Source organism: Hylobates moloch, unplaced genomic scaffold (assembly GCF_009828535.3).
Source record: "Hylobates moloch isolate HMO894 unplaced genomic scaffold, HMol_V3 SCAFFOLD_5, whole genome shotgun sequence".
NCBI lineage: Eukaryota > Metazoa > Chordata > Mammalia > Primates > Hylobatidae > Hylobates > Hylobates moloch.
The window spans coordinates 88,557,598-88,697,804 of record NW_026652280.1 but is presented as its reverse complement, the minus strand read 5'-3'; the positions used below and the strand labels follow the sequence as shown (position 1 = coordinate 88,697,804).

Genomic DNA, 140,207 nt, shown 5'->3' with positions numbered 1-140,207 from the left:
AAACCCTAGTGATGAAAAGTAATTTGTGATGGCAGATGCTTCTGATGGTGTGATAGAATATGTTTTTGAAAACAAACCATCAACCCCCCACCCCCACCCCCAAAACAGGCTTCCCTGTGTTTAGGGAGCTTCGGGCTAGAGCTAGCTATGATTTTTAGGTGAAATGTCCTTGGAATTGTACAAAACACTTGGTGCAGTGTTTGCGTGGAGGAGCCTGCTGCTTTCTGATGCATTCCCTGCTTAAGTGCGTTTAACATCTACCTCACAAGCCCTGAAACCCCAGGCGAAACCTACAGAAAGCTCAGACCCAGTGCAGGAGTTTGCCATCCCAAGTGGCTTTTTTTCCATATGTAGCCAAAAAGGATTGCAGATAGCGTCGGTGCGTCCCATTCGAACCTTGTCACGTTTGAGCTATCTTTACCCTGTGATTTACTTTTAGTAAGGGTGATCATGGTGAAAATATTTGCAGACAGCTGTTACAGTGCACTATATGGTCACCAAGTAACCTTATATTTTTCTTTATATATTTTACAAATGTAACCCCTGTCGTTGAAGCAACCGTGGAAGAGGCAGGGTCGGTGATGTTTAAAAAAGTTCCGAGGTGATGGCAAACATTTAATTTTAATGAATGACTTTTTAGAGTTTATACAAAATGACCTTAGCTTGCTACCAGAAATGCTCCGAATGTTTCGTCAAGACTTTAATACTCTCGTAGGATGTTTCTGAACTGTCTCCCGAATTAACTTTATGGGAGTCTACAGACAGCAAGACTGGAAAATCTGATTGGAGTTTTTGTCTTTCACATTCCTTTTGAAAACTCTTTGTTCGAATGCAAATCATCGACTTAAAATACTATTCTTAACCAAGGCCTGGAAGAAAGAAGACACTTGCAAAGCCACTAAGACAGGACCACACATCTTAAACTGCTGTTCCTACAATGCAATAAAATGTTTTTAAGTTTTAAACCACACCCTAGGCTCCAGGAGTGTTGAGGAAAGATGGTGTTTGTAGGTCTCCATGCTGTTTGGCGTTGTGGGGTGTGGAGGGATCATCCGTCGACTTTCTGGATTTTAATGTATTCACTTAGTAACAAACCATGATTGTCTTAAATGCATTAAATTATTATGAGATTTCTTGTCTCAGAGCCCAATCAGATTGTCAAGAATTGACATGTCTTAGGTTTGATCACCCTTGACCACTTCTTATAGATATTTCTTCAACAAATCATGTGTGATGCCTGTAGGGACGTAACTGTACCTTTAAAATATTGTTTTCATACTGCTGCGATGGGGATTCGGGGTTCCTGTATGTGCCACTGTTTTCAGAATCTGTAGTTTTATACAGGTGCCGACCCTCGTTGTGATGTATGTGCTGTGCACATTGACATGCTGACCGCAATGATAAGCGTCGTGTATAAAAAGACACCACTGGACTGGATGTACACAATTGGGAAAGGAATTAAAAACTATTAAAGTTGTGCCTTGAAATGCCAAGACCTTGTTCCCTCCCCCTGTCTTCCAGGGGTCTTTCTATTTGAGGCCTGAGCCTCACATGGCTGGGGGTGGGGGTGGGGGCAGGAGAGACGAATTTTAGCCAGCTGTGTCCACACAAATGTAGCCTTGAAAACAGGAGCCTGTGGGGTGTGAGTGTCACAAAGTTTTGCCATGACAGAGTCTTGCAGTTTATTCTCATTCTCCTGATGGGGCTAATTCACGCCATTCCCACACTGTAACTAGCCCTAAACTCTGGGCCCCTCCCATTGGCCTCCTGTTCTCTAAAGCAATTTGCACTTCCCTAGGGGGAGAAGTGAAGCTCCGGAGCTGATCATTAGAAGGCAGACTCGAGAATATTTTTCAAAATCTGAGTAGTCACCATCCATATGTTTTGAACTCAATATAATGAACTGGAGCTAGTCTTTTATTTTTAATTAACTAATTTTTTAACCTTTTTTGAGATGGAGTCTCACTCTTGTCACCCAGGCTGGAGTGCAATGGCACGATCTCAGCTCACTGCAACCTCTGCCTCCCGGGTTCAAGCGATTCTCCTGCCTCAGCCTCCCAAGTAGCTGGAATTACAGGCACCTGCCACCACGCCCAGCTAATTTTTGTATTTTTAGTAGAGACGGGGTTTTTCTATATTGGCCAGGCTGGTCTCAAAACTCAGGTGATCTGTCCTCCTCGGCCTCCCAAAGTGCTGGGATTATAGAAAAAGCTAAATGCTGGCCTAATGTACCTAGAATCTGGGCTTCCCCTCTCCCTGTAAGACATATCCAATTGCTTTGCAAAAAGACACTCAGGGTTGGAAAATCCTTAATGCTCTCCAAGGCATTATGTTCTTCTACCCTTAAAAAAAAATCATTATAGAGATGGGGTTTCACTTTATTGCTCAGGCTGGTCTCGAACTTCTGAGCTCAAATGATCCTCCTACCTCAGCCTCCCAAAGTGTTGAGATTACAGGCATAGGCCACCGAGCCTAGCCCTCTTCTGTCCTTGTTTCTTGACAGCCATGACCTAGATACAACAAAGAAATACGTAGGTGATGTTAGAGGGCGAATTATGTCCAAAAGATCTCTTCCAAAAGATATGTTGAAGTCCTTACCCCCAAGACCTCAGAATGTGAGTTTATTTGGAAATAGGGTCTTTATAGGGGTAAAATGAGACTACTGGGGATGGGCCCTAATCCACTATGACTGGTGCCCTCCTACAAAGGAGGCCGTGTAAAGAGACACAGGGAGAAGGTGGCGTGAAGATGGAGGCAGATGGGTGATGCTTCCACAAGCCAAGGACTGCTGAGGGGTGCCAGCAAATGCCCAACAGCCAGGCGAGAGGCCTGGGACAGGGGCTCCCTCCCAGCCTCAGAAGGAACCAACTGTGCGGACACCTTGACCTCGGACTTGTAGCCTCCAGGGCTGTGAGATAATCAATGACTGTTGTTTAAGCCCACAGCGTGTGGAACTTTGCTGCTACCAGCGGCCATTCACACCGGGGTGGGGAGGGGACTGCAACCCAGACGATCTAGCCATCTGGATCTGCAATCCCTCATGCATGCAGACCCTTTGGGTCTCTGTCAACATCTGTCCTGGCCAAACAAGGAATGGCTCATCCAGCTTCTGGGGTGAAAGTCTACCCATCGTTGGCAAAATCGATCAGCTGAACTGGGCTTTCGCCTTGGCTTTCCAGCTCCTAGCATAGGGGGACAATGGGGAGTCAAGGACAGGTCCCAAGAGAGATTAAAAAGTCAGTCATTCACTCAACATACTTGTTGAGTGCCTCGTTTGTGCCAGGCACAATTAGCAAAGGAAACAAGGATCCCTGCTCACCTACAGCCTCATCATAACGAGGGAGATGACAGTGAATAAGGAACACGGGCCACCTGGGAAAGTGGATGGTGCCAAGACAGAGAGAGGGCAGGATGGGGAGGTGTGGGGGTGGGGGTGGGGGTGGGTTGCTGTGAAGGCGATGACATCTGAGCAAAGACTTCAAGGTGCTGAGGGAGGAAGCCGTGTGAGGAACAGTGTTCCAGGCAGAGGGAACAGCTCATGCGAAGGTGTGGGGCTGTCAGCAGGCCTGGGATGTTTAAGGCACCGTGGGATGGGCAGGGAGGAGGCAGAGTCAGAGAGGCCAGCTCCTGGAGCCTTGGAGGCCATGATGTGGACTGGACTTTTCCTTACAGTGAGTTTGTGCCATCTCACAGCCCTGGGATGGAGCAGAGGAAGGTTGAGATGAGATGGTCGGAAGCTGAGGAGTCCCAGGAGGAAGGGATTATGGGGATTCAGGTTGGGTGTGAGGTTGCTTAAGTCTGGCGTGGTGGGGGGTGAAAAGTCAAATTAACAAAAGAGGAGATGGGGTTTCTCAGAATCAGCCTGCTGCCTAGGGGACCAACATCTTCGTGGCTGAGTGCAGGGTTTGGGGCCAGCCCCACAGCTTCGTAGGTGGGTGACCCACAGCTTCCTCGCTGAATGACTGTGGTTGAACCAGGGGACCCTGCCTTACCTCTCCTCATGATTCCCACCTCCTGTGTCTGGCGTGAGGATGGAGAAGATGATGCATGTAAAGTGCCTGTCACAGTAAACAGTGACTGTCTGTTAGATTAGACCCTACTTATCCAAAGTTTCACTTTCCATAGTTTGGTTACCTGCAGTCACCCTCGGTCTCAAAATATTAAATTCCAGGGATACACAGTTTGTATGTTTTTTTTGTTTGTTTTTTGTTTTTGTTTTTGTTTTGTTTTGTTTTTGAGATGGAGTCTTGCTCTGTTGCCAGGCTGGAGTGCAGTGGCACGATCTTGGCTCACTGCAACCTCAGCCTCCTGGGTTCAAGCTATGATTCTCCTGCCTCAGCCTCTCGAGTAGCTGCGACTACAGGTGCACGCCACCACACCCAGCTAATTTTTGTATTTTTAGTAGAGACGGGGTTTCACCATGTTGGCCTGGCTGGTCTAGAATTCTAGACCTCAAGTGATCCGCCCGCTTTGGCCTCCCAAAGTGCTGGGATTTCAGGTGTGAGCCACCACACCCAGCCCTCTAATGGGCTGTCTTCAGAAACAAGGCGAGTGACCCTGTGCCGGTTCCACCAGACCCAGCCTCTCAAGGGAAGATCCTAGCCACACCCTAAGGAAGGGCCTTTTCTCGGCATGACAGTGGCTCCTAGCACTGGGCTAGAAAATCATCCCATTAACGGGAAGATAGAAAAGGACTGGGACATTAAGACCATAATTAAATCTTTTAAGGGAATGACAATAATAGAGTAGTGCCTCCTTATCCACAGGGGACAGGTTCCAAAACCCCACCGGATGCCTGAAACTGCAGATAGTACTGAACCCTATACAGGCGTCCCTTGGTATCTGAGGGGACTGGTGCCAGGACCTTCCTTGGATACCAAAATCTGGGAATGCTCAAGTCCCTGATATGAAATGGCATAGTATTTGCAAATAACCTACGCATGTCCTCCCGTGTCCTCTAAATCATCTCTAGATTACTTACAATACCTAATACAATGTAAATGCTATGTAAATAGTTGTCATACTGTGCTGTTTAGGGAAAAATTACAAGGAAAAATGGTCTGTACATGTTCAGTACAGACCCAGCTTTTTTTTCCCAAACGTTTTCTTTCTTTCTTTTCTTTTTTTTTTTTTTTTGAGATGGAGTCTTGCTCTGTTACCCAGGCTGGAGTGCAGTGCCGTGATCTCGGCTCACTGCAAGCTACTCCTCCCGGGTTCACACCATTCTCCTGCCTCAGCCTCCCAAGCAGCTGGGACTACAAGTGCCCGCCACCATGCCTGGCTAATTTTTTTGTATTTTTAGTATAGACAGGATTTCACCGTGCTAGCCAGCATGGTTTTGATCTCCTGACCTCGTGATCCGCGCCTCGACCTCCTAAAGTGCTGAGATTATAGGCGTGAGCCACCGCGCCCAGCCTCTTTTCTTATTTCTTTTACTTTCTTTCTTCTTTTTTTTTTTTTTTTTTTTGTTGTCGTATGAGTCAGAGTCTTGCACCGTTGCCCATGCTGGAGTGCAGTGGCGCGATCTCAGCTCACTGCAAGCTCCGCCTCCCAGGTTCACGCCATTCTCCTGCCTCAGCCTCCAGAGTAGCTGGGACTGCAGGCGCCTGCCACCAGGCCCAGCTAATTTTTTGTATTTTTAGTAAAGATGGGGTTTCATCATGTTAGCCAGGATGATCTCTATCTCCTGACCTCGTGATCTGCCTGCCTTGGCCTCCCAAAGTGCTGGGATTACAGGCGTGAGCCACTGAGCCCGGCCTCTCTCTCTCTCTCTCTCTCTTTCTTTCTTTCTTTCCTTCCTTCCTTCCTCACTTACTTACTTTTTTCTTTTTTGTTGTTTTCTTTTTTTTTTTATCAGAGTCTCACTGTTGCCCTGGCGCAACAGCAACCTCTGCCTCACTACAACCTCTGCCTCCCAGGTTCAAGAGATTCTCCTGCCTCAGCCTCCTGAGTAGCTGGGACTACAGGCGCCCACCACCAGGCCCAGCTAATGTTTGTATTTTTAGTAGAGATGGGGGTTTCTCCATGTTGTCCAGGGTGGTCTCGAACCCCTGACCTCAGGTGATCCGCCCGCCTCAGCCTCCCAAAGTGCTGGAATTGCAGGCATGATCCACTGCACCTGACCCTCCAAATGTTTTCAATCTCAGGGATGCAAAACCCACAGATATGAGCACCGGTTGTATACACTCTTTTTTTTTTTTTCCTATACATACCTGTAAAGAAGTTTAATTTCTAAATTAGGCACAGTAAGAGATTAACAGTAACTGATTATCAAATTCAATTATAACAATATGTCAGCATCACTACTCCTGTTTTGGGATCATTATCAAGTAAAATCCGGGTGACTTGAACTACTCACTTATAAGCAGGACCGTCTACAACATGGAGACACTGGACATAGGCACGATTCAGTCCCTGGTGGGACAGAGCCTGGGCGGCACAGGATTCCATTACTCCACTCAGAATAGTGCATGATTTAAAACATACAAACGTACGTACAAACTGGCCGCGCACGACAGAGCAAGACTCTCAGTCTAAAAAAAAAAAAAAAAAAAAAAAGGCAGCCCTTTAGGAAGACTGCTCCCCTCAAATGCAGCCTGCGCTGGCTTACTCTGGTCTACATTAAAATAAAATCAAGGGCGCATGAGCTCAGTGTTTCTTAAACGTGAATAATTTTAAGTGTTCTCAATTCATCATTCAAATTCTTTCTTTCTTTCTTTCTTTCTTTCTTTCTTTCTTTCTTTCTTTCTTTCTTTCTTCTTTCCTTTCCTTTCTTTTCTTTCTTTTTTTTTTTTTTGAGACGGAGTTTCACCTTGTTTCCCAGGCTGGAGTGCAATGGCACGATCTCGGCTCACCGCAACCTCACCTCCTGGGTTCAAGCGATTCTCCTGCCTCAGCCTCCTGAGTAGCTGGGATTACAGGCGCCTGCCACCACGCCCAGCTAATTTTGTAGTTTAGTAGAGATGGGGTTTCTCCATGTTGGTTTGGCTGGCCGCAAACTCCCCACCTCAGGTGATCCACCTGACTCAGCCTCCCAAAGTGCTGGGATTACAGGCGTAAGCCACCACGCCCGGCCCATCATTGAAATTCTATATGCTGCTTATGAAAGGAAGGAGGGAGGCTGGACACAGTGGCTCATGCCTGTAATTACAACACTTTGGGAGGGGAGGGCAAGGTGGGAGGATCACTTGAGCCCAGGAGTTCAAGACTGGGCTGGGCAGCAGAGTGAGACCTCATCTCTACAAAAAATTTAAAAAATTAGCTGGGTGTGGTGGTGCCTACCTGTAGTCCTAGCTACTTGAGAGGCTGAGGTGAGAAGATCCTTTGAGCCTGGGAGGTCGAGGCTGCAGTGAGCTGTGATTGAGGAAAATGACATCCGTGCTGGTCCATGTCCTGTGGTGGGAAAGGGGGACAGCAACCCAATACAGACCCACCCTACCCCGGGACCCCATGCAGGAGGGGTCCTGGATCGAGCTAGAAGAACTGGGGCCACTGTAATGAATCAAACTGCCCAGGAGACCCAGGGACTGGGACACCCTTGCTAGGTAACACAACATCATTTTCCCGCCTACTCCTGCCCCCAGCAAGACTCCTCTGCTGGGTCTCAGATCCCCCCCGCCCCCCGCCGGGAGGCTGCCAGGGTGCCTCAGCCTCCATGGGTCAACACCCAATCACAGCCATCCCCAGTCTGTCCCTTCTTCCATCCAGGAGCACAGGCCAAGCCCTTCGCCCCACCCACCCCTCCCCCAGCAGCCTCTCACTCCATCTAGTTGGTTTCACCTCATCGACTCTGCAGTCTCCAGACCTCTCCATCTACACAGGACCTCTGTGCAGGCCGCCTCTCCCTGGGCCTGGGTGGCTGCAGCAGCCCCTTGACTGGCACCCCCCCACTTCTTCCTCTACCCTAACAGGCCTTTCTCTAGGGGCCTTCTCACTGTGCAAGCTCCTTCCTACTCCCTGGGCTGGGATGCTTTCCACAGCTCTGCAACGCTCTTAGACCGAGATCACAGCCGTCAGCCAAGCCGTTCTGATCACTCACTGCTGCCTAATGAGCTGCCCCAAACAGTGACAAAACTGCCACCATCTTATAACTCCCAGTGTGGCAGGCCAGGGATGTGGACAGGTCTGGCTGGGCGATTTTTCTGCTTTTTATGGCTTTGAAGATCTTGGCATTGGATGGGCTCATCTGGGGGTCCGAGGCCAGCACCCTGATGAGCAAGGCTGGAGGGCTGGGCTCAGCTGGGCATCGACTAGAGCACCCACGCAGGGCCTCTCCAGCATGGGAGCCTCTCCTGGGGCTGGAGTCCTTACGAGGCAGCTCAGAGGGCTCCAAGACGCCCAAGGCTTCTTAGGGCCAGGCCCAGAATGTTCCAGAACATCATTTCTGCCATTGGTCATGAAATCAGACCAGCTCTGATTCAAGGGAAGAAAACAGGCCTCTGCTCACAGTGGGAGGACTAGCACGGAATGTGTGGTCATCTTTCATCTGCCGCAGAGGCTCCATTTGCCCTTCCTGGTGCTCATCCTGCCAGCTCCCTCCCCACGTCCCTGTGCTCGGCCGTCTCCCGGCACATCGATGTTCTCTCAAAGCCCACAGGTACCATCCGCTCGGCCACAGGGCCTTTTGCACATGCCCACCTCCTGCCTGGAAGGATCTTCCCCACCCCTGCACTTCACCCAGCTGGTTTTCCCAGGGCAGTTGTGACAAATGACCACAAACCAGGCAGCCTTAAACAACAGAAATGTATTGTCTTGCAGTTCTGGAGGCCAGAAGGCAGAAATTGAGGTGTCAGCGGGGCCCTGCTCCCTCAGAAGGCTCTGAGGGCTGGTCCTTCCCTGCCTCTTCTGGCTGCTTCTGGCTGCCAGCATTCCTTGGCTTGCAGCTGCATCACTCGATTCTGCCTCTATTGCCACATGGCCTTCTCCTCTCTGTGTCTGTGTGTCCAGATTTCCCTCTTCTTATGAGGACACCAGTCACTGGATTTAGCAGCCTCCCAGAATTCCAGCAGGACCTCATCTTAGCTTTGATTGCCTCTGCAAAGCCCCTATTTCCAAACAAGATTCCATTCACGGGCTCTAGGGAGACAGGACATTGGGGAGACACCCATCAGCCCGCACACCAGTTACTCATATTCATTTTTAAAGTCACAGGTCAAAGGTCCTTTAAGGATGAAAGAAGTGAGGCATTTGGAAGATAAAGGGCCTGGCATACAGTAGGTGCTTATTCCAGCCAGCTAGTGCTGTCATGTCCCCAGAGCCTTCTCTGGGAACTCCCAGCCCACACTGAGCCATGCATCGTCCTATCACATACTCTCTGGCATCCTAGGTTAGGTTCCCCAGCAACAAAACCCAAGACTGGGATCCTTGAGCAGGGAGTTTGTCAAGGGAGGAGCTCCCAGGAAGAACCGACAAGGAAAGGAGAGTAGCAGGACAGGCCAAAGAAGCGGCGATCACAACTCAGTCTGGTCTGGCCTGATTCCTCACTCCCCAGGGTGCTCTGGGGTACCAAGGGCATCCTGGAGCTGTCCCACCTTGGAGCAAGGGGGCTGAGCATCTGTACCCCCTTGTCAATCAGTCCCTGGCTGCAGGCTGCCCTGGGGGTTGGGGAGAGTGGACCATCCAGGCCTTTCCAGGCAATGTGGTCCCTTTCAGTAGCAGGGAAGCTCCAAGCCATCAGCAGCTGGGGGGTGAAGACACCATCCTGGGAAACAAACCACACCCCGCAGCCCTTCCTAACCCCTGAACAGAGTAATTGACTTGTGAGTTACGCACCTGTTGGGGCTTGCTTTCCCTCCCTCCCCAAGACTGGAATCTTTGCGGGCAGGGGCTGGGCCCATTTGGTTCACCACCTATATAGATATAGACCCCCAGTGTGCTGCTGGGCACCTGGGAGCAGCTCTGTGCCTTTCATGATGTCCTCAGGTGTGCACGCCCACCAGTGAGCATCTGATCCACACTCTGGCCCCAGCCAAAGAGGAGACCCCGAGCCGGTTCCAGCCATCCAGCCAGTGACCCAGCACACATGGCAGCCACACCCGGCTGGCCGATGGGAAGTAGACCAACACTGGCTCAGGAGGTTGGTGCATTTTTTTTTTTTTTTTTTTTTTTGAGACGGAGTCTTACTCTGTCACCCAGGCTGGAGTACAGTGGCGTGATCTCAGCTCACTGCAATCTCCACCTTCCAGGTTCAAGCAATTCTCCTGCCTCAGCCTCCCAAGTAGATGTGATTACAGACACGCACCACACACCTGATTATTATTATTTTTTTTTTTTGTATTTTTAGTGAAGACGGATTTCACTATGTTGGCCAGGCTGGTCTTGAACTCCTGACCTTGTGATCCGCCTGCCTTGGCCTCCCAAAGTACTGGGATTGCAGGCGTGAGCCACTGTGCCTGGCCACAGTTGGTGCATCTTTAACGCATTTGGTAGCTCACTTACTTCCAGTTCCTCCTTTCCACCTCGTCTCTTGCATTCACAGCTAAACAGGGTTTTCCTGTTGGACAGTGTCTTAGTCCATTCAGGCTGCTAGAACAGAATACCACAAACCCAGAGGCCTAGAAACAACAGACATTTATTTCTCATTGTTCTGGATGCTGAAAGTTCATGATGGGGGTGTTGGCATAGGGGGCATCTAATGAGGGCCCTTGTTCTTGCACTGTTCTTGCATTGCTGTAAAGAACTACCTGAGACTGGGTAATTTATAAAGAAAAAAGGTTGAATTGGCTTATGGTTCCACAGGCTATACAGGAGGCATGGCTAGGGAGACCTCAGGAAACTTACAATCTTGGCAGAAGGTGAAAGGGAAGCAGGCACATCTCACATGGCCAGAGTAGGAGGAAAGGAGAAAAGGGGGAGGGTTTACACACTTTTAATCAACCAGATCTCATGAGAACTCACTCACTATCACGAGAACAGTAAGAGGAAAATCTGCTCCAACAATCCAATCACCTCCCACCAGCCTCCTCCTCCAGCAATTGGGATTACAACTGGACATGAGATTCGGGTGGGGACACAGATCCAAACCCTATTAGCCCTCTTCCAGACTGCAGATTGCCAGCTTCTCCCTGTGTCCCCAAATGACAAAGGGGCAAGGGGGCTCTCTGGGGTCCCTTTTTTTTTGAGATGGAGTCTTGCTCAATTGCCCAGGCTGGAGTGCAGTGGCATGATCTCGGGTCAATGCAATCTCCGCCTCCCAGGTTCAAGAAATTCTCTGCCTCAGCCTCCCGAGTATCTGGGATTACAGGTGCCCACCACCACTCCTGGCTAGTTTTTTGTTTGTTTGTTTGTTTGCTTGAGACAGAGTCTCACTCTATTGACCAGGCTGGAGTGCAATGGTGCAATCTCGGCTCATTGCAACCTCCGCCTCCTGAGTTCAAGTGATTCTCCGCCTCAGCCTCCTGAGTAGCTGGGATTACAGGTGCCTGCCACTGTCACCGGCTAATTTCTGTATTTTTAGTAGAGACAGAGTTTTATCATGTTGGCCAGGCTGGTCTCGAACTCCTGGCCTTGTGATCCGCCCACCTCGTCCTCCCAATGTGCTGGGATTACAGGCGTGAGCCACTGTGCCCAGCCTGTTTTGTTTTGTTTGTATTTGTAGAGATGGGGATTTCATCATCTTGGCCAGGCTGGTCTTGAACTCCTGACCTCGTGATCCACCCACCTTAGCCTCCCAAAGTGCTGGGATTCCTGGCATGAGCCACTGTGCCTGGCCATGGGGTCCCTTTTTTAAAGTCACTAATTCTCGCTCATGAAGGCTCCATCTAATGACCTAATCGCCTCCCAAAGTCCCCACCTCCTAGCACCATCACATTAAGGATTGGGGCTCAACATATGAATTTGGGGGGGGACACTGACATCAGGCCATAGCAGGTGGGACAGGATGTAAGGGCATCCACTGGAATCAGGAGGGGAAGAGGCAGCACCACCCCTTCCTGGTCTCACCCACCATAGGGGTCACCCCCAGTGGCTCTTGAGCAGAGGCCTAGATGCCTTGGGGACTCCTTTCTTGAACTCACATCCAAAGTCAGGTTACACACTTCGCTTCTTCAGCCAACTCTTACTCCACTCTGCCCAGCTTCCTGCATTGGTCCATGGCGTGTGTACTGGGGGAACAGGGGGCTCTGGCTGGAGCAGCTCCCTGGGCCCCAGGCCTTGGGAGGCCTCATGCACTGAGCTGCCATCCACATTTCTGGTGCCTGGGACTGGCTGAAGCTAGCAGGTTCCATCCTGTGGGATGTCCTAACCCTGGACTTGGGGCCTATGTGAGCTTGAGTCCTCATTTCTTCCCTTGGGGGGTACTCTGTGATCTCTACCCCCACCCTCCCCCCCACACACACACAGGGTGGACCCGATGACTAGAAGAGCTTCAGGACTTACTCCTGTGGGTCGTCTTGGGACCAAGTGGCTTAGTGACCCCTGGTTACCACTCAGTGCTGGTTTCTTTGTACCCCAAGCCCCAGTGCCCACATCTTTGCCTCTGGACTGGCCTCGGTCAGTTGCCCTCTCTGGAACTTCCCCATGTTTAGTCCTGAAATGTCCCTCTGTGTGGTCAGCCCCTGACTCTCCAGCTCGGAGTGGACCTCGATCCTGGGAGTAGAGCTGGGCAGCAAGTCCAGTGGGGGACAGCCTGGGTTCAGGGGGCAGGACCCCTGGCGCTGCCTGCATTTGCTGTGAGCTTTGAGCAAGGAGACTGAACCCCTCTGAGTCCTGTTCCTTCAGCCACAGGATGGAAATAACAATAACAAACCCTTCTCACAGTTGTTATGAGGGAACCAAGGCAGAGCTTCTAAAAACTCAGACATCCTAGTGTCTCCAGGGCTGCCTTGGTTCCACTGGGCCCTGGTTCCCACACCTGCCTACCATGTGTACTTTTGTCTACTTGAATTTTCATTTTGATCTATTCCTTTTTTACTTAAATAATTTTGTTTTAAAATTTTACAGGACGAGCTTCAGTGGAAAAACATTGTCCCTTATCATACACAGAAGGTAGCCCATGATAAGAAACACAAAATGATGTTAAGAATTTCTTGCAAGATGCAGGTGTCTGCCAAAAGCTCTGAGCCTCAGGCTTGCTGTCTCTTTTTCTCCCCCAACGGGAGAGATTTGCAAGTGTTAGAGGGGTGTTAAGGACTTACTGTCACCAAACAGAGACTTTCTCCTGGGAGTGAGAATGGCTGAAAGGGAATAGCTTTCTCACTGGGCGATTCAATGTGACTTAATGTGACCAACCCATGTTCCACCTAGAAATGCCTCTCCTGCTACAGGCCAGTGTGGCACCTGGGGCAGCACCCTGTTAATCCACAGAAAGGGTTCAGCACAACCCCAGGCCGGCGAGTGCTCACAAGGGTGAGCTGTGATTTCAGTGACTCTTATGGCTTGTTGGACGCCACTGTGGACAACAGTGTGGACAGTTGTTGGACGCCACTGTGTCGGACGCCACTGTGGACAACAGGCCAAGATGTGGACAACAGAGAGGCAGCGGAGGCTACCTTCTCAGACAAAGCAGTGGCAGGTCCCTGCAGAACCTCCCAAGGCATCTGACCCAGGAGATAAATTGCACTTGGCAAGTGACCTCGTATCTTCAAAGGGCTCCCTGTCACCAGGGCCACTCACAGCACCTCAGTCAGCCAGAGACCCTGCAGCCCTGGGCCGTCCCAGAGCACCCCACTTAGGACTTGCTTGCACGTGGCTCTGCAAATGTCAGACTACTGACAAAATGATAGACGAAGCTAAGTGGTGGTGACGTCTTTGACTGTCCTCTCACTGGGTGCCTATGTTCCTTCCTCTTCAGTCTGAGTGGGCTTCTAACTGCTTCCACCATTAGCATTGGCAGAAGTGCCACTGTGTGATTTCTGAGGCTAGGTCACCACAGGTGATGCTTGGAGCCCTGAGCCACTGTGTCAGGTTCATACCTGTGGAGGCCATACTGGGAGGAAGCCCAAGCCACACAGAGATCAGAAGTCCAACCACCTGAAGAGGCCATACTGGGAAGAAGCCCAAGCCACACAGAGAGGCCAAGTGTAGGTGTTCTGGCCACAGTCCTAGCTAGATCTGGACTTCAAATTTTCCCAACCCAGACATCGTACATGTGAAGAGGCCTCCAGGATGGTCCCAGTTCCCATCCATTTGAGTCTTCCCAGCTGAAGTTCCAGATGTCATGGAAGAGACAAGCCATCCTGCTGTGTCCTGCCCAAGCTCCTTGTAACAGAACCAGCAAGCTCAATAAAATGGTGGTTGCCACGTGCCACTGAGGTTTGTGTCGGTTTGTTAAGCAGTAAAAGATGACAAGACAGGCGCTAATGGAGAGGTGGGGAAGAGAGTGGTGAGGCACGCGCCCCATTCTCTCTGCAGCCCACTTCTTCTCTGGGGCTGTGGGACATCCAAGGCAGGATGGTTGCTTGGGTATCTGGCTTCTTTGGGCTGGAAGGGGAGCTGGGACCCATGGTGGTGAACAAAGCTTGCCTGTCTTTGTGGCTTCTGGCAGAATTCAGGATTTTCATGTCCTGAAGGGACTCCAGTATCAAGGGCCAGTGCAAACCCTCGTTGGTGTCCCCAAATGGCTAATAGTGCCTGCTGAGCCCTGAGGACCAGGAGGGGTCCCTTAGAGCAGGATGAATTGTTCCCAACCCCTAGAATTGGCAGAGGGCCTTCACCTATACCTGGGGCCCTGAGCACTGAAAGCTTCTCACCCAAGAGCCAGCAGAAAGGGGAAGGCTGATCCCTTCCCTCCACCTTCCTGAGCTTCCCAGACTCAGGGCAGAGGCTGCTGGACCATCCACTGTCTGTCTCCCTCCACCTTCAGCCTGATCGGATGGGGCCTGGGAGAAGACAAAGTCATGATAGATAGAATTCTCAGCTGAGAAAGGAAGGGCATTTCTAGAGGAGATGGAATTAGAAACGATGGAGCAATTAAACTTCTAAAATAACGTGTAGATTTTTAAAATAACTTTTAAATGTTCAATAGATGGGTTTAGAAAAGAAAAAGGATGATGGCTGAGTCTGAGAACTACGAGATCATTTGGCAAAAATATCTCCCAACCCTCCGTCCAGTTTCCCTCTGTCTGCGCCCAGCCTCACACACCTTCTTTCTGTCCTGCCCCCGGGCCTTTGCACACAGCCCCTGCTAGACCTTCCATGCCTGGTGGCTTCTTTTCATCACGTGGCACTCAGCTCCGGCTCAGGGGCACTTCTGAGGACCTCGTAAGATGTCCTCTCCCCCCCGTCACTCCTCCCTTGTGGCACTTAGAATTATTCATGACCATATTCGTTTATTACACATTTTTAAGCTCTGACCCCTTAGCAGGGGTTGTTTTATGCCAAGTGTTGGCCTTGCCATCCTTGGTCATTGCTGTACCCCAGCAGGGGAGCCATGCTCACGGTGGCCCCACAGTGTGAGCTTGTTTAGTGAATGAGCAAATGGGATCTGAACATCTTGTGATAACTGGACTAGAATTTGTCATATATGGTTAAGGACAGATCTTTGGTTTTTTGTTTGTTTGCTTGTTGTTTTGAGACAGTCTCGCTTTGTCACCCAGGCTGGAGTGCAATGGTGCAATCTCGGCTCACTGGAACCTCCACCTCCCAGGTTCAAGCAAATCTCCCGACTCAGCCTCCCAAGTAGCTGCAGCTACAGGTGTGCATCACCATGCCTGGCTAATTTTGTATTTTTAGTAGAGATTGGGTTTCACCATGTTGGCCAGGCTGGTCTTGAACTCCTGACCTCAGATGATCTGCCCACCTCAGCCTCCCATAGTTCTGGGAGTGTCTCCCAGGGCGGGCACATACTTCTGGTGGCTTAGGAAATGGCTATGGATGGCTGGCAGACACGCACAGAGTCTCGTTAAACTATGGAGTGGCGTGATGGTTCCCTTTTCCTTCTCCTTCATCCTTCTGATTGGGAATGGAAAACTCTCAACTCATGCCAGTGTCCCCCTCACACCCTGCTAGTACTTGCTGATTCTCACATTTTAACACCAAGAGCGCAAAGACACAGGCTGGTGCTCTTGGAAGGACCAGTATTCATTTGGAATTCCACCATGACAGTGCCCAGAGAGATGAGCCGAGCCAGCCCACAGCGGAAGAACTACCTGGCCGACTTGTGGACACTGAGTTAAAGAAACAGCTGGGCTTTAGGCAGGGCATAGTGGCTTACGCTTGTAATCCCAGCACTTTGGGAGGCTGAGGCAGGAGGATCACAAGGTCAGGAGATCAAGACCATCCTGGCCAACACGGTGAAAACCCATCTCTACTAAAAATACAAAAAATTAGCTGGGCGTGGTGGCATGCACCTGTAGTCCCAGCTACTCGGGAGGCTGAGGCAGGAGAATTGCCTGAACCCAGGAGGCAGAGGTTGCAGTGAGCTGAAATCGCACCACTGCACTCCAGCCTGGGTGACAGAGACAGACTCTGTCTCAAAAACAAAAAAAAACAAAAAACAAAAAAACTGTGCTTTTTACACCTCAAGGTTTGGCACTGGTTTGTCACACCAACAAAAGCTACCTCATCTGCTCTTTTTAGTAATCCCCAAACCAAAGATGAAATAAAAACAAATGCTCTAAATTATCCAGAAAGCTAGAAAGAGAACACCTCACAACAAAACAGGTATGCAGCAATAGCTGTACTTAGAGGAGATTTTCACAGCCAAGGATGGTTTCGTTATAAGAGCCTAAAGATAAAATCTATCAAATATTCAAGGTAAGAAAGAAGAAGAGGAAAGTAAACTAAAAGAAATTAGAATGAGGGCCGGGCGCAGTGGCTCACGCCTGTAATCCCAGCACTTTGGGAGGCCAAGGCGGGTGGATCACGGGTCAGGAGATCGAGACCATCCTGGCTAACACGGTGAAAACCTGTCTCTACTAAAAATACAAAAAATTAGCCGTTCGTGGTGGCGGGCACCTGCAGTCCCAGCTACTCTGGAGGCTGAGGCAGGAGAATGGCATGAACCAGGGGAGGTGGAGCTTGTAGTGAGCCGAGATTGCACCTCTGCACTCCAGCCTAGGCGACAGAGCAAGACTCCATCTAAAAAAAAAAAAAAAAAAAAAAAGAAATTAGAATTGATAGCATTAAAGCTGAAATTAGTTAAGTCGAAAATAAAAAACAGCAAAAAGCGTGAAGAAAATTAGAAGTTGGTTCATTGAAAAGGTCAGTACAATGGGAAAAGAAACGATTCCTGGCAATCCCAGTTAAGAAAAGAAAAAAAAAAAGAGAATGAAAGTTACAAATGTAGGAATAAGGAAGAGGTTACAGCCCCCAATAAAGAAGGAATCCATTGATTATGAGAGAAGAAAGCATAGACACCCTGCCACTGCAGCCACATGGGTGAAAATACAAGGGAACTGGGCAATGCCTCGGTGAAATTCAAACACTAGAATTGATCCCTGAAGAGACAGAAACCCTAAGCACACCATGAAACCACAGGAGAAAGGGAAAAGGGGTTGAGAGATCTACTATTTTGAAAAGTCAGGCCTGGCGTGGTGACTCACGCCTGTAATACCAGCACTTTGGGAGGCTGAGGTGGGTGGATCACGAGGTCAGGAGATCGAGACCATCCTGGCTAACACAGTGAAAACCCATCTCACCTAAAAATACAGAAAATTAGCCAGGCGTGGTGGCAGGCATCTGTAGTCCCAGGTACTCAGGAGGCCAAGGCAGGAGAATGGCATGAACCCAGGAGGTGGAGCTTGCAGTGAGCCGAGATCACACTACTGCGCTCCAGCCTGGGCGACAGAGCAAGACTCTGTCTCAAAAAAAAAAAAAAAGTCGACAGGCCTCAGTGGATTTTATAGCTGTCTCCTAATTATCTCTAAAGTCCAGAGCACTTCCGGCCACTTACTGATAAGAAGGAGACAAGTATAGACTTGAAGTGTTAGATGTGCGTTTACTGCACTGACCAGAGCCTGAGTCAGAAAACAGAGGTCAAAGTGATGTGCACACAATGGTGCCATGTTTATAAAAACCAGAAACCGGCCAGGCATGGTGGCCCCACTTGACTTTGGGAGGTCAAGGCAGGTGGATCACTTGAGGTCAGGAGTTCAAGACCAGCTTGGCCAACATGGTGAAACCCTGCCTCTACCAAAAATATAAAAAATTAGCTGGATGTGGTGGCACACACCTGTAATCCCAGCTACTTGGGAGGCTGAGGCAGGAGAATCTCTTGAACCCAGGAGACAGAGGTTGCAGTGAGCCGAGATTGCGCCAGTGCACTCCAGTCTGGGTTACAGAGCGAGACTCCGTCTCAAAAATATAAATGAAATAAGCCAGACGCGGTGGCTCATGCCTATAACCCCAGGACTTTGGGAAGCCAAGGCGGGCGGATCACCTGAGGTCAGGAGTTCGAGACCAGCCTGACCAACATGGAGGAACCCCGTCTCTACTAAAAATACAAAATTAGCTGGGCCTGGTGGTGCATGCCTGTAATCCCAGCTACTCAGGAAGGCTGGGGTGGGAGAATCACTTGAACCCGGGAAGTGGAGGTTGTGGTTAGCTGAGATCGTGCCATTGCACTCCAGCCTGGGCAACAAGAGCGAAACTCTGTCTCAAAAATAAGCAAATAAAAAAAAATAAATAAATACATAGAAGAAATAAATATAAAAACCAGGAGCCACAAAAACTCGACACATGAGCATGTGTGCATCTTAATGAACACAGAGGGGAGGGTAGTGTGTGTCCCCAGGCAGCCCAGATGAGGTCCCTCTGGGGATGGCAGTGGCATAAGGGGATAACATCATTCCCTTTTAGCATAGTTGCATATTTGTTTCTTACAAAGGTGTATCATGTTCAACTCACGACAAAATTAGAAGGGAAGCATATCTCTGCTTACACATCTAAGCTGCCACCAAAAGAAATGAACTGTGAGTGCCTTGTCACGTTCACACCTTCCGAGAAAGGCGAATCTTCTACATAAAAAGGAAAGAAGAGCTGGGAGAGGCATCCCATATGTGTTCCTTCCGGCCGCCATGACAAAGCACCACAGACGGGCAACAGCCGATTATCCTCTCACTGCCCTGGAGGCTAAAATCAAGGTGTGGCAGGACAGGCTCCTCCGGGGCCTCTCCCCTTGGCCTGCAGACCCCACCTTCTCCCTGTGTCCTCCTGTGGTCATCCTTCTGTGGGTGTCTGTGTCTTCTTCCCTTCTTGGGTGTTTTGTTTTGTTTTGTTTTTGAGACAGGGTCTCACTTTGTTGCCCAGGCTGGAGTGCAGGGGCGAGATCATGGCTCACTGCTGCCTTGACCTCTCAGGCTCAGGTGATCCTCCCACCTCAGCCTCCCAAGTAGTTGGGACCACAGGCATGCACCACTACACCCGGGTGGTGTTTGTATTTTTAGTAGAGGGGGAGTTTCACCATGTTGCCCAGGCGGGTCTCGAACTCCTAAGCTCAATCGATCCACCTGTCTCAACCTCCCAAAGTGCTGGGATTACAGGCGTCAGCCACCGCGCCCAGGCCTCATGTCTTCTTACAGGGACATGAGTGAGGTGGGACGAGGGTCCACCCATATAATCTCATTTTACCTTAATTGCCTCTGTGAAGACCCCATTTCCAGATGCAGTCAGATTCTGGGGGCACTGGGATTAGCCTTTAACCTATGAAACTGAGGGCACGATTCAGCCATGAGATACCCTTTCAGCGTTAGCATGGAAGTGGGATGTCAAGCACAGTCACTGCTCATGACATTATGCATTATCCCCTCCCTGTTCTCCTCCAGGGTGGGGCACCGTCATCATCTCCACCTCACAGACAATGTGCAGTGACTTGTCCAAGTCACACTGCTGTGAGCGGCAGAGCCAACGTAGGATCCACCACAGGGTGAGTTTCCAGCGTGGGGCATCCTTGACCCACCGTGAACACATCTGCATGTCCCAGGGTGAGAAACGCAGTGTGCACAACCGTACCTCGGGCAAACCCCCCGATCCAGGTGCAGAGACTGCCTAAGCCCTCTCAGGCTCCGGGGCCAGGAAGGGGCACACAGACATGCCCTGGGCAGGTGGGCAGTCTCTGTCCTGGTCCGGGTTTGCCCCCCAGACACACTCACACTTCCCAGGGAGGCCCCTGGGCTCTTCTCAGTTCCTTGACACCAGCCCAGGAGGTTGTGGATTTCAAGAGAGGAGCAAACAGGCTGAGGAAAGCCCCAGAACCCGTGAGCCCCCTGATCTTTGCAACCACCTCCAGGGCCAGGTCCTGATTTGTACTTCAGAGCTAATGTGATTAGGGCTAGGATTGTCGCCAGAGTATGTTAATGGATTTCAATAGCCCCCAATTACCTGGGGAGGGGGACTGCCTGGGGTGGCTGGAGCCCAGCCTGGGGTCTGGGCAGAGAACGGGCTGGGACTGGGGCTCCATCTGTGCTGAAATTCTTCCTTTGGGGATTTCTGGAGAGGCCCTGAAGACCCCATGAGGTGGCCACCTCATTTCACAGGTGAGGAAAGTCAGGTTAGAGGCAACTTAAGTTACCTGCCCAAGTTCTTCCTACAGGTAGATGCAGGAGCCACATTAAAACCCTAAATCTCTCTCTCTTTTTTTTTTTTTTTTTTTTTTTTTTTTGAGATGAAGTCTTGCTCTGTCGCCCAGGCTAGAGTGCAGTGGCACGTCTCCAATCACTGCAACCTCCACCTCCCAGGTTCAAGTGATTCCCCTGCCTCAGCCTCCCGAGTAGCTGGGATTACAGGTGCACAACATAGCACCCGGCTAATTTTTGTATTTTTTGTAGAGACAGGGTTTCACCATATTGGGCAGGCTGGTCTCAAACTCCTGACCTCAAGTGATCCTCCCACCTCAGCTTCCCAAAGTGCTGAGACTACAGGCGTGAGCCACTGCGCCCGGCCTCCCAATTCTCTTTAACCCTAAACCCTCCTCAGGCTCCTTCTCCCCAGTGACAGTCTCAAGAGACAGCCCAGGCTGGAAAGGTAAGTGGTTCCAGAGGTGCTTGGGCCTCATCGCCATTGACCAAGTCACAGAGGAGTCAAAGGGCAGTGCAGGGGTTTCCCAGGACTGCCTTAACAAACATCACAAACTTGGTGGCTTAAAACATAAAAAATCTGGCAAGGCGAAGTGACTCATGCCTGTAATCCCAGAACTTTGGGAGGCCGAGGTGGGCAGATCATGAGGTCAGGAGTTCGAGACCAGCCTGACCAACATGGAGAAACTCCGTCTCTACTAAAAATACAAAAAATTAGCCAGGCGTGGTGGTGCACGCCCGTAATCCCAGCTACTTGGGAGGCTGAGGCAAGAGAATCGCTTGAACCTGGGAGACGGAGGTTGCAGTGAGCCGAGATTGTGCCATTGCACTCCAGCTCAGGTGACAGTGTGAGACTTTGTCTCAAAAAAACAAACAAAAAAACATCAAAAATCTGTTCTGGAAACTAGAAGTCCAAAATCAAGGCCTGGGCAGGGCTGTGCACCCTTCGAAGGCTCTGGGGGAGGATCCTCCTGCCTCTTCCAGCTCCTGGGATCTCCTGGCGCCCCTGGACTAGGGCTGCATTGTTCCAGTGCCTCCCACTGTCTTCACGTGGGCTTCTCTGCTTCCGTTTCTCCCCTCTGCTCTGAGAAGAGTGCCTACATTCAATTTACGTCCTGCTTGAAACCCAAGAGGACCTCATCTCCAGATCCTAAGCTTAATTTCATCTGCTAAGACCTGATTTCCCAGTGGGATCACACTCACAGGCCACAGGGGTTAGGAAGTGGACATATCTTTTGGTGGGAGGGGGGAATCATTCTACCTCCTGTAGCTGAGGAGGAACGAGCCCGTCCCCACATCACCCACTCTTGCCGGGCAGGGCCCTCCCTCCTGGGCTCTGGAGGCAAGAGGCAGAGGCTGGCCTGGCTGACCCCTGCAAGGCCAGGGCCCAGGCCCCTTGAGGACAGAGGAGCTGGCCCGGCCTGGGCTGTGGGTGATTAGAGAAGTGACATAACCCAGAGGAAGGCAGGTCCTGAAAAGCCAGTCCTGAGAGGGTGGGAGCAAGACCAGCCATCCTCCTCACCAGCCCACAGGCCAGTGCCACCTCCCACTGTCTCCCCAGTCCTGGTGGTACGAGCTGCCTTCTTCCTGCAACATGTCCAGCCCCGGGGCCTTTGCACCTGCACACCCACCTGGAGGGTTTGTGCCCAGATCTTCACAGGCGGCCTCTCCCACATGGGGAAGGCATCCTCCCTAACCCCAGCTACAGCTACAGCCTCCCAGACACTCCCTCTCACAACCCTGGCCTGTGCCCCTCCCTAGCCTGTGTGAACAGCCCAGACCATCAAGTTCCAGTCTACTGAGTGTCTCCTCCTGGACTCCGAGCCCCATGACAGCAAGCCCTTGCCTGTCTCACTTGTCCCTGTCACAGCTGCATCCTGTGTCTGTAAGAGCACCCAGCATGCAGCAGGGCCTGGATGAATGCTTGTTGAGTGAATGAGTGAGCACTCACAGAGAGGTGGTTGGTTGGTTTCTAGGTTCACCCCCAGCCCTGAAGATCTCTGCCAGGCAGCTGGAGTCTGGGGAGGTGGTTCCAAACTCCACGCCTCCTCCTGTCTGCCGAGAGGGCCATGGGTTTGTTTGGCAACCTCAGGGTGCTGGCTCCCCGCAGACACCTGGGTGTCTTCTTCCAGCTGGCTGGGATCCAGGCAGCCCCTGGGAGGGTCCAGCCACCTTCACACCTGGGGCACGGTCAGCCTGGCTGTTTGCTGGAGTCTGTAGTGCCCAGATTTGGAGCCTTTTGGTGAGAAATGTGCATTTTCATGGCAAGATGGTCTCAGGAAATCTCCACCTATTCATGTGCAAAACACAGGGGCGTCTGGGGTCCCCAGGGGCTGGAGCTTTGACAAACAAGGATCAGAGGGAGTGGCAGAGGGACCTGAAGTCCAAAATCAAGGTGTGGACAGGGCTGTGTGCCTGTCCTGTGCGGGGCCAGGAGCCAAGGCCAGAAGAGGTACAGGGCTGGGAGGCTGGCCAGAGCGTCCCGGTCTAATTCTGCTGGGCGTGGGGCTGAGGATGATGGGCCTCTAGTCCAGGTCACAGTAGTGCTGGGGCCACACTCGCTCCAGGCAGTCAGTCATGTGCAAGACAGCAGGGGTCAGGATGCCTGGATTCAGCCCCAGCTTAGCTGCTGACTCCAAGAGGGGCTTTCAGCAAGTCAGCCTACCTCCCCGGGCCTCAGTTTCCTTCTCTGTGAAATGAAACTTCGTCACTTCTCCTGTTAGTTTCTGGCTCTGAAAATCTCAGGATTCCAGAAGCTCCATCTTCTGCCCAGCGCAGGAATCCTTCTCCTCTTTCCTTGAATACTCTCAGTGAGGAGGCGCTCACTCTCAGGACAAAAGGGGCTGGACGCAGGAGACAGAGCATGGCTGGATTCTCTGCTGGACACTCTGGTTGTGGCCAGTCCTCTCTGGGGACTCACACGGGGATCCCTAGAGGCTCAAGCATCGTCTCCCCCAGGCTGTCAGATAAGATCTGGGATGCCCAGCTAAGTTTGAATTTGAGATAAATGACAACTTCTTAGTGTAAGTATAACCCAACAACTGCAGGAGATACACTTATACTAACAACTTATTCAGTGTTTATCTGAAGTTCACGTTGAACTGGGTGTTCTGTTTTGCTTGCTAAGTCTGGCAACCCCAACATGTAGCTTCTTTCTGGAGCCTTGGGGACTCTTCCACACCCCTTTTTCCGGGGTAGGTTTGACAGAGGGTCTATGACCCCTTTTTTTGTCGGGGGTGCGGGGATGGAGTTTTACTTTTGTCCCTCCAGGCTGGAGTGCAATGGCACCATCTCGGCTCACTGCAACCTCCACCTCCCAGGTTCAAGTGATTCTCCTGCCTTAGCCTCCCCAGTAGCTGGGATTACAGGCGTGCACCACCACGCCCTGCTAATTTTTGTATTTTTAATTTTATTTATTTATTTATTTATTTGGAGACGGAGTTTCACTCTTGTTGCCCAAGCTGGAGTGCAATGGTGTGATCTCGGTAGACTGCAACTTCCTCCTCCTGGGCTCAAGTGATTCTCCTGCCTCAGCCTCCTGAATAGCTGGGATTGCAGGCGCGCACCACCACGCCTGGCTAATTTTTTGTATTTTTAGTAGAAATGGGGTTTCACCATGTTAGCCAGGCTGGTCTTGAACTCCTGACCTCAGGTGATCCTCCCGCTTCAGCCTCCCAAAGTGCTGGGATTACAGGCATGAGCCACCGCACCCGGCTAATTTTTGTATTTTTAGTAGAGGTGGAGTTTCACCATGTTGGTCAGGCTGGTCTCAACCTCCTGACCTCAAGTGAGCCACCTGCCTCAGCCTCCCAAAGTGCCGGGATTACAGGCACCTGGCCAGGACTGTGACTTTTAAGACCAGGGCAGGAAGGATCGAGGCCTGGCCCTGGCTTTAGGTTGAGCTATTGGGATCCCGCTTCTGCATGGTCCTGACCCGGGGCCGTGCATAAGTGGGAGAAATGCGTGCTTCTGAGTGGGGTGTGCTGCGGGTCCCCTAGGATCACAGGCGCCCATGCTGGGGTGCAGCCGGCGGTGCCCCGAGCAGTGCCCCTCTGGCGTGCCTCCCTCTCGCCTCCAAGACCTCCAGGCACAGCCACAGGAGACCTTTGCTTGAAAGCTCTGCTAACTGTCTGCCCTCTTCCCTCTTGCCTTCTTCTGGAGTCTAATACTCTATCTGGCTGAACTGCCACCCTCCAAACCCCAGTGAGAGGTGAGCAGGCCAGCCAGTCACCCCCTTGCCCTGAGGAGTTCGGGCTCTGCCCCTGACCCTCCCCTTTCATCCCTGGGGACCTACCTCTCCAGTTTAGGATTCTCAGCAAACGGTCCCAAAGCCAACTCTGGAAATTTAACACACTGAGGACCTCCCAGGCCTCCCGGTGCCCACTCAGCTCTTGCCGGGAGGGGTCCGCGGGGTGTGCAGGGTTGAGCAAAGACTTCTTGCTGCCTACGATAGGCAGGGCGCTGTTGTAGTGAATGAACAAATATCCTACTCCAACGGCACTTATGCTTAGGTGGGGGACAGAAGACAAGTAAAACAAGTAAGAAAATGACACAGTGTCTCAGGAGGTGGGGAGAGGCAGAATGGAGAAGAAAGAAAGGGAGGGCTGCAGGGAAGGTCGGGGAGGGGGCGGGATGGGAGGGGCTGCCACTTTAATTCCAGTGTTCGGGAAAAGCCTTGCTAAAGAAAAAGTGTCTCTTGGGCTTCAATGAGAGGGGAGCCTGCAAGTGGATCCAGGGAGGGTGCCTCAGGCAGAGGATTCAGTGGGGACAAAGGCCAGGAGACTGGACTGGAAGAGAGAGGAGGCCAGAGCAGCTGCAGCAGTGGGTGGAGAGTAGAGAGGGAGCTGCAGAAGCAAGGGCCTAGGGGGCCATGGCAAGACTTGAGCTTTGCTCGGAGTGAAGTGGGAGCCACTGGGAATTTTTTTTTTTTTTTTTTTTTGATACAGAGTCTTGCTCTGTCGCCCAGGCTGGAGTGCAGTGGCGAGATCTCGGCTCACTGCAACTTCTGCCTCCCGGGTTTAAGCAATTCTCCTGCCTCAGCCTCCTGTGTAGCTGGGATTACAGGTGCCCGCCACCATGCCTGGTTAATTTTTGTGTTTTGAGTAGAGACGGAGTTTCACCATGTTGGTCAGGCTGGTCTCGAGCTCCTGACCTCGTGATCCGCCCGCCTCGGGCTCCCAAAGTGCTGGGATTATAGGCATGAGCCACCACGCCTGGCCACCATTGGGCGAATTTAAGCTGAGCAGCAGCCTAATGAGACTTGGGCTGTAAAAGGGTCTTCTGACTGTGGGACTGAGAACAGATCACCGTGGAACAAGGAGGAGAGACCACCCGAAGGCTCCTGTCATCACGAGGGGAGCGAGGTGGGTGCCTGGAATGCCAGGGGAACTGGAGGTTGAGAGAAGAGGTGGCGGGTGAGCCAGGACTCTGAACACGTCATGCTGTCTCAGCTCACGGGGACAGCCAGGCTGCCTCCCTGCCCTTGACTTTGATGACCCCTGACACTTTGAGTTGGAAATGCGTTTGTTTGTCTCCATTTCAATGAATGATTTATTTTCCGGTTTATAAAATGCACCCACCATACTTGCTCATGAGCTCACAGACCCAAAGAAAGAACGTCAGGAATTTCCCAGCAGGACGGGGGCCAGGCTCGCCCCTCCCCACAGGCAGGCATCTCTGCTCAGCCCCCTCACCCCTGCCAGCCCAGTGCCCAGAGGCTGAAGCCAGCAGCAGCCCCGTGAGGCCCCACAGTCCCTGTGGGAGCAGATTCCAGGCCCAGTGATCAACCCTCGCCTACGGCCACCCCTTCCCGAAAGGTCCCCTGCTCTGCCGTCGAAATCAGAGACTGCCTTGACCGGCTTGCTCGTGGGCTGGCAGCTGGCAAGCAAGGGGACGCGTGGATTTCCAGGGGCCGAAGGCCGTCAGCTGAGAGCTCGGGGGCTCCCAAAGGACAAGACCCAGCAAGCAGAGAGGGAAGGTCGTGGGTACAGCCCAACGCAGCCCCGAGCCTCAGGGGACAGCAGGGGAATCCACCCAGCTCTGCTGTGCAATCCTGAACAGATCACTTAAGCCCTCTGTTCTGCGTGCATCCAGCTCAAAACAGTGCTTAGGAGGCTGGGGTGCTGGGACCCTTCATTAAGCCATGTTTGCAAAGCCCTCCAAGGGCTGCAGATGAAAGCGCCTATTGAAGTACAAAGCGTGTCTCCAGTAACCCTCTCCATCCCAAGCGGGACTGGAGACCCATAAAAGAGAAGGAAAGAGGCGGCCAAGGGCATTTGGCCCCAAGCACGGAGGCCGCCAAGACTAGACTCCGGCAGTGTCGGGCCCTGAGAGGCACCTGTCAGCAGCAGGTTCCTCACCACCGGCTCCTGTCCCTCCTAGTCCCTCACTAGGCAGCACCCCAGCACTCTGGCCTCCCTCAGCAGGCCCATCTGCATGGGGTACAGAAATGGATCAGAACCCTCTGCAACAGCTGCCAATGGAAGCCTTAAACCAGCGTTCGAGGTTCCAATGCATGGCCCCAGCCAGCCTGGCCCTCGCCGTCCTCACACAGGCCACCTCTGCGCCTCCTCCTGATCTCCTCCAGCCTAGACGTCCTCTCCTCTGCTCGTCTGTGCCTGGAGGTCCAGCCCTGGGGAGGCTTCCTGCCCCCCACACCCATGGTGGCCTCGCCTCCATAGCCGTGGTTCGTGGGTGCTCAGGATTCCGGCATGGGCGTCTGGGTGTGCCTATCCCCTCACTCCTAGGGTCCTCAGATGTCACATCCGTGGAGCCCACTGACCTCAGGCACTAGGGCTGTTCCGTGACCCCTGACTTCCCCTGCCATCTTTCTACACAGAAACAACCCCATGCCCTCTGTCTGGAGTATTCCAAACTGCCCTCCTTCATCTCTTTGCCCCCTGCACTTGGGGAATGTCTGCTAAAATGACTCTCACGTGTCACTCTGCAGTGGCAAAAAATCAGCTCCAGTCCCTCAGCCACCACCTGGAGGGCCTGCGGACCCTCCCTCCTTCATTCCCCATTCCCCACCCCAGCCCTTCCTAGCCCTCCACATCAGTGATTCACAAAGGACACAGTTCTAGCATGAGCAGGGGCTTGCTGGGGAAGAGGCTGTGTGGCAGAGGGCCCTTCCTGGCCCTGGCTTCCCTGGTGGGGGCCCTACAGGCCAGCCTTCCCTCCCCCACAGTGCACGGGCCAGTGCTGCCTGCTGGGGTCCTGACTCCACAAGGACGAGTTTTCCCTGAGCTGCCCCGCCAACTCCAGGGGCAACCTCCAGATGTGCCAGGGCCAGCCAGGGACCCCAGAGGCTGAAACGAGGTCCCAGAGAGGGAAGGATGTGTCAGTGGTCCCCCTGGGATGGTCCATGATACCTCAAGGTGCCAATCACCCACACAAGGCCCAGCAGGCACTGAAGCAGGCCCACACCTGGGTGGGCATGGAACAGGCTTTCTGGAGAGCAATTTGGCAGTGCAAGGTAGTGCAAAGCAAAATAAGCAAAGCATGGATCCCACCCCTATCCGTCACTCACCCTCCAGGCCTAGAGCCTGAGAGAGTGACCACAGGCATGCAGTGCGTGCTCACGCGGGGGCTGGAGAGCATGTGGAACAGAGGTTCCTCAAAACCTCAAACATGGCCGGGCGTGGTGGGTCAAGCCTGAAATCCCAGCAATTTGGGAGGCTGAGGCAGGTGGATCACCTGAGGTTAGGAGTTCCAGACCAGCCTGACCAACATAGAGGAACCCCGTCTCTACTAAAAATACAAAATTAGCCCAGCGTGGTGGCGCATGCCGGTAATCCCAGCTATTCAGGAGGCTGAGGCAGGAGAATTGCTTGAAGCCGGGAGGCAGAGGTTGCAGTGAGCCAAGATGGTGCCACTGCACTCTAGCCTGAGCAACAAGAGCAAAACTCCGTCAAAAAAAAAAAAAAAAAAACCTCAAACAGAATGGCTCATACCATCCCTCAGTCCTACTGCTGAATGGCACCCCAAATAACTCAAAACACACGTCTACACAAAAACCTATACATAAGTGTTCACAGCAGCAAATTCACAACAACCAAATGTCAACTCGAATACCCATCAGTGGACGCACGGATCAAAAAGATGCCATCTTCCCATACAATGGGATGTCATTCAGCACAAACGGGAATGAAGCTGGGACACAGGCCACAGTGTGGGGGACCTTAACAGCGTGATGGCCACGGAAAGAAGCCGGGTCAGGGGCCACACGTTGGGTGACTCAGCTCTATGAAATGCCCAGAACAGGCAGGAAGCCAGAGGCTGGGGGAGGGGGAATTAGGAGTGACTGCTAAGAGGTGGGGTGGTTTTCTTTTGGGGTGATGGAAATGTTCCAGAAGTAGATGGTGATGGTGGTTGCAAAACACTGGGAATGTTCTCAATGCCACTGAACTGTAAACTTTAAAAGGGATAAAATGGGAAGTCTTCTGTGGCATGTATTTTCTGCAATGAGAAAAACTGTTATCCTTGGCTGGGCATGGTAGCTCACACCTGTAATTCCAGCACTTTGGGAGGCCGAGGCAGGTGGATTACTTGAGTTCAGGAGTTCGAGATCAGCCTGGGTAACATGGTGAAACCCTGTCCGTATCAAAAATACAAAATTTAGCCGGGTGTGGTGGTGGGTGCCTGTAACCCCAGCTACTCGGGAGGCTGAGGCAGGAGAATCGCTTGAACCTGGGAGGTGGAGGTTGCAGTGAGCCGAGATCACGCCACTGCACTCCAGCCTGGGCGACAAAGTGAGACTCAGTATCAAAAAAAATAAATAAATAAAGAGAGAGAGAGAGAGAAAAACAACTCTAGTGTCTATCTAAAGGGGACAGGTGAAGTAACACTGGAGTTTACATTTTGCAGCATTAAAAAGGATGCAGAATGCTATTCAGTGACGCAGAAAGATGTTCCCAAGCTATTCAAAGAAGCAGGTTTTTGGTAGGCTGAGGTGGGCAGATCATGGGGCCAGGAGATCAATACCATCCTGGCCAACATGGAGAAACCCCGTCTCTACTAAAAATACAACAATTAGCTGGGTGTGGTGGCGGGTGCCTGTAGTTCCAGCTACTTGGGAGGTTGAAGCAGGAGAATCACTTGAACCCAGGAGGCAGAGGTTGCAGTGAGCCGAGATCACACCATTGCACTCCAGCCTGGTGACAGAGCAAGACTGTCTAAAAAATAAAAATAAATAAAAAATTTTAAAAAGCAGGTTAGAATGGTTTACTAGAAAGGTGTTTGAAGAAGATACACATATGTGAGTGTGCTTGGAAGTTCTGGAAGGGCAAACACCACAATGTTCACGCTGGTCATCTCTGGGTGATGGGATGCAGAGCATTTTTGTGCGTGCGTCTCTGTGCCTGCACATTTGTTCTCAGCTGTTTCTAAAATTTCCACAGCAAACTTTTGTAACCGGAAGTTTCAGAGCAGGAAAGCAAAAAGCAAGGAGTATCAGGAGTTTTCTAAAAGTGCAGCCCCCCAACCCCCGCATCCCAGCATATGGAGGCTTGGAGTGAAAGCCATCGTGGGCAGCCCCTCTCCAGTCCCTGTGGGCAGTGGACAAGGATGAACAGGCAGGGCAGGGCCCCCGCCCCGTGCCCAAATGGTCTGTGTATCTCCTGGCCATCATTCCTTCCAGCCAGGACACCACAGGACACCCGTTGAGGAGGAACTTACAAAGAGCAGGGGAAGGTCTTCCAGGCCCAGGGAAGCCCAGCACCTTTCCTTCCTGGACCAGTAGGACAGCATCACTCATTCATTTCTTCATTCATTCACATCTTTGTCAGACCTAACACCTGGCGAGTGCCCACTCAGACCCCATGTGAGGGCCTGGGAAGCCCAGGAGACTGGCTGAGGCAGGAACAGGAGGGTTCAGCCCTTTGCAGCAGCTCCCATTCCCTCTGCAAGCCCTGGTCTCTGTGGTGGTAAGAGCTGGTCTTCCCTTCCGGGCTGGAGGGATGCTGGCAGCATCAGGCTTTCTTCCAGAGAGCAGCCTAGTCTTCTCCAAGCCAGTCACATCCTCTTCTGCAATCAGCCTTGGAGGACACTCCCAGGCTCATTGGTGACTTTCTCCTCATTGCTGACCCTGATCCTGCAGGCCAGTTCATGCTGAAGCCCTCCTATGTGCCAGACCCTGACCTACGTGCTGGGGCTTCAGACAGGAGTCAGACAGAAGCTTCCTGTGTGATGGTGCGCTCTGGGAAAGCCATCTGAAAAACCAGATGTTCCCAGGTAAGATGCTTAAAACCGAGTCATTCCCCTGCCCACATTGCCAGTGCTACCCCACACAGAACAAGAGCCACGTGTTCTGCAGGATGAGGCCTTGACCATGTCCTCTCATACCCTGGCCCAGCCACGCACCGACCCCCATCATGCCCACCGCCCTGCAGCCCCTCCACCCTTCCAGGCTGGTGCTCCAATGCCTTAAACGCTTCCTGCCTCGGGGCCTTTGCAGTCTCAGGTACTCTTCTCCAGGTCTCTGCGGGGCTGAGTCCCCATTGCACGGCGATCTCAGCTTAAATACTGGCTTCTCTCACCTCTGTAGCTAAAGCGATTCCACCTAAACACACCACCATTATCATCTACTTTTTTGATTTTCCTTTTTTTTTTTTTTTTTTTTGATATGGTATCTCATTCTGTTGCCCAGGCTGGAGTGCAGTGGCACGATCTCTGCTCACTGCAACCTCCGCCTCCCGGGTTCAAGCGATTCTCCCTCAGCCTCCTGAGTAGCTGGGATTATAGGTACCTGCCACTACGCCCAGCTAAAATTTTTTTGTATTTTTAGTAGAGACAGGATTGCACCATATTGGCCAGGCTGGTTTCGAACTACTGACCTCAAATGATCTGCCCACCTCGGGCTCCCAAAGTGCTGGCATTACAGGTGTGAGCCACCGTAACCCACCGCTTATTTGATTTTCTTCCAAGCATTTATTACCATCCAAAACCGTCTTGTGCACTGGTTCTCTTGCTGATTATTATTTCTCCCCCGGATGCTGTGGCCCCGAAGCAGGGACCAAATGTTTTGTGGCTGCTGTGTCCCCATCCCCCGGCACATGGCAGGTGCTTGATAAGCACTGTGTTGAGTGCATGGGGCGACCAGAAACAGGGGAGCTTGCTGGTCCCCAGCACTCCTGCAACAGGGCTCTGATCAGGGTGGCTCTCTGCTCTCAACTGCACATTTTTTTTTAAACTGTTGTGAGAATCTGCAGTAATCACTTGGCTCGGCACTAATCCTGAGTTAATGAGGCCACACTGGTTCTTTGGTGTTAATATTCTCTGAAGTTCAGCTCTGAGGAAAATGTAAAGAAAACCCACCCCGCCACTTACCCATCACCAAAGAAAGACACAAGTGAGCATCCTAGAATTTGGGACCCATCAAAACCAAAGAAAAAAGCAGAACCTGCCCCGATGTTTGGCGCAAGCAGCCTCTGAGGGCCAGCCGTGCTCCGAGCGTTTGTAGTGCAGGGGCACAGCCCTCCAGATGTTCCTTGGAAGGACTGCCACTTCAAACGCCAGGGCTCAAGCCCATTACCTGCGCAGCCTTTGTGTATTTCAAAGGGGAAGCCAGTTGAACTTTCCCTGTAATCATTGGGCCCCAACTTGCCTTTAATGGACCATCAGGGAACACAGCAAGGAGAACTCCCCAATCATTACCAGGTTCTGATGGTCTCGGAGCCCACCTGGAGAGGCCTGCGGGGCAGCCACCTGTGGCTCTTGCCACGCCTGCTCCAGGGAAGACTAGGACTCCATCCAACTGTGCGCTGGACCGGGAGTCAGAAGCCACTACTTTGAGGGCCTAGCTGCCTGGCCCCCCTTCCTGGGCCATGGTGTCCCACTCCCTGTATGTGAACCCCACCTCGGCCGCTTGCTTGCTGTGAGACCTTGGGCAGGCGCCCTCACCTTGCTGAGTCCCCGTTTTGCAATTGGCTGTGGAGGATAAAAACAGAACCTGCCTCTTGGGTTTGCTCCAAAGTGTAGGCATTTTGTAATAAATGACAATACTCTGAAGAAATATGTACTGAGTGGAATTGTGTCCCCACAAAATGTATGTCTGCCTGAAACCTCACAAGGTGAACTTATTGGGAGAAGGATCTCTACAGATGTAATTAAGGTAAGAATCAAAATGAGATCATCCTGGACTAGGATGGGCCCTAAATCTAGTGATCGGTATTCTTATGAGAGATGTCCGGGTGCAGTGGCTCACGCCTGTAATCCCAGCACTTTGGGAGGCCAAGGCAGGTGGATCCTCTGAGGTCAGGAGTTTGAGACTAGCCTGGCTAATATGATGAAATCCCATCTCTACTAAAAAGACAAAAAAATTAGCGGGGTGTGGTGGCACACACCTGTAATCCCAGCTACTCGGGAAGCTGAGGCAGGAGAATCACTTGAACCCGGGAAGCAGAGGTTGCAGTGAGCTAAGATTGAGCCATTACACTCCAGTCTGGGCAACAAGAGTGAAACTCTGTCTCAGAAAAAAAAAAAAAGAGAGAGAGAGAGAGAGAGACAGACAGACAAGGAGAAGATATAGATATTCAGGAGGCCCTGTGAAGCTGGAGGCTGAGGCTGGAGTGATGCAGCCACAAGCCAAGGAATGTCTGCAGCCACCAGAAGGTGGAAAGGGCAGCAAGCGTCCTTCCCTAGAGCCTTCAGAGGGAGCAGGGCCATGCTGACTCCTTGATTTTGAAATTTCTGGCCTCCGGAACTGTGAGACAATACATTTCTGATCTTTCAAGCTATCAAGTTTGCAGTTGTTTATTATAGCAGCCTTGGGAAATTAGTAACAAATACAAGTCATTGTTCTTGTAGTTGTTACTCTAAAGAATTCTCTGTGGCCAGGTGTGATGCCTCACACCTGTAATCCCAGCACTTTGGGAGGCCGAGGTGGGCAGATCACCTGAGGTCAGGAGTTCAAGACCAGCCTGGCCAACATGGTGAAACCCAGTCTCTACCAAAAATGACAAAAATTATCTGGGTATGGTGACATACACCTATAATCCCAGCTACTCAGGAGGCTGAGGCAGGAGGATGGCTTGAACCCAGGAGGCAGAGGTTGCAGTGAGCCAAGATAGCACCACTGCACTCCAGCCTGGGAGACAAGAGCAAAACTCCATCTCAAAAAAAAAAAAAATAATAATTCTCTGAGCCACTGAAATGTCTCACCAGACACTTAGGCCCACAGTGACCTCTGTAGATGAGCAGCTCCCTCTATCTCCAAAGCAATTGAAAAAGGAAGAAGCAATGCATAAGGGAAAGACAGACCTTGGTTTGGAATGTGGCTCTGAGCCCCTTCCTAGCTGTAGGACTTTGACAAGTCACTGATCCTCTGTGAACCTCTGTCTCTTTATGAAATGGGGACAATTATGTCCACCTCCAAGAATTCTGTGATGATGAGACTAGGTCAGGATGTAAAGCATTCACACATAAGTGTTCAGTAAATGGGAAGGGTGTCTATATTAGTTTATTTGTTTATTTATTTATTTATTTATTTTTTTGAGATGAAGTCTCACTCTGTCGCCCAGGCTGGAGTGTAATGGTGCGATCTCAGCACACTGCAACCTCTGCCTCCCAAGTTCAAGTGATTCTCCTGCCTCAGCCTCCCAAGTAGCTGAGATTACAGGCATGTGCCACCACACCCGGCTAATTTTTGTATTTTTAGTAGAGATGGGGTTTTGCCATATTGGCCAGGTTGGTCTCGAACCCCTGACCTCAGGTGATCCATCTGCTTTGGCCTCCCAAAGTGCTGGGATTACAGGCGTGAGCCACTGTGCGAGGCCTATATTAGTTATCTACTGTTACATAGTACATTTCCCCAACATTTGGAGGCTGAAAACAACAATGGACCTTTATTATCTCACATAGTATTATAGCTCTGGATCAGATATGTGGGAGCAGCTTAACTGGATGTTTTTGGCTCAAGATCTCTCATGTTGAAATTAATATGTCAGCTAGGGCTGTAGTCTCATCTGATGGCTTGACTGGGGCTGGAGCATCCACTTTCAAGGTGCCTCACTCACATGTCTGTGGGCAGGAGGCCTCAGTTCCTCACCACTTGGACTTTCCATAGGGCTGCTTGGGTGTCCTCCCAACATGGCAGCTGGCTTCCCCCAGAGCATGTGATCCAAGAAAGAGAAAGGTGCAAGTGGCAATGTCTTGGATGTCATACTCTGCCACTTCCACCACATTCTACTGGTCCTAGAGTGCAACCCTGAAACAATGAGGGAGGGAACTCTACACAGGCACTGACACCAGAGAGTAGCCCATTGGAAGCCATTGGGGGGCTCGCTACCACTGTGTCTCAGAGGGCAAGGTGTTCTTGGGGATGCTGCCAGGCAAAAGCCTACCTAACAGGTGGCTTTGCTGTCCAGACTTGCCTCTGAGGCCAGCTGCCTGGGAGCTGGGAGCCTGATCTGGCCACATGCCCAGTGTTCCCCTGTAATTTCATTTGTCTAAGGCCTCTCTGTGTCTCTCCGGGGCTCCTTCATGTGGGCACTAAGGGCCAACATTGAGCCACAAAGGCTTCCAACCCAGAGCCCATGTCAGCATCCCACCCAGAGCCTCATGTCTTCTCCTGGGAGCCCAGCCTAAAGATTAGAGCCCCAGGGACCCCTCAGGGGCCAATGGGCAGGCCTGAGTTCTGGAGGGGGTAGTGTCCTGGACACCCAGCAGGGCCCTACAGCAGCTCCCTGAGTGTGTTGTATGAGTGTCCACGTGTGGGTGCATCATGTGCAAAACTGTATGTGAAGGTGTGTGCAGGCAGACGTGTGCACCAGCACAACTGGAATCTGTTCATGGGTGACAGAATCTGACATTTCCATACATACAAAACATTGCAAGCACAGCAGTGCTGGAGCTGACAGGAGATCCAGGCCACCACCCCGCCTCCCCTGCATCCTGTCACTGGCTGCCTCTGTTCTCAGACGTATTCCAACAATCACTTAAAACATGGTGGATTACTATAAAGTTCCAGGCATGCAGAGACACACCTCACCCAAGGATAGTAAAAAGGCGTATCAGAAACTGGCACTGAAGTGACACCCAGATAAAAATCCTGAGAATAAAGAAGAAGCAGAGAGAAAATTCAAACAAGTAGTGGAGGCGTATGAGGCGCTGTCAGATGCTAAGAAATGGGACAACTATGACAAATAAGGCAAAGAAGGATGAATTGGTGGAGGAAGAGGTGGAAGTCATTTTGACAGTCCGTTTGAGTTTGGCTTCACATTTTGTAACCCAGATGATGTCTTCAGGGAATTTTTTAGTCGAAGGGACCCATTCTCATTTGACTTCTTTGAAGACCTTTTTGAGGACATTTTTGGGAATCAAAGGGGTTCCCGAGGAAGCAGAAGCCAAGGGACGGGGTCGTTTTTCTATGCGTTCAGTGGATTTCCATCTTTTGGAAGTGGATTTTCTTCTTTTGACTCAGTATTTACTTCATTTAGGTCCCTGGCTCATGGGGGCCTCACTTCATTCTCTTCTACATCATTTGGTGGTAGTGGGATGGGCAACTTCGAATCAATATCAACTTCTGCTAAAATGGTTAATGGCAGAAAAATGACTACAAAGAGAACTGTTGAGAATGGTTAAGAAAGAGTAGAAGTTGAAGAAGACGGCCAGTTAAAGTCCTTAACAATCCATGGTAAGGAGCAGCTGCTGCATTTGGATAACAAGTAATTCAACGCACGCTTTTAACAGAAATGTTAAACTAAAACAAGCACCATTGGAGGATGAACAGGAACTTTTTTTTGAAGATTTCAAATGAACTGGACTTTCAGTATAATTGTACCTAATGTAAAGTATTTATAACAGCTCACTGGAGCCTCTATTTCTCATAGACTTTTGAGTTAATTGTTGGGGCCACATAATAGGACCATCGTTTTGTTGTGGTTTTTTTGCTTGTTTTTGGTTTTGTTTGTCTTTTCTTTTTTTTTTAAGATGGAGTCTCACTCTGTCACCCAGGCTGAAGTGCAATGGCACAATCCCTGCTCACTGCAACCTCCGCCTCCCAGGTTCAAGTGATTCTCCTGTCTCAGCCTCTGGAGTAGCTGGGATTACAGGTGTGTGCCACCACACCCAGCTAATTGTTGTATTTTTAGTAGAGACAGGGTTTCACAATGTTGGCCAGGTTGGTCTTGAACTCCTGACCTCAGGTATTCCACTTGCCTTGGCCTTCCAAAGTGCTGGGATTACAGGCGTGAGCCACCATGCCCAGCCCATGTTTTTTTTTTAATTGGTGTAAATCTCTGCATGCACTTTGCTTTTTTATCAAACGTACTGCAAGGTGAGCCTTGATTCTTTAGTGTAGGACAATTAACACTAACACTAACACCAGCATAGATCTGCTTTTCCATGGCATCTGAAATGTGAGTCACATAGTGTCAGCCTGCTGTGAAGTTAACACTGCCAGGAGGAATCTTCTACAGAAATAATTTCAATTTTTTTTTTAGTATTTAGTAGTGAAAGATATTAATGCATTAATGGTAATACATTTCTGGTTTAATATAAATTAAAGATGTTTTCTAGTTGTGCATGAATGCTGGCAACTTAAACAATTGTTTAAGTGTTTAAATATGTAATATTAAGCTTAGGTTTAAAAAAGTAAAGCTGGTGGCTTTACAGGCATGGTGGTTCACACCTGTAATCCCAGCACTTTGGGAGGCCAAGGTGGGTGTATCACAAGGTCAGGAGATCGAGACCTTGGCTAACACCTTGGCTAACACAAGACCTTGGCTAACACGGTGAAACCCCGTCTCTACTAAAAGTACAAAAAATTAGCCGGGCGTGGTGACAGGCACCTGTAGTCCCAGCTACTCGGGAGGCTGAGGCAGGAGAATGGTGTGAACCCGGGAGGTGGAGCTTGCAGTGAGCTGAGATTGTGCCACTGCACTCCAGCCTGGGTGACAGAGAGAGACTTCTCAAAAAAAAAAAAGTAAAGCTGGTAAACTGGGTCTTTGTCATTTGCTTTAAAAAAAAAAAAAAGAAAGAAAGAAAAAGAAAATAAATGCAAATGTGTTTGGTGTATTCTTTCCTGAGTGGGATCTGTTAAAAAAAATGCACATGTCATGCATGTAAAATGTGTAAAAAACACCAACAAAGCAAACACACATAAACCCACCACCAAGCTTCATGAATACAATATCACCAACAGTCTGGTGACCAACGTGCCCTCTCTCCCCAGAGGTAACCATTTTTCTGCATTTGGAGACTTCCTTTTTTCACTTCCTATCTTGTGTGGGAGATTCATCCCTACCAATGGCTAAAAATTCTTTTTTCTTTTTCTTTTTTTTTTTTTTTTTTCCTTTGAGACAGAGTCTCACTCTGTTGTCCAGGCTGGAGTGCAGTGGTGCGATCTCTGCTCACTGCAACCTCCACCTCTCGGGTTCAAGTGATTCTCCTGCCTCAACCTCCTGAGTAGTTGGGACTACAGGTGAGCACCACCACACCTGGCTAATTTTTGTGTTTTTTAGTAGAGATGGAGCTTCACCATGTTGCCCAGTCTGGTCTCAAACTCCTGACTTCAAGTGATCCACCTGCATTGGCCTCCTGAAGTGCTGGGATTACAGGCGTGAGCCACCATGCCCAGCCTAGAAATTCTTTTTCACTGCTGCCTAGCAATCCACCACATGACTATAACACAAACCATGTGACCATTCTCCTTTTGGGGATGTTCAGATCTTTTCTTGTTATTGTTGTTGCTGCTGCCATTCCCAACAACACTGGCTCCAGCACACACATTTTTCTAGGGTGTATATACCTAGGAGTTGTTTCTGGGGAGGAGGGTGCAGCTTCACCTGTGCCAGCTTCTGCTATCTCTCTCTTGCAGACCCGAGCCATCAGGTAAAAAGGTCCAGCTACCCTGCTGAAAAGACTATGTAGCAAAAGACCATGCAGGAGAACAGAGAGAGAGAGAGAGAGAGAGAATGAATGAATGAATGAATGAATGAATGAATGAAAATGAGAATGCCAAGCCAGCCCAGCTGAGGCACCTGGCATGTGGATGAAGCCATCTTGGAAATTTCAATCACAACCACGCTCCCAGCTGAATGTACCCATGGGAGTGACCCAGCCCACCACATGGATCCAAGATGAGCCATCCCTGCTGAGCCCTGCCCAAACTGCAGAATTATGAAAAAAAAAAAAATGGTGGATGTTTTAAGCCCCTAAGTTTTGAAGTGGCTTACCATGTAATAAGAGATCATGGAAAACATTAGCCATCCTATAAATACCCCAAAAGTTTGGTCATAAAATCAAAGCAAACCATGAACCTCATCCTGCCCCAGATACGATCACTAACTATATGCAGCCTCTCCCCAGCCCATGACCAACTTGCTTATGCTCCATCTACACCCCCCACCCCCACAGTGAACTCTCCTTTTGGTGGGGACAGGTGGGTGGGCAGCAGAGCTAGGTCTTGACCTGCCAGGAGGAAATCCACAGCCTGGGCAGGACACTGATGCTGGATGCTGACACATTTCATCTTCGAGGAAGACCTGAGAGGGTCCCTGGCACAAACCCCAGCCAAGGGGTCCCCAGACAGGTTTTTCCTCCCAGATATTCCAACTGGGACAAAAGGAAGTGGTTCACAGGGAATCCCTGGGAAAGCCACAGGAAAAGCCAGCAGAGCCTTGGGTGGGCTGAGAAGGGAGAATTTTTTCTGTAAAAGGTCATCCTGTCTCCTGCATTCCTTCATTGCATTTCCAGCCACCAGAGCATCTATGAAAGTCTTTATTCTTCCTCTCTTGGCTCCAACCAAACATTCACTGCTGTAGTGGAAGATGGACTCTGGCTGCAGGGCGTGGGGAGAAAGAGGCCTTTCTTTCTTTCTTTCTCTTTCTTTCTTTCTTTCTTTCTCTTTCTTCCTTTCTTTCTTTCTCTTTCTTCCTTCCTTCCTTCCTTCTCTCTTTCCTTCCTTTTTTTCTTCCTTCCTTCTTTTCTCTCTTTTCTTTATTTCCTTTCTCTCTTCTTTCTTTTCTTTCTCTCCTTTCTCTCTTTCTTTCTCTCTTTCCCTCTCCTTTCTTTCCTTCTCGCTTTCTTTTTCTCTCCTTTTCTTTCCTTCTTCCTTTTCTTTCCTAGGATTTGTAATGTTTATATGCTTCACTGGCCCCCAGGGTCAAGGCTTTAGGCCCCCGCAGAATGTTTTTAGAGATCCACTGACTCCCTTGGGAAGAGCTGGGAGAAAACACAGAGGGTGTCACCAGGCTTATGACCCTGCACCCGCAGAGGATGGGACCCAGTTGGCAGAGTTGGACACCAGCTGTTTGCCAGTGAAGTCTCAGCTACTCCTCGCACTCAGATGCCTGCCGTGGCCCTGCCCACGTGTGTGGGATCACAGCACAGCCCTCAGGATCCCGCTGCTCCTGAAATGTCTACTTAAAGGAGGCCCAACTGCTTGACAGACTCGTCTCCTGTTCTGGCTTCTGATGCCCCACGGAGCCCAGTCATTTGTGCAAGGTACTGGGGCTGTTAGACCTGGCCAGTGAGTCATGGGGCTGATTCCTCTTGGGAGGTGCTCACGAGCCCAACCTCAGAACCAAACACTCTGAGGCTGAAGAGATTGGGCACGTGCCTAACAACCGTCACATCTAGGGGGTCTCTGGGTGGAGTGGGGGGTACTTGGGCCTACCTCTCAATCCTGTAATCTTCCACCTTCTCTCTGAGTGGCCTGGGCAGGTCCCCTCACCTCTCTGAGCCTCAGTTTCCTTACCTGTAAAATGGGCACAAATCACCCCTGCCTCTTGGGTTGTTGACAAGATTTGGGAGAGAGTTTCCACGGACCTGCCCACTTTGGGAGCCTCATATAGGAAAGTGTAGATGGACCTTGTCTGTTACTCCAGGGCTGGCTCAGGGTGTCCCTGCCAGGGGCTGCAGAAACCCCACAGAGACCCGGTTTTCAATGAGTAGGCATCTCACCCTCATAAGCCACAGTGGCCCTGGCCCCAGCTCCCCATCACCTGCGTCTGACACTTCAGCCATCGTTTAACATCAGAAAGTTGACTGCTGGCCTGCAGGGGCTCAGCCCTGCCTTAATGGGACAACCTCAGGGGTCCTGCCCTTTGAAGAGGGTCTTTATGGTAATTGATGGTAATAGCGGTCAGCCTGGGGCCCCAGGTAGGAAGCCCCCCTGGGGCTAATCAAATTAGCCGGAAAACAAATTACTTTCAGCCAAAACAAATCACTTTCCATCACAGAGCAACATATAAGACCCCCAAACCACAAAGCCACTCACAGTTCAAGGAACAGACAAGGGGATGAGGGACCCAAGATAGTGGGCTGACCACAGCACAGAGATGGGGTCAAGCCAGGCCTCCTTCCCCCTATCCAGTGGCCAGGACTGGGGGCCCCTCTTGAGCTGGGTTTACCTGTGACTAAAGTGTGTGTATGTTTTGTTTTTTGGGGGAGGTGGTGATGTTCCCTGGTCAAGCTGTCGTCTAAGTATTAGGTGAGAGTTTCTGTCTGTTGTATATGGATGCATTGAGGGTCTTCCTCTCGACGTAGAGACAGATGTTTCCCAAAGGAATCATAAGCACAGTCCTGAGAGGGAGGTGCACTGATACCTAAAGAGAGGATCCCACCCAGGCTCACTGGTCATGTCACAAATAAGGTGACCAGTCCCAGCTACTCAGGAGGCTGAGACAGGAGGATCACATGAGCCCAGGAGGTTGAGGCTGCAATGGGATGTGATTGTGCCACCGCACTACAGCCTGGGTGACAGAGCCAGACCCAGTCTCAAAACAAACAAACAAACAAAACAACAACAACAAAAACCCACAAAAAACAAAGCTCCAGAACCTCTGTGCACGTGGTACAGAAGGGACCCATGTGGTCCATATCTATAGGATGTCAGTGGTGTAAGTAGCCTCACCTGGTGGACCCCCAAAACCTTCTACCCCTAAGCCGGGGTCTGCACCCATCCCTCCAGGCCTGGCTGATGCTGGGGAATGCCAACGCTAGAGCTGTTTACCTCATCTCTGCCTCCGTGGATGGCGAGGAGGTCGGAGGTCCTGCCAGGAGCAAGGATATCTAGCCCCAGGTTGGCAAATGGAAGCGGGCAGGGCTGACCTCCCACCCAGATGCGCTCTGCCTCCTCCACACGGGAGATGCGCCGAGGCTCTCACCTGCACAGCAAGCACTTAGTGAAGCACCTCCGGGGGCCAGGCCAGCACCCAGCCCAGGTCGGGGGCAGTCATCGAGGCCCCCATGGCCTCATAAGGAGGCAGGGGTGTAACCAGAGGCCAACTGGCCACAGTGGACACATGGCCCAAGGACGAAGGGGCACCCTTGAGGCAACAGCCCCTCGGTTCAGGGGGTTCCTGACAGGACCCAGGTTAGGGCCAGTGACCCAGGGAAGGGGCCTCCAGGGCAGAGACCAGCAATGCCAGGCATAGTCACAGGTGGCCAGATCCAGGGCCCCCCACAGCCATTCCTAGCTGGAGGTTGCCAGTCCCCGCCACAGGTTTGCCACGGGTCTGTGCTCAGCAGGATCTCTGTGGTGGTCAGGACAGGTGGAGGTGAGGTGGGCCTGGAGGTCAGAGCGCAGAGAGGAGGAGGCGGCCGCCATGCCTCCACGGGCTTCACTCCACAGCCCTCAGGGTAAGCCCAGGTTTTCTAGCCCCTGGCCTCGAGGCATGAGGTCCAATCCACACAGAACCTCTTTCTTATGGTATGACCTTGGATAAGTGGCTTAACCTCTGGTCTGTAGAACCTTCTAGAAGATTCTTTCCCATCATGCTTCCTCTCCTCCAAAGACAGCCCGTATGCACGGCCCCTACTCACCCCTTGACTCCTGCCCCTGGGCCCAGACGCTTGGCCCCCTGTCTGTCCTGGCTCCTGCATGTGCCCGGACCCAGAATGCGCCTCCACCCTTGCCCCTCTCTCCTGCAGCATTAGGCGTCGTCCTCTGCACTCTCCTTCCCCAGCCCTGTGGAACCCACCCAGCCAGGCCGGCCCCTCCCTGGGATCCCCAACCTGCTCTTGGCACATCCAGCACCTGCTCCTTCACCCTCAGCCTCTGATCACCCCTCACCCTCCAGAGTGCTCCACACCGTGTGGATGCCTCTTGGCCCCAGTCACCTCCTCCTCTGTTCTGCATGCTGCTCTCTCTGCATTCACTGACCTCCTAAGGCCGCAGAGCTGTGGCTCCATCTGACCCCTCTCCCCCATGCTCACCGGGCAGGCAAGCTCCCTGATGTGGCTTGGCTGTGTCCCCACCCAAATCTCATCTTGAATTGTAGCTCCCATAATTCCCATGTGTTGTGGGAGGGACCCGGTGGGAGATGACTGAATCATGGAGGTGATTTCCCCCGTACTGTTCTCGTAGTAGTGAACAAGTCTCACGAGATCTGATGGTTTTATAAGGGGCCTTCCACTTTTGCTTCCCTCTCGTACTCTCTACTGCAGCCCTGTGAAGACGTGCCTCTTACCTTCCGCCATGATTGTAAGTTTCCTGAGGCCTCCCTAGCAATGTGGAACTGTGAGCCAATTAACCTTTTTCTTTTATAAATTACCCAGTCTCAGGTATGTCTTTATGAGCAGTGTGAGAATGAACTAATACACTTCCCAATGCCCTTGAGTTGAAATTCATTGACTCTGGTGACCCAGAATGTCTGTCTCCCTGGACTCCAGACTCTCGCCTCCAGCTGCCCCAGAGATTGCTGCATGGATGTCTCACAGGACCTCCAACTCCACAAGTCCAAACTATGCCAGGATCTCCCACTCAAACCTGCTCCTTTCACCCACCTCCCAGCTGGGGACTCAGTCACTCCACCCTCCTGCTCCCAGGCCAGAAGCCCCATCCAGCAGCAGGCCCTGTCCCCTCACCCTGCAGGATGGAGGCAGAATCTGACCACCCCTGGTGCCAGCCACCATCGGAGTCCACCTGTGCCCCTTCCCGCTCAGTGCAACCACCTTTGTGCTTTTACACTCTGGGACCCTCTTGCTCAGAGCAAAAGCCAGGGTTCTTACAAGGCCTCCGGGACCCCGCAGATCTGTGAGCCGGAGCCCAATCTCAAGCAGCCCTGCTGTGGAGAGAGACACGTGTACAAGAGCCCTGGGGTCCCTGGTGGAGGAGGGCAGCCACCTTGGACCTCCGACCCAGCCCAGCCTCCTGAGGATGGAAGTCTCAGAGGGAGACCAGCGGTCAGGTAGAGCGGTCACAAGCTGACCTTGCTGGGTCCCCAGTTACTGCGCACAGAATTGTGAGCAATACTAGGGTTTTGTGTGAAGCCACTAAGCTTGGGAAGGCGGCAGCACCTGATGTATTACACACTTAGCTGCTTAGTTATTTTTCAGTCCCAACACCCTCCTCCAGAATTACAGCTCCTCAAGGGCAGGGACTTGACTTCACTCCCTGATGAATCCTCAGCACCTAGACTGGTGTTTGACCGGTGGCTGAGGCACTTGGTAGATATTTAGCTTATTTGAGTATTAAGTGAAGAAATGGCAATGGGGCATGTTGCCAGGCACTTGGCTGCTGGCAGACCTCAGGGAATGTTACCATCAGGTCTCTCGGGGGCGCTGACAACAAGGCCCAGCTCCCCCAGTGCCAGGGGAGGAGGCAGCCACCCTCCCTCTCAGGCCTGGGCTGGCCGGCAGAACTCATGCCTAGCTCTGATAGCAGAGGCATCAGCTGCCTGTCATCTGTCTCCTCAGTTCACCTTCTGCTTCTCTGACTCTCAAATAGTCCCTTAATTGACCATTTGGCCCCTAAATTAGGGGCGATTAGGATCAACCCCCAAGTATCATTTCAGATGGCGGCCAGGGGCCTGAAGCCCCTCTTTGGGGTCCTGGGGGTCCTTCGACTTGGTCAAATAAAGGTCAGCCCTCTGGCCTGGCATGGGTGCCTTGGTAACCTCTGACCCTCAGCTCTTAAACCTGAGCCCTGGTGATTCAGACCCAAGGGACTCACTGCAAATGGCCAACTAGGAAACGCCCAAGGATGCAGTGTGGAGATAGCCCCTCATGTGCCTGGAACCTGCAGAACATCCCTCTGCAGCCAGCATTCTGCTGGCCACTCTTTCTTTCTGCACATAAGCTCCCAAGGTACAGAAAGGCACGCAGATACCACAGCCAGCCCAGGAGGACCTCAGCACCCCGTGTCATGGATTTGAGGCTCATCTTGCAGCAGTCGCTATTGTTGCCATTCCAACCTCCTACCTGCTGCCTGGACCTAGACAACTCTGCAAACATCTGCAAGCCTCAGTCTCCTCATCTGCAAAACTCAGACAGTCATAGTACCTGCAGTTTTGTAGTGTTGTTCTGAGGGTCATACGGTACAAGGGGCATGTCATTCTTTCTACACATGAGAAAGAGTGAATCCAAGCTCCTGGGGCTCTAGAGCCATTGTCTCTCCCAGTTCCCAAGCTGGCCCCACCAACCAGGCTGGAGAGAAGCCTCAGTGAGCTTAACTGGCCCAAGGAACGTCCAGGGTCCCACTGTTCTGGCAGTCTTTCTCCTGGGCTTGCGTGCAAGACGGTGTGCGCAAGTGTATGCACATGTGGGGGCATTTCTCTGGGCAGCCTGCATCCGTATGCACACACACACACATGCCCAAGCAGGCCAGCCTGGTACAGCTGTGCAGGTTACACCCTATGCCAGGGCCCCTCCTGGATGATGCCCAGCCTCCCACTGCCTGCCAAGCTGCATGCCCAGGGCAAGGGACATCTTTTTCTCTGTTGCAGATACTACGAGTGCAGAGCACCTGCCAGCCCTCCCCTCCTGGTGATGCCTGTCTCTCTCAAAGGCTTGACTCTGGCTTCCTCGACTCCCAGTCCCACTCCTCACACCTGTGGCTCCAGTCGTAGGATGCTCCCCGGCTCCTGTTCCATGACCTCTCCCTCTCATCAGCTGCCCTCAGTTCAGGGCCCTCAGCCCTAGGGTGTGCCACCCCTATCGTGGCTCTGACCACCCAGTACCCACCCTGCTCATCTGTGGCGCCCTCCATGGGCAGGCAGAGCCAGTGCAGTGCAGCACAGCAGTTGGACAGGTGGAACTCTCACCCTGGTCTTCATGTCCCTGGGCCTGGCCTGGACAGACAGGCTAGGCCGCCCCCTGGGAGCAGGAGGGGCATATGTTCTGCATCCAGGCCAGCTCTGTCTGGGAGATGCCTCCGAGCCAGGCCCACCACTAGCACCCATCCGGCGCCATGGAGAGCAGCCCATCAATCAGCAGATGATGCAATTATGTGGTCTTTGAGATGGCCCAGGACAAACGCCTGATGCAAGGCTAAATGGGGACCGTCATAGCACCTGCAATTTTGTCGTGTTGTTCTGAAAGTCATATGGCACGATGGGCATATCATTCTGCCCATATCATTCCACCTCTGAAACATTCCTGTGAGGCAGGGAGAGCCACACGCCCTGTCCCCGGGTGCTCCTGGGCAGCACCCCCTCGGAAGCCGAAAATCCCAGAGAAGATAGATGCCCGCAGCGGGGCGGCAGGATGGCAGGAGCTAGAGGCCTTGGGTCCCAGCTCTGCTTGGCCTTGGAGAGTCAGGCTTGCTCTCTGGGCCTCAGTTTCCTCTCAGAAACACAGGGTTCCTTCCCCCTCTGATGGTGGATGCGGCCGGGACATTGCAGACAGTAAGTAGGTGCACCCCAAGCATGAAATCAAGGCCTCAGATCCCCACGGGAAGGGGATGGGGACGGATATGTCTGTATATTCCAGATAGTGAGTGCAGGTGTTAGCCAGTGCTTATCGGGTTACCTCAGAATCTAAACCATTCCCAGGGCCCACGCCCAGCGCCAGCGCTCCCCATAGGTTTATTCACACCTGGAAGCTGCAGGCGCTTGATGTGGTCCCTCTGATGTGCATGCGCTCTGAAATCTAAACCCCCTTTGCTACAGGCCTACAGAGACTCCGCAGGTGCCCAGGGAGAGGCCCCGGCAGGGCAGGCACCCTCTCCACCCTGACTCACAATGTCCTTGGGTGCCTGCTGTCCGGCCTGTTCCACTGGGGTCTTGTCTGCGTCCACTTTTCCTCCAGGTTCCTCTCCCTCTCCTGGGGCCCGAGGGCCATCACCCTGTGGAATGCCACACCTCGGGAAAGGAGCAGCCTCCACCGACCTGGCTTGTGCTTTTCCCGGGCCTCCCAGCTGCCTCCCACCTCTGGGCAATTTACGGGATCACGAACCACCTCAAGGGTGCAATTCCTTGTCCTGGTGCCAATTGGCCTCCAAAGTGCTTTACAACCTGCTTGTAGCATCAAGAAAGGGAACCAGCCCCCTGGATGGCCCCAAAACCATGGTGGCCCTGCCATTTGGCACCCAGGGCCAGGCAGGCCTGGAATCTGCTCTAAGCCCAGCCACTGCGACAGCCGCTTCCTCCTTTCTGCACTGCATTCCAGTCATATACGGTCATTCTTTACGTAAAAGCATTGAAGGGCGTAGTTCTTCAGAAGGACAGGAGCGTGAATCTCACTGTCTCTTCCTTCAGGTTTTCAGGTGTGAAAAGGGGACAACAAAAGCTATTCTTCAAAATTGTCACAAGGTTGAAATTAGATGACAGCTGTCAAGCAATGGCCTGTCGCAAACACTTCATAAATGGTGACGGTTTTATTAACATCAAAGTGGAAACGGCCAGGAATCTCACCTTCCAGAGATAGGCATGGCTACTGTTTTATGGTCTCTCCTTGCATACTTTTTCCTTCTTCTGTCCTGGAAAATCTCAGACATGCTGAAAAGTGCAAAAAAAAGCCCACAGCAGTTTTTTGTTTGTTGTTTGTTTGTTTGTTTGTTTTGAGATGGAGTCTTGCTCTGTTGCCCAGGCTGGGGTGCAGTGGCACCTTCTCAGCTCACTGCAACCTCTGCCTCCTGGATTCAAGCGATTCTCCTGCCTCAGCCTCCTGAGCAGCTGGGATTACAGGTACACGCCACTGCATCCAGCTAATTTTTGTATTTTTAGTAAAGACAGGGTTTTACCATGTTGGCCAGGCTGGTCTCGAACTCCTGACCTCAGGTGATCTGACCACCTTGGCCTCCCAAAGTGCTGGGATTATAGACATGAGCCACCACACATGGCCCACAAGGCAGTTTTGTGAATAATTTTAAAGTGAACATTCACAGAACCAATGGCCCTGCCAGAGATAGACCCCAACCAGCATACAGAAGCCTCTCTCATCCCTTCTGAGCCCAGCCGATCCTTCTCTCCCCAAGGGAACCACCGTTCTGACTTTGCCCTACTTTCTTTATAGCTTTACAGCCTAGGTATTCCTCTCCAAAAAATGTCCTTTTTTACTTGTCCCCACGTGTAGGTCTTGCCTTTTCCCTCTTCATTATATTTGTGAGATTTATTCGTGTGAATGAGTGAACTTGTACTTGTTTTATTTTTCCTTGCTGTATCATATTCCACAGTGTGAATGTGCTATTAGGTTGGTGCAAAAGTAACTGCAGTTTTTGCCATTACTTTCAATAGCAAAACCCACAATTACTTTTGCATCAACCTGATACAATTAATTCAGTCATCTCCCCATAGAGAGACAGGTGGGCTGTCCTAATCTGGAGCTGTTGGAACCCGGCTGCTCAGAACACCTTGGTCCCGAGGGGAATCCACCCAGCAGTCATACCACACGCAGACCTTCAACTTTACCAAATGATGCCAACCTGGCTAGGCGTGGTGGCATGCACCTGTAGTCCCAGCTACGTGGGAGGCTGAGGCAGGGGGATCACTTGAGCCTGAAAGGTCGAGACTACAGTAAGCTGAGATGACACCACTGCACTCTGTTTTTTAAGCAGACAATTTTGATCTGCAGATATTGAAAAGGAAAGTTAGATACAAAAATTAGCCAGACATGGTGGTGGGAGCCTGTAATCCCAGCTACACAGGAGGCTGAGGCAAGAGAATCACTTGAACCTGGGAGGTGGAGGTTGCAGTGAGCTGAGATTGCACCACTGCACTCCAGCCTGGGCAACAAGAGTGAAATTCCATCTCAAAAAAAAGAAAAAAGAAAAGAAAACTTAGGGTTAGTATGTGGCTACACAGATGTCAAACAAAAAGGTTTTCCTATAAATGCTGTGTGTGCAGAGAACTTTTTTTTTTGAGATGGGGTCTCGCCCTGTCGCCCAGACTGGAGTGCAATGGCATGATCTCGGCTCACTGCAACCTCCACCTCCCAGGTTCAAAGGATTCTCCTGCCTCAGCCTCTGGAGTAGCTGGGATTGCAAGTGCCCGCCACCACGCCCAGCTAATTTTTGTATTTTTAATAGAGACAGGGTTTCACTATGTTGGCCAGGCTGGTCTCAAACTCCTGACCTCAGGTGGTCCGCCCACCTCGGCCTCCCAAAGAGCTGGGATTACAGACATGAGCCACGGCGCCTGGCCCACATAGAACATTCTTAGGCACATACAACAAAAATCTGTTAAGAGCAGGACTACTGAGAGCGGTATGGGGGCTGCTTTCATATTTCATTTTATACCCTCTTTATGGTTTAACATAAACATGGCTCACGTTGAGCATGTTTGTTTTGGGCTCATATGGCAGGTGATGTTCTGAAGCCTGGTTTTATGGAATGCCAGGGAAATCTGTCTATGTCAGCAAGCACACCTTGCTACCGAGACTGGCACAGCCACTCATGGTTTGGGTACCAAAGTGTCCCCTGAGACTGGACATTGAGGTTGGTTCCAATGTTTCACTATAAATAAGAGAGTAATCTATTTATCCAGATAGACATTTTCACACACTCAGGTGATCTCCCCCACCCAACTTCCAGGTGTTTTTTGTTTGTTTGTTTGTTTGTTTGTTTGTTTGTTTTCTCCTGAGGCAGAGTCTCTCCCTCTGTCGCCCAGGCTGGAGGGCAGTGGCATGATCTTGGCTCGCTGCAACCTCCACCTCCCTGGTTCAAGCGATTCTCCTGCCTCAGTCTCCCAAGTAGCTGGGATAATAGGCACACAGCACTACGCCCAGCTAATTTTTGTATTTTTAGTAGAGACGGGGTTTCACCATGTTGCCCAGGCTGGTCTCGAACTCCTGACCTCAAGTGATCTGCCCGCCTCGGCCTCCCAATGTGCTGGGATCACAGGCGTGAGCCACCATGCCCTGCTGTATTCTTCAAACATTATAAAAGTTCTGCACAGTCTTTAGAGAAAATTTGAAAATTAGGAAAAAAACTAAAGAGAAGAGCCCACCAGGGACTCCCCACCAATGACCCCATGTGCTGGGCTTGTGTTTTTCCTGAATTGGGAGCCACTTCTGCACTGAGGTCTGCATTTTAGGTCACAGTCTTCCCCGCTGCTCTGAACCCAGGCAGAGTGGCCCTGGAAAACCCCACCATGATCCTCTCACCCGGGGTTAAAGGTCGTCTGGGCTTCATCATCTCTGGGGACAAGCCCAAGCCTGCACCCAGTGCAGTTCACCCTGAGCCCCTCTCCCTGGGGTGCTGGGCTAGCCAGGCGCTCAGAAAGTTTCTCTTTCTCCTACTCCATCTCCCCTGAACCTGACTTCACTCATGCCACAGATAACCATCGATCACCTCCAGTGCTCCAAGCGCTGAACTAATGCTGGAGAGACAGCAGTACTCGGGTGGACAAGGTCCCTGCCTGCCCCTGTGAGTTCACACTCCTGCTTCTCCAGCAGAAGAAGCACAGAGTCACTAAGTAAATGCACAAACAAAGAAGTCAGGCCCCCAGCACTGTGGGAGGCCGAGGCAGGCGGACCACATGAGGTCAGGAGTTTGAGATCAGCCTGACCAACAAGATGAAACCCTGTCTCTACTAAGAATACAAAAATTAGCCGGGTGTGGTGGCGGGCACCTGTAATCCCAGCTACTTGGGAGGCTGAGGCAGGAGAATTGCTTGAACCTGGGAGGCAGAGTTTGCAGTGAGCTGAGGTTGCACCATTGCACTCCAGCCTGGGCAACAAGAGTGAAACTTTGTTTCAAAAAAAAAGAAGAAGAAGAAAGAAAGAGAAGAAGGAGGAGAAGAGGAGGAGGAGGAGGAGGAGGAGACAGGGCAGGCGCAATGGCTCACGCCAGAACTTTGGGAGACCAAGGCAGGAGGATTGCTCGGGGCCAGGAGTTTGAGACCAGCCTGGGCAACATGGTGAAACCCTCTCTCTACCAAAAATACAAAAATTAGCTAGGCGTGGTGGCATGCAACCATAGTCTCAGCTACTCGGGAGGCTGAGGCAGGGGGACCACTTGAGCCTGAAAGGTCGAGGCTATGGTGAGCAGAGATCATACCCCTGCACTCCAGCCTGGGTGGGTGACAGAGCGAGACCCTGTCTCAAAGAAGTCAGGTCATATAGCGTTGGAGCCAGAAGTCAGGCACTCTGGAGTCTGTTCTTTCCCTACCTCTACCCTTTGGTTGAGCCCCCCAGGCCGCCGTGTCACATCACCTTCCATCTGTCCACCAACTGTAGTTGTGCAGTGTGAAGCCTGTGCCACTGTGCACAGCAGCCTTGTACAAGGGTCCTTGTCCTCCCTGGCCCCTTTGTCTTGCAGAGACCGGGAAGCTGATAAACAAAGGTTCCTAAGGCCTGGTGTCTGCCAGTCCACCCTTCCTGGAAGTTTCTATAATACAGAAAAAGCCCTCACGAAGGGCACCACTCTGCCCTCTGATGGCCTGTCTGGGTTATGGGGAGGCACAGCGAGAGAAAAACAGCACCTGCCGTGTGCCAGGTCCAGCGCTGGGTGTTTCTGGGCAGCTTTCATTTACTCTTCAGGGTGGCTCTGTTTTATGGGTGAGGAAACTGAGGCTCAGAGAGGACAAACAGCATCGCAAAGCTGGTCAGTGGCAGACCCAGGAACACAGCAGCTTTGGCAGCCGGTCTGTGGCCTGTAAAGGGGGTGCCCTCCCCCTTTGGCTAAGGCACAGGTGGCGATCCCCAATTTGTTCCCTGCCCGTTAACAGCCCGACCTCTGAACCATATTGGGCGTTAAGGAATTAGAGCCGAGATTGCCACCTTTTGGGAACTGACACCCCTATTCTTATGTAACCCCGCCCCGCCTCCTCCGTCCCTCCAAGTGTCAGCTGGCAAACATCTGTCCTGTAAATCAAAGCGCTTGCGGACTCGCCAGGTTTGACAGGTCTCCGAGAATTTCATGGAGCCCTTTGGAGAAGACACCATCATGGGCTGCGAACGCATTTGAAAAAGTTAAAAGCCTCCTTCGCAAGCACAAAGTGGCCCGGAGAGCCTGGCTCCAAGAGGTCACAGCCCTGGGCAGCCAAGCCAGTGAGCCAGGGAGCAGTGGATTCCATCCCAGGGGGCAGCTCCCCTGACCCTCTAAGGAAAACATCGGGGAGGTTCCGGCTGGAGGATCTTGAGTAGAAAGCCATTGTGCAGGAGCCCCGGGGATTTGTTTGGGAGGAAGGTGACATTCGGGGACGGGTAAGACAGCGCTGTCTACACACCTTTGACCACTGAAGCTGCACGACGTCCCTGCATGTGGTCGCTCGCTGCTGACTGATGGGAGTCACTCAACCACACCACAGGCCTCCTTTGTCCTGGCCCCAAGTTAACATTTTAAAAATATCTCTTCCTGGTTTAATAGCTTCTGTGCTGTAATGATAAAAGTGATCCATTTTCAGTGTAGGAAATGCAGGAAAAAAGAGACATAAAAATAAGGACAGAATTGGGTGTATTCTCTTACTTTTAAAAAATGGACCAGAATGTGTGTTTTGTTCTTTTCTTTTCTTTTTTTTTTTTTTTTGCTTTTACAGAATCAATTTTACTATTGAGCTGGGTGTCCTGCTGTTTGTACCTTGCCTCACGTGGTGACAATTTTTATCGGGGGCCTAATTGTTTGAATGCACTCTTCTTCATGTAACCCATTGTTCAATGAGTTAAATGGGCCATCCTGGCCAGGCTGGTATCAAACTCCTGACCTCAAGTGATCTGCCCACCTCAGCCTCCCAAAGTGCTGGGATTACAGGAGTGAGCCACCATACCTGGCCACAGATTTCAGATTTTAGAAATAAAGTTTTATTGGCACACAGACATGCACATTCGTGAATGCATTGCCTGTAGCCACTTTCATGCCACAACAGCAGTGTTGAGGAGTTGTGAGAAAGGCCTACGGCCCTCAAAGTTGAAATTTACTATCTGGCCCCTTACAGAAAAAAATTGCTCAAAACTGGACAAAACTGGGCCCTAATGAGCATCTTTGCATATTTCTTTAAGGAATTTCTTTCTTTCTTTTTTTTTTTTTTAGACGGAGTCTTGCTCTGTTGCCCAGGCTGGAGTGCAGTGGCGCGATCTTGGCTCACTGCAACCTCCACCTCCCGGGTTCAAGTGATTCTCCTGCCTCAGCCTCCTGAGTAGCTGGGATTACAGGCATGTACCACCACATCCTGCCAATTTGTTTGTATTTTTAGTAGAAATGGGGTTTCACCATATTGGCCAGGCTGGTCTCGAACTCCTGACCTCATGATCCACCCACCTCGGCCTCCCAAAGTGCTGGGGTTACAGGCTTGAGCCACCGTGCCCAGCCTAAGGACTTCTTTACATTAAACTCCTAGAAGTAGAATTGTGTGATTAAAGAGGATGAACAGTTTGAAGTGTATTCATTCATTGAATCAGCTCACTTTGTGCTGATCCCGTGCCAGGGTGGGAGCTGCGGCAGACCCCATGAGGCCAGGCCCTGCTCTGTTCAGCTTGTCTCATTCCAAGAAAGTGGGGCACCAGTTGGCGAAGTCTATGGACATTGGGCAGGGTCTCCTGGGTCCTGGCAGGGACTCTGGACTCATCGTGATAACAGTGTGGCTTCCCACAGTAGTGGACTGGGATGGGGAGTGGGCTGGGATGGGGAGTGGGCTGGGATGGGGAGTGGACTGGGATGGATGCTGCAGGGGTTCTGCCAGGCTGGAGACCCTCACCGATTCGCTCCTCCACCCACTGGCCTCTGGAGAGGCTGCTCCCCCGACACCTAGGAATCTCTACCTAGCAGGACTTCTCAGATAAGCCTCTGTCAGTTTGCTACGTAAGAGGAAGGCTTCTCCCTCCAGTTTGAACATTCTTATCTTTATTGGCTATGTGTATTTCTTCTTTTGCAAACAGTTTCTCACGACTTTCCAGGTGAACTTGGGAAGTTGTTGGATGATTTTGCAGAAAATAGGGGTGGGCAGAAAGGAAGCCAAACCTCCATCCTCACCCCTGCTCGATTCTTCATGGAGTTTGTTTCTGGATGCACCATCCTCAGTCGGGAGAGTTAGCAAACTGCACCACCGTCTCCCCTTCCAAGGGAAGCCAAGGGTCAGGTCCCAAACGGGGGTGGTCTCATCTGATGGGAACAACCAGGCTGCGGTTGCTAGGGACCTGGGGAGCAGCTTTGCAAGCCTGCCAGGCCAAGAGGGGACGGTGTCAATGAGCCCATCGGCTCCCAGGGTGCCTGCAGCTGGGCCCCTTGGTAAACCAACATCAAGAAGTGTCCCTGGCCCTCTGCTGGGAGGACCCCTCTGAGTCCATCCTCAGGGGCATCTGGACCTGCCATCTCTCTCCAAGCTGCCTCTGTCCAAGGCCCCCCAGGCCCCCTCAACCAGTGTGCTCCCTGCAGATGTGCTCCCCACTGTGTGTGCTTGGTGGTGCAGTTTGCTAACTCTCCCTCCTGAGGACAGTGCATCCAGAGACAAACTCCATGAAGAATCAAGCAGGGGTGAGGATGGAGGTTTGGCTTCCTTTCCGCCCACCCCTGTTGTCTGCAAAATCATTCAACAACTTCCCAAGTTCACCTCGGGGACACTCTGGGGAACCACTGCCCACTCCCCCTCTCTGGGGAGCAGAGGAGCTCCCGGGGTTGGGGCCGGGGTTGTGTGCTGAGAAGGATGAGCACTGACTCACGGAGTCAGCTGAGTGATGCCTCCCAAGAGGGGTGACCCTCCAGAACCTGTGGGAGTCACCTAACTTGGAAAAGGGTCTTTGTGCATGACATTAAGTGAAGGATCTCAAGATGAGATGATCCTGGATTGGGCAGGGGGCAGATGATGAGAGTCCTGAAAAAAGATGTCCACAGAAGACAAAGACGGAGCAAGAGCTTAGACACAGAAGGCAGGGAAGGAGGAGGCTGACACCCAGGGCAGGAGAGCAGGGAGCATCCTCCCTCAGGCACCAGGAGCCCTGACCCCGCCAACATCTTGATTTCTGACTGCAGCTTCCAGCACGGGGAAAGCAGAAATCTCTTGCTTAAGCCGCCATCTGTGATCATTATCGCAGGAGCCCCAGGGGACTCATCAGAGTCCCGCGGTGGGCTGTGAGTCCCCACCCTGCAGCTGAAGAGCTGTGTGGCCTCGGGCAGGAAAACCTGCCCCCTCGTGGGCTGGTGTGAGACTGGCAGTCACTCGCTTGCTCGTTAATGCCTGAGGGGCCAGGTGCCTGGTGGGCGGCCCCTGCTGTTCTCACGACCTGACCGGGAAAGCCTATGCAGGCTGCTACTGCTCGGAAGAGCCCTGAGTGCCTGATGCCTGGCAGGTGGGGTGCTCCCTGGGGATCTTCGGGGGTACTGGAGGTGCCCTAGCTGCCACTACACTCCACAAGACCCCAGCTCAGTTCAGCAGAGCCCAGAGCTCAGCCGAGTCTCATCGGGATGTCACATAAAGATTCAGGGTCATTGGTGCCAAGTTCAAGAGGAGCAGAGACTGTGACTCCAACTGTCTTGTGTGGACGCTTCTAGAAGAAACCCTTAAACAGAACTCATGGGAATCAGATGCTGGAGATGGAAGAAAGAGGAAGGAAGCGCTGCCCACACAGGCCTGGTTTTCCACACTGGAGGGGTCACCCCATCCTGGCTTGGCTCTCCTTGCCAGCCTCTCCACGAGGGACACCCCATAACCCACCCACTAACTGACCTCCGGGAATCAGGCTGGGCACAGGCTGACTGCACCATCATAAATGAGGCTTCAACGGAAATCCATGTGTTTCCCACTCTGGCCATGGGACCTCTGGGAATAAGCCCCTAGCTGCAACCGAGACCATGGACTTAATCCCAGCAGAAGACCCCAAGCCCCAGTGGTGACGACAGTGAGCAGTGTACATGGAGAGGCAGGAAGGAGGAGGAGGGAGGCTGGAGGAGGAGGAGGGGAGGGTGAGAGTCAGGGAGGGGAGGAGGGAGGAGGAAGAGAGGAGGGAAGAGAGGAGGGAGGAGGGAAGAAGAGGAGGAGAGGAGGGGAGGAGGGAGGAGGAGAGAAGGGGAGGGAGGAGGAGTGGATGGAAGAGGCGGGGAGGGAGGAGAGGAGGACGGAGGAGGAGGAAAAGAGAAGGGGAGGAGGGAGGAGGTGAGAAGGGGAGGTGAAAGAAGGAAGGAGACTGGAGACGGTGAGGAGGAAGGAAGGAAGAGCTCTTTTTCACTCTCCACTGGCCAAGGCTGACAGCCCCTTCACCTCAGTGCTCTCATCTGTAGAATGCGGCTGTGCTAGATCCTGCACACACACAGCCTGGACCAGGCACTTGCATCTGTTCCCTGTCCTATAGAGGGGCTGAAACAAGAAGCGTGATGGTGGAGGGGGGATGGCAAGGTTTCAGGGCAGGCACCATCCTGGAGCAGAGGGTTGAGGAGCTGACGGGAGCTCCTTGCAAGGAGGCGAAGCATGGCATGTCTTGGGGGGACTGGAAGCCCTGGCTGGGGCTTTGGGAAGAGGCCCCTCCTTGTCCAGCCCCCCACGTCCCAGCCGCTTGGCCTGGCTCCCTTTGGCCACCCTCTACAACCCTGTGTCCATGCTGTTTCCTAGGTGGGGAAACTGAGCCAAGGACTTGTCCCAAGGCACACAGTGGGAGCCTTTGGCAGGGATCCTCCAGCCCCCTTGATCTGTGGTGCATGCAGCCAGAAACCCTACCCAGAGCTGAGCCCAGAGCATCTGTTTGAATGCCTTAAAGCAGGAACATCCCTGGCCTGGTGGAAGGGCAAAGCTAGAAGGAGGCTGAAGCCCCCTCTTTCTCTGCCCTTCTCTTTCCCTCCCTCCCGCCCTTCTCCCCTTCACTGAAGGAGATTCATCACACCTATGCCCTGCCAAGGGGGCAGGAGTGACCAAGACACACACACATGTGAGCCACCATGGAGCTTACAGACACTAGGCACAGGCAGACCATGGGCAAATAATTCCATAGATGATTATTTTAAGGCAATTATAGCAAGTGCTGCAAAGGAGACAAGGGCTCTTCCTGAGCCTTTCTGAGCTCCTATCTGCTGTTCTGCAACATGGAGAATGAGCCATCAGAGCTGCTGCTGCAAGAACTACACAGCACACGCATACACACATGAGCACACGTTTGCGTACACTCACACACACGTGCACACATGAGCACATGCACTCACACAAATGTACACAATAGCACATACGTACACATACTCAAATGTGCACACACACACACACACACACACACGGAGTCTGGCCTCAAGAGGGCCTTCAGCTATACGGTGCCTCTCATTAGTAAGAAAACAGTCGCAGAAAGCTCTGGATCACCGGATGCGGGAGCTGGCCTTCTCAAGATCTCTAGTCCTAAAGGGACCATTCTCTGTGGCCTGGGCATGGGTTGGCCTCTCAGCTTCATACTTGAGAGGGACTTCAGATGGGACGCTGACTCCTCCATGCTGAAGAAGACCCAACAACCAAGTTGGTAAAACTTTTCTGTTAAAAAAAAAAAACAAAACACAAAGCATAACTTCTGACCCGAAAGGAAGCTGGCAATTGAGAAAAGACTGAGCCCCTGCGTCCTTGAGCAGGGCAGGATGAGGACAGAGTGATGAGCTTGGGTCACTCCCCAGGGACCGGCTGCTCGGAAAATATGCCCTCTGCCTGTTACATTGGGCATGCAACATGAATCCCCTGACACGCCCCACGGGGAACCAGAATAGCTTGACTTTTCTTCTCTGCACCCTCTTTGGTGCTGGGCCTCGCCGCGTGGGTCGGCGCGTAGCCTCTCGAGCCTCGGTTTCCTGCTCTGGGAGCTGGGGCCAGTGACCGTCACCCGAGTGCCGAGTGCCCTTCGCAGAGCATTGCTGGGCTTTCACAGGAGCATGTCTGGAAACCAGCGTGTGAGCTGCACACGCCTGCCCATCGCGGCTGAGGTCTCTGGCGAATAAGACACAGGCAGGTACCGGGCAGGTGGGGTGGGTTTCTTCTCCTCCATTTTTTTTTATTATTTTGAAAACTTTCAAACCCACAGAGGAGTCTCAAGAATAGTAGGACAAAACCTGTACAGCCTCCACCTCCACTCCCCTGCACCCCACCCCATCTGCGTTCACTCTCATCACACACACTTATGCACACATATGGATTTTCCTGGGCCATCTGGAAGTTAGTTGTGGCATTTTCTCTCCAAATACTTCTCTCCTTCCTCCCTCCCTACCTCCCTTCCTTCCTTCCCCCACTCTTTCTTTCTTTCTTCCTTCCTTCCTTCCTTCCTTCCTTTCTTCCTTTCTTTCTAGATGGAGTCTCACTCTGTCACCCAGGCTGGAGTGCAGTGGGACAATCTCAGCTCACTGCAATCTCTGCTTCCCGGGTTCAAGCAATTCTCTGCCTCAGCTTCCTTAGTAGCTGGGATTACAGGCGCCCACCACCACACCCAGCTAATTTTTGTATTCTTAGTAGAGACATGGTTTCACCATCTTGGCCAGGCTGGTCTCAAACTCCTGACCTCAGGTGATCCACCTGCCTTGGCCTCCCAAGGTGTGAGCCATGGTGCCTTGCACTTGTTTCCTTTTTTTTTTTTTTTTTTTTTTTTTTTTGAGACGGAGTCTCGCTTTGTCACTCAGGCTGGAGTGCAGTGGCCCCACCTCGACTCACTGTAAGCTCCACCTCCCAGGTTCATGCCATTCTCCTGCCTCAGCCTCCCGAGTAGCAGGGACTACAGGCGCCCGCCACCACACCCAGCTAATTTTTTGCATTTTTAGTAGAGACGGGGTTTCACCGCATTAGCCAGGATGGTCTCGATCTACTGACCTTGTGATCCGCCCACCTCAGCCTCCCAAAGTGCTGGGATTACAGGCGTGAGCCACCGCGCCCAGCCTGAACTTGTTTCTTAGAAGGATATTTGCTATGCCATCCTGATACATACAAGCAGCAAGCCTGGAAGTTCAACCATTATGAGGGCTGCTATCAACTCCCATTCCATAACCAAGCCCCCCTGAGGGTCTTGGTGTCTTAGTGAGGTCCTAGCTGTTTCCTTTCTTTTTCTTTCTTTCTTTTTTTTTTTTTTTTGAGGTGGAGTCTCACTCTGTTGCCCAGGCTGCAGTGCAGTGACACAACCTGGGCTCACTGCAACCTCCGCCTCCCAGGCTCAAGCGATTCTCCTGCCTCAGCCTCCCCAGTAGCCACCGTGCCCAGCTAATTTTTATATTTTTAGTAGAGACAGGGCTTCACCATGTTGGCCAGGCTGGTCTTGAACTCCTGACCTCAGGTGATCCACCCGCCTTGGCCTCCCAAAGTGCTGGGATTACAGGCGTGAGCCACTGTGCCCGGCTGCTTCCTTTCTTTTTATATGATTTCTTTTTATTGAGGTGAAATTCACATAACGTAAAATTAACCGTTTTAAAGTGTACAATTCACCATGGCATTTAGTACCTTCCCCCAAACTCCCTTTATCAAGTTTCTTCATCACCCCAAAAGCAAGCCCCTGACTCATGAAACAGTCACCCCCGTTCTCCTTTCCCAGCCTCTGGCAACCTCCAATCTGCTTAGGCAGGGATTGTTCATAATGTCTCTTCTAAGGGTGGGGTTTTCTTATTTAAAAATACTTTATTACAAATTGGCCGGGCGCAGTGGCTCACACCTGTAATCCCAGCACTTTGGGAGGCCGAGGTGGGTGGATCATGAGGTCAGGAGATGGAGACCGTCCTGGCTAACACGGTGAAACCCCGTCTCTACTAAAAATACAAACAAATTAGCTGGGCGCGGTGGCGGGCGCCTGTAGTCCCAGCTACTCAGGAGGCTGAGGCAGGAGAATGGCATGAACCCAGGAGGCGGAGCTTGCAGTGAGCCGAGATAGCACCATTGCAGTCCCGCCTGGGTGAAAGTGCGAGACTCTGTCTCAAAAAAAAATAAGACTTTATTACAAATTAAATGTGGAACTGCGCCATGTGTGCGCTTATTTTGGGGGAGGGAAGGGTGCTGTTTTTAAGTACTTCCAGCCTCTTCGCTGCAGCCAGGTGGCTGGACGTCTTCGGGCAAACCCTTTCTTTGCTTATTTTGCTTAGGTGAGGATAAAGGGCTTGGAGGAAATCTTCGTTTTGTTTTTGAGACAGAGTCTCATCCCATCACTCAGGCAGGAGTGCAGAGATACGATCATGACTCACTGCAGCTTCGACCTCCCAGCCTCGAGCCATCCTCCCACCTCAGCCTCCTGAGCAGCTGGCATTACAGGTGCACACCGCCACACCTGGCTAATTTTTAAAAAAATTTTGTAGCGATGGGATCTCCCTATGCCCAGGCTGATCTCGAACTCCTGGACTCAAGTGATCCTCCTCCTCAGCCTCGTGAACTGTTGGGATTACAGGAGTGAGCCGCCACACCTGGCTGAGGAAATCTTCTTGAAGGTCCTTTCCAACCCTGGAATTCTGAGCTCATCTGTTGCAAATGAGCTGGAGTGACACCCTCCAGACTCATAAAAGCTTAGCCTCAGGGAATATCTGTCCGGCCTGCTGATCTCTGGCCAGGCCTGGGGGCAGCTGGACAGGGAGGGAAACCCTGTCCATGAGGCCTCTGCTCGCTGGGTGACCACAGGCCATGCACTTGGCCTCTCGGAGTCTGCTCATGGTCCGCTTACCCACCAGTGGATCCTACAGCCAGGCAGGCTTTGTGGGCCTCTCACCTGTAAAACAGAACAACACCTGGCTCTCCGCCTTGCTGCAGGGATAACTGCAGGCCACTCCCGGGGGGTGAGGCCTTGATACCTGCAACTTGAGGCGAACAGACTGAATGTGACTCAAGTGGAAGTCTCTGTCTTGACTCCCCGCCACCGGATACTGGCGGGTGACTTCCTCTCCTATGAGCCGCCACCGGATACTGGCGGGTGACTTCCTCTCCTATGAGCCGCCGGATACTGGCAGGTGACTTCCTCTCCTATGAGCCGCCGGATACGAGCAGGTGACTTCCTCTCCCATCAGTGTTCTTGATACTGATAGGAGAGAAATACTGGCATTTACAAAGTTGCAGTGATCATGCAAGTGGGGGACTCAGCATCTGGAAGCAGCCCCTGAAATGAAACCGCGTGCAGGGGTCAGTTCCCGGAGTGTGTTGTGCTGTGGACCTTGAAGAAAGTTGTTGTTTATGGAACCCCCATTAGCCCAAAACAGCCCTCAGCAGAAACAGGAACATCAACCCATATGGAACCTCCCTGCCTGCGTCCCCTACTGCCCCAAACACGCCCCTTCTGCCCAGCTAGAAGCCCTGCTGCTAAGATACCACAGGGCTGGAAAAGATTCAAATTCCTTTTCTTTTTCTTTTCTTTTCTTTTTTTTGAGACAGAGTCTCGCTCTGTCACCCAGGCTGAAGTGCAGTGGCACGATTTTGGCTCACTGCAGCCTCCATCTCCCGGATTTAAGCGATTCTCCTGCCTCAGCCTCCCATGTAGCTGGGACCACAGGCACCTGACACAATGCCCAGCTAAGGCTTTTTTTTTTTCTTTTCTTTCTGGAGACAGAGTCTTGCTCTGTCACCCAGGCTGAAGTGCAGTGGTGTGATCTTGACTCACTACAACTTTCGCTCCTGGTCTTAAGCGATTCTCCTGCCTCAGCCTCCCAAGTAGCTGGGACTACAGGCATGCATCACCACACCTGGCTAATTTTTGGATTTTTTGTAGAGACAAGGTTTCACCATGTTGGCCAGGATGGTCTCAATCTCTTGACCTCGTGATCCGCCCACCTCAGCCTCTCGAAGTGCTGAGATTACAGGTATGAGCCACTGCACCCGGCCATTTTTTTTTTTTTTTTTTTTTTGTATTTTTAGTAAAGATGGGGTTTCACCATGTTGGCCAGGCTGGTCTCAAACTCCTGACCTCAGGTGATCTGCCCACCTCGGCCTCCCAAAGTGCTGGGATTACAGGTGTGAGCCACTGTGCCTGGCCTAATTTTCTTGACATGATGTGTGACCCATCAGAAGTGACTGGAATGAGTTTGCAAGTGAGATGAATGATCAGTTTGGCAATGGAAGTCAAGGGAGGGCAGGAGGTAGGAGAGACGGGATGAACAAGGAAAGGATGGGCAAGGAGTCCAGTGAGTGCACAGCAATGTCAACTCCAGTTCTTTTTTTTTTTTTTTCTTTTGAGACGGAGTCTGGCTCTGTCTCCCAGGCTGCAGTGCAGTGGCACAATCTTGGCTCACTGCAACCTCTGCCTCCTGGGTTCAAGTGATTCTCCTGCCTCAGCCTGCCAAGTAGCTGGGATTACAGGTGCCCACCACCATGCCCGGCTAATTTTTGTATTTTTAGTAGAGACGGGTTTTCTCCATGTTGGCCAGGCTGGTCTCGAACTCCTGACCTCAAGTGATCCGCCCACCTCGGCCTCCCAAAGTGCTGGGATTACAGGTGTGAGCCACCGCACCCGGCCCTTCCAGCTCTTTTAAATGATTCATCCAATATTTCTTGACAGTGTCAAGTGCCAGGCTGGCTCCGTGCAGGACACCAGGGTCATGCCTGCAAACTGCACATTTGTATCCTCACTTCCACAGAGCTTTGTCTGAAGAGGAGACATGTAGGGTCAATCTCCACCCCAAGACATGATGTCCAGGTACCACACAGCAGAGCAGGCGGAGCTGAGGGCTGCATTCGGAAGTGGGGGCTCTCTGGCTATCTTGCTAGAGTCAGCTCAGGGTCTCCAGTGACCACTCTGGGAAGCACCTGGGCAGGTCATGGGGCCGAGGAATGGAAGAGTAGGGTCAAGCCCCTAGCGGGGGCTCTGAATTTGGTCAGGCCTCTTAACTTTCTGAAGCAGCTGTTTGGGTTTTCCTTTTTTTTTTTTTTTTCTTTTTCAGTGGTGGATCAGAGCTCACTGCAACCTCTGCCTCCCAGGCTCAAGTGATCCTTCCACCTCAGCATCACAAGTAGCTGGGACTACAGACTCATGCCACCACGCCCGACTAATTTTTGTATTTTCTGTAGAAATGGAGTTTCGCCATGTCCCCCAGGCTGGTCTTGAACTCCTGGGCTCAAGTGGTCCACCTGCCTTGGCCTCCCAAAATGTCGGGATTACAGGTGTGAGCCACTGTACCTGGCCTGGTTTTGCTTCTTTTTTAAAAAAATAAAAATAAAAAGAGAGTAACGATGAAATAGCTTTGTGACTCAAATTCAGCTAGAACTGCGTTCAAATCCCAACTCGGCTCTTTACTGGCTTTATTCGTGACTCTGGACAAGGAGCAGTTTCTGAGCCTCACTTTGCCCCTCTTTAGAATGGGCGCTGTGAGACTGAAATACCATGAGGCATATAAACTGCCCAGGACACTTCTGGGCACTTGGTGCCAGCCATCACCACCACCACTGCCACGGCCAGAGGATTTCAAGCACTCAGCAAATGGTGCTGGCCAGGCCTGTCCCGGGATATCCTAACCATCTCGGACAGAAGAAAGAAAAGAGACATTGTGGAAGGGTGGCTGAGCTTTCGGAGAGAAAAGACCCTCCCTCTGGGCAGGAAGTTTGAAGAATCATCAACTTGCGGAGGCTGGGACTCGTCCTCCTCCACGAAAGGTTTATGAAGCCAACAGAGGCCAGGCCTTCTGAGAATTTCCAACCTCGCTATTTTCACTTTATGGTTTTTCATGGAGTCAGCATGAACACTGTTAATGTTTTCTCATTAAGCTACTTTTTGTTTTCTTTCAATAGCTGACATTCAAAGCCTGGGTGCATTCTTTCATGACGTTGCTACTCTGACAGCTCAACACATTTGCGATGGGAACTCATTTCTGTTTTGATGAGGGAGACCAGAGGGAAAAGAGCATTCATCTTTTGTGGCTACTTCTGTCAGCTCCTGTCCTCACAGGTGAGAAAAGTAAGGCTCATAGCACAAGCAGGCCCTCCCAGCTAGGGGAGCTCACGTCCTGGGCCTTCTGAACTGGCAGTAAAGGGAGGGCTCCGACTCCAGCTGCTATGCCTCATGGTGCCTGCTGGTGGTGGCGCTTACACACCAGGAGCCCCTGCCCCGGGATAAGACACAGCACAGCCTAGATTTACAAGCCCCACTGTTGGGGTTCAAATTCCAACTTTACCACTAACAGGGTGTGCGACCTTGGGTCACTCGGCCACTTTTCTGGGGTCCCTATTTCCCTCCTGCTCCATGGGGAAGAGGGGAATAGAATACCACGGGGGCTCTTGTGGAGATTTGAGCTGAGAACATCCATGTGTGCTAAGGCTCACTGCAGATGTCTGGAGGAAGCTATGCTGTCCTTTGTGTGAACAGAAGCAGAGCAGTTTCCTGAATTCCACCCTTTACACAGGGCCAGGGCCTACCTGGGGGAGAGACGACAGGGCTCAGAAATTCCAAGAGCAGACATGCGCAAGATGTGTCTCCAAGAAAGTTCTCCCCTGCATGGTCTGGCAGGGGACATTCGAAACAACCTAAAGATCTAGCAATAGGGGACAACAGATTGTATCACTCAGATGTGCTGGTGTCAAAGGATGTGCTAGGATATTTAATCCCAAGGAAAGTGTTTACAACTGAGTTGGTGGAAAGGAGGTTACAATTCAAATGATTTTTTTTTTTAAGATACATCCATACTTTTTTTTATTATTATTTGTTTTTCAGTCTCACTCTGTTGCCCAGGTTGGAGTGCAGTGGTGTGATCTTGGCTCACTGCAACTTCCGCCTCCTGGGTTCAAGTGATCCTTCCACCTCAGCTTCTGTAGCAGCTGAGACTACAAGCGTGCGCCACCACACCCAGCTAATTTTTGTATTTTTAGTAGAGTTGGGGTTTCTCCATGTTGGTCAGGCTGGTCTTGAACTCCTGACCACAGGTGATCCACCCACCTCGGCCTCCCAAAGTGCTGGGATTACAGGCGTGAGCCACCACACCCAGCCGAATCTCATTTTTTAAGATGAAAAGAGTTCTGGAGATGGATGGTGGAGGTGATCCACACAGCTTTAGGAATGTATTAATTCCTCTGAACTGTACATTTAGAAATGGTTAGGATGGTAAATTTTATGTTGTTTATGTTTCAACACAATAGAACAACTGGAAAAAAAGTATCTATTAATGCTTATTTAAAATTCAGACACAATTTACTTTAGAATTTAATAGAAATTGCTCTGAAAAAAAGGCACCTTAATTTTAAGGGAACAGCTCTATGAGTTTTGATAAATGTCATTGCCTGTGTGTTCACTACCACTATAAAGATAGAGAACATCTTCATCTTCTATTTGTCCTTTTCTGCCTTTTTTTTTTTTTTTTTTTTTGAGACAGAGTCTCGCTCTGTTGCCCAGGCTGGAGTACAGTGGTGCAATCTCGGCTCACTGCAACCTCTGCCTCCTGGGTTCAAGCAATTCTCCTGCGTTGGCCTCCAAAGTGCTGGGATTACAGGCATGAGCCACCACGCCCAGCCTTCTATTTACCCTTTTCTAGTGGATCTCCGTCCAGCTTTTTGTCACTATATATCTTTTTCTAGAGTTGCCATTAAATTTTAAAATAAGTAATAAATGTACCAAAGATCGCCAGAGAGCAGCATTTACATCAGTAACAATAGCTACCCTTCTGTTATGTGTTTTTCATGTGCCAGGCCGTCTCTATCTTACAAATATTGGTCACTTGATAGATGGGGATGTCTTTTCTAATGCTCATATTAACCCTGTAAATTAGCGTTCCTTTTGCTGTTTTACAAATGAGGAAATGGAATCTCAAAGAGGTCTTCCTTCTACTCTGTCATAGTCTCTGCCAATTTCTGGACTAGCTGGGTGGCCTCATTTCAGAATAACGATGCGTATGGGGGAAAAATGGCTGTTGGTGAATCAGAAAGTCTTGGGGGAAATAATGCATGTTCTAGCAGGTTCTAGCAAAAATACTGGGCTGAGATTCAGGAGACCCTGGGTCTCAGCCTCCAGTTGGCCAGGAACCAGCTGTGGGGCGTGGCCTCAATCACCTCAGTGTTCACAGCTGTCTCGGTCCCATACTACCCTGCAGTTCTTATTTTCTGATAAAGACTTTTACCACACCCAGAAGTTTCTCCAATTACAAAATAATTTTCAATCACAAGGTGGGGGCAGGGGGTTTGGGAGGGGCTCCAGGGAGTGCTTATGTAGAAGAATGCACATTTGACAGCGAAACGTACAATTCTAACTGTAAAATGAAAGGAAAACTAGGATTTTCGTAATGTAAAAATTGGAGGTGAAGCCGAACAAGATGTTCTTAGACACTGGGACACGGGTTTAGAAATGGTGGAAATCACTCATTTGCCATAATCAGGAAGAAGGAACCTCTACACCCTCAGATGGAAGAAGGAAGACTCCAGAAAAAGGATTTACGGTTCTACAGGGCAATTAAATAAAAAATTAATTAATTAATTAATTAAGCTAACATCAAATCCAGAACAAAGCCAAGCCAAACCCTTCTGGACACCTGGGCTGGAGACCCCCATACCCCTGCATGGGTGAGCGGGACATCCAGGGTGCTTTGGACCCTACCTGCTCCCCATTGCCCATGCCATTCAATGAATGAAACCCCACCTGGGCGATTCAGCCAGCTTAGCCACCCGGGGGGCAAATCAAACACAACCTGAAAAGCAAAGTCAGCCCAATGCAGCACACTGGTGGCTTCAGATGTCCCGGTGTGCACAGAGCAGAGTGGGAGCAGGACCTCAGCCCTTGCCACACCTCTGCTCTCGCCCGGAGAGCCCCCTGCTGGCCAGCGCTGCCTTGTCCTCTGCAGGCTTGGCTCCCTCTAACCACACACACCAGGGAGCCCAGCAAACACCCAAGGTTGTGTGCCTGGCCCACCTGGGGCAAAACCTTGAGGCCCGGCAGTCCATCTCTATAACCATCAGCTTCCTCACATGAGCAGGATCCATCCCCTAAGCTCTCAGAGCATTGCTGTGCCTGTGAGATGGCCGGCACACAGCTGACCTCAAGGCCTGCCATCACCACCTTCATGAGCACTACATTCCAGGCCCTCTCTGTCCCCTCTTCCTTGTCACCCTCAGGACAAGCCTGAGAGCAAGATGAGAGGGCAATGGGTCAGCGGTCCACAACCTACCCAGGGAGTGGCCGGGTGTGATCCACGCTACAGTGGGTCTGACCCCGGAGCCCCTGTCCCAGGATAAGACGCAGCACAGCCTGGATTTACAAGCCCCACTGTTTGGGTTCAAATTCCAACTTCACCACTAACAGGGTGTGCGACCTTGGGTCACTCAGCCACTTTTCTGGGGCCCCCATTTCCCTCCTGCTCCATGGGGAAGGGAGGAATAGAATACCATGGGGGTTCTTGTGGAGATTTGAGCTGAGAACCTCCATGAAGTGCTCAGAACAGGGGCTGGGGGACAGCAGCCGCCTTCCTCATTTCCCCACGCTCCCTGATCGCATCAGCCATTCTCTTCCCCATGTCCCTGGAAGGGGCTACAGAGGAGTAGGGGTGGAACCAGAGGCTGCCATCGCCCCCACCCGGTTTGGGTCGTGTCCCCCAGTGCAGCCTCTGCCATTGCCCTCAAGAGCATTTATCACGCATTTACCACGGATCTTTAAAACGAAAGCTGCAGGGGAGGGTAATTAAGTTTAATAGGAGCCGCCGTCGATTTAAAGCCACAGGGGGGAAGTAATTAGATTTAACAGAAGCCACGGCTTTCTGAACCAAGACACACAGCGTGGGGGTCCCTGGTCTAGAAAGCCTTCGGGATGATGTCTTTTTGTAAAGACTTTCCTGGTGACATTTGCTGCGCCCTCAGTCATTAACGCCAGTCACTGACTGGGGAATGAATGTGGCCTCTGCTCATTGAAATTCATTAGGCCTGGCATTTCTCTCGCTGTCTCTCCCGTTTGCCCTCCCCATCGCCTTTGCGCTGGGCCAGGAGGGCTCTGCCCCCAAAACCAGCCTCCTGGGGCTCCACATCCAGGAGCTGGGGGTTTGTAAGAATAACAAGAAATAATTAGAGTTCAACCAAAGCCCCCTAGGAGGACCCCTTTATTCCCCGCCAGGGTATTCTCTGGATGTCCTTTTCTTTATTTGCAGCAACTGCTTCACGGAGCGGCCCCCATTTCTTTCCTCACCTAACACCTGCCCGGACGCCAGGGGCGCCCATCACCGTTCCTCGGCCCCTTCCCGACCCCTCCCCACCAGGTGAGGCGCTCTTGACCTCCCCGACCATGCTGTTCCCCCTGACCCCGTGCGCAGGGACTCGGGGACTCAAGAACCAGACCCCCGACACAAGACAAATCAAAAACCGGGAAACGGAGGCCCAGGCCTCCCTCCCTGCGCCCCTGCCTCCACCACCCTCCAGCCGAGAAGCTGGGGTTCACCAATCCCGCAGCTGGCCCGCCCACCCTGCCCGAGAGCCTCCTTCCCAGTGCCCCCTTTCAGGTTCCATCTCGGGCACAGCCGCGGGGCCGGGCCGAGCGCGGAGCAGGCAGGGGCGCGGGGCCAGGAGCGCAAAGCCCAGGCCGACGCCGAGGCTGCGGCGCCACCTACAGTCCGCGCGGCTTCCATTGTTTCCCCACCGGCCAAGAGCGCGCCCGGCCCCCAGTCGGGGGGCAATTTACCCAGATAAAAGGGGTGGGGCAGGAATTGCAAGAAGATGAAGCTGGGAGAACCTGAGACTGTCGGAACTGCTGGGGGAAATTCTACTGGACGGCTTTGACGTCAGATGTGCGGGGCTGGGAAAGTCGGGGGAGGGAGTGCGAGTGGGCTTTTAAGGGGAGGGGCCCTAAGGCCGAGGTGAGGCTTTTCCCGACAGAGGGTGAAGAAGGCAAAACTCGGTGCCCCCCAACCTCTGGCCCCGGGGTTCGTGACCCCGCCCCCGCTAGTGCCCCACGCCGAGCTCATCCACTGGGAGCCTGAGGCCTGGGGGAAGGGCCCCAGTTGTCGATTGCTTTACAAAATCAAACTCTCCCAGCCAAGAACCTCGGGGCCGCTTCGCGGTGGGGAGGAGTTCCCCGAAACCCGGCCGCTAAGCGAGGCCTCCTCCTCCCGCAGATCCGAACGGCCTGGGCGGGGTCACCCCGGCTGGGACAAGAAGCCGCCGCCTGCCTGCCCGGGCCCGGGGAGGGGGCTGGGGCTGGGGCCGGAGGCGGGGTGTGAGTGGGTGTGTGCGGGGGGCGGAGGCTTGATGCAATCCCGATAAGAAATGCTCGGGTGTCTTGGGCACCTACCCGCGGGGCCCGTAAGGCGCTACTATATAAGGCTGCCGACCCGGAGCCGCCGCGCCGTCAGAGCAGGAGCGCTGCGTCCAGGATCTAGGGCCTCGACCATCCCAACCCGGCACTCACAGCCCCGCAGCGCATCCCGGTCGCCGCCCAGCCTCCCGCACCCCCATCGCCGGAGCTGCGCCGAGAGCCCCAGGGAGGTGCCATGCGGAGCGAGTGTGTGGTGGTCCACGCCTGGATCCTAGCCGGCCTCTGGCTGGCAGTGGCCGGGCGCCCCCTCGCCTTTTCGGACGCGGGGCCCCACGTGCACTACGGCTGGGGCGACCCCATCCGTCTGCGGCACCTGTACACCTCCGGCCCCCACGGGCTCTCCAGCTGCTTCCTGCGCATCCGTGCCGACGGCGTCGTGGACTGCGCGCGGGGCCAGAGCGCGCACAGTGAGTGCCCGCCAGGACCCCCGCCCGCCCCGCCGCGCGCACCCCACCCCGCCGCGCGCACCCCACCCCAGCGCCCTTCCTTCCTTTGCCACCCTTAGGCTCCTGCGGACCCCTCAACTCCTGGGAACCCCAGGTTTTGGCACCTGGACGATAGGATCCCTCCCTTAGTCCCCAAACAGCGCGGGACGCTAGGGAGAGGCACAGGCTCGTGGACCGACCGCACCCACGTGGTGCGGGCCCCGCGGGTCCCGGCTGCAGCTTCTCGCTTCCCCTGCGCCCAGGTTTGCTGGAGATCAAGGCAGTCGCTCTGCGGACCGTGGCCATCAAGGGCGTGCACAGCGTGCGGTACCTCTGCATGGGCGCCGACGGCAAGATGCAGGGGCTGGTAAGTGTCCCCACGGGGCGGATGCGCCGGGGCGGGGGACCGGCGCCTGTCCTCCGACGGAAGCCTGAAGGAGAGAAAGGCGCTGGTTCGAATCTAGGGTTTCCTCGCCTCCTCCTCCCAGACCCGCGTGCAACTTCGAGGGAAAGACTGCAAAGACCGATTAAGTGCATGCCGACGATTTTCTGCGGAAATTTAGGGTGTCAGCCAGTAGCCAGAGAATAGGCAAAAGCTGCCTTTGCATTTCTAATTGAGTCAAAGGCCGGCCCAGCCGGACCGAGGAAACCCATTATTCGGCCTCCTTTGATATGAAACAGGAAAACCCACCTCGGGCCTTTTCAGCCTCTGCCTGCGCGTGTGTGGTCCTCGCCTCCGTTTCCCTCCCTCCAGTATAAAAGAAGAAAAAAAGAATAGGAAAGAAAAAAGAGGGTCTACCCATAACTTTCCTTTAAAAACAAATCAATTGTCAAGCAAGGCAGAAAACAGTGCATTTGGGATAGGCGAGATTTTTTTTAGAATTAATTTTTAATCTACCAGGAGCATGGTGTGGCTTAGACGCAGATGCGCTGGAGTCATGTTGCGCCGGGGGAGTGCTTTTCCTCCTGCGGGCCTCACCTGTCCTGTAAACGCTTTCTGGTGGGGGCAGGGGGTGGGGGCTGGCTGGGAAGGCCCAGGTAACCGCAGAGGTCCCGGGGCCGGAAGTGTACGAGCTCTGGGGCTCTAGTGGCCGGGAACAAAGGCTGGGAGTTCAAAGGAACGAACCCGCGCCCCTCCCGCGGCCCCGCGCGCAGAGGAGGCTGTGTGAGGTCTCGGCCCGCGCAGGCCTCACACGCAGCCCCGGACTCCCTGGCGGAGCAGGGGCCAGGGCGGGGGTGGCCGCGCCTTCCCGGGGCCCCCACCCCAGAAAGGATGCAGAGGCGGGGCCGCCTCCGGCCCAACCAGCTCCTTTGTGAACAGCGGGACAAAGCATTTTAGAATCTCAAAATTGCACGGTGCCTCTGCCGTGCTCCGTGTACTCAGAGCGCCTGTTTCAGGTTTTATGGCGGAGTCCTGCGTGAGAGGACTGCAGGGAAAGGGGGTAGTCGGCAGGCTGGACGCTGACTCCCACCCAGAGCCGCTCCAAACCCACCCTTGCAACTTTAATTTTGACATTTACTATGGCCGGGAGCGGGGGGTTCCTAATGATGGGAGGCCAGCAGGCGACGTCAACCTAACCCGCCATTCTGCCCAAATTGGGGGTTGGGTCACCTGAAATCCCTTTGTGCCTTTTTTTTTTTTGGCAGAGTCTTGCTCTGTCGCCCAGGCTGGAATGCAGTGGCCCGATCTCGGCTCACTGCAACCTGTGCCTCCCAGGTTCAAGCGTTTCTGCTACCTCAGCCTCCCATGTAGCTGGGATTACAGGTGCCCACCACCACGGCCAGGCCAGCTAACTTTTGTATTTTGGGTAGAGATGGGGTTTCACCATGTTGGCCAGGCTGGTCTTGAACTCCCGACCTCAAGTGATCCGCCCGTCTCGGCCTCCCAAAGTGCTTTGGGATTACAGGTGTGAGCCACCGCGCCCAGCCCACTTTGTGCCTCTTGATCCCCTGTGCATGGTCTAACACAGATTGAGGATCTTTTTCTTTCTTTCTTTTTTTTTTTTTTTTTTTTTTTTTTTTGAGACGGAGTCTTGCTTGCTCTGTTGCCCAGGCTGGAGTGCAGTGGTATGATCTCAGCTCACTGCAACCTCCACCTGTGGGGTTCAAGCAATTCTCCTGCCTCAGCATCCCAAGTAGCTGGGACTACAAGCACCGTGCCACCATGCCCGGCTAGTTTTTTTGTATTTTTAGTAGAGATGGGGTTTCACCATCCTGGCCAGGCTGGTCTCGAACTCCTGACCTCACGATCTGCCTGCCTCGGCCTCCCAAAGTGCTGGGATTACAGGCGTGAGCCACCTCGCCTGGCCTCTTTCTTTCTTAAATAAAAATGCCACATTCTTCTAGAAACTTGAAGTCATTTCGTTTTCTGTATGGAGAAAGTGATACTAATTTCTCCCAAAGGACAAGCGGAGTAAATAGAAGAAGGTCCTCCAATCATTCTGTTTTGTGTTCCTTGTTTATTTATCATTTGGCATTTTTGGGAGTTTGGGAGAAATCATGCTTGCTGTCCGGTGCTTTGTCCCAGCCATCCGTGGTCTCGGCAGGAGCCTGGGTTGCTGCAATGAGCCTCTTATCAGGAGCTTATTGGCACAGGCACATCCTCACCCACCTGCAGTTCAGTGACCTTTGCAGACTTAGGCAGGAACCTGACTGAGGCAGTCCTGCAGTGTATTTATTGCCCAGCCCTTCCGGCTCCCGGCTGCGCCTGTCCTGGGTCGCCAAGGGGTAATGACACCGATGTGGGATGGCACTTGCCCACTGGCACCTCTCAACCCCGTGGACTATGAATGTTCTAAGACGAGGGACTGGCTTCCCTCAGCACACATTTCCGGCCACCAGCTGGGCGCCGGCCTGGCCTGGCCTGGCCTGGCCTGGGGGAGGGGCTGCTGAGATCTGGCTCCTGGCAGCCTGCCTGGAAGGCCCTTGGTGACTGAATGGAGGAGACAGCGGGGCTGATGGTTCTCAGAACTGCTGCAGACCAGAAGGCCTTAGAATGATAAAGGCACACAGTGATTTCTGAGATAGGTGGGGAACAGATGCTTTCATCTGGGACCCAGATCGGATTACACGCAATTTATTTAAAAGACCTATCCTAAGATGATAACCCGGTTTATCAGTGTTTCCCAAAGTGCCAGTGAAATACCCAGGAACTTTTTAAATGCCAGGAGTTACGTATGTAATGTAAAGGGTGAGGGAAACACGGGTGGCATTCCTGTGGGTTGATGGATGTTATTGCTCAGGACAAGGCTCTCGAAAAAGTGAGGTAATTTAGTGGAAATTATTTGGGTCTATATAGAGTGTATATGTAGTATTAAGTATATACATAAAATACACATATATGAAATAATAAACCTCAGTTTTGTCTGTGTACATGTATATCTACATAAAGATTATAAATAATTTATAAAGGTATATAAATGTATATTTAATTTATTAATGGGTTATATATTAAAATAATGTACATATTATATATACTTACACTTACAGTACATTTATATATGTGTGTGTGTTCTCTGTGTATATATATAGTTGTGGTTTTTTTTTTTTTTTTTTTGAGACAGGGTCTTGCTCCGTCACCCAGACTGGAGTGCAGTGGCATGATCATTGCTCACTGCAGCCTTGACCCCCCCAGCCTCAACCCATCCTCCCACCTCTCAGCCTCCCCAATAGCTGGGCCTACAGGCGCCCACCTCCATGCCCTGCTAATGTTTGTACTTTTTGTCAAGATGGAATTTTACCATGTTGCCCAGGCTGCTCTCAAACTCCTGGGTTTAAGTGATCCATCTGCTCTGGGCCTCCCAAAGTGCTGGGACTACAAGTGTGAGCTACTGTGCCTGGCCTTAAAGTGCATTATATATTATATATACCTATATATATAAAGGTATTTTTATATATACTTACATATACAGTGTGTACATCAGGAAGTATGTTTAAAACATGCAAGTGATGCTCATGTGGAAGGCCACTGCTGGTGGCCACCAGGGACAGTCTGTAGCACAAATGTCCGTGTGTACCCGTGTTCCCCGTCCACTGTGGATTGCTCAGAGCTGCCTGTTTTCTCTGCAGCTTCAGTATTCGGAGGAAGACTGTGCTTTCGAGGAGGAGATCCGCCCAGATGGCTACAATGTGTACCGATCCGAGAAGCACCGCCTCCCCGTCTCCCTGAGCAGTGCCAAACAGCGGCAGCTGTATAAGAACAGAGGCTTTCTTCCACTCTCTCATTTCCTGCCCATGCTGCCCATGGTCCCAGAGGAGCCTGAGGACCTCAGGGGCCACTTGGAATCTGACATGTTCTCTTCGCCCCTGGAGACCGACAGCATGGACCCATTTGGGCTTGTCACCGGACTGGAGGCCGTGAGGAGTCCCAGCTTTGAGAAATAACTGAGGCGGTGCCCGGGCCTCTTCACTGCTGCCAGGGGCTGTGGTCCCTGCAGAGTGGGGGCCGTGCTTCTACAAGAACAGTCCTGAGTCCACGTTCTGTTTAGCTTTAGGAAGAAACATCTAGAAGTTGTACATATTCAGAGTTTTCCATTGGCAGTGCCAGTTTCTAGCCAATAGACTTGTCTGATCACAACATTGTAAGCCTGTAGCTTTCCCAGCTGCTGCCCGGGCCCCCATTCTGTTCCCTCGAGGTTGCTGGACAAGCTGCTGTGCTGTCTCAGTCCTGCTTGAATACCTCCATCGATGGGGAACTCACTTCCTTTGGAAAAATTCTTATGTCAAACTGAAATTCTCTAATTTTTTCTCATCACTTCCCCAGGAGCAGCCAGAAGACAGGCAGTGGTTTTAATTTCAGGAACAGGTGATCCACTCTGTAAAACAGCAGGTAAATTTCACTCAACCCCATGTGGGAATTGATCTATATCTCTACTTCCAGGGACCGTTTGCCCTTCCCAAACCCCTCCAGGCCAGAACTGACTGGAGCAGGCATGGCCCACCAGGCTTCAGGAGTAGGGGAAGCCTGGAGCCCCACTCCAGCCCTGGGACAACTTGAGAATTCCCCCTGAGGCCAGTTCTGCCATGGATGCTGTCCTGAGAATAACTTGCTGTCCCCGGTGTCACCTGCTTCCATCCCCCAGCCCACCAGCCCTTTGCCCACCTCACATGCCTCCCCATGGATTGGGGTCTCCCAGGCCCCCCACCTTATGTCAACCTGCACTTGTCATTCAAAAATCAGGAAAAGAAAAGATTTGAAGACCCCAAGTCTTGTCAATAACTTGTGGTGTGGAAGCAGCGGGGGAAGACTTAGAACCCTTTCCCCAGCACTTGGTTTTCCAACATGATATTTATGAGTAATTTATTTTGATATGTACATCTCTTATTTTCTTACATTATTTATGCCCCCAAATTATATTTATGTATGTAAGTGAGGTTTGTTTTGTACATTAAAACGGAGTTTGTTTGTATCAAAATTTGCATTCTGTTATCCACCTAGAATGTTAGGGAGGGTGGGGAAGGGGCTGGTGGGGGGCAGCACCGTCCACAGGAGGAAACCCTCGGTGTGTCTCCCTGGACACCAAAAGCTCGGGTGGGAAGTTAGCGGGTTTGGGCCAGCCAGCTCTAGTGGTGGAGGCTGGTTTGGGCCCTGCTGTCCTGCCCTTTCCTCGTGGCCTAGGGGCTTGGCTTCCTCCGACCATCTTCTCTCCAGCAATCTCAGTGGTTAGGGCAGCCTCTCTGCCAGGAGTGTTTTTGGCTGCAGGAAACAGAAACACCAAGGAACAGCGGCCTAAGTCAGGGCCTCTCGCCCTCAGCACTCCTCCTTGGGGGAAGATGTTCCTGCGTTTAGCAGCCCCCCCCCAACTAGATGCCTGTAGAAACCCCCAAGTTGTGACAACCAAAATACCTCCAGAAGTTGCTGCATGTTCTTAGGGGGCAAAATCACCCTTAACGGAGGACCACTGACCTGAGCAAATAGGATTTCTTTTTGTCCAGCCACAAATCCAGAGGGACCCAATGGCCCAGCAACGCCTGGGCTGTGCCCTCTGTGATTTCTTTGGTGTCCCTGTCCTGCTGGGGCCTCGTCTCACCAGGGCTGCTGTGGCTTCAGCTGAGCGCCCTGTACTCAGGGAGAGGGAATCATTTCGGGCTGGGCCTCTCTCATCAAGAAAGCCAAAACTTCCTTAGAACCTTTCAGCAAATTCCAGCTACATCCTATGAACCAGCTTTGCATTACAGGACCAGGCCAGCCCCAGCTGCGAGGCAGGCTGGGAAGGCAAGAATTAGCAGTCAGGGTGACCAGATGTGGGTCCACATCCTGAGTGCAAGGAGGAGCAGGTGCAACCAGACACCAACGTGTGCATGAAACATGATTCCAAGTGAGCGTTTGCCAGGGATTAGGGATGGTGGAGGGAGTCGGGGAGGAGGGTTGGGTCGCTCAGGGCAGTAGTTCCCAGGTGCTTACATTGGCAGCGAGGGGGTAATGTCGTTGTTCAAGTCTACGAAGGCTATTTCAGGTGAAGCCTCCCCTCTCTCCAGTGAAAGGGACCTCCACTTGTCATTCTCACTGATGACACGCCCAGGACATCCAGAGTTAACCCTTGGGCTGTTCCCTGTCTCCATCTGCCAATCAAGATGCCCCTCTCACTCTTTGGTGTCCTTGTCATGTAACCACGCTGATTAGAGAGCTGGCAGGCAGGGCTGGATGATGCTTGTGGACACAGCCTTCTCTACCTGTGGCAGAGGCTAGACAGGAAAGGCACTCTCCTGGAGCCACACAGCCTGGAGGCAGCTCAGGAGCTGTGGGCAGGGCCCTTTGATTGCTGTGTGACCTTGAGTAAGTCAGATCACCTCTCTGAGCCTGCATCCTTCTGCGGACATGAGGTTAACAGGGTCTGCGTGGTAGGGCTATACAGAAATCCACTGAAATGACGTCTGCGGGATTCCTGGCACAGAGCTGGCTGTCTATCCACAGCAACCCTCACCAAGGATAGAACCATCTGTCCTGAGCTATTATGTCCACTGGTTCTCAAATTTGGCTGCACATTGAAAAAAGATGATAGCTGAAACCCACTCATGGAGATTCTGGGTTTTTTGTCTTTCTTTCTTTCTTTCTTTCTCTTTCTTTCTTTCTTTCTTTCTTTTTTTTTTTTTTTTGAGACAGTCTCACTCTGTCATCCAGGCTGGAGTACAGTGCACAATCACTGATCATTGCAGTCTTGACCTCCTGGGCTCAAGGGATCCTGCTGCATTAGCCTCTCAAGTAACCACAGACCCATGCCCAGCTCATTATTTTTATTTTTAATTTGTAGCAATGGGGTCTTGCTATGTTGCACAGGCTGGTCTCAATCTCTTGGGCTCAAGTGGTCGTCCTCCTGCCTTAACCTCCCAAAGTGCTGAGATTATAGGTATGAGCCACCGTGCCCAGCTGAGATTGTGATTTAATGGCAATGGGTGTGGTCTGGACACTGGGATTTTTTAAAAGCTCCCCTGTGGGTCAGGCGCAGTGGCTCACGCCTGTAATCCCAGCACTTTGGGAGGCCAAGGCGGGTGGATCACGAGGTCAGGAGATCAAGATCATTCTGGCTAACACAGTGAAACCCCGTCTCTACTAAAAATACAAAAAATTAGCCGGGCGTGGTGGCGGGTGCCTGTAGTCCCAGCTACTCAGGAGGCTGAGGCAGGAGAATGGCATGAACCCGGGAGGCAGAGCTTGCAGTGAGCCGAGATTGCGCCACATCACTCCGGCCTGGGCAGCAGAGCAAGACTCCATTTCAAAAAAAAAAAAAAAAAAAGCTCCCCTGTGGTTCTAGTGTGCAGAGAACCACAGGGAACCAGTTCAAATTCCATCCTTTGTGCTCTGAAGACCAGCACTTCAGGGAGAAAATGAAGAAAGAGGCTTCTCAGCACCTCCCTCTCTGGAGTCTTCTTCCTTCCACACAGCTGAGGATAACAAGGAAATGTACGTAAACTAATTCACACTAGACTGTTGATGGTTAATATGTTTGCCCTCCAGGCCACATTTTTACTGACCTGGCAGCTGCAAAACCCTGATGACAGACTGTGGGTGATGGGGGCATTTGGGCAGGAGATGGGAAGATTATTTTTCTGAGGCTGCATCTTAGCACCCACCCTACCCCGACTCTTCCCCTGCTCCTCATAAAGAGATAGCCTTGCCCTCTTCCTGCATCCCCTGTCCCTGCTTTAGATAGCGTTGCCAAATACATAAAAATACAGCATCCAGAGCTACATTAGAATTTCAGATGAGCAATGCATTTCTTTAGTAGGAACGTGTCCCATACAATATTTGGAACATATGTATACTAAAAAGTTATTCATTGCTGATCTCAAATTCAAATCGAATCGGGTGTCCTGTGTTTTGTCTGGCAAGCCTAACTTTAGGCCCACACCACTGACATGGAGTTAAAAATGAGAGAGGACTGGGGCAAAAAACTGTTTCCGTTGAACAAGACTCTCTGCTGGTGAGAGTCCAAAATGGAATTCAAAAGATCCCATGGGCATGGAGGCCTTGAGTGAATCCCACTCTTTCTTCGGGCCTGTTTCTCCATCTGTAAAGTGAGAGCCTTTTCATCGGCTCAAGGCCTGTTGACTCCTGGGGATTCTGGCAAAGTGCCCAGGGGCTGGGAAAGGCCTCTCATCCAAGGAGGGGGCTGGAACCCAACACCCCGGCATTAGCACTCTCGTGGTTGCAGGTGGCAGAAAACACAACTCAAATTGACTTGAGGTAGGAAAAACAAGGGAACTTATTGGCTCACCAGGTGGTGCTGGGCTTTAGGCATGCGGGATCTGGGAACCAGCACCACACCAGGCATCGTCTGTCTGTCTGTCCATTTTCAAGCATCTTTTCCCTTTGTAGTGACAAGATGGCCCCAGCAGCCTCAACTGAAATGATGGGCAATTCTCTTCTTTTACCAACAACTCCAGCAAGAGCCCCAGAACGGGTCTCAGGGATCCCTCCTGTGTCCCTTGTTCATCCCAGCTGGGCACAGGAGGCTCTGACCAGCTGGGCTGTGTCCCCTTCTGTAGCCCGGGGAAGAATCAGCCCTCGTGGGATGCTAGGACTAAGAAGGGGAGAGACACTTCCCCAGAGGAAAACCCACGGCACAGGTATTCCCCCAAGTTCCTACAATTCACTATCCGCTGGGCGACCTTCCCTCTTCGGATTGGGAAATGACACCCAAAAATGTTCTACAAGACCAAAGAGGAGAGGGAGTGGGTGGGGACAGGGCCACCCAAGATACAGAAATTGTCCATTCAGTTATGGAGGACATGAGACAGCATCCTGCCTGCCTTAGTCTCAGACTCCCTCCCCCACTGTCAAGGTGACCAAAAAGGAACCTCAATTAGGGGACTGAGGAGAGAAGGTGTACCTTTTGCTATTAGAGGCAAAGAAAGAGAAAGCGAGAGAGAGAGAGAGAGAGAGACAGACAGATACTGGGTATTACAATACAGCCGTGCACTCCATAATGATGTTTCGGTTAATGGTGGACCACATACACAATGGTGGTCCCGTAACATTACAACTCCATATTTTTATTATGCCCTTTCTATGTTTTTAGATATGTTTAGATACACAAATACTTACCATTGTGCAACCTTTGCCTGCAGTGTTCAGAGCAGTACCGTGCTGTGCAAGTGTATAGCCTAGGAGCAATCAGCTGTACCACATAGCCCAGGTGTGCAGCAGGCGACACTATCTAGGGTTGTGCGAGCACACTCTATAATGTTCGCACAATGGTGAAATCGCCCAGTGACGCATTTCTGAGGATGTATCCCCATCGTTAGCATTGCATGGTCGTGTACATACATGACTGTCTGCATAACGCACCATGACCTGAGGCTATCAATAGCTCAGCATTTTGAGTGAAATGCAAGAACATTACCTTTACTTAGGTCTCTTTCTCTCTCCACTTTTAAATTATCATTAAGTCTTTCCTCTGCATATATTGGGCACCACATCAGATGCCATGATTTTTGGTGTCAGGCATCAAAGATGATTGTTAAAATGCATAAGAAGGACAATCTCATATTTTTACCCCTATTTTTAATCAGTCTGATACTCCTCTTTCCTTTCTGAACTTCAAAGCCTAGAGAACCTCCTTTGACCATTTTCGTTTATTTTCTTTCCTTTTTTTTTTTTTAAGATGGAGTCTCACTGTGTCACCCAGGCTGGAGTGCAGTGGCACAGTCTCAGCTCACTACAGCCTCTGCATTCCTGGGCTCAAGAGATCCTCCCACCTTATCCTCCAGAGTAGCTGGGGCCACAGGCACACACTACCATGCCTGGCTAATTTTATTCAGAGATGGGGTCTCCCTATGTTTCCCAGGCTGGTCTTGAACCCCTGGAATCAAGCGATCCTTCCACCTTGACCTCCCAAAGTACTGGGATTGCAGGCATGAGCCACTGCACCGAACTCTTCAGGCTGGAGTGCAATGGCATGATCTCAGTTCACTGCAACCTCCGCTCCCTGGGTTCAAGTGATTCTCCTGCCTCAGCCTCCCGAGTAGCTGGGATTACAGGTGCCTGCCAAAGCGCCTGGCTAATTTTTGTATTTTTTAGTGCAGACAAGGTTTCACTATCTTAGCCAAGCTGGTCTTGAACTCCTGACCTCGTGATCCACCTCCCTCGGCCTCCCAAAGTGCTGGGATTACGGGCGTGAGCCATCATGCCCGGACCCCTTCAACCATTTTTTAAATGGTAAGTTTGCTAGCAACAAATTCTCTTAGTTTTCCTTCATCTGAAAATAGCTGAATTTTCTCTTCAACCCTGAAGGATGCTTTCAGAAAGTTCTTCCCCTCTTCCCCGCTTTCTAAGTATTTGAAAGATGTGCCGCTTCCTCTAGCTTCCACGATTTCCAATGAGAAATCCACTATTGTTCCAACTGGTGTTCCCTATAAGTAAAGAGTCATTTCTCTCCGAGCATTTTTGAGAGTTTGTCTTAAGTTTTCGTAAGTTTAACTATGATGTGTCTTGCCATGTATTTCTTTGTTTTGTTCCTATTTGGGGTTGATTCAGCTTCTTGAATTTGTAGGTTTATGTCTTCACCAAATTGGGGAAGTTTTCAGCCTCTATTTTTCTGGCTACTGTTTCAGCCCCACTCATCTATCTTCTCCTTCTGACACTCCCGTGATAGGAATTTTCGCTGTTTTGCTGCTGTTCCACAGGCCCTGGGACTGCTCATTTTCTTTCTGGTCTGCTTTCTCTCTGTGGTTCAGATGATGGAAATTTGATCACTCTGTTATCAAGTTCACCGACTCCATCCCCCTCATCTCTGCTTGACTGTTGAGCTCATCCAGAAAGGTTTTGTTGTTGTTGTTGTTATTGGGTTTTTGTGTGTGTGTGTGATTGTTGTTGTTTTTGAGACGGAGTCTCGCTTTGTCACCAGGCTGGAGTGCAGTGCCATGATCTCGGCTCACTGCAACCTCTGCCTCCCAGGTTCAAGTGATTCTTCTGCCTCAGCCTCCCGAGTAGCTGGGACTACAGGTGCGCACCGCCATGCCCAGCTAACTTTTGTGTTTTTAGTAGAGACAGGGTTTCACCATGTTGGCCAGGATGGTCTTGATCTCCTGACCTCATGATCCACCCACCTCAGCCTCCCAAAGTGCTGCGATTACAGGCATGGGCCACCACGCCCGGCTGTATTTTTCAATCCTAAATTCTCCATTTGGTTCTTTTCCATATTTCCATTTCTTTGCTGTGTCAAAGTCCAGTAAAACATAGAGACAAATCTCTGAAATTAAAACATTTTATTTAGGAAGAAAGAATTGCAATTTGGGGCACACATACAGACTAGAGAGTCTTCAATATGTCCAGAAAACAAAGGGAAGGTTAAAGGTTTTGTAAAAAGGAGAAATATTACCTATTGCTCTTCAAGAAAGTTCACTGGCGTGAAGGAGGTCTTGGGGAGCTGGCAAGCTCTGATTGGTGAGCGAGGGCGGTGAGTAAACCTAGTCTTAGGGTTGCAGTAGGTTGTCAGCAGCTATTGGGTAAAACTGATTTCAGGTTACAGCAGGCAGTTTCAGCAGCCAGGCTTGCAGAGAATTACATTTTTGAAGTACTGTTATGTATCGGGAGTGCTTTTTCCCCCTGGCTTCTTGACTTTGTTTAGTTGGGTATGACAAGAATAATCCATTTTGTAAGATAAGTTTTCACAGCTAAGATTTTTTTTTTTTTTTTTTTTTTTTTTTGAGACAGGGCCTAGCTCTGTCACCCAGGCTGGAGTGCAGTGGCTGATCACAGCTCACTGTAACCTCTGCCTCCTGGGCTCATGTTATCCTCCCGCCTCAGCCTCTCTAGTACGAGTAGCTGGAACTACAGGCACATGCCACTACGCCTGGCTAATTTTTGTATTTTTTATAGAGACAGGGTCTCACTGTTCTGCCCAGGTTGATCTCGGACTCCTGAGCTCAAGTGATCCACCTGCCTCAGCCTCACAAAGTGCTGGGATTATAGGTATGAGCCACCATGCCCGCCCGACAGCTGAGATTTTTTTTTGTTGTTGTTATACTTTAGGTTTTAGGGTACATGTGCACAATGTGCAGGTTTGTTACATATGTATCCATGTGCCATGTTGTTTTGCTGCACCCATCAACTCGTCATTTAGCATTAGGTATATCTCCTAATGCTGTCCCTCCCCGCTCCCCCCGGCAGCTGAGATTTTTAACGCTTTCATTTGTTTCAAGGGAATTCATAATTGCAGTTGAAGCATTTTTATGATAGCTGCTTTAAAATCCTTGTCCAATAATTTATTAATCATTCTGTCATCTCATTCATCTCCGCATTTGTCGATGATTGTTTATTCACACTGAAGTTGAAATTTTCCTTGTTCTTGATAATGATGTGTGAATGTTGATACCTTCCTTCTACCCCATCCTACCCACTCTCCCTCCCACCTTTCCTTCCTCCCTGGCCATTCCTTTCTTTCTTCCATCTTCTTTTTCACTTCCCTGCTAACGTCAAGACTGCCTGCTTGATCTCCCTTGCCTTCATTTATGGCTTAAGGCAAAGCGTCACCCACTTTCATTCTTCCCTGTAAACCTCTCCCGGTTCAGGTTTCCCCTTCGTGTCCTCTCTGAGCTGCTCTCCTCCTTTGCAGCCTCATCACTGAAGTCGAAAATAAAGAGACCCAGGAGACAGAGCCAACAACTCAACACATGGGCCTTGTTTGGTTTTCAGTTCAACAAAATAGGTGTAAAACCTTTTCTCTTAGTTGTAACCCTTTTCTTCAGTATGAATTTCTTTTTTCAAAAACCATATATGTGTGTGTGTGTGTATAGGTGTGTATACACACACATAAATGACTGAATTGTGTCCCCAAAACTCATATATTAAAAACTTAGCCAGGCACGATGGCTCACGTCTGTAATCCCAGCACTTTGGGAGGCCAAGGCGGGTGGATCACCTAAGGTCAGGAGTTCGAAACCACCCTGACTAACATGGTGAAAGCCTGTCTCTACTAAATACAAAAAATTTAACCCAGCGTAATGGCACATGCCTGTAATCCCAGCTGCTTGGGAGGCTGAGGCAAGAGAACCACTTGAACCCAGGAAGTGGAAGTTGCAGTGAGCTAAAATCCCACCGTTGTACTCCAGCCTGGGCAACAAGAGTGAAACTCCGTCTCAAAAACAAAAACAAAAACAAAAAAACTTAACCTCCAGTGGACCTCAAAGTATGACTGTACTTGGAGACATGACCTTTGAAGAGTTGATTAATAAGGTCATATGGGTGAGGCTGTTAAAAAAAAACTTTAAAAAGACAGTTTTTAACTATTGAAATAAACGGAAATGGTCTGGGTACTGAAGTATGTTGTTAATTTGCTAGGGGGATCATGTATTATGGTTACATAAAAAATCTGTATCTGTTAGATATGCACTGAAGTATCTGCAGGTGAAATGATTCAGCAAGAAAAGGTGGACATGGGGAATGAGGTCATTGTTGGAACAAGAACAGTGAAATATCGACCCTTGCTGAGGCTGGGTATTGGTATATGGGGGTCTGTTTACACTACCTACACTTGGGTATGTTTCAAATGTCTATAATAGAAACTGAAAAGAAAACCAAAAGCCAAATGTGGATTCTTCATACTCCCTCTTTCTCCACCAAGCCACGTGGAAGAGGTTGCAATGACTGTGTCACAACCTGGTGAACCTTCTAGGCCTGGGTCCCTGCATGACCACGTGGAGCAGAACCTCCAGTGGCCTGTGCTGGACTTGGAGGAGAACAGTGGATAAATAAACCTTTGTTATATTGAGTCTTGGCAGTTTCACAATTGGTTTGTTTTTGAAGGTATATTGTGGAATAGAAGAAGTAAATTCAGGACACCGTCTATAGTGTAATATAATTTGTCATTTAAAAGGGCATGTACCATTTTGGGAAGCTGAGGTGGGAAGATCACTTGAGGCCAGGAGTTTGAGACTAGCGGGGGCAATATAGCGAGATGTCATCTCTACAAAAAATGTAAATATCAGCCAGGTGTGGTGGCGCATACCTGTAGTTCTAGCTTCTTGGGAAGTGAACTGGGAGGATTCCTTGAGTTCAGGAGTTCAAGGCTGCAGTGAGCTATGATAGTGCCACTGCATTCCAGTCTGGGTGACAGAGTGAGGCCCCATCTCAAAAAAAAAAGAAAAAAAAATCCATATACATATGTATGCTTATATATGCAGAGAACCTCTCTGGAAGGAAGTATAGAAAACGATAAAACTGTGGGTGCTTCTGGGGACAGGAATTAGAGGACTGGGGACAGGGTAGGAAGGAGAACTTCTACTATAACTTTTTTCTTCAGTTTGAGTTTGTTTTTTCCAAAACCGTGTGTGTGTGTGTGTGTACATACATGTATATGTGTGTGTAAACACACACATGACTAAATTGTGTCCCCAAAACTCACACGTTAAAAACCTGACCTCTAGTACACCTCAGAGTATGACTGTGCTTGAAGATATGACCTTTGAAAGGTGATTAAAGTTAAATGAAGTCATATAAGTGAGGCTGTTAAAAAAAAAAAAAACTTTAAAAAGACAGTTTTTAACTGTTGAAATAAATGGAAATAGTCTGGAAACTGAATTATATTGTTAATTGGCTAGGTGGGATCATGTATTATGGTTATGTAAAAAAAACTCTTTATCTGTTTGATATGCATTGAAGTATGTACAGGTGAAATGACTCAGCAAAAATGGTGGGCATGGGGAATGAGGTCACTGTTGGAACAAGAACAGTGAAATATCGATCCTTGCTGAGGCTGGGTATTGGTATATGGGGGTCTGTTTACACTACCTACACTTGGGTATGTTTGAGATATTTATGTAAAAAGGAAACCAAAAACCAATTGTGAATTCTTCACACTCTCTCTTTCTCTACCAAGCCACGTGGAAGAGGTTGCAATGACTGTGTCACAACCTGGTGAACCTTCTAGGCCTGGGTCCCTGCATGACCACATGGAGCAGAACCTCCAGTGACCTGTGCTGGACTTAGAGGAGAACAGTGGATAAATAAACCTTTGTTATATTGAGTCTTGGCAATTTCACAGTTGGTTTGTTATTGAAGGTATATTGTGGAGTAGAAGAAGTAAATTCAGGATACTGTCTATAGTATAATATAATTTGTCATTTAAGAGAGCATGTACCACTTTGGGAGGCCGAGGTAGGAGGATCACTTGAGGCCAGGAGTTTGGGACCAGCCTGGGCAATTCAGTGAGAAGTCATCTCTATAAAAAAATGTAAACATCAGCCAGGTGTGGTGACTCATGCCTGTAGTTCTAGCTTCTTGGGAAGTGAAGTGGGAGGATTCCTTGAGTCCAGGGGTTCAAGGCTGCAGTGAGCTATGATAGTGCAACTGCATTCCAGTCTGGGTGACACAGTGAGGCCCCATCTCAAAATAATAATTAAAAAAAGGGTATGTATGCATATATACCCATATATATATATATGCATGCTTATATACACAGAGAACCTCTCTGGAAAGAAGTATAGAAAACAATAAAACTGTGGGTGGTTCTGGGGACAGGAATTAGAGGACTGGGGACAGGGTAGGAAGGAGAACTTCTACTATAATATTTTTCTTCAGTTTGAGTTTCTTTTTTTCAAAAGCCGTGTATGTGTATATATATATGTGTGTGTGTGTATAGGTGTCTGTATACACAGTCATATGCGCCTGAATTGTGCCCCTAAAATGTGTATGTTAAAAACTTAACCTCCAGTGTACCTCAAAGTATAACTGTACTTAAAGATATGACCTTTGAAGAGGTGATTAAGGTTAAATGAAGTCATATGGGTGAGGCTGTTTAAAAAAAATTTTTTTAAGCCTTTTTTTTTTTTTTGAAACGGAGTCTCACTCTGTAGCCCAGGCTAGAGGGCAACGGTGCAGTCTTGGCTCACTGCAACCTCTGCCCCCTGGGTTCAAGTGATTCTCCTGCCTCAGCCTCCCAAGTAGCTGGGATTACAGGAGTCCACCACCATGCCCTGCTAATTTTTGTATTTTTGCTAGAGATGAGGTTTCACCATGTTGACCAGGCAGCGGAAAGACATAAGTGAACTGCAGGCACCTCTAAAATCTCCCCAGAGCCTGCCAAATTACACTCTATTTTTTCCCAGGGAAATTTTAATGCACATTTGGGCATGGAATCTGACTCATCAGCACCACGTATACTCACCTTACTTTGGGGAAGAATGAGAATGATGGTGACGGTGCCAGGCCTTGAGTTTTCCTGGCCACTGACACCTACCGGTGCTGGGAGCCCCCACCTGTCTCAGGGAGTCCTGCCTTCCCCAGACACTGGGGCTGGCGGGGTCCTCCCCACCAGGGGAGGCAGGCTCAGGGTGAAGTGGGGGCCCCCTTCCTTGTCAGCTGTCCTGCGCTGCGGCTCCTGGGGTCCCAAGTGGAGTGACTGATGCCTGAGTGGCTGGTGGGGAGTCTAGACCTGGCTGAAGCCTGGGGCCCAATGCCAGCCCAGATTAGGAGTCTGAGACTCAGGGGACAGCCCAGACCCAAGCAGGCTGACAAACAGAAGCACCCAGAACAGGCAGGGCTCCACGACCTCGCTTTTCCCATCAGAGCCGGGTAACCTGTCACTGGGCCCATGTCTCCTTCTCCCCATGAGCTGTGTGGGGCCTCTGAGCAGGGACCCGGGCAGAGGGCCAGGGCCCCTCTGATCAGCCTCAGCCTAATGGGGTAGAGGAGGCAGGGGTGGGTCTGGTGGGGCTGAGGTGGGAGGGGCACCTGGCCCTAGGAGCTGTGTGTTCGAGAGTGCAGTGTCTTCCCCAGTGAGGCCCACAATGTCCATCTCCAAAGCAGACTGCTAGGATCTTCAAGTGAGGATCTAAGAAAACAGTCCGGGCCGGGCACGGTGGCTCATGCCTGTAATCCCAGCACTTTGGGAGGCCGAGAAGGGCGGATTGCCTGAGGTCAGGAGTTCGAGACCAGCTGGCCAACATCGTGAAACCCCTATCTCTACTAAAAATACAAAATTAGCTGGGCGTGGTGGTGCATGCCTGTAATTCCAGCTACTCGGGAGGCTGAGGCAGGAGAATCGCTTGAACCCAGGAGGTGGAGGTTGCAGTGAGCCAAGATCGCGCCACTGCACTCCAGCCTGGGCAATAAGAGCAAAACTCCGTCTCCAAAAAAAGAAAGAAAGAAAAAGTAAACGGTCCGATCTCCCGTAGGTCTGATTATCAGGGTGACATCTGGCTGGGGCAGTGGAGATTCAGAAGAGAATTCTAGGGGCCGCAGGGACACCGTCCCAGAGCGGCGAAGAGAGGGCTCCAAAGGGAGGCGGCTCTGCGGCTCCCCGGAGGAGCGGGGCTGTCCGCGGCGCAATGGCGGCCCCCGGTGGCGGTGACTGGAATGGGGACTCGGAATCCGCGAGGTTGCCCCGAGCGCACCCAGCAGCTGCGCGCTCACGCTCGTCCCTCCCGCAGTCTGATCTGATGGTTGACCAGCTGCCCTCTACCCCGCCCCCCGCAACTTTTGCTGACAAGCCCCCAGGAAGCAAAAGAACACCGTATATACACAAACATCAACAAAGCCCCTACTGTGTGTGCCTGGACCTCAGCAAAGGGCAGGGGAGAGGCAGGCTCCATCATCTCCACAACTTCCTGTTCATGTGTTAGGAATTTATTATGTTCACTATATTTATCTATCAATACATTTCTTCTGTTTCCTATATACAAGTATTCATCCTCATGTCGATTCTGAAAAGGGGGTACCAATATCACTTCCATTTTACAGATGAGCAAACTGAGGTGCAGGAACATGAATTTCACTAACACTGTCAAGAAACGTTTGGAATTTGGCAGGGCACAGTGGCTCACGCCGGTAGCCCTAGCACTTTGGGAGGCCAAGGTGGGTGGATCACTTGAGCCCAGGAATTCGAAACCCCCATCTTTACCAAAAAATGTAAAAATTATCCAGGTGTGGTGGCATGCACCTGTAGTCCCAGATACTTGGGAGGCTGAGGTGAGAGGATCGCTTGAGCCTACGAGGCAGAGGTTGCAGTGAGCCGTGATTGAGACACTGCCCTCCAGCCTGGGCGACAGAACGCGACACTGTCTCAAAACAAACCAAAAACCAAAAAAACATGTGGAGTGGTGGAGACTGCATCTCAGAAGCCAAAAATCCCTGGCTTCCTGGACCAGCACAGCCCACTGACCGGAGGAGGACATGGGAAGGCGGGTAAGGAGAACTGCTCACCCTTTATTGCGCCAGACTTCATACCGGAGACCCCATACTGGGCATAGCTGGGGGCACCAAGGTTTAGAAGGAGCCACAGTCCCACCTCTGGGATGCTGCTGTCCAGTTAGGAAGAGGGAACGGTCAGTGCAGAAGAAAGAAGATGGAAACAGCAAGGCCACTCCTCACAGCACTCCCGGTGCGGGGGAAGGAGCCCAGCAAGAATTTCTGCTCCACCAAGGGCGGAAAGGAGGAAGCTCCCCCAGGCTGCAGGGATGAGAGGGAACTTGTGGAGGAGGAGGGGCTGCAGCCTCCGGAGGGGAGGCGGAGGGCAGAGGAGAAGAAAAGCCAGGGAGGAGCCCGAGGCCGGATGAAGGCCACAGCCCTTTGAAGACAGACAGTGGAGCCCCAGGGTTAGGACCTTCTTCTTCTTTTTTTTTTTTTTTTCAGACTCTCGCTGTATTGCCCAGGCTGGTGTGCAATGGCACAATCTTGGCTCACTGCAACCTCCGCCTCCTGGGTTCAATTGCTCCTCCTGCGTCAACCTCCTGAGTAGCTGGGACTGCAAGTGCCCGCCACCACACCCAGCTAATTTTTGTATTTTTAGTAGAGACGGAGTTTCACCATGTTGGCCCCAGGCTGGTCTTGAACTCCTGACCTTAGGTGATCCACCCGCCTCGGCCTCCCAAAGTGCTGGGATTACAGGTGTGAGCCATCAAGCCCAGCCGGGCTACAGCCTTCTAAGAAATAAGGGGTGTCGGTCAAATGGGGGACTCAGAGCCTCCCGGGGGGGGCGGTGCATGAGTCCTACACGCTCCCACCTAGAGGGACAATGCCTCAGGCCATGGCAGGGCTAGGTCCCCCGTAGTCACTATGCATCCTTGGCTGCCTCACTTCCCTCTCCAGGGTTTTGCCATGCTGGCCAGGCTGGTCTCAAACTTTTGACCTCAGGTGATACACCTGCCTTGGCCTCCCAGGGTGCCGGGATTACAGGCATGAGCCACTGCATCCAGCAGGTGGCAGCCCCAAGCCCAGGTTGGATCCCTCATTCCCCGTTTCCTCGACACAAACAGGGAAATACAGCTAGCCCTAAAGGGCTGGGCCCAGTTTTGGTAAACGGTCTTTGAGCTCTGGAAAGAAAACTGTTTATCCAGGTACCCTCTCTACTGAGATGACCCAAAAGCCATGGGCAAACACCATGGCAAACACGGCCTGTCCCCCTCCCACGGTTCAGAGGGGCCTTCTCCTCCCATTGCCACACTGCATTCTCACTTATTCACTCAACAACCATTTACTGAGCACCTGTTATGTGCTAAACCCTGTGCAAAGTAAGATCTACACTTTTGGTATCTGCTAAGATTCAAACTTTCATCATTTGTTTTAAATCTTTATTTACTTCAGGAACCACAATTTTGGAGAAATTGTTATTATTTTCAGTAAAATGTGGATATGACATATCTCTTTGACAGCATCTACTGTGTTTTGCATTTTGTTCAATTGGATGAGGAGAGGTGACTGATATATTCCACTTGTTACATACATAGAATATATAACATAATATATAATATACACATTAGATAACAACTCTCCCTTCTCTCTTTTTCTTTTTACATTGGAGAAGCCACATATCTACAGGGTTCAAAATAAAATCCTAGCAGCATTAAAGCATTGTGGCAGAGACAGAATTGACCCAACGTCCGTGGGTTCGTCTCCATTTCCCAGGCTCCCCTGCAGCTTGGTTAGGGCCTTGGGACTGGTTCTGGTCAATGGAATGGAAATAAAGTGTTCTCCTGGGACAAGGCAGCTAGGAGCTAGCCTGCTTCCTCTGTCTCTTCCCCTACTGGGGCAATCAGGGGCCCTTGGTTCCTGCAAGGTGGAGGAGAGCTGCCTCACCCATAGTGGACTTCGTGGAAGTGGGAAATAGCCCTTCCTGGTTAAGCCACTGAGATGTCAGGGCTTATTTCTTATTGCAGCACAGCCTGGCCTAACCTGACTAATGCAAGTTAGACAGTGAAAAGTAGGCCTCCTCTCAGACTTTCAGTCCATTCCCAATACAGGTACTGTTGCCAGATCTTTGTGTCACTTTCCCAAAATGTTATCTCTTCTCTAGAAGCCTGAAGAAGACTCCCCTGGGAGCCTTAGGGATGGGCAGAGGCTGAGCCCTGCTGGCCAGAGCCCTTCAACAGCCAGGTGGGTGCCCAGAGGAGCCCTGTTCTCAGTTACTGCTCACAGCACCAGACCTCCACACCAACCCAGGTCTCCTGCGCTATGGCTACCAGGGAAGCAGGTAGAAAATGGCATTTGACAGGCTCCCAAACCCAAGCACACCTATTAGAGAAGGAGCAGCAAGGAGGCTCAGCTGGAAAGACTGAGTGTGACTCAAGCCTCGCATTCTCCTCCTCCTGCCTGCCCCATGGGGTCAAACTTGGATTTGAGGCCTGCCTGCAACTTGCCCCCTTTTCCAAATGTGTTATTTATTTATGATGAATAGAGCATGAGATGAAACTTTAGTTCCTTGAAGTGAACTCTTTTAATGACTTCCTTTTCAGAATTTAAAACTGCTTCTTTTTCTTCCAGATTATGAAAGCCGCACTTGCTTCATGCTTTTTTTTTTTTTGAAACAGGGTCTTGCTCTGTCACCCAGGCTGGAGTGCAGTGGCTCGATCATGACTCACTGCAGCCTGGAACTCCTGGGTACAAGTGATCCTCCCAAGTCAGCCTCCTGAGTAGCTGGGACTACAGGCCCATGCCACCATCCCTGGCTAAGTTTTGTATTTTTTGTAGAGACAGGGTTTCACCATGTTGGCCAGGCTGGTCTCAAACTCTTGACCTCTGGTTATCCACTCACCTCGGTCTCCCAAGGTGCTGGGATTACAGGCATGAGCCACTGCATCCAACAGCTTCATGCTGTAAAAAAAATAAACCCGAATCACAAAATACAGAAACATACAAAGGAAAATAATTGAGATGACACATAATCCATCACCCAAATGTGACCACTGCAACCTCAGGGGTGCGGTCCTTGCAGATTATTCTATACATAGATAAAAACCTGTTGCTATGGGCCTTTTTCTTGAACCAAAATAAGAACAAATGATATTTTGTTTTTAACTTGTTTTTTTTTCCTGATAAAATGGATGTGTTTCCAGGTTAACAACTGTAGATTTATATTGTCAGGTTTGGTTTGGTCTGGTTTGAAAACTACCTAGTATTTTGCTGCTAGAAGAAAGTCCACCAAAATGTTAATGGACACTATATCCAGATTTTGGAATTGTCGTAATTTTTTTAATGTCCTCATTTTTTTTTGAACATGGGACTACAGGCTAAAAATTTTAATATAAAATTTTAAAAAATGTATTCTCGTAAGTAAACACTGTTTAATATTAAACTTCGATGAATTTGTTTTTCACTTTAGTTATATTGACCTGGTTTTTCTTTGAACTCTCACTAGAATGTAAGCAATATTTCTACTTTATTTAATTTATTAATTAATTTTTTTTTTATTTTTCGAGACAGAGTTTTGCTCTTGTTGCCCAGGCTAGAGTGCAATGGCGAAGTCTTGGCTCACAGCAACCTCCACCTCCTGGGTTCAAGCAATCCTCCTGCCTCAGCCTCTCAAGTAGCTGGGGTTACAGGCACCCACCACCATGCCTGCCTGGGTAATTTTTGTATTTTTAGGAGAGACAGAGTTTCACCATGTTGGCCAGGCTGGTCTCGAACTCCTGACCTCAGGTGATCCACCCGCCTTGGCCTCCCAAAGTGCTGGGATTACAGGCATGAGCCACCGTGCCCGGCCAATATTTCTATTTAAAAAAAATTTTTTTTCTTAATGTGGTAGATTCCTGGGAGGTGATTATATTATCTCCTTTATACCTTTTGTTATAAGTTAAATATTTACTAATAGTATTTTGAAACCACTGAAATAAATACAATTAGTGAGCCACTACGCCCAGCTAAGGGGAGATATTAATTCAGATTTTTCCTACGCTTTTTATGTGTTCAGTTGCTAAAACATAAAATTTGCAACTTATTTAAGGATGTTGACCTGAATATTTGGACTTTAAAACTGACTTTTTCTACTTTCAAAGGCGTGTGTGTGTGTGTGTTTGTGTGTGTGTGTCTGTGTGTGCATGTGTGTGTCGGTGTGTGTGTGTCTGTGTCTCTGTGTATGCATGTGTGTGTGTCAGTGTGTGCATGTGTGTGTCGGTGTGTGTCTGTGTTTGTGTGTGCATGTGTGTGTGTCTGTGTGTGTCAGTGTGTGTGTGTGTGCGTGTGTGTGTCTGTGTGTGTGCATGTGTGTGTGTGTCGGTGTGTGTCAGTGTGTGTGTGTGCACGCATGTGTTTTGAAATAGCACCTCCCCTTTGTTGCTCAGGCTAAAGAGCAGTGGCACAATCACAGCTCAATGAAGCCTCAGCCTCCCAAGCAGCTAAGACTGCAGGTGTGAGCCACCATACCCAGCTAATTTTTAAATGTTTTGTAGAGATGGGGTCTCACTATGTTGCCCAGGCTGGTTTCAAATTCCTAGCCTCAAGCAATCCTCCTGCCTCGGCTTCCCAAAGTGCTGGGATTACAAGAGTGTGCCACTGCATGCAGCCACAAAGGCCCTATTTTAACAATCTGGTCCTTATTTGAAAATAAAGCAATTTGTAAATAGACTATTGGAAATCCAGGATAATGGAATCAGGCTCTTTGCCTTTATTTTTTATTTTATTTATTTATTTTTTATTTGAGACAGAGTTTCACTCTTGTTGCCCAGGCTAGAGTGCAATGGCATGATCTTGGCTCACTACAACCTCCACCTCCCAGGTTCGAGCGATTCTCCTGCCTCAGCCTCCTAACTAGCTGGGATTACAGGCATGAGCCACCATGTCCAGCTAATTTTGTATTTTTAGTAGAGACAGGGTTTCACCATGTTGGCCAGGTTGGTTTCAAACTCCTGACCTCAGATGATCCACCCACCTCAGCCTCCTAAAGTGCTGGGATTACAGGTGTGAGCCACCACAGCCGGCCCTTCTTTGTCTTTAATGCTAGGACAGTCTGGCTTCAAAATAAATATTTTAGGAACAAAACCGATTAACAAATTGATGACTGGGGACAGAAAATCTCCCCAAAGCTTTATTTCAGATTAATAATTTGAATCAATAGTGTTGCTTTTTGTAGCACATATAATCGTTCAATGCTTTGCAAATATTTTTAAAGTTAGAAATTAAAACCTACGCTCTTCTGTATAAGCCTCCATGTCCACGGGCTTTATTCTGTAAGTGGTCATTTATTTTTCTCACCACGTTATCTATTTTCCTATGCCAAAAGATATATTTATTTTATTTTATTTCAGCTAATGAAATTTATGCTCAAAAATGTGTTTTAAATATGTACTGATAAGAGAACAGTTCCCTTATTTGGGAGATGTTTGTAATCTAGTGTTAAGTGGGCAGGGAGAAGGATATTACATTGTTTATATATTAAATTATGTTTATATGAAAATTCAAGAGAAAAATAACAAAATTAGCAAAAATCAGTTGGTGGACAGGGTGAACTTATTTATTTTTTTTTTTGGCTTGCTGTCTTTCCCTTTTTCTTATATTCCAAGTGTTTTGTGATTTCATTTGCTTATTAAAAAACCTAAAAACTAAAGACATCTTCAGAACAAAATAATACAAAGTCTATTTAACTTCATCTACCAAAAACATTTTTGTTTTTTTATGCTTATAACATAACTTATATTCGTTGTGCAAACAAACACGAGATGTTCCAAAAAATATAAATGAGGACGTTAAAAAATCACTGTCATTCCAAAATCTAGCTATATTCTCTATTAACATTTTGGTGTACTTGCTTTCACTCTTTTTTCTCTTTTCGTTTTTTTCTTTTCTGTTTTTTTGTTTGTTTGTTTGTTTGTTTTGCTTGAGATAGGGTCTCGTTCTGTTGCCCAGGCTAGAGTGCAGTGGCACAATCACGGTTCACTGCAGCCTCAATTTCCTGAGAACAAGCAATCCTCTTGCCTTAGCCTCACAAGTAGCTGGGACTACAGGTGCGCACTACCGCACCTGGCTAATTTTTTTCTATTTTTTTGTAGAGTTGGAGTCTCACTATGTTACCTAACTTGGTCTTGAACTCCGGGCTCAAGCAATCCTTCCACCTTGGCCTCCCCAAGTGTTGGATTATACGTGTGAGTCACCTTACCTGGCTACTTTCATTCGTTTGAAGCAGTGTTTAGGGTGATTGGAATTCAAGTATATGTAGAGTTTTTTTTTTTTTCTTTTTCTTTTTCTTTCTTTTTATGTTTTTGAGATGAGATTTCACTCTGTTGCCCTGGCCTAGCTGCAGTGAAGTGGCATGATCATAGCTCACTGCGGCCTCAGATAGAGGGTTTTTTTTTTCTTTTTCTTGAAATATCATGAGCATTTTACATGATGTTACTTTTGTTGAAATATTATTTGTAATGGTTGCTTAGGAGTCTTCAACATGAGTAGCCTACAATACATGTCATAATTCTACCATTTTGTCAATATAAGCTGCTTTCCTTGCCTTGACTGTTACAAATCGTGTTGCACTGAACAACACTGTACATAATATTTTTACTTGTCTTTGATTATTTCCTAGAGATGAAGTCTTAGAAGTGAAATGACTAGGTCCAGGGGCAAAAAACTTTTTTATTTTATTTTATTTTATTTTATTTATATATATTTTTTGAGACGGAGTCTGGCTCTGTCACCCAGGCTGGAGTGCAGTGGCACAATCTCGGCTCACTGCAAGCTCCGCCTCCCGGTTTCACGCCATCCTCCTGCCTCAGCCTCCCGAGTAGCTGGGACTACAGGCGCCCGCCACCACGCACTGCTAATTTTTTGTATTTTTAGTAGAGACGGGGTTTCACTGTGTTAGCCAGGGTGGTCTTGATCTCCTGACCTCATGATCCACCCGCCTCGGCCTCCCAAAGTGCTGGGATTACAGGCTTAAGCCACCTCGCCCGGCCTATTTTATTTTATTTTTGAGACAGAGTCTCATTCTGTTGCCCAGTCTGGAGTGCAATGGCACGATCTCGGCTCACTGCAACCTCCACCTCCCAGGTTCAAGCAATTCTCCTGCCTCAGCCTCCAGAATAGCTGGGACTACAGGTGTGCACCAGCACACCCGACTAATTTTTGTTTTTAGCAGAGACGAAGTTTCACTGTTTGGCCAGGCTGATCTGGAACTGGTGACTTCAGGTGATACGCCCACCTTGACTTCCCAAAGTGCTGGGATTACAGGCGTGACCCACCATACCCAGCTAGTAAAAACAAACAAACAAAAAACATTATATATATATCATGATATATATATATATATGATGCCCTTCCTATGTTTTTGAACTGCCTGACCAAGAGGTGTCTTAAATTTATGCACTTGTGCTCAATAAAAGTATCTTTTAATTCTAAAAAAGGACAAAAAGAACTTAAACTATTTTAAAAGGTAAAAAATGCATCTCATTATTCTTTCTTAGCATTGCTTTGGTTACTAGCAAGGCTGCGTCTGCTTTTCCTGATTGGCCAGCTGTTGTTCTTTCTGTGAATAATATTTCAAGTCTTTTTCCCCCTGTCAGGATGTATTTATTTAAATAAATACATATATTTAAATAAACTCTTTACCAGAAATATTATTTCTTTAGTTACAATATTTATGACAAATATTTCCCCATATTGTTCTTTAAATTTTGTTTCTTATCACTTTTGGTACACACAAGTTTGCATTTTTACGTGGTAAAATGTTGGTTTTGCTTGCTGAGAATTCCTTCATGGCTTTTATGTGTTAAAGGAGCATCTTCATACTTGTCTGAATGTTCCACCTAGATTTTTTAATGTACTTTATTTTATTTTATTTATTTATTTATTTGAGACGGAGTCTCGCTCTGTCGCCCAGGCTGGAGTAGAGTAGTGCAGTCTCGGCTCACTGCAAGCTCCACCTCCCAGGATCACGCCATTCTCTTGCCTCAGCCTCCCAAGTAGCTGGGACTACAGGCACGAGTCACCATGCTCCACTAATTTTTTTTTTTTTTTTTTTTTTTTTTTTTTAGTAGAGACGGGGTTTCACCATGTTAGCCAGGATTGTCTCGATCACCTGACCAAGGGATCCACCCGCCTAGGCCTCCCAAAGTGGATTACAAGAATAATGTGGTTTATTTATTTATTTATTTAGAGACGGATTTCGCTCTTTTTGCCCAGGCTGGGGTGCAATGGCGCGATCTCGGCTCACTGCAACCTCTGTCTCCTGGGTTCTCCTGCCTCAGCCCCCCCAGTAGCTGGGACTACAGGCATGGGCCACCACGCCAGGCTAATTTTGTATTTTTAGTATAGATGGGGTTTCTCCATGTTGGTCAGGCTGGTCTCAAACTCCCGACCTCTGGTGATCCACCTGCCTCGGCCTCCCAAAGTGCTGGGATTACATGGGTGAGCCCAGCCAATGTGCTTTATTTTTTTAAGTTAACTCTTTAACTCATCTGGAATTATTTTGATGAATGGTGTGAGGCATAAATGGAACCAAGTTTTTCCCAAACAACCAATTTTCCATTATAGTTATTAATTGATATTCCCTTTCTCCAATTAATTTGTAATTCTTCTTTTTACCACATGAGAAGGCTTTACATCATGAGAGTCTACTGTCTGGTCTATTTACTTTATTTCACTGGTCTGTCTCTTCTTGAACCAACATACCACAATATTTATATTGACACTTTATCTTTTCATATCTGATATGAAAATCATTTTTTTCAAAAACATCTTAGTTATTTTTATTAGTTTATTCATACGGATGAAAAAGTTTAGGATTTTGACACATTTTACCAGATCTCATGGAATTTTCTTTGGTACTGCACTTGTTCAGTTTTCCAGTCCTCAATCATAGTAGAGCTGTAGTTTTCCTTATATGGGTCCCGCTTAAATTGTTAGAAATTCTTATTTCTAAGAAATGTATTATGGTTACTACCAATTATTGTTGGAATAACAGAAAGTGTTTTTTTCCCTATTCATCATACACATAGCTACTTGCTGCGATTATGGATTCTGAGAATGTCTTAGGTGACTATTTGGGTTTTCTAGGTGGGCCATCATATCTGCAAATAATAGTATTTCTGCCTTTTATTTTTTTTTTTGTATTTCCACTTCTTGCTTCATGTTTTACTGCATTGGCCAGGGCTGGTAGAAAGATGTTCAGTGGTCATGTGAGGTTTTACTACTGAATTTATTAGGAATGTTTCTGGTGTTTCTCATCTGAGTTCCGTTGTCGCTTAGAGTTTGTAATCGCTTTTTAAAAATCGTGTTCAGGGCCGGGCGCGGTGGCTCACGCTTGTAATCCCAGCACTTTGGGAGGCCGAGGCGGGTGGATCACGAGTTCAGGAGATCGAGACCACGGTGAAACCCCGTCTCTACTAAAAATACAAAAAAATTAGCCGGGCGTGGTGGCGGGCGCCTGTAGTCCCAGCTACTCGGAGAGGCTGAGGCAGGAGAATGGCGTGAAACCGGGAGGCGGAGCTTGCAGTGAGCCGAGATCGCGCCACTGCACTCCAGCGTGGGCGACAGAGCGAGACTCCGTCTCAAAAAAATAAATAAATAAATAAAAAATAAAAAATAAAAATAAAAATAAAAATCCTGTTCAGAAAGCACATCTCATGGAAATGACAAATATGAGAACTAAAACCGACAAATTTCTCCCCAAAATCCCACCTGCAGAGCCTCCTGGCCCGGAGCCTCCTGAGGCGTCGGTTCTTTGATGACTTCCCATTTCTTTTCCTTTTTTTTTTTTTTTTTGACGGAGTCTGGCTCTCTCGCCAGGCTGGAGTGCAGTGGCGCGATCTCGGCTCACTGCAACCTCCGCCTCCCAGGTTCCAGTGATTCTCCTGCCTCTGCCTCCCGAGTAGCTGGGATTACAGGCGCCTGCCACCATGCCCGGCTAATTTTTGTACTTTCAGGAAAGACAAGGTTTCACCATGTTGGCCGGGCTAGTCTCGAACTCCCGACCTCAGGTGATCCGCCCGCCTCGGCCTCCCAAAGTGCTGGGAGGCGTGAGCCACCGCGCCCAGCTGATGACTTCCCATTTCTTCCTTGGTTCTTTCGGAGCCACTTTGGGAAATTCGGTTCTATCTGCAGTGATAAAATGCAGGTCGGCTCTCCCCGCGCGCGGCCAATGGACGCTCCCCGCGCTGACAGACAGAGCGGGGCAGGGCGAAGGGACCCCAGGGCGGGGCTTCATTCGAGCCCGGCCCCGCTCACCGCCGCAGCCGCGCATGCGCCATGTATAGGCTGCTTTGGACCCTCCCGCGTGCCGTTCTTACCCGGCCTGCCCCGCGCGGCCGCTTCCGGAAGTGGATTTCGTCTCCTCCCAAACGGAGCTTTTGTGCCTGAACCTGCCGGGTCTGCGACGGCACCGCAGGGCTGCAGAAACTCGGGGGCCAAGGGCGGGCTGCTTGCCGCTATGGCTGGCAGTCAGGACATATTCGATGCCATCGTGATGGCGGATGAGAGGTGGGTGGCGAGGCCGGCCCGCACCCCGCCCTGTCTGGTTCTCTCCCAGCGGATTAGCCGCCGGCTGCCGCCCAGAGCGGCTGCTGGAGCCTGGCGTCCCTTGGGCTTGCGCATTGGGGAGCGCCTGGTGGCCGTGGACGCAGGGACAAGTGTGGGCCTGATGCTGTGGTCTTCCTCTCCTCGCCCGCTCCGGTGGGGCACGTGCCCAGCTGCTCTTCCAGACCCGCCTTCCCTGTCAGGGCTGCCCCAAGCATCTGCTCAACCTAGTGGTTCCCCACCTCCGAGGCCTCCCGGTCCTCTGGGAGGACAGACCTTTGCCATCTGGGAGCTGCCTCTTTTTCTGGTTCCTTAATCATAGGACATACGGCAGTATTCATGGATATGCTGATAGATGTGCCCGACACATCCCTTTCCCTCCAGAGCCCCTGGGGAGCCCCTTGTGCTGCGATAGTGGGGGAGTTGTGAGTTGACTCCTGGCTGACTTCCAATGCCCGGCCCAGAAGACACGTCCATAGATGTTAGTTAAGAAAGCGGCCGAACATTTAGCAGTCAGTCGCTGACGTTTATTTAGCTCGCGCTGTGAGTCAGACATTGAGCTAAACGTTCCACCCTGGTTATCTACTTCAGCCCTACTTAGTAAGTGGATCCTATTATTCTTCGGAATTTACAGACTAGGAGGCACAGTCACTTTCCAGGGTCACACAACTAATAAGTGGGGAGCTGTGCACCCTGCTTCATGGGGCGCTGCGGCGCTGCAGCCCACTCCTTGCATGTTTGGTGACTGCAGGTTAAGATAGTGCCAGTTCCACTGTTGGGCCTCAGGGTCAGTGCTACTCCGGGTACCAGTCGAAGTACATTTTGTGATGATCTGATGCCATTTCTCTCTGTTGCCCTACCAATGTGATGTCAAACCCTGTGTATGTTGCAGTTTTTTGGAAGCGGTTGACTTGGGCTAGTGCTACTTGAACACTTACAGAACTTTGGCCCCCTAACTCTGGCTGCAAACCAGACTTACCTAGGAGAATTTGAAAAGTAGATTCCAGGCCAGGTGTGGTGGCTCACGCCTGTAATCCCAGCACTTTGGGAGGCCGAAGCGGGCAGATCACCTGAGGTCGGGAATTCGATACCAGCCTGACCAACGTGGAGAAACCCCGTCTCTACTAAAAATACAAAATTAGCCGGGTGTGGTGGCGCAAGCCTGTACTGTAATCCCAACTACCTGGGAGGCTGAGGCAGGAGAATTGCTTGAAACTGGGAGGCGAAGGTTGCAGTGATGAGCTGAGATCACGCCATTGCACTCCAGCCTGGGCAGCAAGAGCGAAACTACGTCTTAAAAAAAAAAAAGGCTGCGCGCAGTGGCTCACACCTGTAATCCCAGCACTTTGAGAGGCTGAGGCGGGCGGATCACGAGGTCAGGAGATCAAGACCATCGTAGCTAATATGGTGAAACCCCGTCTCTATTAAAAATACAAAAAATTAGCGGGATGTGGTGGTGGCCGCCTGTAGTCTCAGCTACTCGGGAGGCTGAGGCAGGAGAGCGTGAACCCAGGAGGCGGAGCTTGCAGTGAGCCGAGATCGCACCACTGCACTCCATCCTGGGTGACAAAGCAAGACTCCGTCTCAAAAAAAAAAAAAAAAAAAAAAAAAACGAAAGAAAGAAAAGAAAAGTAGATTGCAGGCCAGGTGTGGTGGCCCTCACTTGTAATCCCAACACTTTGAGAGGCCAAACTCGCTTGAGCCTAGGAGTTTGAGGCTATAGTGAGCTGTGATCATACCATTGCTCTCCAGGCAAGGCAACAGAGACCCTGTCTCAAAAACAAAAAAAAAAGAAAAGTAGATTCCAGGGCCTTGCTCCAGATGTACTGAATCTCTAGGGGTGAGGGACTGGAATCTGTGTCTTCTGATTTGAATTTTAGGCTTTTCCTCCTTTACTCTGGCTTGTCTTACTGGGTCTGGGTAATACAAGAGAGAGAAGTTTTTCTGGAAAGAGTATTCTTTCTCCTGTTGATTTGATGAAGCGTGCTTCTTCTTCACAGGTTTCATGGGGAAGGGTATCGGGAAGGCTATGAAGAAGGCAGTAGTTTGGGTGTGATGGAGGGAAGACAGCATGGCACGCTGCATGGAGCCAAAATCGGGTCTGAGGTAAGTGGGAATCCCCCATCTGGAGATGAAGCCTCTTCATTTACAATTTATAATTTATTTCGATATTCAGTGTGATAGAGTAAGAATTGTCAGGTCTTTTAAAATCACAGTGCTGGATGGGCACGGTGACTCACGCCTGTAATCCCAGCACTTTGGGAGTCTGAGGTGGGCGATCACCTTGAGGTCAGGAGTTGGAGACCAGCCTGACCAACATGGTGAAACCCCGTCTCTACTAAAAATACAGAATTAGCTGGGCATGGTGGCACATGCCTGTAATCCCAGCCACTTGGGAGGCTGAGGTATGAGACTTGCTTGAACCTGGGAGGCGGAGGTTGCAGTGAGCCAGGATTGCGCCATTGCACTGCAGCCTGGGTGACAAGAGTGAAACTCCATCTCCAAAAAACAAACAAACAAAAAAAATCACAGTGCCTTTGTGTGGGAGTTCATGGACTAGATGGACTGTTGCTGGAGAAATATTCTTAGTACAGAACTGAGAGTTCATTTTGCTGTGGGTAGATACAATTAAGTTATGCAGGCTAGATAAGAGAAAACAAGTCCCTGGTCTCCTTAGTTTACTTGGGAGTGTCATGGTGCTGGCTTATGTACTAAGCCAGTTGAATCATTGTGCAAAGAATGGGTGCCCTCTGTCATGTGAAAATATTCCATTTATGTTTACGTTGAAATTTCATTAACTTTATGATTTTCTTTTCTCTTCTTGCCCTTTGTCCTAGATTGGCCCTTACAGATAAGTGGCCCTTAGTGGCAAAGTCTGAGTTGAGGCAGTTATGACTATATTGGATGTTCAATGCTGCGAAACAGATCACCACAAAATTCATGGGCTTAACACAGCAAATATTGATGATCTCACATGTTTCTGAGGGTTGGGAACTCAGGAGCAGCTTTACTGGCTGGTCCTGGCTCAGGGTGTCAGCCAGAGCCGTGTCACCTGAAGGCTTGACTGGACTTGGAGGATCTGCCTCCAAGGTGGTGCTGTCACCTGACTGTGGGCATGGACGTCTCCATGGGGCTGCTTGTGTGTCCTCGTGACATTCAAGAGCAAGTGGTCCAAGAGAGCTGGTGAGGCAAGTGACATTGGCTTTTATCCCTAGACTCAGGAGCTTTGTGCTGTTCCTGCACATTCTGTTGGTTACAAAAGCCACCCTGGTGGAGTGTCGAGGGACCTGCACAGGGCATGGATACCAGGAGATGAGGACTGGGGCATCTGGGAGGCTGGCTGCCCCACCGATGACCTAATCTCTTAATTTCCATTGCCTAATGCTCAACAGGTGCTTCCAGAACAATAGTGTGAGAAGCACCGCTGCCTTCTGCCCCCACCTTTTGTTTTGAGATCTTGGTAATGAAAGTGTAGCTAGTTGCTTATTAATTTAACTCTTAAATATTTTTCACATTCACAGATTGGGTGCTACCAAGGTTTTGCTTTTGCATGGAAATGTCTGCTGCACAGTTGCACCACTGAGAAGGACAGGTAAAGGTGGAGATGTCTTTCTTTCTCAGCGTAGGAACCAGGAGTTCTAGTTCCACGGGTTACCAACATGCCCCTGAGTAATCAGTCTGTCTGTTCCTCATCTGTAAAATGGAGAAAATTATCAGTGTCAAGCTTGAGTGTTGTTAGGAGATTTAACAGAAATACTAAATAGAAAGTGCCAGGCACATTTTAGGTGTTTGATGAACACTGGCTGTTGTTGCTTCTCAAGAGTTCTATGCTCCTGCCTTTTACCTGGAGTCATTAGTGCACCACGTGGCTTTTAGATACCCTACCAATAAAATAATGTTCACGTTGATTGTATTTTCTCATTCACCTTTCCCCTGAGCTTCTAATAAACAAATTATAGGCCGGGCGCGGTGGCTCACGCTTGTAATCCCAGCACTTTGGGAGGCCGAGGCGAGCGGATCATGAGATCAGGAGATCGAGACCACGGTGAAACCCTGTCTCTACTAAAAATACAAAAAATTAGCCGGGCGTAGTGGCGGGCGCCTGTAGTCCCAGCTACTCGGAGAGGCTGAGGCAGGAGAATGGCGTGAACCCGGGAGGCAGAGCTTGCAGTGAGCCGAGATTGCGCCACTGCGCTCCAGCCTGGGCGACAGAGCGAGACTCCGTCTCAAAAAAAAAAAAAAAAAAACCAAATTATAAAAGTTTTGTATGACTTGGGCTCAGAGATGAGGACGCCAGTGTCATCAGTTTTTTTAATGTAGCCAACTAAGTCTGTTAACAAGAAAATACATTTAAATGTGTTTAACTCCTTTCTGGAACTTGTCAACACTCAGTAAGTGTTAGCTGTCATTTGAATTGTTTTTAGCGTTTTTAAAAAACTCTTCTCGGCCGGGCGCAGTGGCTCACGCCTATAATCCCAGCACTTTGGGAGGCCGAGGCGGGCAGATCACGAGATCAGGAGTTCAACACCAGCCTGGCCAATATGGTGAAACCCTGTCTCTACTAAAATTACAAAAATTAGCCCGGTGTGGTGGTGTGTGCCTGCAGTCCCAGCTACTCGGGAGGCTGAGGTTGAAGAATTGCTTGAACCCGGGAGGCAGAGGTTGCAGTGAGCCGAGATCATGCCACTGCACTCCAGCCTGGGCGACAGAGCCAGACTCCTTCTCAAAAACAAACAAACAAAAACTCTTCTTCCTGCGTTGTACTTACTGAAGCCCCATGTGGCCCTGCTTTATCTATCTTCATTTTGAAGCTGGAAATGAACCCTTGAGATGGTTTGGATACTCTGCTGTTCATGGGCGGCAGCAAGCGCGGGACCTGAGCTGGTGCTCTGCGTCATTCTGACACCTGGTGGCCTCGCCTAGCGTGGGAGGGGCACAAGGAGAGTGGATAACACTCGCCCTGACCACGTGACTTGTGCTTTTATTTGAAATATCTTGAATTTCTAGAAATACCTTGAATATCTTGAATGTTCAAATGTTTAAGAATGAGGATGCTTGCAACTGATACGGGTAGTTCTTTCTGCTCCATTTGTACCAGCAGCTGGGAGTTGATGGGATTCTGGGTTAGCAGAGGGGCACTTGAGGACATTTTCCTCTTGGTTCTCAGGCAGCAGCAGGCAGCTGGGGATCCCAGGGGAATCGTTGGCAGCCTGTGCTGCCACTGGGTGGCAGTCAAAGCTGAGCCTGGCTCTCAACTCCAGGCCACAAAAGGATGTATGTTCTTGGAGTTCTCTACCCGTCTCCCTTCTCCCACAGCGGCAGAATCTACCAGCTCCTGGAGAAGCACTCAGCTGTGTGTCAGTGGTCCCATCCCAGGAGATTGCCAGCCCTTACCCCAAAACAGTTTTGCTGACGTCTGAAAGCAGCACGCTCAGTCTAGTTAACAGAGAAGGACCACTTTGGTTGACGAGGGGCTGGTGGAAGCCCGGCCAGACCCTCTTCGCAGCTGCCCTCATCCCATCCAGTAGTACCCAGAGGTCCCTTTGGAACCTAAGGCTTTATTGTAGAGCAGTGGTTCACAGATATTTGGATCTTCTATGTCAGGTTTTATTTTGTTTTAAATGGTGAAGGGCTGATATTGCATGTTTTACCTGTAAATTTTTCCAAATAAGGATGTTAAGAGAAAAACACCTGCCACCTGCATTGTCATTCAGCAAAATGCTGGGCATTGTAACACCAAAGAAACCATGGAGAGCGGCATCTCAGGCCAAAAGATGGTGCTTTCCGTTGAGTAACTAGCTTTCCGGTAAACTGCGTGACACTTCTGTCCCTGGCTTCAGCAGTCTGGTGAAACCCTCCTGCAGACCAGCGCATGCCGGGGCTGAGCATGGGGGCTCTGGCACCGTCACTTTCGTTTTATTAGCCCTGAGCTGCTCACACCTGCCTGCCTCTGATGGTGCACCCGGCTGGGTGTGTCTGAGCAGCATCGCTGACCAGAGAAGTCACCGCTTGCCAAGTGGAAAGTGGGTGGTCCTCTGCATCGGGTTAGCATACAGCTACCTCCCACCTTTTGGTGTCTCCCTTTGGTTTCCCTGGAAACCAGGTGCTTTGTTGCTAAAACTGACTTGCTTTGACCTTTCACAGTTTTGTATTTTCTCAGAGAGGTAGCCATCGTTAGCTCTTGTCAACTGGATGCTGCTGGCAAACTTGCTCTTCTCTGTATCCAGGAGCACCAGCTGTTTGCACATACACAGGAGGTCTTGGTTGCTTTGAATTGCTGTTGATTCATCCTAACCGTCAGTTCTTTAAAATTCCCGTTAATCGAGTATCTTGCCTGCTCTGGCCACTCACATGGTCCAATGCGGCACAGGGGCAGCATGCTTCTCAGGACCACCCGTGGTTCATTGAAAAGACCTGGCCCCACGAGATGGACACATGTGTGGATTATTTTTAAACCCCTGTGGGTGAGAGCCCTGGTCTCCAGGATCCAGAGGAAACCAAGAGACTAACATTTATTGAGCACCTACTCTGTGCTAGAGTCCAAGCTTCATGTCAATTTTTTTTTTTTTTTGAGACGGTGTCTCACTGTGTCCCCTAGGCTGGAGTGCAGTGGTGCAATCTTGGCTCCCGGCAACCTCCACCTCCCAGGTTCCAGCAATTCTCCTGTCTCAGCCTCCCAAGTAGCTGGGACTACAGGCACACACCATCACGCCCATCTAATTTTTGTATTTTTAGTGGAGACAGGGTTTCACCATATTGGTCAGGCTGGTCTTGAACTTCTGACCTCAGGTGATCCACCCTCCTTGGCCTCCCAAAGTGCTGGGATTACAGGTGTGAGCCACCGGGCCCGGCCCATGTCAGTTATTTAATCCTCTTGAAAGTCTGTGAGGTTGCTGTTACTCTCCCCACTAAAAAAAAAAAAATAAACAACAGAAATTAATTTCTCACCATCTGGAGCCTGGGATGCCCCCCATTTTACAGATGAGGCCAGCAGGGTTGAAAGCAGGTAGAGAGGTGTTGGGGAGCCGTCACACCCAGGGCTGCTGTCTCCTGAGTGCACAGCCTTTCTGCAGAACCTCCTTGCCTCCTCAGCAAAGCTCTGTCCTCCCTGGGGAGGGGACGGTACTGATTTCTGCCTTTGGAGGGAGGGGTTTGCTGGTTTACCTGCAGCTGGACTCTGGAAGGCTTTGAGCACAAAGATTCCAGATGCTGGAAAATCCCCAGACCCAGAGCAGGCCTGCTCGTGCCCAGCCCCAGTCCCTCTTGCCCAGTTCTGTCTATTTCTGCGTGTGTGACCTCGAGAGTCAGCAGGGCTTCAGGCTGCCTCAGCCACTCAGCCCTGTGGTCGGAATGGAGGCATGTCTGTAAGCTAGGCACACACTTGCTGTAGAGGCACTGGGTATGGGCCTAAGCACGTTGCTAGGTAAATAAATATGATTTCGTGTAATGAGAGAATAATCATCCAGCTTTTGAACGAAGGCATTCTTAGCGCACCTGCTGGGTTTCAGTAAGCCAGCAGCATAGCTGTTGGGTAAGTTGAGCCTGTTGTGTGCACATGACTGAGAGTCTGTATTTCTGTGCTTTACAGCAGAAAGATGAAGGTCTTAGAATCATTGATTGGAATGATCCAGAAATTCCCTTATGATGACCCTACTTATGATAAACTCCATGAAGACTTAGACAAAATCAGAGGAAAATTTAAACAGGTGCGTGCACTGTGTTTCCTCCTGCTGGGAGCGCCTGATTGTGCCTTTCCCAGGCGGGGCGGCGCACTCTCAGGGCCACTGCGGCAGTGGCCTGGAGCTGCGTGCACCGCGGAGCTGTCTGTAGAGGCGCCTCATCCTTGAGTTGTAGTGCGGGAAAACTGAAGACAGTCCGGAGAATAGGAGTTAGAACTCATTTATGGGCTGGCCACGTAGACAGGAAAAGCTATAGCTAGAGATAGAGTTATCTTCTCATTTTTCAGTAGAAATGCACAAGATTAAAAATACCATCTCTTTTCTTTTGTGTTTTCAGTTTTGTTCATTACTCAACGTTCAGCCAGACTTTAAAATTAGTGCAGAAGGTTCTGGACTTTCATTTTGAGGAAGATGGATGAACAGAGACCGAACATCGAGGAACAGACGTGTGTGTGACGTGTTTAGGAATGCAGTGAAGGGCCAGACGGTGCTGGGAAGGCCATTGTTCAGTGGGAGGGTGAGGGTTCCGGTTCGGCTGTGGGAGGGCCTCCTTCCCTGGGGTTTTCTGCCGGTGTCACCTCGGTGCCCGCCTTGGGGCCTCTCCACACATGCCCTTTGTTGGGCTGAAGCCGTCCCTGGGAGAGCCCTCGCACTGCTGCTCCCCGCTGTGCCCGCATGCAGGCCTGACGGCCTCTCCGGCAGCATAGGCCTAGCTGGTTCTGGGTTGGGATTGGCTCTGGATAGGGTCAGTCCCCAAGCCTGGACTTGAGGCAGTTATTTTTTTATTATTATTATTATTTTGCAACGAGAGAGACGGTTGTCCCTGAATGAGGCTCGTGGGAGGTTTGGACGGTTGCTGTGCCGCATGTCGAGGCCGATTGTGCCCCAGGCGCTGCGGGACGTGCCTCCCGTGTTTTATTTAATCCCTTCAGGAGCCCACAAGGTGAGTGTTATTACCGTTTCACAGAGGAGGAAGGTGAGACGCGAAGGGATTGCCTGGTCTAAGGGCACTCAGCAGCAGAGCTAGGACTTCCGCCCCAAGGCCGTGCCTCACCGCCACCAGGCACAGCTGCCTCCAGGATGCACAGTGCGGCACCTGCAGCACTGGCAGTCCCTGCCCTCCCTCCCAGGCTGCACGGGTCCTGCCGAGCCTCACAGAGCACAGGGGAGTCTGTGGTGGCCAGTTTGCCTGGCCATCTGGCTGAGGAAGAAAGGCCAGCCCGATCCTGAGGGGACCCAGACCTATCCTTCACACTGTCCCCAGAGGGGCGACGGGCTTTGCAGCATTAAAAAATGGTGAAGGGGGGAAATATTTTGAACCAAAGACCAAATGTTAGGCCATCGTTATGTTTGCAGAAACTTTGAGAACCATGTGTACAGGCTCCTGCATTCTCCCCTCTCCTAGGAGCTCTTTTGTCTCTGTCAGTCCTTATGAGGCGTCATACAGAGGCAGTGGGGTGGGCACAGATGAGCAGAGTGGATGGTTCGGTGGGTCCCCACGAGGTGAGTGGTCATATGCGATGGCACGTGTTCACATATCCTCCTGTGTGCACCTCAGGGTCACTGAAGTCCCCACACTCTGGCTCTCCGCATCCCTCCTGTTCCAGAAAGCATGTCTGAAAGCAGTCCACGACATTATTAAGGAGTCGCCATGAATCCACTTCAGTTTTAAAACCATTCCCGAATGTCCTAGTGCATTGTGCTGTGCTGCCTAAGCTGCTGACTGCAGGAGCCAGAGCTGTGACCCCCGCGGGAGCAGTGGCAGGTGGACCGCCGCAGTGGCTCGCTTTGTTTTTGTTTCAGTTTTTCTTTTTTTTTTTCTTTTTTTTTGAGACGGAGTCTCGCTCTGTCGCCCAGGCTGGAGTGCAGTGGCGCGATCTCAGCTCACTGTAACCTCCGCCTCCTTAATTCAAGTGATTCTCCTGCCTCAGCCTCCCTAGTAGCTGGGATTACAGGCGCACACCACCACGCCCAAGTAACTTTTGTATTTTTAGTAGAGATGGGGTTTTGCCATGTTGGCCAGGCTGGTCTTGAACTCCTAGCCTGAAATGATCCACCCACCTCCACCTACCAAAGTGCTGGAATTGCAGGCATGAGCCACCACTCCCGGCCTGCTTTTTGTTTTTGAAGACAAGACTTAGGTCTCCTCCTCCCGAACTCTAAACCTGCGTGTGGCTGTGCACCCCTCATTTGTAGCCTCACCTCAGGTCTGGGGAAGTCTGCGTTGGCATCACCTTGTTGTGCCTTCATCAGTGCTGGTGCCTTCGCACCAGAAAGACTCTCGTTCTTTCTAGATGGTGGGATCGGGCCTTTGTCGTGTTTCCCTTGGTGGATTTTTGTGTTTTGTAAGTTGTCTATTTTGATAATGTATTATTTTTATAATTGGAAAAAAAGTAAATAGCATATTTTAAAGTGAAAGTTTGTCTGGGACCATTTATAACACATCATTTATAACACGGCATCATTTATAACACAACATCCAGCCAGTTTATTTCTTCCTCCAAGGTATTTAGGATCTGGATATGAAGGAAGACATGTGCCTTAGATTTCCGCCAGCTCATCTTCTTAACCCAGCGTAGACACAGCCACTGCGAGAGTGGTCCCATTGTGTTGGGGACTGGTCAGCTCCTGCTCACCTGGCCCAGCCACCCATCAGCAGCTATTATTAATCCACCCTCCCCGAGACATCTCTATCCCCACTGTCCCCCACCTTCTGTCCCCTCCTGTGGCTGTGGCTGCTGGGCAGACTGTTGAATTGGGACTCGGGAGAAGAGAAAGCCATTTCATGTAAAAGTTGAAGTTATTTCAATTAGTTTTTCTAGAATGTTAACAGCTAGGCACAAGCAAGAGTAGTCAGTCCTCCACTGAACTCTCCACTTTGGAATCACCTCTCAGAGTCACTGGATGGTCAAAGGGAACTGCCCAGGGGCCACACTGCTGTCCTAAAACACGACCACATTTCACTTATTTTACATTCACCCCTTGACATTTTTTTCTGTAACCAGTGGCAAGAAAAGAATGAGGAGATATGGAAGAAGGGACAAGAGGCCTGTTTGCTGAGTGGCTGCTGGTGGCCCGCCCTTTACCAGGATTATCCACCAGTGCTGGAGGCAGGGCTACCACTCTCAGTTTGCAGAGATATGAGGCCTGGCTGAGGACAAGTCCAGTGGTCACAGTAAGTGGCCAACTTCAGGCTTGTTGGGGCACAGCAGGGCTTGAGCAGGTTGCATGAACGATTCGCTTCCTGAGGCCGTTATTTTAGATATGTCTTCTTCGCCAAAGCGGAGCCTTGTTTTTCTGGGAATTTGCAGCCTGTCTCCAGGACCGGTCTTGCATCTGGCACAGCAGTCCCCAGCCTTTTTGACACCAGGGACTGGTTTTGTGGAAGACAGTTTTTCCATGGACAGGGCTTGGGGGTGGGGATGGTTTGGGGATGAAGCTGTTCCACCTCAGATCATCAGGCATTAGATTCTCATAAGGAGCACGCACCTTAGATCCCTCACGTGCACAGTTCACAACAGGGTTCCCGCTCCTATGAGAATCTAATGCCGCTGCTGATCTAACAGGAGGCGGAGCTCGGGCAGTAATGTTCTCTCGTCCGCTGCTCACCTCCTGCTGTGGGGCCCAGTTCCTACCTGGTCATGGACTGGTGCCGGTCCACAGCCTGGGGATGGCAGACCCCCTGATCTAGCAGATTGAGGCCAGATTGAGGCAAAAGCAGGTGAATTTATGGAAGAGGATCCATGCTGGCTGCCTGTAGGAGAGGCAGTGCCTGGATGGGTCTTTAGCTGCCCCAGACCCCGTGAGCAGGTCTGACCTAGGGACACCCCTGGCACTTTGGGAGCCCAGGGGAGGGGAGGGAACGAGAAGGTGGGCAAAGGAGGAGATGACCTCCATACTGAGCTTTGCGAGCGTTCATCTGGCCTCACAACACCGCAGAGGTGTCTCTCCCACTGTACCTGAAAACACCAATGTAATCTGGAGATACCAAAAAGTGTCGTGAACATGTAAGTTTATCCTAATTCTCACAGTTATTCTGGTCCTTAATGAATCAAATGAGGAACTGGTTTGTGACTCAGGAAACTGAAGTCACAGAGTTCTTATGATCTGAGAAAAATGGGTCACTATGTTTGGTGCTTCACAGGACACGGGGCCTGCAGGCGAGGAGCCAGGCCTCAAGGGTTCAGTGAGTTGTCCAAGCCAGCGTGACTAAGGGTTCCACTGGGACCTCTTAGATTAACTTCCAAGAAGGAAAGTCACTCCTTGCTCATACACTTTTCATAACTCTCCCTGGCTAGTAAACTCAGGTGGCATCCAGGCCTTGGCGTCTACCCCTTGGTGACACCCCCATCAGGATAGTGCCTTGGCTGTGTCTCCCTGGCACCCTTTACCAGAGCAGCTGGGCCTTGGGTTGCAGGGATGGAAGCCTTTATCTCAGGGGATACCTGAACGTGGAGTATGTGTTGCTTGCTGAGCTAGAGGCTCATGGATTGATGTCCCTCTGCTGGTTCTAGTGAGTATGTGCCCCTAAAATTTGAGGGGACTGTGGAGCCTGCTTCCAGGCTTTAAGAGCCCAAGTCTGTTGCAAATTGAATTGTATCTGCAAAAAGAAACATTGAAGTCCTAGCCTCTGGTACCTGTGACTTTATTTGGAAATAGGAAATAGGGTCTTTGTAGATTTTTTTTAAGATGTAAATTGGGCCAGGCGCAGTGGCTCACGCCTTTAATCCCAGCACTTTGGGAGGCTGAGGTGGGTGGATCACAAAGTCAGGAGTTCAAGACCAGCCTGGCCAACACAGTGAAACCCTGTCTCTACTAAAAATATAATAATAAAAAAATTAGCCATGCGTGATGGCAGTGACTGTATTTCCCAGCTACTCAGGAGGCTGTGTGAGGCAGGAGAATCACTTAAACCCGGGAGGTGGAGATTGCAGTGAGACAAGATTGCGTCACTGCACTCCAGCTCAGGCAACAGAGCAAGACTTTGTCTCAAAAAAAAAAAGATGTGAGTTAAGGTGAGGTCATACTAGAGTAGCATGGCCCCTTCGTCCAATATGACTGGTGTCCTTTTAAGGAGAGGGGAGCCGGCGGCACAGAGGAGAGACTGCCACGTGAAGACACGGGGCCGATGGCCCTGTGAGGATGGAGGCTGAGTTTGGAGCTGAGCATGGACCAGCTGAGAAGAGCCAAAGGTCGCCCGAAACCACCAGAAGCTGGGAGAGAGCGGGCACTGCAGACACTGCTGGCCTCTGGAACTGTGAGAGAAATGTTGGTTGTTTTAAGCTACTGAGTTTGTGAAAATTCATTACAGCAGCCACAGAAAACTACGAGGCCCCTCTCCCCGCCTGGGCTTTGTTTGCTGGTCTGGAGGGTGAGGGTGCCGGCCACACCATCCAGACACTTCCGGCCTTGCTCGTGGGGCCTCCTCGGGGATTTGCCTGACTCCCCCCGGTCTCAGCCGCCACTGAGGGCAAGTGGGAGCCACCGCTAGGCTCGTGTTTCCCTGCTGGGAATCCTAAGGAAGAGGGGGAAGCATTCTCTTTTTCAGAAGCTCCAGAAAATGTCTCCTCAAGACTCAATGGCTCTATTTGATTTCTCACCCATCCGTCAACTTGCTGCTCTTCTGGTGGGTGTGGATGTGCAGTTGGGTTTCAGTCTATAAGACCTGGCCTGGAACTGGGGATGGGGTCGGTCCCACTCAAACCACAGATCTGGGAATGGTGGTTCCCCTGGAGCAAAATCTGGGTGCTGTCAACAGCAGGAGGGGGCATCCGTGGTGGCAAGAAAACCCAGAGCTGTCTACTTAATGGGCCAAAGGAGGGAAGTAAGATCGGCTTTGGTGCCACCACCCAGGCGGCCACCGTGGCATGGGGGCCTGTGCTTCCAGACCTGGGCGGTGCGTGGAATGGTGATGGTGATTATGTGGAAGCGCCGAGGGGATGATGGCGTTCCCTGAGTGATCGCTGTACCCCAAGCTCGGTGCTCAGCAGTGCTCCACACACATTGAGCCATTGAATCCTCAGCATCCCAGAAAGAATTCAGTTATTGGACAGAGATTTATGGAGCCCCTATTCTGTGCTTGTCATTGTCGTGGGTAGGAGATGGAGACGACTCCCCATCATGGGCTGTGTTCTCGCAGGCTTTACCCATGTTACAGGTGTGAACATTGAGGCCCAGAGAAATGAGGCCGCAGAGCTGGAAAGTTGCAGATCTGAGATCCAACCCCAGGGCCTTTTACTCCAAAACGTGTGCTGAATGGGTGTCTATACATGCTGGTGAGTTTTCTTTTTAAACAGCTGATCACCCTCAGATGTCCACTGCCGGCCTGTTTGGCTGCCCTTCTCCAGGCCAGCAGCCAAGACACAGTGCCACCTGCAGGGGCGACCAACTGGGAGCCTCGAAACAGGTGGAGCTGGCGAAGCAGGGCCCTGAGCTGTGTGCGTGGGGCCTGGCTGCAAATGGCCCAGTGAAGGCTCTATGGATTTCCGTTTTTGAAGCTTGAGCCCTTTCTTCTCCATGAGGCTGACCCACCAGGCTGGCTTGGTCGCACACTAGCTGTACGGTCCTGGCTCAGTTACTTTACCTCTCTGGGCCTCGGTTTACTCATCTACAACAGGGGTCGGCAAACTACCACCCTCAGCCCGAATCCAGTCTGCTGCCTATTTTTGTAAATAAAGCTTTATTGGCACACAGCCATGCTCACTCATTCACAGAGCGGCTGCAGCTGCTTTTGCACGGGGCAAGAGACCCTGTGGCCTGCAAAGCCTGAAACCTCTCTCTGTGGCCCTTTCCGGAAAACCTGACAATCCCTGACCTAGCAGATGGGATGATTGTGTGTGGGAGAGTGTAGGCTCTGGGAGGGCAGGGCTATGTCTGTGGCTGTCACCAGAGTGTCCCCTCCCTGTCACCAACCCATGGGGTCGTTGCAAGACTCAGAGAGAAACTGTGTTCGGTGTTGAGCGCAAGGCATATAGTGCGTGCTCAGTAACCTCCAGCTGCAGTTCCTCCCGTGATTTAAACAAAGGCAAGGAGGACTGCCCCGACAGGCTCAGAGGGCCCGGGGTCTGGAATAGGAGCTGATCCTCGGGTTAGACCACTCAGCTCTTAAAGTGGCTGCCGGTTGCGAGGCTTGTCTCAGCTGCTGCTAGGTGCAAATTAAAAGGATTAATGGACACCGCCGTCTTTGAAAGGCTCAAGGCCCACCGAAGCCCCTTCAGCAGAGGGCTCTGCATTCTCTCTTCCCCAGTCCTCCTTGTGTGCCCTCGTGAGTGGCAGTGACAATGCTCCCGGATGTGGGCCCCAAGGCCAGCGGCCCTGGAGCTGCCCGCCCACCCGTCCGCCGGCTATTGTCTGCTCCGGCCTGGCGGTGTGGCGCTGGGCCTGTGGGGCCCTGGCGGGCAGGGGACTGTGGGAACGGATTAGAGGTCCTGGGCTTGCTTTCCTCGTCTTGCATAAACTCTTGATCAAAGACATTCCTGGGATGACAGAGCCCTGTGAGCTGCAAGGCTGGCCCAGCGTGCAGGACGCACACCCCACGCTGCAGCCCCTGCACAGGCCTGCCCTTGCTGGCCCTCGCTGGCCCTGGCTGCAGCGCTGACTTTGGGGACTAGCCTTATGGTGGGACTGGTGATGGAGCGGGTGCCAGGAGGCAACACAGCCTTCCCCACCAGATTCAGAGGCCAGGCCCCCAATGCTGGGCAGAGCGAGGTTGTGACTCTGCTTCCTGGGGTGCTTCAAGGAGGGTCATGCTGCATGCAGGGTAGCCGGAGGGATTGCCGGATGCATGCCACTGCCGCTGGGCCTGGCTTCTCTGGACTCCCACGGGCACTGCCCCACCCTTTGCACGGCCCTACCCACTGCTATCCCACAAGCGCGGTCCGAAGTCCACGTGCCTGCTCTGCCCAGCCTCCTTCCTCTGTCCCCTCAGGGCCTTTCACTCCTCGTGACAACTCTAGGTACTGTCTGGACTCCTGGGGAACCCCCGACCCTTCCAGCCATGGAGTCAGCTCCCGGCATGCGGGTCAGGCTGGACCCATGGCTCTGCAACTCAGCCCAGCAGCTTGGGGCTGCCCTGTAGGAGCCGACACAACCTCCCTTCCATTCGGCCCCCTTCCTAGGACCCACTGTGTGCCAGGGTGGGGAGACGGAGGCAGAGAGGAATCTGGGAGATTTCCGTCCTGGAGGGGCTCAGCCAGAGCAGGAAGGTGCCCAGGCATGACAATCCCGGACTCCCAGAACCGCCTGCCTGGTGTGGGGTAGGGAAGCCTTCAGAGAGCCCGTCCTCACAGTAAGAGCAGAGATGAAGGTTCCTGTGGACCGAGGCAGTGGGCCAAGCACAGAGCAGGAAGCTTGATGCAGTCTGGTGTGTCAGGAGCTCCTGGGCAGACATTGAGCTTATTGGGGTCAAGGCTGGGGAGAGACGGGGCTGAGTCCCAGGGACCTTGGACGGAGCTGAAGGGAGATAGGAAGGCCGGGGGTTGGAGGCAGAGGATGAAGAATGGATGAGGACTGTCTGGCTGCAGGGAGATGGGCCAGGAGGCAGGGCAGGGCCCCTCATGAGCGGGTAGGGGTGGCGGGGCGCGTGAGAACAGGCTTCTGCGAAGGGGCTGCAGGGACAGCTGACTGCGGAAGGCTTTGTCTCTGAAGTTCCTCAAAGGTCAGTTTTTACTGTCACCCTCTGGGCAGCACAGATACTCCAACAAGGGATGAGGTCTTCACTGAATCCCAGGAGGGGTTGCAGGCACAGAGGTGATGTCAGTGGAGTTTGAGAGTTGGGAACAAGGGCCTAGAGTGGCCAGACGATGCCTTTGATATGGCTTGGCTGTGTCCCCACCCAAACCTCATCTTGAATTGTAGCTCCCATAATTCCCACATGTTGTGGGAGGGACCCGGTGGGAGGTGATTGAATCATGGGGCGGCTTCCCCCATACTGTTCCCATGGTATGAGCAAGTCTCAGGAGAGCTGATGGTTTTATAGGGGTTTCCCCTTTCACTTGGCTTTCATTCTCTCTTGCCTGCTGCCATGGAAGATGGGCCTTTCGCCTTCTGCCGTGATTGTGAGGCCTCTCCAGCTACGTAGAACTGTGAGTCTATCAAACCTCTTTTTCTTTATAAATTACCCAGTCTCAGGTATGTCTTAGTTAGCAGCATGAAAACGGACTAATACAGCCTTGGAGCTCGTGGCATAACCACGATGTATAGACCCACCCATCACTGGGGGGTGTACAGACCCCCCCCATCGTGGCACAGCCAGGGGTGGGGGGTGTACAGACCCCCCCATCGTGGCACAGCCAGGAGTGGGGTGTGTACAGACCCACCCATCACGGGATGCCACAGATGCCGAGACAGAGAGAATGGGTTGTGGGAGAGCTTGCAACTGCTTCACTCTGGGCCCAAGCCCTCTCTACACACTTGCCTGTGAACCCACCTGACCCACTCAGGGCCCCTGCCCTGCCCTGCCAGCCTACATGAGCCCCGCGCTTGGCTGCATCTCTCCCAGTAGACGCGTCGCTGCCTTTTGGCTCTGCCAGACCTATCAGCCTACACATCCGTCTTTCATCTTAAAAAAACCTTCCAAACACTAAAGTAGATCCCTAGACCCATGTGCTCCTCTCCCTGCGTGGCAAAGTGGCTCTCCAGCTTCTTCCCCACATCCTTGCTCAAAGCTAACAGGATCCGATGGCTACCTTGCCTGCTCCGTGAAACAACCAAAGGTGCCCTGTGTGATGGTCGGAGCTCTCTGCACAGGCCTCCTGCTACACCCATGTGCTCTCAGGGGATGAATGTAAACCCAGCTGCAGGCCAGGGGTGGGGACATGGCTTCCCTAGGACCCCAGCCCTGACACAGGACCTGGCCCTTGCCTGGAACTGGACAGCTGCAATGGTGCAGACCTGGTCCCTGCCTTCAGAGTAATTTGCCCAAGGAGCAAGGAGGAGGTGGGCCTTGTAAGTCACCCGAGTGGCCACCAGTGTCACCTCTGGCTCCGACTGTCCCTTGAGCTCTTGCTGATGTGACCTGTCAGGGGCACCCTGCAGGCTCCCCCACCCACCCAATATGGGGCTCCCTTGGGGAAGGCTCCCGGAGCCCCCACCCTCAGGAGAGAGGCTGGTGGAGACCTACAGGGGCCAAGTGTTTCCCTCCACACCCCACCTTCCTCCCAGGGCAGGCGCCTGTGGAGCCAGCACACGGACCACCCCGGCCCCACTGTGAGTCCTGGGAGAAGTGCTCTACAAGGCAGGAAGGGTAGACAGCAGGTGCTTCATAAAGGCCACGGAGATTCGACCTGCAGCTGACAAGTAGCACCCATCGGTGGTGTGGGACCCAAGCTTCCACTTAGCTTGGGATGAGGACAAACCAACCTCACAGATGGGTTCAGGAGCAGTGACCAAGGTCTGCGGACACCTTCCCAGGGCACTCCCACTACCCACCTCCACCCCGGGGTTTGAAGTTAAGTCCAGTCATGTGCACCTGAAATCCAGAGGTGGGCGCCACCGGTGTCCTATAAGGTGGCCTCCAGATCCCCACGATCCCAGTGAAAGGCCACCCCGGATCATGGCCCTGACACGGTGCTTTGCTCTCCTGGAGCCTGGCGTTGCCAAAGGACCATGATTCATCCAGAGCAAACAGCAGTTTGCGCCAGAAGAGGGTTAACGAATGCCGGCTTTATTTATTTTCCTATCTGCAAATAACCTAGGAAGACAAACTGGTGGGGCAAGCGAGGGGCGGAAGATGTTCCTGATCAATGGGCACCGCTCACGTCACCCAGGCCGGAGCTGTTGTCTCGCGTGGTTAGAGGTGGGCTCACCTAGCCAGGCAGCCTGCAAACTATTCTCTGGAGCCTCCCGGGACAGGACACCACTTCCCACCTCACACACCTGTGCTGAGGGCTTTCTCCCAGTTGTGAGGGGTGTGCCTGCTTCTGGCTGGATTCTGTCCCCACCCCACCCCCGGGGATGTGGCAGTGTCAGGAGACATTCTTGGTTGTCACAGTGAGTGGCGTGACTGTCATCCCGTGGGTGGAGGTCAAGATGCTGCTGAACTTCCCACAGCGCACAGGACAGGCTGCGGCCTCCCACATCTGCCAAGCCTGCCACCCTGCCCTGGTTCTAGGGCAACAGGACACACGTCCCTGGCTCACGGCCAGCCCAGGAAGCAAAGAGTCAGGCACCACGCTGGGGTTTTACCAGTTTTATTTCTAGACTTTCATGTTTGTCTTTTTGTCTTCTGCTGGAAACATGCCGGTTACATGTTGGTGCTGCGAAGCGCCACGGTGCAACCAGAAACGCACAGACCCAGCCGCCCGCCGCCCAGACCCTCAGACTTGCCCATCACAGGACAGATTCCGCTGTGCCCCGTGCACTTGCCACCAGCCTTTGGCCTCTCAATACACACAACATCCAGGACTTGTGCCCTTGCCCCATCACGACAGACAAAGCGTCCCTCAAGGCCCCCGCGTGGTTCAGACAGACGCCGCAGCCAGGACGGTTGAGGTAAGCGTGAGCCGTGTTCTGGAGGGGTGGGGCGGGATGGGCCTGTGCCCAAGATGGCCTCCGAGCACAGGATGACCCTGCCAGGGCAGGGGCCCGGCCACGCGGGCCCGCAGCGGGGTACAAATTCTTTTGGTTCGGCAGCTTGCTAGGTGACCCGGGCACACAGCACTGTGAGCTGGCTTCATTGAGATTTGGAGTCTCTTTAAATTAGCATTATGCTGTAATTAACAAAACAATAACAAACAGAACACTAGTACATAACAGATTAAACATACCCAAAACTTGAACAAATTCCAGAAGCTATTCCAATCATCCCGAATGAGAGTCCTACAGGTACAGCACCGTGGTGGCGCGTAAGACACACTTGTTATAATAATAATAATAATAATTATGCAACTTCCATAGCTACACGCAAAGAATAACACAGCTGTAAAAACTACTATGATGCTACGCCCCCAATCAGATGAAGTGCCCAGCATCACAGGCGCAGGGAAGAGAAGATGGACACAGCCTGGTCTCCGGGGACACCGGCGCGGTTCTCACACACGTGGCCTCGGGGCTGGCCCCCGCCAGCCTGTGTGGGATTGTGCCCGCATGTCTGCCCGCCGAAGCAGGCAGAACCTGCCTGCTGGGTCCACCATGGCTAAGTGAAGCATGAGGTATTGTGAAACAGGAACCTTTTTGGAATAGAGCAGTAATCACATTAAGTCAAAATTGATCACATAAAAAAAAAAAAAACAACTACAAAAAAGGCATCTGTAATACAATGTTCTAAGAGAAAACTGAAACTAGTACATGGCAGTATATGACATTGTAAAACAAAAAACTGACCCTCCAATAGCAGCAAACAATGTGAAAGAGATACAGAGAAGCGATGTGAGTATTTCCAAACCGTGCCTGGAAGTCAACGGTAGCAGCGCAATAAGAAAATGGAGCTGCGGCCTGTCCCCGGTGTGGGCACCCCCCCGTCCCCTCGGGAGCCTCCTCCTCACACCTCCTCCCGCCTGTCCTCCCTCACACATCAGCCTCCACACTCTTGCCACCTCCCTTCAACACTTCCTAAATAAAAATTACAAGAATTACATAGCCAAGATGTGCAAATTGTCTATTTTGTCACTAAGTTTTTTAAAGGAAGGGGCAGGAGATAAGAATATATCGGAACCGAACTTATGTCGAGTACCCTAACTTTCCTTGTGACACCCATGCCTTTCCAATCAGATGACTTTGGGAAACGCCAAACAGGCTGAATCAATGGCTTTGTGTGGTTTTTTCCTTCCAGATTGTTTTTTTCTCACCTATAAAAGGATCTATCGTTAAAAATAAACTGTATTAAATCTGCAACATCAAAGGCAGAAGGGGTGTGTGTGTGTGTGTGTGTGTGTGTATGTGTGTGTGTGTATCTGTGTGTTTAAATCAAGGGGAGATTACATTTATAAATCATACTGGCCTTATGAACATCCTCTGCAATAAATACACTTTTTAGCCTTAACTATAAATTATATATTTTAGTGTTTAAAAACCTTCCGGTGTGAAACATCTAAGATAACCCTTAAAAACCACCTGTTCTCTAGGTAAACCTCTGAGGTCCCTACTTTCAAACACCAGTTGGCACCAAAGGATTCCTAAACTTCAACTTCTTTAAAGAAAAGGAAAGGAACTTATCATCCTGGCAATGTGAGAATGCAAACCTTTTTCTTCTTGACTGGCACGCAGCCTCCCGAACACCCCACCTCCACTGCCACCACAGTGGCCCGCACTTGCCTCGAAGCCCTGCTTGCACACAAGTACATGGATATTCCCAAACCATTCCATTAGAAAACTGCCCTCCCTCCACACACAACAAAAACAGCGCTATTTCCTACACCTATTGGACTGAAAGTGCTTGGAAATGGAATGGTTTTAGAATATTGAGAAGAACACAAACCAAGTAGCTGTGGGTTGAACCTGGACGTGAGCTGGCTGCAGGGCCGTTGGGTAGAAAACCAGCATCTCATAAACAGGTCACTACAAAAATAGGAAGAGTATAAAAATAGAATATATTATGTCACTATTACGTCTTCTCTTTATAGTAGCGTATCGTAGGAGTGGGACAGGTGGCTTTTCCCGACCCTGCTACGCTGGCTGGTGCCCGACAAACCTCCACTGGGGTGGTGGTCACAGGCGCAAAGGACATGCACACGGGCACGCTACGCTACTGTAACCAAGAGGTGACTTCAGCCATGAATAAGGTGAAGAGGTTACACATCTACCTACGGAATATAATAACATACAATGACTTATAAAGTGACTACATGCATATGAGCAAGCAAAGTACAGAGATGCCTAGAACCACACTACAGCTGTGCTTTTCAGGAAAAGCACAAGAATACGTTTTCCTACCTAAAACCCTCTTCTACTTTAAAAATGGTTTGCTGAATTTTTCTATGTTTTTAAAATGTTTTTATGCTTTTTTTTAAACACGTAAAGGATCAAACCTAATCCTCTCCCGAGACGCCTCCTTGGTGTTAATGCCTATTCTTACAACAGAGAAACAAGTACATTAATAGAAAAACGAGTTGATTATTGGGGTATAAAATCCTCTATTGTTTGTAGCACAACCCTCCTCCCCCACCGCTCAGGGTTATGCAAATACTATTTTTTTCTCTCTCTCTTTTAAAGACAGTTTTTGGGTAATCTTTTTCTTTTGCTTAAGTCAGAGATGGAAGGGAGAAAGAGCAAAGGAAACAACAACCAACAACAAGGAGAATGAAGCTTTCCCTTCTGGTATCAAAACGCTCCGGAGAGGAGGGACTGTCAGGGGAGCACCTGGGGCCGGCTCCGCCCTCACTGGGGGTGGCGGTGGTGCCCGCCTGCCTGGCGCCCTCAGATGTCCACGTCCCGCACGTCGGTGGGTGTGCAAGCCAGGTCCACCTCCTCCTCCTCCTCTTCCTCCTCCTCGGCGGCCTTGGGGTCCATGTTCTGCTGGGCCTGGCGCAGGCTTGACTCCAGCAGGGCTTCGATCTGCTCCTGGCAGGCCCGGAGGCAGTCCTGAGAGAGACGGGATGGGGAGAGGCGGGAAGAGGGGGTCCTTAGAAGGGGCCTGCAGCGAGGGCCCCTTCCCAGGTGCCATGACCTGGAAGGCCTCTGTAAGAGCAAGACTAAGCCAAAAACTGTCCCTCAGCCCATGCTGCCTGCTCTGAACCTGAGCGAGATGTGGGAACTGCCATCGCCTGTCAGGACACCCAGGACCAAACGCCTCCACCTCCCGCCTGGTCTCCGGAGCCACAAGACACCAGATGCTCACCTGCCCACCCTGCACACCCCCTGCCCGTCCCCATGCCCAACAGCGCCTTCACCTCCTATTCCCACTGGCCCTGCCAGCTCCCTGGGGAATTCAGTGCCATCTGATCTGGATAGGAGGCCCTTTGAACTCTGCCTTTTCAGACTTAACCTCTCCATGTGGCAGCCCTCGAGGTGAACCTGGCCTTCCATGATCAATGGCTGTCAAAGCCTTAGGCCGTGCATGACTGAGGATGAATGCTGGGTGGCCAGGGGGACGTGGACCATGGATCCCTCCCCTCCATCCTCTCCTGCTCAGGCCTGTGCCCCGGGGCCACCCATCAGCCTGGTACAGCATGCATCCACCCACTGCGGCCACAGAGGTGCTCGCCCTCGGGCAGAGTGTGACAGAAGCTCCTCAAAGCCCTGCGCCTCCACCCTCTCGGGCTCCAGACTCCCTTGGCAGCGTCCACGCCACACTGTCAGTGGGAAAGAGCAGTCGTGAAATCTGGAACCCCGCACCCAGCCAGGGGCCTCTCCTAGGCTCCACCACGGGCAAGTCCCAGGCAGCCCGAAGCGGCTGCTTACTGCCTGGGGGCTTCTGGATGGAGAACCGGCCCCATGTGTTGGGGCTGTGTGTGTCCCAGCTGCCAGGAAGCTACACTAGGGCTTCAAGCCAAGTCTCTAGGCAGCCCAGGAAACAGACCTTCCACAAGGAGCAGGGCTGGGCCACAGCCCCACCATGTGCCGCACAGGTGCCGCTGAACTCCCAACCAGAAGGGGCTGGACAAAGGCATAGCATGACAGGCGATGACCCAGGCCAGAAGGACTTTTAGGTGGACCCTGGGGGTGGTGACATTTTAGCGCCCTGTGCCTTTATAGGGAGAGCTTTCCTCTCCCACCTTTCAGAAAAATTCTCATCATGGCAAATGAAGCTGGCCGGGCTGGCAGCACAAAGAGTCCCATTGTACAGATGGGGAAACTGAGGCCAGAGGCCTGGGGTGAGATCCAAGACTCCTGACGTTCAACCTAAAATACCAGCCACCTTCAATTGTCAGCCCCATCCAGGGATTCCTCACCTGCGGCCCGCCCCGCCCATGACCCACTCCAGGGTCACACATGCAGCTAGACTCCAGGCCCTTCCCTCATTCCTCTGGCCCCACGGCTGCCTGCAAGGCTACCCCGGTGGACAAAGCTGTTCTCCCACAGCCAGAAGCTCCAAGGAGGCAGCACGCTCCTCCGCGAAAAGTCACTGGTGTGCAGCACTGTGCACCCGATTCACACAGATGGACATTCCACCCACCAAAGAAAATTCTAGAACATGCCCTAGAAAATGCAGGGGCCTCTGCTGTGGACGGTTTTTCTGAGTCTGGGCTCGGCTACGTTGGTCACTAGCTGATCAGGCAGAGTGGACTCCGCCTCGGGTAACTTCACCCCGTGTGTCAGCTCTGAGGCGTGTGCCTCGGAGATCTAGTTAAGATGGTCTCTACTTAGATAAGGGCCAGTGCCCGACTTCCCACAACTGCCTGAAGACAGCAACATCCCAGGGCAGACAGACACCCCTGGCGGGGAAGCGGTTTTCACTCAGGGCGTGGAGTTTGAAATGAAAAGTGCAGATGCGAGTTTCATTTTGACGGAGGGGCTTTCTCTTTCCTGGGCTTCTGGAGGCCTCGATGGTGTTTCTGAGCCATTTTCCTGAGAGAGCTGCAGGCTGCTGGCCTCCACCTTACAGCGGATGAGGACACCTCACCACCCCCAAAGGATAACACGGGGCAGGGTGCAAGGGAGGCCATGGCCGAGAACACAGAAGGGAGGCCCCTGCCAACTTCAGTGTCCCGCAGCAAAAATGCTTCTTCCTCTTCTGAGACACACATGGGCTGGGCAGCCGCTACTCCTGGTGTCCCCGGGACAGAGGCACCACTAGGCAGGGGACAGGCAGGTGGACCCTAGTTAGCATCTGCTGAGACCCGTGCGGAGTCCCCGGGAGGCCCGAGGGCAGACCACCAAGAGGCGGCCCAGGCCAGAGCCAAAACGGGCCTCGCAGGCCCACCCGGCCCCAAGCTGGGGTCAGGCGGTCACTCCCTCACACACCGCGGGGCCAGCGGCTGACCCGGCCACCTCTCTGGTCTAATTTGGTAAATGCCACAAACCCTTTTGATTGTCATTTTAATTCTTTCTTTAAGAAAAGAATCGGGAATAAAACAATGGCATTTTTAAGAAGAAAGACAGTCATCCCAGGGTTTTAACAGCAGCAGCCTCTCAAAGAGGCCGTAAACAACAAGGCTGTCTCTATCCGCCTGTTGTCCGGTGTCTCGGACCTCACAGGAGCCCTTTTCAAGCATCTATTTATTGGCCACGCACATTGTGGCCCAAACAAAGCTCGCCTGGGCCTAACCCCACACACCATCACCACACGGACCATTGGCTGGGGCCGCCTGGGGCCTCCGCCTCAGACGCTTCGCCCAGAAAGGCTCTATGGCTCCTGGAAGCCCCAGGGGACGTGAGAAGCCTGTGAGGACGTCCCGGCCGGTCAGCGAGTTCTAGGAGCAGTGGAAGAAGCCGGCGCCCTGTCAGTCCGTGGCTTGGGGTCCGAGGGGCCCAGCCCCAGCCCCAACCTTGTCACCCTTGGGGGCCTTGGCACCAGCCTTGGCATTTCCACGGCACTAGCTGTCTCCCCCCGTAAGCCCCGGCAAGGCTGCCTGGGACATCTCCCTCACTTACCGGGTCACACTTGATCACTCTGGAGAGGAAGCGTGTGAGGCGGTAGTAGGACAGGAAGTTGTTGGGGCTCCTCAGGTTCAGGCCTTGCACTGCGGCCACCACACTCCCCGCTGCCACCATGGAGGGCGGATTGGAAATGAACTTCACATCTGAGGCAGAAGGAGAGAGGGAAGGAGGCTGTGAGCAGGGGACCCTCTCACAGGATCTGGGCATCCCTGCGTGCTGGCTCCGAGCAAGCAGTCCGGCCTGAAGGGAACCACTCAGTATCTGTGGCTCCACATCCAGGCCTTCCCCAGCCTCCAGCCATCCCTGGGCACTAGGAGAGCAGGAGCCTGGCCCAGGGACCCTCCTGGAACGTCAGCCCCACTGTTGACTCAAACATAACCAAGCAAAGAGAAAGCCACGGGAAGACACAGGACAGGTGACAGGGACATCACTGCCTTCTCATCCTTTTGGCACCTTGAGCCTTGTGAATGTTATCACTTATTCACAAAAACAAAATTAGATGACGCAAATATGAGGACGTAGAGATGTCGCTTCTATGACCCTAACCCTAACCCAAGTACCTGCCACCCCCAGCAGCAGGGATTGGAGACAAGTCATATTCTGAAGGGACATCGCATGGATGACGCCTAGGCCTCCACCCAGGCCAGGCCATGAGGCTGCAGGGTACTGATGAAGCCATTCCCCATGTCCCTTGAGGGGCAAGCCCTGGCCGGCAGCCTTCAGGGCAGCTGTGATGGTTCCCCGTGTCCCTTGAGGGGCAAGCCCTGGCCAGCAGCCTTCAGGGCGGCTGTGATGGTGTGGCTGCGGCTCAGGCCCTGGTGCCAGGAGAGCCTGGCTGGGCTCACTCGGGAGGGAAGAGCTGTTCCAGCAATCCATACCCCTTACCATGGGACCATGACTGTCACAGTGACCTTCAGAGCACAGACCAAGTACACCCCAACTCCACCCGGGCCCTCTACTCACAACTCTCCTATTTCTGGCCGATGACAAAAACACTTTTCTGGGCCGTCTGATGTAGCCCAACAATTCCAGCGACTTCCCAAGTAAGGGAAGAGGTGTGGGGTTCCTAGCACCAGTCACCATGGGACACCTCTAGAGGACTGGGCCGGGAGCCGGGCCCCAAGAGGGAGAAGCTTTCCCAAGAAGTCACCAGTCCCCTCACCCGGGGCTTCCTGGGGACTGTCCTGCACATCTGGGCCCACTTCCAAGAGGGACACCAATCTAGGGCGGCCCATCAGCCTTTGTGGTCTGCACAAAACTCCCTCTGGTCACTGTCAGATACTGGGGCTCATCCGCCTGCCAGGCTGCAGTAGCGGGCGTCTCAGTGCCTCCGTGACTGACCTCCTAGACAAACAGCAGACCGGCTCTTTCCATAGAGAGCCTCGCCACCAATTATGTCCCGGTTTGTGGCGGGGAACGCCAGCCTCCCCTCCTCAGGGCAGTCATGCACCTACCGTGGACAGGTGGGCCAGCGTGGGATGTGCCGCTCGGCCTGGCCCCCACCCCAGCAGAGCCTGGGGGCAGCCTTTTGTCACACCCACGAGGAATTCTGCACAGGAACCAGGGGCCCTGGTCTGGGAGCCGGACGTCGGCAGGGATGAGTGTGGCATCTTTGTCGGCCCCATCGCCTCATCTCGCGCCACTGAGCGCCCAGGAACAAGGGGGGTCGGGGGAGCTGAATGGGAGCCGACCCAGGCACAAAGGGAGAGGGGCCCCCACGGGCCGCCAGGGGTGCGGCGGCCCATCCGAGACTTCATCCCGAGAGAATAAACAACTTCGGCCTTGTTAAAGAGAGAGGGGCGCCGGTGAGGGGCTGGGAAGAAAGGCAGCCACCCTGAAGGGGAGACAAAGCCGGCTGCTGGGCGCCGTAACAACTTAGAAAAAGAAATCCTTAACGAGCCGAACCACCTCTTTTCCCCTTTAAATGGGAGCAGTTCCACCCAGTCTGAGAGCCGGGAGCCATGAATGAAAACCTTTTCATTGAGGCAAATCAGAATCGCACACAGAAACCGCTTCTGCAGGGAGCGACAGGTTCTAGCTGGCCCCGCACCTTGTGCTCCCCCCGTCTCCAGGGGCACACGCAGAGCAGAGTCACTGGGGCCACGTTGTTTCAGAAGCTCATGTCCTCACCAGAGTGTGTGGTGCTGTCTGTGTTTATATTAGGAGCCACCCAGAATTAGACACCAAAGCTCCAGGATTTGACCCTATCCGCTGCCTGGTTGTAAAGGGAAGTGACAGCTGTCCTGGAAGCTCCGCGGCACTGGACGTTCCTCACCTGGCCTCCTGCGGAGCCAAGGACACACCTGCCCTGAAACCCCCATGCGTGAGTGTATGCAGCATGTGCACACCTGCTGGGGACCTGGGGCCAGGGATGCCTGGTGCAGGGAGAACCCCCAGCATCACCTTTAAATGTAACCCTTGCCACGTGGAGGGCAGAAACACCTTCCTAGACTCTTTCCCATGCCTCCACCTCCTTCAACCTGTTTCTGACTTTAAGCAGCCGTAAGTCACTCTTGTCTCCACAGATGTCCGGCAGGACCAAGGCACTGGCTGCTCAGTTACGTTCCATGGGGTGGCCATGGGTCAGGACCTGGAGCACTTTGCAGGGGTGGGTCCCCTGGCCTCCTGCACCTCCCTCAGGGCCCACTCTGGAGTGGACTCCACAGCCACTGAGAGCACTTGCACAGCTGGGTCCCCGAGTGTCCCTCCTCCTTCACCCACCGCTGGGGGCGCCTTCGCAGACAAAGGGTGTGCAGTAGCGGGGAGGATGAGACTCTGCACCTGCCCACTGCCTCCCACCAGCACCCAGGGGTCCTGCGAGGGGAGCTCCACCGCTGGAGCCACCCTGTAGGGAGGCTGTGCAAGAACCACGCCCCATGTTCTCTCCAGGAAACTTTGCATTTCTCTGAAGCCACTTTCAGCTCCATAAAAGGCTGTCTGGAGTCTCCGGAGGCCTGTCTCCTCTGAGGAGCACCAGCCAGAGAATATGCCTCCCTGTCTGCCGCATGCCCCCCACCCCAGACCCATCCAGGCTCGACGACATCCTTGGCATCTTCATCTGCCCACTTTGGGGACTCACTTGGAAACATGTGGGGAGGGGTTCATGTCTCAAGCAGGTGGAGGAGGTGGGGGAGGCCTCATGCCTAAACCAGAAACCATTCTGAATACCGGCTGTGGGCTACCGGTGTCAGAAGGGAGCAATGAGGTAGGCTTGGGGGGCTCTACCCTCTGGGGAGGGGAGAAGATGCTACTGCCTCTTTGATGCCCCTGGGCCTTGTGGCCTAGGTCACCCAGAGTGAGCCCCCAAACAGATGTGACGACTGAGGCTTGACCAAAGGTGGGCCACAGCAGAGCTGGGTGGGATGGGGGCATGACCCCCCATGAGGGTAACCAGGCCTCCTGGGCCAGGGAAGGAGGCGGTCACAATGGGGTCAGAGGCAGGGCTGGGGACAGCAGGAGGTGGCACCCTGTGTATGTGTGTGTCTGTCCCCACTGGGTTCTGGGGCCAAGGCCATGTCAGGGAGGAGCCTCTGGGGCCATGCCAGGGGAAGTGAGAACTGGGTGCTTCTGCTGCCCACAGTGGTGCCCAAGCTGAGACTGCTGTGAAGCGCCCCCCCAGGGCTTAGCTGAGCCTGGCTGGCTGGCAGCACCCCTGGCAGGGCCTCAGGCAGCAGAGCTCCTCTGCTGGACACCCCTGCACTCAGCTGCCCAGAGCACGTGGTACAGGCAGGCCACAGCTCTCCCCGCCCCTGGAGGCGCCTCTGGCAGGTGGCCCAGCCTGGGAGAGGCCAGGAGAGGGCCCCTGCAGCTCAGGCTCCTTAAGGACACAAGAAGGGCTGGAGGTGGGTGGAGAAAGGAGGCGGCCCTGTGGCCAAGGTAAACCCCTTTCAGCATGGAGTGGCCACAGGCTGCCTGGCCTGAAGGATGAGGCCAGAGCAGCGGGACACAGGCAGGCTGAGCTGTCCACACCAATGCCCAAGGTACTGCATGGTGGCCGTGAGGGAGCAAATCCCCCTCCATCCAGCGCAACAAACAATCCAGGGCCTCTGCTCACCAGAGCTGGAAGAGCGCTTTCCAGCGCAGGAGGGGGCCTGGGGACATCTTCCCAGACAGCACCCAGGTGGAGAGCAAGAAGCCGGCCAGGGTCACCTAAGGAGGCGGCTCTCAAGGGGAGGCCGGGGGCTGCCGGGCCTGCCCTACCTGTGGCACAGAGGGCAACGAAGGTCTGCGCGTGTTTGCGGATGATCTGTTTGTTCTCCTCCGCCTCTGGCATTTTGGAGAGGAAGTGTTCAATGAAATCGTGCGGGGTCATGGCGGCCAGGTTCCACTTGAGCTTGTTCACCAGTAGCAGCTCCATTTGCTGCGAACACAGGGTGAAGCGGCCATCAGGGGAGGTGAGGGCCGGCCCGGGAGCGCGGGGAAGCCGGCAGCACGGGGGCCAGGCCACGCCGCATCTCCGGCTCAGAGCACTGGCCCCTGCGTCTCGTGCGGTCCTGGAGGTTGGAGGGGAGGGCTGGCGAATGCTGGGGGGTCATGGGAGCTGGGGCAACACGCGATCCCAGATCAAAACAGAAAAGGCGCCCGCCGCGTGAAAAGACTCTGCAAGTAGAAACAAAAAGACCTCCCACCACCTGGAACTGGAGACTCAGCGCCGAGCGCGGCGCTCCTCGTGCAGCCGCTGGAGGGCGCGCGCCGCCCACTTTTCGGCCACACCGCGGGGCGCGAACGCTGTGGGAGTCGCAGGCAAGCGCACACGGGGCGGCGGGACGGGGGCGGCTAGGATCCCGCCCGTTCCCCGGACAGGGACGCCCAGCGGCGGGGCCGCCCTCCCTCGGAGGAGCAGATATGTCAGAGGCGGGCCGGCCGCCACCGCCTGCACCTTCCCCGGCCCCGTGGTCCTGCGTGCGGCTCGCGGGGGACTGGGGGCGGCGGGGTCCCGTGGTTACCAGCAGCTCCTCGGGCCGGATGGAGTTGTCGGTGTAGATGCACAGCTTCTCGGCCGTCAGTGGGATGGTCTCCTTCATCTTAGAGGCCACGAACATGCAAGTGGCCCCCAGCAGCTGCAGGCGGCTCTTTTTCACGGGCTCCAGCGACAGGAAGCGGTCCAGGTAGTTCATGGCCAGCGGGAAGACGTCCTCCTCGCATTTCTGTTCCTCGCAGACCTACGGAGGCACGGGGCCCGTGACCGCCGCCGCCAGGTCGCGCCGCCCCCCTGCACTCCCCCGCACCCCCCATCGCGCTCGGCAGGGCCGCCAGGTCTGGAGGGCGCCAAGGGGTCGGGGCTGGGGGCGGCAGGAGCTTCCTGTGATGCGCCCCCTCCCCCGCGCGTCCCCAGTACCCACCCTCCCCGAAACTGAAAGGGAAAGTCCCCGCGAAGCTGGCACGGTGGGGGCGGGAGCGGGCACAGCTGGGCGGCGTGCGCGGCGGCGCGGGCTGCCGGCCCCGGGGACCCCGGCCCGCCCTGGAGCTCCGTGGTCCCTCTGACTGGGGGTCGACACCCAACTGGGGTGCGGGGCCGCGGAACGGGCCGCGGGGTTGGGCGCCGCGCCTGCGAGACACAAAGGTGGCGTCCCAGGCCGCCGCGCCGCATTTCCCCAGACGTCATCTTTTCAAAAAATATTTAAAAATATTAAAAAAATAATTAAGTGCATAAAAAAACCCTGAAAATGACCCTCGGGCGACCCTTTACCCAGGCCGGGGGTCGGGAGTTTGTTACAGGCTCCGGGGGGAGCCCCAGGAATTCAAACTCCGGGGCCCCCCCTTCCCCCTGGGCGCGGGCGGCGTTTCCCTCTCGCAAGGGCACCACGCCGCACTTTCAAAAATTATTTTAAAATACTTGCGGGCCCCTCAGGCGCCCACCCAAGGTCTGAAAATGTGCTCCCAGGCCCCCGGCTCGCTCGGAGAAGGTCCCCCAAGCCGAGATCCCTGCAGACGGGGATCAAGCCCTGGCGTCTTGGGGGCCACGCGACCTTGCAGCTCGCCGTGCTCTCCGGCCCAGGCTGCCCGTTCGGGGCGCCCCGGGACTCGCTGCTTGAACAAAGGCCCCCCACTTCCCGAGCGGGGTCTCCCCAAAACTACCCATGCCGCGTCCCTGCACCCCTCCCGCGGGCTCCCGGCGGCCGCGCGGCCCCTAGCTGCGGCCCCAGCGCCCGGCGGCCGCTCCCCGCCCCCACCCTGCCCCCAATTATTAATAAACACTTTTGCTTTGCAATAAAAGAGCAAAGATGGCGCATAATACTGGCACGAGCGGCCCTTGCATACGTGTCCATGGATATTAATTTAAAAATCAAATCTATGCCCCCTCCCCCCGGAGTTGGCGGCTCCCGGCCGCAGCGGCCGGGAGAGGAGGCGCAGCCGGGCTGGGGCGCAGGCGGGGGGCACAAAGCGCACCCAGCCTGCCAGCCCGCACCCTCGGGCCCATTGGGGTGCCCCTGGCACTGGCTTCTCCCGAAGGCACCACTCCCCGACCCCCTTCTCCCCTCCCACGAAACGCAACTTCTAGCACCCCCACCCCCACCCCTTCCTCCTTCAGAAAATACCCACAATTTTTATTTTGAAAATACGGATCCCTAGCAACAACACGGCAAACTTCAAAGTTCTAGCAGGAGAGAAGGGAGGGGGGTGAGGAGCAAAGAAACGTGGGTCTGGGCAACAAGTTGCAGGGAAGTCTTAAGAGAGCCGCCCGAAGCCCCGCACCTCCAGCATCCAGGTGGCGACGATCTTCCGCATGGACGGCAGGACCTCCTTCTGCACACATTTGAAGTAGGACACCGAGGGCGCGCAGGTCTCCTCCGCCTTCAGCATGGCCCGCAGCACCCTGTCGTTGAGGAGGTTGGCATCGGGGTACGCGCGGCGGATGGTTTCCACTTCGCAGCACAGGAGCTGGTGTTCCATGGTTGGGGCTCTTCCTGGGCAGCTGGGGAGGGCTGTGGGTCCGGGCTGGGTCCGCGCTCGGCTCTCGCTTCTGCTGCCCCGCGCTCCCTCGCGCTCTTCTGCCCCTCGCCGGAGCGTCTGGACTCTGCTGCTCGCTGCTACTGCGCCGACAGCCCTCTGGAGGCTCCAGGACTTTGCAACTTCAACAAAACTCCCCTGTAGTCCGTGTGACGTTACTGTTGTTAAGCAGAGATCAAAGCCGGGCAGAGAATGGGAGCGGGAGGGGGGCGGGGGCGGGAGCAGGGGGAGGGGGCGCGGGCGCCAAACGCCGGGAGCAGCGAGGGGCAGAACCCAAAAGCCATCCCTGAGGCGCCGCGCCTGCCCTGCGGCGGAGTTGCCCCTGTAGTCCGGTTTTCATAGAAATGCAAATCAACCCGCTGCAGCCTTTCTCCCCGCCAGGGAAGAGGGGTGCAGGGGGCCCCGTCCGCCTCGAGTGGGTCCCCCGGGATTTAGGGGGTGAGGTGGAGGTGGCTCTGCAGTAGGGGACAACTAGGAAGGCCGGCAGGCCACACGCAGCCTGGGGAGACCACGAGAAGGGGTGACTCTGGGGCGCGACGACACCCCATATCCAAGCCGGCAGAATGGGCGCATTTCCAAGAACGCCACGAGGGCACCCACGGGCGGACAGACGGCCAAAGAATCTCAGCGACTGCATCTTCTTTCATTTTCCTTAACACGTGTAAATTTCAAGAACTATTTAGCATGCAGGGACGGGGAGGACCCGGCACACAACCCCTGTGCAAGTTTCATTCCGGCGCACAGGGGCGTCGTTGCAAATGCCCAAGGGGGTAACCCTAAAAGTTAAAGGGATTTCAGCTTAGCATGCGCTCGCTCAAAAAATAAAATAAAATAAACGCCCGAAAATTCCAGCAGCAGCCCAAGATGGTGGCCAGCATTTCCTTCATCTTGTCCTTCTAGCCTGGAGACTCTTCGGGCTGCCTTCCTACCTTGACCAGTCGGTCCTTGCGGGGGTCCCCAACTGCACCCCCTCCCTTCCCGTGCGGGCAATTTAACCGGGAGAAACACACCTCGGAATGGAAAGCTGAGAAACAGTGATCTCCGTTCTGACTCATTTTTTTAAATTAAAAAAGAAATTAAATTGCTGGAAATATTAGTCGTCTCTGCCTGGGATAAGACCACTGGAAGGTTCCTAATTGGTTTTGTTGGGGGTGTAGACATCCCCTCACCTGTAGAATTTGCCCTGGGACTGAATTCGTGAGCGTGAGGGGGCTGGCAGGAGCCGGCATAATTCAGAACAATTATCAATTAAACAAACGAGTGTACTGATCTGATTTTTAGCAAAATCGATAGGTGTTCGTGGTTACATGAGAGGGTCCCCAATATTATCGCAAAGTTAAGCAGATGTAAATTAAAATACGTAGTTTTTAAAATTACAGGTTGTCTCTTTGGTGCATTAAAAAATAAAAGGACATTTTACTGTCTTAACTTTTTTGTTTTTATTTTTACAGTACCTGCCCCAAATTAAGAAAACTGTTCATTTACTTCCTTTTGAATATAGTTTAGTGTCATCAAACCACCGTACCCTCTTAACAGTAAAAGCTCAAAGAAAACGGATAGAAAAAGCCCTCTCCCCTTCGCCAGGGTGCTCACAGCAAGATGCGACCTCCCCCCCACTCCCTACCTTTCAGGGTGAATTCCTCCCGCGCCCCCTCCCCCGCCGGGAATTAGGATTACTAATATTCCGGGTCCTGGGGGGTAATTACCCCCAGATTCCGCATGGGGAGCGATGGGTGGCCCCAGCAGGGAGCACCCACGGTCGTGCCCCCCCACTCCCCGAGCACCCACAACCGCGTTGGCCCCGGCATAGCCAAGCCTCAGAGCATCAGCCGGAGCACGAGGGCGGCCCAGCTGCTTTTTCATTCATAAAATCCCGACCCGGCGGCCGCCTGGATGATTTATGGGGCCCAGAGCTATCACCCGGCCTCTCCCATCCCGGGGGGCAAGAGGCCCCGAGGCCCGCGTGCGCCCTGGCCCAGCCCCAGGCGCGAAGCGGGCCGAAGTCGGCTAGGGGCAGCAGGGCATAAAGAGGCTCGCCCACTCCGGCAAAACCGGCTCTGGGTCCAGGAGGGAGCTTCACCCCCCCATCCCGGGCGCAAGACAGAGGAAACTGGAATTAGCATGAGCCAATGGGGGCGCGGCGCTGTTACTAGGCGGACCGGGCAGATCTCGACTAGGAACTTCGTTGATTTCCCGGCTCAGGGACGAGCGCAAAATTGCAAGCCCGGTTAGCGAGCGTAAAGAGCCGTCCAGGAACCCGCGGGGGAGACGCTGGAATTTGGGGCCCGGCGGGGAGCGCCAGCTGCCCAGCCCCCACCTGGGGGACCCCTGCTTGGCGGCCCGCGGGTCCCCCGAGGGGGCCAATACCTCTGGGCTTTTGAGGGTCATTGCTTCAAGAAGCGCAGAGAAAGCATTTTGATTTTATTTTTTCCAAAGAGAAAAGCAACTTTAAAAAACTTTTCTGTTGAAGTTTTACTTTACACTGTCTTCTTAAAACCCACCACGAAGCAGGAACTGCGGATTCTGGGCTCGTTTAAAGTGCTCTGTTCTTATTTCTTGGTGACCATTTGGAGACAAAAGGGCAAGTGGCCCAGTCGGGAGGGTAACCACGTTGTTTGAAAGAAAATCCAAAATTAACTGAAATCACCTTCACGCTTTCCTCGCCCCCTGGCCCTTGCCCCGGTGACCGCGGCCTGGGCGGATGGTCGGCCAGGAGAAAGCGAATTCCGCTGCAGGCGCGTGTTCGCCACCGTCCCTGGCTGTGGGAACCTTCATTCAGGCGGGGGAAGGGAGAGCGTTCATTCAGGAACTGGCGCGCCGCGGCGCAGACCCCAGGACTCAGCGCGGCTGCGCGCCGCGGGGCTGGGGGCTTGGGTTAGGGGCGGGTGGTGCAGGGACCAGTCCCGACCTTTCGCCAGCGGCCTCCCGCACCCGCCTTTCCACCAGGGCGGCTGGCGGGCGGGCGCACCCAGGTGGGGTCACCTGCAGCCGCATACCTGGCGGCGACTTGAAAGGACTTGGCTCAGGCTCCGCGAGTTTTCCATTGTTAAGCCCTTAAGTCGCCCGGGAAAACGCTTCCGAAAGCCGGCCCCTGGGCTCCGAAGGCGCTCGAGCTCCCCTTCCCCCCACACTGCTCGCTTTTGGGGTGCGCGTGGCGGCCCACGTACTATGGCAACTCTGCTTCGGTTACGTAGCGCCGATCCTGGGCGCCCCAAAACTGCGAGGTGGGCCGGGGCGAACTCCGGCCCCAGTGCCCACCCGAGACAGCCACACGCTCGGAACATGGACAGCCGCACCCCCACCCCGCCCGCCCATCGCCCCAACCGCAGACGTGCGTTTCCGCTCCACATCAATTAGTTTCAGCCACACACAGACCACCCTACCACCGCCCCTCCCGCGCCCCAGTAGTCTCTCCGGCGGGCTGCGGGGAAACGAGACCCCTCCCCTAGCTCCGAAGGCTGCGGGCAAGGTGTGCGCTGGAGTTAAAACGCAAACCCAACAGGTAGGGGGGCGGCCCTGGCTCCAACGACGCATCTGGGATCCCGAGGCTGAAGGCGCAACTCTTGAGGGTTAAAGGCGATTCTACTTCCTCGACTCCCGCCCCTCAAAACGCATCGCCTGGTACCCTGAGCAATATGAACCCCCAAATCCACCAGGGATTCCCTGGCCTTCCGGCTGGCCCCAGCCCCTCTCAGACCAAGTGGTGGGGAGTAGGCGCCCAGATCAAGAAGAAAACCACCTCCGACCACAGGAGAGAAAGCGGGCTGGGGGTGACCTCGGAGGTCACGTTCCGCCTTCTCCCCTGCAGTCAGGCCCGGCCGCGGCCCACCCGAGGTTGAGCAGACCCCCGCGTCGGACGGAGACGCAGGGCTTCGCTGCGGGACTCGCGGGGCATAGGAAATCTGCGGCGGCGGCTCGCAGGAGCCGGTTTTCCGGCGGAGGATCCGCGCTGAGGCCCTCGTGGGCTCCCACGGCATGCCCCACTCCGGAACTTGCCGCGCCCTCCCCTGCCTTTTCCGGAAGACTGCGGGGAGGACCCCGCATCCCCGCGCCTCTCCAGCTCGCTCCTTAATGCCCTTGGAACGCTTGAAAGCGCTTCCATCCCTCGCCTTGGCACTTGGGGGTGGGTGGAAGAACAGCGGGGTCGTTATTACGGGGCGCCTTAGAGTTCTGGTTATCGGGACACTCAACAAGCAGGGGAGGGGAGGGAAAGGGAGTTTTTTTCCAGGTGCGGGAAAACGGGTTGCGTACCTAATGCCCCGCGCCCTTCCCCTGGGGTCCCTGGAGACCGTGCCTTAAGGGCTGGGGGCAGGACTCGGATTCGGACCCCTTAGGGAATTCTGGGTTCTCAGCGTCTGAGGGACTGATGGGCCGCGCTCGGTCCCCAAGCCCCTCCTGGGTGTTCACGCGGGGCGCGACTTGCCCAGCGAGTTCTGGGTGGCAGGGCCAGGGCCGGGGTGCGGCTGGGGGAGGTGAAGAGGGGAGGCGAGAGCGCGCGCCGCCGGACCCTGGGCCGTGGCTCAGGAGCCGCGCGAGGCCGCGCCGCGCATTCCGCGCATTCCCGCCGGGCCTCAGTTCCACCGCCACGTGGTTGCCCTGCGTCCGCGTTTACCGTAAGGCTTAGAAAAAGCGCGCATTACGGTTCCCGAGCGCATGCGGACCTCCCAGGACGACGCTGAACTCGAGCGCCCGTCCAGCTGTGGTGTCCAACATACTCCTTCCCTGCGGGTAGGTAGGGGCTGCTTTTTTACGTAATAAGGCGTGTTGTACTGCTGGAGCGATAGCATGTTCATCTGTAAAGACGGGCAGGAAGGAGTGTGCTCGGCCCTACTGGAATCTGTAATAGGGCGACTGTCCGGCTGAAGAAAGTGACAGAACCGGGGTCGTGACCATTCCACCTTCTCAGCGGTGGTAAAGAACCAAATAGCAGCTGCAGCCTTCCGATGGCGTCCAGTGCACTGTGGCTGGAAAGCTCGGAGCAAGAAGATGCTTAGCAAATAGGAAAACATCCAGAAACTGCCTATAGCTACCTTTTCTTTTCTTTTTTTTTTCCTGAGAGTCACTTTAAGATAAAGAATCTAGTGCATCCCTGGACCCTGAGGCCGACCTTAACCAACAGGATGCCTGCCTGGGCTCATGAGGTTCAGGGCATGATTGGGGCCCCCTGAGACCCAGGCTAGGTTGTGTTGCCTCCCCAGGCTTGGATAAGTCAGAGGGATCCTTAGGCCCCTCCCGGACCATCTCGCTGAATCCTGGCTTAGAGAGCTGTCCCTGCTATCCTATGGGAGAGAGACAGCTTATGTGCCCTAGGGTGGAGGGGGCTTGCATTGGTCCCCATGCTTCTAGACACACCTCTAGCCCTGAGCAGCACCAGTTCACCCAGTCTAAGGGAAGCATGGCCATTTGCTTTGAGGTCCATCTCCTGTAGGGTTTGGAGAAAAAGCCTTCACTCACCACCCATCCTCATCTTCTCACTTCTGTGAGGTGTTTCCTCCAGCTAACTTATAGTTTCACACACTTACTCTCAGGGAAATGCATTTAATGGTAAGGAAACTGAGGCACAGAGAAACCAGGTGCCTTGTTCAGGTTCATGACATTGGCAACAGTGATGGTCTGCAGCCATGTCATGGACACTGTCAGAATAAATCCAGCTTGCTTGGAAGCTGATAAAGATAAAAATCTACTTTTTCAAGAATTCATGCAAAGCCAAATCACTTTTTTTTTTTTCTCAAAATTTCAGGCAGGTGGCAGCCACATTTACGAAACTGAACAAGAATGCCACATACAGACCTACATCTGCCACTAGTTGTGTGGCCTTGGACAAATCTCTGTCCCCATCTGTAAAATGGGCTATGATCGTTTTCTTCGCAAGGCCACGGTGAGGAGTAATTAAGGTAATATGTGGAAACATTTAGCGCAGGGCCTGGCAAGTGTCAAGGCCTGCTCGATTTATTCATTCATGTATTTGTTCTTATGCAGGATGAAGGCCATGTGCCACATGCAGTATGTGGAATTAATTACACATTTCAGTTTATATTCAGAAAGAGGATTTTACAAATGACTTTATAATCTGTCAGCTTGCTTCTCTATGCTGACTTCTCCTGAGCTGTTTGTGGACGTGAGATTTAAATCATGGAACAAACTTTTACATGAAAAAAAAATTAACCGCATTAATCCTTCCTTCTTTCTTCTCCCCTAACTCTTCTTTCTCTTACTCTGCAAAAGGAGTAGAAATGTTAATTTAAAAAAGAAGCGCTTTAATTAAGGGCACAAGTGTCAATGCCAGGATGAGAGGCAGAGCCATAGGGAGGGTTTCTGCTGGCCCAAGAGGGTCAGTAGCCCAGGGCTCTGCCCTGTCTCTGGATGGACTGGCTGGGTTCCTGGCACCCATTGCGTAATAGGAGCCATTCTGCTCAAACGGGAGGGGGCAGTCACAAGGGACACTGGCCAAAGGTGTGGGTCAGTGAGTGCCGCTGCTGGAAACAAAAAGACACGACTGTCAAGAAGCTGCCAAGGCAATGTGAGCTCAGGGCCTCGACACAGCCTGCCAGGCCAGCCTCTGCTCTTAGTATCTTGCTATGGGGAAGGGAGAGAGGGCTCCTGGGACGTCTAGCCTGGAAAGCATTCCCTGGGCCCCCAGGCTCTGAGCATTGGTTCTCTGCTGGCCCTCTGGGCTGCGGGTTGGTATACTTCCAGGCAAAGGCAAAGGAAGCCTGAGGGCTTCCCTTAGCTGCCTTGTCCTGGGCAAATGCATTGTTTACTCCATCCCTTTTGAGTTATTGAAAAAAAAAATCTCTGAAATCCCTTTTGTAGCATCCCAAGAGGGGAATTACAGCTGCAAGAAGGGAGCCACTGAAGGTTATTGAGGGCCAGGGGCATGAGGGCTGGAGGGGCCATGGTGGTAAGGCCAGAGCAGCTTTCTGGGAAGGTGAACCTGGGCTTCTCCAAAGGGAGACAGATCCTGGCGCTCCCTTGCCCCCTCAGGCCTCTGCCCTTTGGTTGCCATCTGACGAAGCCGAGCTTGGAATCCACCCACCCATGAATTCCCATGCAAGCTCCAAGGTGCTAGACAGAGGCTGTTTGGAAAGAAGAGATGAGAGATAAGGACAGTAACTGGGGAGATACAATATAGGGGAGTTGCAGGAGGAGGCAGCGAGTCACACTTCCAGGAGTGGGGGGTGGGCAGGGGAGAAACAAGGAGGAGATGGGAAAGTTAGGAGCCTCCACAGGGAAGCAGCCCTTCTCCCTAGACCCTGGCTGCTCCCTAGACCCCGGCTGTTCTCTGGGCAAAGATACCGGTGAGTCCTGCTGGTGGTGATGGCGTGGCCCCCCGAGATACTTACTGTGCTCTCCACCTGCCCCGCATCTTCACAGAGGGCATCTAATTCAATCTTCATGGCAGCTCCAAGGAGAGGCCCTTTATCCCCATTTTACAGATGAGGAAACCGAAGCCCACCACATCATTCAGCTGTGGTAGAGCTGAGATGCCTTCTCACTCTGACTCCAAAATGCAAGGAGAAAAACGGTAAACTCCAAAGCACCTAGAAATGGCAGGGTTCACCTTTTTATTTTTATTTTTTAAAACAACTTTATTGAAAAATAATTTACATACCATAAAGTTCACCCATTTAGAGTATATAGTTCGATGGATTTTGTTATATTGGACAGCCACCATCACCACCTGAGAACATTTTCATCATCCGCCAAAGAAACCCTGTACCCATTTGTAGTTATTCACCCTTTTCTTCACCCTTTTCCCCAGCCCCTGGCAACCACTAACCTGCTTTCTCTGTGGATCTGCCTTTTCTGGACATTTCCAACAGATGGAATCGTATGCTCTGTGGCCTCTTGCATCTGGCTTTTTCCACTTAGCATCACCTTTTCAAGGCCCACATGTGGCATGTGTCCATGGTTCATTCATTCCTCTTTATGGTTGAATACTATCAATTGTATTGATAGACCACATTTTGTTTATCCATTCATCAGTCGATGGGCCTTAGGATGGTTTCTACCTTTGGTTACTGTGGAAAATGCTGCCAATGAACACAGAGGTACAAGTTTATGTGTGGATGCTGTTTTCATTTCTCTTTCACAAGGCTCATCATTTTTTCCCCCTAGATACAGGGTCTTGCTCTGTTGCCCAGGCTGGAGTGCAGTGGCACGATCATACCTTACTGTAGCCTTGACCTCCTGGTCTCAAGCAATCCTCCTGCCTTCGCCTCCCAAGTAGCTGGGACTACAGGCACTTGTCACCTCACCCAGCTAATTTTTTAATTTTTGTAGACATGGGGTCTCACTATGTTGCCCAGGCTGGTCTCAAACTCCTGGGCTCAAGTAATCCTCTGGCCTTGGCCTCCCAATGTGCTGGGATTACAGGCATGAGCTACCGTACCTGGCCTTAATTATTCTTCTTCTTATTATTAACCTATTTCCCCTTTGAGGAATAAAGTTTCTGTACTTTAAAAAAAATAGAATTTTTCCACTTTTTGGCTATTATGAATAATGCTGCTAAGATTTTATTTAAAATTTATTTTTGAAATAAACTTGACAGCATGATGTTATAAGATACATATAAATAGTAAAATGGTTACCATAGTGAATCAGTTTAACATACCTGTCATCTCACAGTTACTTTTTTTTGTGAAATGACTTTCTATCCGGTTCCACTGGTCTCTTTTTCAGCCCTTACCCCAGAAGCATCATGGAAGCTGTACACTATGAATTCTTGATATCTGGCAGGCTAAATCCTCCAACCCACTTCTCTTTTACTATTGTCCTGGCTACTCCTGGCCCTTAGGGCTCCATAAACATTTCAGAATCAACTTACACGTGTGCACACACACGATGCTGGAATTCTGATTGGGATTGTATTGGATCTATAGATCAATTTTGAGGGAATTGACACTTTTACTAACAGAGTTATTCAATTCATGGGCATGATATAGACCTCTGTTTATTTAGATTGTCCTTAATTTCATTGCAGGTGTGTGTGTGTGTGTGTATGTGTGAATGTGTGTGTGTGTGTTGGGTGTTGCGCATCTTTTATTAGATTTCTTCCTAAGTACTTGATATTTTGATGTCATTATAAATAGTATTATTTATACATTTCATCTTTTTTGATCAAGATTTTGAATTGGGAGCTGGTGGTGGGAAGAATCAGAAAAGGTAGGAAATGTCTTCTAGTGTAGAACTGGGTGAGGCATCCAGGTTTATGAGCAGCGGTATCTGTGGTGCCCATCATAGAGCCATGGGCTCTGGTGACAAGGTGTGGACCGCTGCAGTTTTACTGGAGGGTCTGGTGTTGGGGTGGGGAGGGGTGGCCCTGGCTTCTCATCAGAGAAGATCTGCAGCATGCTTCCGTTGTGATTCATGCTGTCTTGCCTCCCTTGTTCTGCCTATCTTCTGCATCTGATTTTCCTTTTCTGCTGAAATCTGCCAGCATGGGTTTCTGTTGCTTGGAACCAAAAACTAGGATGAGGAGGACACCAAGATTGATCACTTTTGCAAGTTGCATAGAGACCTGTTACATCATTGACAATTATTGTATTTGCAAGAGATACCCCAGAAACAATCTCATGTTCAAGAAGAAGGGAATGGTAAATTAGGATGTGTTCACTGGATGGAAGAACATTAAATGAAAAAAGCAAGATACAAAAGATAAAACCAGCATCAATTCAGCAAAATAAATACATAGCTGGTTTGAAGGACATTTAGCAAAAGAGTAGGAGCTGAGACTTGGGATGATCGGAGTGATTTTTCCCTTTTTGTTGTTGTTGTTGTTGAGACAGAGGCTCGTTCTGTTGCCCAGGCTGGAGTGCAGGGGCGCGGTCTCAGCTCACTGCAAACTCCACCTCCTGGGTTCAAACGATTCTCC

At 51.8% G+C, this 140,207-nt stretch overlaps 5 protein-coding genes and 1 pseudogene across 6 annotated transcripts in view; 5 read left to right on the top strand and 1 right to left on the bottom strand.

Annotated features, from left to right (window-relative positions):
* FGF4 (fibroblast growth factor 4) overlaps nucleotides 1-1,487 on the top strand; it is a 4,305-nt gene extending 2,818 nt beyond the window's left edge. The window contains exon 3 of the mRNA XM_032151876.2: nucleotides 1-1,487. This exon is cut by the window's left edge and continues 966 nt beyond it. The gene's annotated coding sequence lies outside the window, so the exon portion shown is untranslated.
* Nucleotides 1,488-35,390: 33,903 nt separating this feature from the next.
* Nucleotides 35,391-36,116, top strand: LOC116468257 (dnaJ homolog subfamily B member 6-like; annotated as a pseudogene).
* Nucleotides 36,117-68,683: 32,567 nt separating this feature from the next.
* FGF19 (fibroblast growth factor 19) lies at nucleotides 68,684-74,487 on the top strand. The gene is made up of 3 exons (XM_032151875.2): nucleotides 68,684-69,061; nucleotides 69,343-69,446; nucleotides 73,148-74,487. Exons 1-3 carry the CDS (start codon nucleotides 68,830-68,832, stop codon nucleotides 73,460-73,462), a joined length of 651 nt encoding a protein of 216 aa, XP_032007766.1. The 5' UTR covers nucleotides 68,684-68,829; the 3' UTR covers nucleotides 73,463-74,487.
* Nucleotides 74,488-98,050: 23,563 nt separating this feature from the next.
* Nucleotides 98,051-108,556, top strand: LTO1 (LTO1 maturation factor of ABCE1). 2 transcript variants are annotated; one of them, XM_058439049.1, is made up of 5 exons: nucleotides 98,051-98,192; nucleotides 100,229-100,334; nucleotides 101,750-101,820; nucleotides 105,820-105,934; nucleotides 106,245-108,556. In XM_058439049.1, exons 1-5 carry the CDS (start codon nucleotides 98,143-98,145, stop codon nucleotides 106,311-106,313), a joined length of 411 nt encoding a protein of 136 aa, XP_058295032.1. In that variant the 5' UTR covers nucleotides 98,051-98,142; the 3' UTR covers nucleotides 106,314-108,556. The 2 variants fall into 2 exon arrangements, with proteins under 2 accessions (XP_058295032.1, XP_032009643.1); XM_032153752.2 differs by having other exon boundaries at nucleotides 105,817-105,934.
* Nucleotides 108,557-113,659: 5,103 nt separating this feature from the next.
* On the top strand, nucleotides 113,660-114,362 carry LOC116469118 (uncharacterized). The gene is given in 2 exon segments (XM_058439048.1): nucleotides 113,660-114,288; nucleotides 114,290-114,362. Coding segments are annotated over 2 exon segments (702 nt in total).
* Nucleotides 114,363-117,080: 2,718 nt separating this feature from the next.
* CCND1 (cyclin D1) lies at nucleotides 117,081-130,461 on the bottom strand. The gene is made up of 5 exons (XM_032153751.2): nucleotides 130,079-130,461; nucleotides 128,329-128,544; nucleotides 127,583-127,742; nucleotides 123,377-123,525; nucleotides 117,081-120,424 (listed from the first exon to the last, which is right to left on the bottom strand). The coding sequence occupies exons 1-5, from the start codon at nucleotides 130,274-130,276 to the stop codon at nucleotides 120,260-120,262; spliced, it is 888 nt and encodes a 295-aa protein (XP_032009642.1). The 5' UTR covers nucleotides 130,277-130,461; the 3' UTR covers nucleotides 117,081-120,259.
* Between the last annotated feature and the right edge of the window lie 9,746 nt (nucleotides 130,462-140,207).

Excerpts from the sequence above, each read along its gene's own strand:
- FGF19 (XM_032151875.2), top strand. The coding sequence starts at position 68,830 with ATGCGGAGCGAGTGTGTGGTGGTCCACGCCTGGATCCTAGCCGGCCTC. Across the intron at positions 69,062-69,342 it reads GCGGGGCCAGAGCGCGCACA|GTTTGCTGGAGATCAAGGCA; the intron begins GTGAGTGCCCGC and ends CCCTGCGCCCAG. Across the intron at positions 69,447-73,147 it reads ACGGCAAGATGCAGGGGCTG|CTTCAGTATTCGGAGGAAGA; the intron begins GTAAGTGTCCCC and ends TTTTCTCTGCAG.
- LTO1 (XM_032153752.2), top strand. The coding sequence starts at position 98,143 with ATGGCTGGCAGTCAGGACATATTCGATGCCATCGTGATGGCGGATGAG. Across the intron at positions 100,335-101,749 it reads GAGCCAAAATCGGGTCTGAG|ATTGGGTGCTACCAAGGTTT; the intron begins GTAAGTGGGAAT and ends TCACATTCACAG. Across the intron at positions 101,821-105,816 it reads TGCACCACTGAGAAGGACAG|CAGAAAGATGAAGGTCTTAG; the intron begins GTAAAGGTGGAG and ends TGTGCTTTACAG.
- CCND1 (XM_032153751.2), bottom strand. The coding sequence starts at position 130,276 with ATGGAACACCAGCTCCTGTGCTGCGAAGTGGAAACCATCCGCCGCGCG. Across the intron at positions 128,545-130,078 it reads TCGCCACCTGGATGCTGGAG|GTCTGCGAGGAACAGAAATG; the intron begins GTGCGGGGCTTC and ends GTGCCTCCGTAG. Across the intron at positions 127,743-128,328 it reads TCCGGCCCGAGGAGCTGCTG|CAAATGGAGCTGCTACTGGT; the intron begins GTAACCACGGGA and ends CTGTGTTCGCAG.